We start from the raw sequence: 144,179 nt of genomic DNA on the forward strand, positions 1-144,179 counted from the left end.
GCCTCCATACAACAGACACAACAAAGAAGGCAATTTGTCGGTTATTTCGAAGTTTGTCTTCCAAAACCCTCAGTGCCCACCTACTTTCGTTGCAGTAGATGTCGTTTGCGGTTCCTATCACAATACACATGCTCTCAGACTGTAAGGAGCTTTCACAGTTTTTTAGAATTTCAGATAAAGGCGCTCCTGGTTTGACAGTGCCAGTTACATCAAGTAAATACGAAAAATTTCGGCTATTCCAATACCACGGCTATCTGCAAGAACATGTATTTTGCTATTTTCCTTCGGTACATGGATTTATGTGATGTACGTTTTTGTTAACAGTGTCTTTCACAATCATGTCATTATTACATGCAATGGATGGTATGCACAGTTTCTCACCGCCACTGTTTTTCCTAATGATAAACTTACGTGATGTTTCGCCTTTCTGTCGACATGGTTGTTTTGAATGTTCTTTTCCATTTACCGGTATTAGTTCAGTCTCTTCTCTCACAGGAAGAGCTTGAAATTTGTTTCGAGCACCAGTTGTTCTTTATTTTCACTTTCTGGCGGTTTTTTGTTGCACAACCTTTTGCTTTTATATGGTACTTTAGTCCACACGTTTGAGTTTTTAAGCAGAATGGAAGTGGGCCTCGTTTGCCTAACGGCTGACTCATTCCTTTCCGAAGTTCAGAGATATCACTGCTCAGTGCACTAATGATTAAGTGAGGCCTAGAAATATGCTCATTTAACTTCACGATTTCAGTCCTACAATTCGCACACACTCTACTTTTGCCATCATTATTTACGTTTTTCGCAGGAACACTATTCATTTGCACACACAACGCCAACAAGTTGGAAGTTGAAACTGAAAGAACCAAACTACAAAGTAAACCACATGATATACTTATTGGAAAACAATGATTGCATAATTGAGATTGAAGTACTTTTTGCAGTAAGTGCTCACTCTTCCTCTTCTCCTTCTTCACAAAAAATGCACTTTACATTTTGACAATTTGATCTTGTACATACCTTTCAAGACTTAAATAAGAATGCTGAAAGGGTACAGTACCGCCCGACATTGAAAATAGGTACAACATTCTTCGTTATTCTTGTCAGTACAACATATCTTTTGCTAATAATAACTCAATTTCAATTAATACAGCGAAGCCAGATACCAGTGTAGGAAAGAATGACAATTTATTTATTTAATTGATCACATGTGCACTCCCACAAAATAAATCCCTACATCCAGTTTGGTGAGATCTGTGAAATGAATGAATGTATGGTCGTCTGCTAACCACAGATAGTGAATGTGCAATATATGATCATCTTTGAGACGGTCCTCTGGTCAACTTTGGTGGAACCAAAGAGATGAAATTTACCTGAGCTTTGAGCACCTGAAATGTGGCTGACCAGTACAGTAGCGAGGTGCTCCCCCACCGCGATGGAGGTGCGAGCTGACCTGAAGAACGGCCATGTTTCAGCTCTCTGCCGCTGGATCTTGTGCTGTTAAGACCTGTCTTAGTTGTGCTCCGTAGAGACAAAAGAGTGGAGACATGGTATGCATGTGAAATACTTAAGAGTAGTTTGGAATAATAATTTCTCTATTTCAGGAACTTTTGTGGGGAGAATTAAATGTCAGGCAGGTAATATTAAGGGGATTGTAGTAATCTTCAGAAGTGACCAAGGTCACAATGAAACCACGTGTAGCAATAAGTTGAAATACTTCCGTGTGCTTAAGTTAAGCTGAATTACTAGCGTGTGTACTATAAGTTGGGAATATTTAAGAAATGGCGTGTGCACGACTTGAAATTAGAGACGAGTACTTCCACGTGGTGAGTACTGTGTGAGTCTCAATCTGTGTATGACACAAAGGATAAAGAGAAGTACTCGTCCATGGTATCAGTTGAGGACTCGCGTGTGTGACGGATATGTTCTTAATATTACTTTGCGTGTGTGACGGATATGTTCTTAATATTACTTTGCGTGTTATGTTTCCGTGTGATGCTTGATTCAAACTATAATACTCTGAGAGGGAAGCAAGGTGAGTCAGCCGTCTATCCAGCAACGCCACTTGACTTGCATTGCACAGGAAGACGTGCATATATCCTCCAGAGTTCATAGTAGGAAAGAAAATTACGAAGTGGGGCAGTGTCGTGTGAAACTGGGATAAATACTAACTGAAGTGGGAGAGCTGAAAGTGATGTGATTATAACGTTGTGACTATTCGTTGTATTGTATGTTGCCAGTGTGATGTATTTCATGAAATTTAAGTATGTGTGGTTGGCATGGGAGAGTAACAAGACAGTTTCAGAGGCAGTGGGTTATGCATGTTCCTTTTTGTACCGCTCGGTCTGGAGGTAATTTTCGTAATGATGGGTGTGAGAGTCGAAGTGTGAGATATAATAAAAGATCCACCATCCTATCCAGAAAGTGCACTGTAGCGTTAAATAATTACGAGACCATAAGATAGAGAATCACCAATGTAAAGCCATGCCCACTGGGAAGAATTTCTCATGTGTTATTGTTGAAGGTTATAGAATTTGTGTGTTTAAGTTATAGAATAAATAAGATAGTGAAAAGAAAAAGATTGGTGGCCTTTTCCTTCGAATAGTATGTTGTCATGATACCCAGAATTTATAATGTGTGCGCCATTCATATACAGTGCGGTGGCCATGTGTTGATCAAAGCCGTTAAATAAGAAAGGAAATGTGGTATTGCCAGTGCGTAGTGAACTGTCAGAGTTGTGTAAATTACTAATAGTCAGTTTGCGTTTCCGTATCCGTTGCGTAATATTCAAACAGGAGAATAACTTGTAACTTAATTGTGAGTACTAGAGTTCATGTTACTCGATAAATAAGAATGAGTCCACTCGCTTGGCAGACCACTCATCTTGCAGGCATGACTGCTTGATGCCACAGTATGAGCAAGGCATGTGGGTGCCTCTCAATGCAAACAGAATATTGTTACTGGTAAAACACAAAGAAATGCAGACATGACCTACTTGTTGCAGCAGGGAAGGCTAAAGTGAAATTTTGAATTGCACTTAATTTTCTTTTTCATTCAAAGGCATCTCATATTTTGGCATTTCGTGCTGCACGAATTCTTGGTCACTGATGTAGATGTAATTTCTGCTGTGCCCCAGGAAAGTGGGTCCCTTCCTGTTCATGTTATATATTAATGACCTTGCAGACAATATTAATAGTAACCTCAAGTTTTTCACAGGTGATTCAATTATTTGTAATATACTTTCTGAAAAAAGCTGTACAGATATTCAAACAGATCTTACAAGATTTCCATGTGCTGCAAAGATTTGCAGCTTGCTTTCAACAAACTTCACAAAACGAAAAATAAATAAATAAATAATAACGTAGCGTCCTATGAATACAACATCAATGAGTCACAGTAGGAATGTGTAAATTTGCACATATACTGGGTGTTACACTTGGTAGGAATATGAAATGGCATGATCACATAGGCACATTCAGAGGTACGGTAGGTGGCCGACTTCTGGTTTGTTGGTAGAGTATTATCCAAATGCAACTAGTACAAGAATGATATTGCTTAGAGATCGCTCATACGACTCGTTTTAGAATATTGTTCAAGTGAGTGGGACTAGTAACAAATAGGACTAACAGGGGATATTGAACTTATACAGAGAACGGAATCACGAATGGTATAAAGTTTGTTTGACCTATGGGAGTGTCACAGAGATGCAGAAGACACCATGCTGACAGACACCTGATGACAGACGCCAACGGCCTCAGACATGGTCTGTTGGAGAAAGGGAAAGGAGGTGGCATGGGTGATGTCATCGGGATGGTGGAAAGTCAGAGGGTGGCCACCAACTTGGGTATCTAGGGTTTCCTGGTAGGCATTCCAGTCAACACAGGATTAGTTATGGACAAACTTGGGGGAGGGCTGTTACGGGGGGGAGGGGGGGCGAGGTGTGGGTTCCGTCCGTCTGTCATGGTAAGAAGGACTGGGAGATGGTCATTACCAATGGGATCTAGGATGTCCACCGCAAATGCTTCCAAGGAGGTTGGGGGAGGCCGGGACGACATCGGGTACGGTGTTGGATTTAGGGCGGGTGTGATGGGGGAGGGGAAGGAGATCACCATGCTGTGTGGCAAGAAACCGATGCCACCATTGGAGCTGGATGGTGGCAATCAGATAGGAGGAGAATGTACGGTTGATGTGGGAAAGGAAGTCAAATGGGATGGGGGCAGTTGCACGGACATGGATTGTGGTGCAGGTTATGGTAAGGCCAGGCAAAAAGAGGCTGAAGATAAGGTGTTAATGGGGGTCAGGAAGGAGGAGCCAAACAGAGAGCTGGTGAAGTTGGCTGATGGCAACTTTGCCATGCACTATCAGTTGTGGATTGTCATATTGGTGGAGGAGGTGGGGCGGTGTGCTGATGATACATGCAGGAGGGAGAAAGGTTTCATTGAGGAGAAAGGCATCCACATGGTGGGTTGTAAGGGTGCGCATGAAGAGATGCTTGTTTGTAGATAGGGAACGGATGTTGTTGAACAAGATATGGTGCTGTTGCACTCAGGTAGGGCCTAAACAAGGGTGTCGAGATGGGAGAAGGTAAAGTAGGCTAGGGTATGGAAGTAGGTGGCGAAACCCCCCCTGTGTCGTCTCCTCTTACTGTCCCATCAGCCTCACCTTGGTCTTCAGCCAGGTCTTGGAGTCCATCCTCGCCTGATGACTACATCAGCACCTCCACCTGCACCACCTCCTCCCCCCCTACCCAATGTGACTTCCGACCTTCCTCTGGTGACGACCTCCTCTTCCATCTCACCCATCCCCTATCCGGCCAACTAAATTCCCATCCCTCTGTCATCTTCGTATCCCTTGACCTCGAACGTGCATATCACCATGTCTGGCATTCCAGTCTCCTCTTCAAGCTCCAAACCTTCACCCTTCCTGTCAATTACGTCCATCTGATCGCCTCCTTCCTCTCCTATAGTCCGTCCTATGTTACCATCCATAATACCAACTCCTATACCTTCTACCCCTCTGCCGTGATGCCCCAGGGCTCTGTCCTCTCCCCTCTTCTCTACCTCCTCTGAACGGCACACAAGACATCAACCCAACTCCCTATCCACATCCTCGAATTTGCCGATGACACCATCTTCCTTGCCCTTGCCCCCACACTACAATGCTCCCAACGCTTTCTCCAATCCCACCTTGAATTGTTCACCGCTTGGTGCAACCAGTGGCTGCTCAAGATCAATCTTTCCAAAACCCAAGCAATCCTTGTAGGCAACACCACCCCTTCCTTTCATCTCCTGGTTTTTTACGTTACCATATAGGTCACCCCATTAACCTCACCCCCACCCTCAAGTATCTTGGTGTCACCCTCTACCACCACCTATCCTGGAACCCCATCTCCAGTCAGTCCAAGCCAAGGCACATACCCGACTACATCTCCTTAAACTCCTATCCGGCTGAACATGGGGTTTGGACTCTTCCATTATCCTCCACACTTGTAAATCCCTCGCCCACCCCACCCCACCCCATCCTCTGCTATGCCCATCCCACCTGGATTTCCGCCCCTTCCATCCAAATCCTTGAAACCATGCACTCCGCCTTGGCTATCGCATCTGCCTCCCATCCCCTATGTGTATCATTCACGAGATGGTTCCCTTCATGCACCTTCTCGTGCTCCTCAAACGGATACGAATCCTTTACATCTCCTGCAAGCTTGATTCTCCACACCCACTTGTCTCTCCCATCCTCGCCCATCCCATCCTGTTGCTGTGCCTGTATTTTTGCATCCTGCCTGCTTCCATCTTCACATTCTCCATACCCTTGGCCAAGGTGGCTTCCACCAACTCCCCCACTCTGATGATGTCCTTGTTCCCTCCATCTACCCCTCCTACTAGATCTGACTTTCCCCTCCCATTCCCCCTTTCCCCCAGGGCTCCCTCTCTCCCTCTTCACCTTCCTTTCTGCCCCCTCCTCTCTCCCATGTCTCCCACTCCACCCCCCATCTCCGGGCTTCCAACACCTCCACTCGTCTCCCCCTTCCTTCTTTCTCCCACTGGCTCCCCCCTCCTTCCTGCCCTCCTGCCTTTCCCCTCAACCCACAGGCAGCATCCCTACATCAGTGTGTTAATGAGTGCTTCGCCGATGATCGTCACCAGTGTTTCCAAGAGTCAGTGTTCTTCGTTTTGTGCTACAGTGTTTTCATCAGTGTCCTTCTACATTCGTGTCTCCAACTGGATGTCTCTGTCTGTTCTACTGTTGACCTCCTTTGTGGACACAGTGTCTTCCATTGAACAGATTCTAATATATCATGTTATGTTTATCATTATGTATTGCCATGCTTTTTATGTTATTTGTCTTCTATGTCTCTCTGTTGGACCTACTGGCCGAAGATCGACGTATGTAGGTGGCTGCCGGCCCGCCTCATATGAGGAATAAAATTACAATGAAGAAATAAAAAATAACGTGGGTCCCCTTACCCATTGTAGCTTCCAGGCTTCCTTCTCAGGTGACGACGAGCTCCTTAAACCTGACCAATCTTCTTTCCCTCCAACTTAGCGCCCATTGCTAAGCTATCATTGTTTACCTTGACCTGCAGAATGCCTAAGACCATGTCTGGCATCCCGAGCTCCTCTTCAAGCTCCAGACGTATGCTCTCTCTACAAATTTAGTCCATCTCGTTGCTTTCTTCCTCTCCCATCGTCCCTCCTATGTCACTATCCACAATTCCAACTCCTGTACTTTCTATCCCTCTGCTTGCATTCCCCAAAGCTCCGCTCTTTCCCCTCTTCTCTGTCTGCTGTACACTGCTGATATGCCCAAACCTCTCCCAACTGTTCATCTCCTCCAATTTGCTGAGGACACCGCCTTCCTAGCCCTTTATCCTACACTTCAATGGTCCCAAAGTACCCTCCAAACCCATCTTGAGCAATGCACCACTTGGTGCAACCAGAGGTTCCTTCGTATCAACCCCTCCATGACCCAGGCGATCATCATAGACCACACCACCTTCTCCTTCCATCTCCACGATTTCTATCTAACCATTTATGGCCATCCTATCCACCTGACTCCTACCATCAAATACCTTTGCCTCACCCTCGACTGCCACTTCACCTGGACTCCCCATCTCCTTACAATCCAAAGCCCGCAACAGAGTCTGCCTCCTGAAATTCCTGTCTGGCCAGACATGGGGACTGCATCCTTCCACCATCCTTCACACCTACAAATCCTTGAGGCACCCCACCCCTTGCTATCCCAGCGTTGGTTGGATTTCCAACCCTCCCAGGTTCTATAACGCCCTCCAAATCCTAGAATGCCATGGACTCCACCTCACCTTCCATATCTGCCTTCCATCCCCCATGCACATCCTCTACAACCTCATCCCTTTTCCCCAACTTCTCCTTTTCCTTGAACACATCTGCACCCTGTACATTGTCTGTCGACTCGAACCCCCACCCCCTGGTGACCCCCTTCCTCTCCACACCCAGCCCATTGCCCTGCCTTTACCACACACTTCACCTCCTTTCCCAAGGCTACTTCCACCGTCTGCCCCTCCCAGATGATGAACTTCGCCCTGACGTCCACCCTTCCTACCAACTCTAACCCCACCTTCCTCCTGCCTCCTCCTCAGGGCTCCCTCTCCTCCCCCTACCTTCTTCTGGGTGGTCTTCCCCCTACTACACACCCTCCCTCTCCCACGCTCCCTTTCAGTGTCTGCACTCCTTCCTGCCTTGTCTGCCCTCTTCATCTCCTACCCCACCTGTCTCCTGCCTCTTGGTGCACCCCCTGACCCCCCTATTCTTTTCATCCTGCCTCCTCCCCCACTGGACCTTACTCTCCACTCTTTTTCCATCCTCTCAGGCCTCTCCCTCGGTAGGTCCCTCCTGGTAGTTTTTGTTCTTCATCATGTGTGCTTCATCTCTTAAAATGGTTTTAAAATGTCTTTGTTCTGGAGTGTTTTAATAGTGTGGCCAACTTTTAACCTGCACATGTGATGTCAGTGTCTTTCTTGTGCTCTACGAATCACCAACTGTGTTTTTTAACTTTAAGTCGATTTTTTTAATTATCCACCCATGAACGACTCTGTGTCGGTGTTCATTTTACCTCCATTGTCTTCCCTTTTTCTGTTTTTGTGTCCCCCTTTTATCCTCTTAATACGTATAATTTTAGCTAAAGAGCGGGGGATTGAGCCGTTGCCAGCCCTCCCCTACCCATACGGGGTAGAGGAATGAAATCATAATAAAGAAAACAAAATTAACGTGGGTGTTCGTCGTAAAGTTGCAAAATCTCGTAGCTCAAAAAGTGTCAGTTTCGAGCGTTTAGAAATGTGATGAAAAACCCGCATCTCAATACTGAGCTGCTTATCTCTTCTATAGCAAAGTATCAAAACCTCATAGCTTGGGGCATTCAAAGCTTATGTCTATTATGGTGCTACGCTTCCAAGTACCTATTGCTATTTTTCGCAGCATAACATGCACGAATTTATAGGAACAAGCAAGTTACCATTTTGCAAACTTTTAACTGTATGTATAAGGATTTTACGATCTCTCTCCTTTCCCACTTCCTTTCTTACAAAAAAAATGGCGTCTACATACAACTCACGTTACAAGCAGCGTACTGTTATTGAATTCTAATGTGCAGAAAAAGAAACTGTGGTGACATCCATAAACGTTACTTCAAGTACAGTTCAGCTTCGCACAGCTGTCTGGGATGCTACCAGACATGATTAGATTAAATTTAAAATCGTCTTCTGGTTGTAAATATATGATAAGCGTAATCCAATTTTCTGGATCTTGGTTTTTTTCGGTAACGTCCGTTACAAGTGGATTAGCTTAGACAGAAATTATTCCCTATGTTTAGAGATCTTTATGTGTTATATTTGATAAGAGAAACATCTTTTAGATGCAACGCACTTATTTCATATCTTACAACCACTTACTTTGCAAAACAGAATGTGTAGAAGGTAACACAGTTATTCTGTACAACTTTATGATTTTTTCATTATGAAAATTTTTGATTATTCGATATACTTGAAGTGTGGTTTACCATCGTGTATCTTGTACGAGGGTGCACATTTTTTGAAAAGCTATTAATATACATAGACTAACGTCCTTGTTGGTGCTTCACATTTTATGTTTGTTCTGTGAGCCGGTGAATTTTCAAATCGGTCTGGCAGATGGCAGAGCCGTAGTAAAGCGTCAAAATGGCGTCTACATACAACTCACGTTACTAGCAGTGTGCTGTTACTGAATTCTTGTATTCAGAAAAAGAAACTGTGGTGACATCCATAAACGATTGTGTGCAGTGTGTGGCGATACTGCAGTTGATAGCAATACAGTTGAGTGATGAGGAAAGGAAGTTACAGCATCAAGAAATGCAGAAACAGAGCTCCATCATCGGCCACGTTCGAGACATCTTGTCACAACCGCTGCCCCAGACAAGCGAATCGTGTGGACGCCATTATTGGTGCCAACTGGTGTAGCACGACAATTGGCTCTACAGTTGTCGGTCAGGATTGGAAGTGAGTCTGCAATGATCGAGACCCTTGGATATTCAAAGAGGTGGTCATGATGGGTTCCACAAATGCTCACAGCAGACTACAAGATTCAAAGAAAGACCATTTCATCTGAATTGTTGGATCGTTTTCAGACCTACAGAGAAGCCTTTCTGTCAAGGATCGTTATAGGGGACGAAAGCTGGGTGCACCACTTTGCACTGGAAACAAAGACAAGAACTCTTCCACAACGTTGGTGTATTGCCATAAAATGTGATGGAGACTACGTATAGAAATAGGACATGGACAAGACTTGTAGTTGTGGTCTTCAGTCCTGAGACTGGTTTGATGCAGCTCTCCATGCTACTCTATCCTGTGCAAGCTTCTTCATCTCCCAGCACCTACTGCAACCTACATCCTTCTGAATCTGATTAGTGTATTCATCTCTTGGTCTCCCCCTACGATTTTTACCCTCCACGCTGCCCTCCAATACTAAATTGGTGATCCCTTGATGCCTCAGAACATGTCCTACCAACCGATCCCTTCTTCTGGTCAAGTTGTGCCACAAACTTCTCTTCTCCCCAATCCTATTCAATACTTCCTCATTAGTTATGTGATCTACCCATCTAATCTTCAGCATTCTTCTGTAGCACCACATTTCGAAAGCTTCTATTCTCTTCTTGTCCAAACTATTTACCGTCCATTTTTCACTTCCATACATGGCTACACTCCATACAAATACTTTCAGAAATGACTTCCTGACAATTAAATCTATACTCGATGTTAACAAATTTCTCTTCTTCAGAAACGCTTTCCTTGCCATTGCGTCTACATTTTATATCCTCTGTACTACGACCATCATCAGTTATTTTACTCCCCAAATAACAAAACTCCTTTACTACTTTAAATGTCTCATTTCCTAATCTAATACCCTCGACATCAGCCGACTTAATTCGACTACATTCCATTATCCCCTTTTTGCTTTTGTTGATGTTCATCTTATATCCTCTCTTCAAGACACCATCCATTCCGTTCAACTGCTCTTCCAAGTCCTTTGCTGTCTCTGACAGAATTACAATGTCATCGGCGAACCTCAAAGTTTTTATTTCTTCTCCATGGATTTTAATACCTACTCCGAATTTTCTTTTCTTTCCTTTACTGCTTGCTCAATATACAGATTGAATAACATCGGGGAGAGGCTACAACCCTGTCTTACTGCCTTCCCAACCACTGCTTCCCTTTCATGTCCGTCGACTCTTATAACTGCCATCTGGTTTCTGTACAAATTGTCAATAGCCTTTCGCTCCCTGTATTTTACCCCTGCCACCTTTAGAATTTGAAAGAGAGTATTCCAGTCAACATTGTCAAAAGCTTTCTCGAAGTCTACAAATGCTAGAAACGTACGTTTGCCTTTCCCTAATCTTTCTTCTAAGATAAGTCGTAAGGTCAGTATTGCCTCACGTGTTCCAGTATTTCTACGGAATCCAAACTGATCTTCCCCGAGGTCGGCTTCTACTAGTTTTTCCATTCGTCTGTAAAGAACTCGTGTTAGTATTTTGCAGCTGTGGCTTATTAAACTGATTGTTCGGTAATTTTCACATCTGTCAACACCTGCTTTCTTTGGGATTAGAATTATTTTATTCTTCTTGAAGTCTAAGGGTATTTCGCCTGTTTCATACATCTTGCTCACCAGATGGTAGATTTTTGTCAGGACAGGCTCTCCCAAGGCCGTCAGTAGTTCCAATGGAACTTGTCTACTCCGGGGGCCTTGTTTCGACTCAGGTCTTTCAGTGCTTTGTCAAACTCTTCACGCAGTATCATATCTCCCATTTCATCTTCATCTACATCCTCTTCCATTTCCATAATATTGTCCTCAAGTACATTGCCCTTGTATAGACCCTTTATATACTCCTTCCACCTTTCTGCTTTCCCTTCTTTGCTTAGAACTGGGTTTCCATCTGAGCTCTTGATGTTCATACAAGTGGTTCTCTTATCTCCAAAGGTCTCTTTAATTTTCCTGTAGGAAGTATCTATCTTACCCCTAGTGAGATAGGCTTCTACATCCTTACATTTGTCCTCTAGCCATCCCTGCTTAGCCATTTTGCACTTCCTGTCGATCTCATTTTTGAGACGTTTGTATTCCTTTTTGCCTGCTTCATTTACTGCATTTTTATATTTTCTCCTTTCATCAGTTAAATTCAATATTTCTTCTGTTACCCAAGGATTTCTACTAGCCCTCGTCTTTTTACCTACTTGATCCTCTGCTGCCTTCACTACTTCATCCCTCAAAGCTACCCATTCTTCTTCCTACTGTATTTCTTTCCCCCATTCCTGTCAGTTGTTCCCTTATGCTCTCCCTGAAACTCTGTACAACCTCTGGTTCTTTCAGTTTATCCAGGTCCCATCTCCTTAAATTCCCACCTTTTTGCAGTTTCCTCAGTTTTAATCTACAGGTCATGAAACGTCCCCTTAGAAAAATTATACATGACTGTGTTTAAACTGACACACAATATTTTTAGCGCAACGCAATCTGACTTTCAAAAATCCTTACAAAAGGATGGCCCTGACTAACATTAACATATACCTTTCACAAATCACTTACCTCACAAAAATCTTCGTTACTCAAGCTACTGCAATACAGCGAGCGCCACTACTGCCAGCTAAATAAAAGATTCAAACTACGGAAGGCACTAACTACTGATAGGCATAGTTAGCAAATGAAAGATTTTAATAGAGAACGAACAATGTATTTACCTTAATAGTGTTGAAAAATCATAATATACATAACAGATCATGACAACCAGTCTTACAAATTTCCAAACTCCGCCATCTCTCTCCCCACATCCACCACTGCTGGCGGGTCACCTCCAATTGCGCAACGCTACGCGCTGTTCACATCCAGCTGCCGCTGCCCAACACTACAATGGCAGACAACAATGCAAACCAGCCACACATTGCACACAGCACAGCCAGTGATTCTCACACAGAGCGCTACGTGGCGTTACCAATAAGAAAACCTAAACAGCCTACTTACAGTCATAACCAATAGATTGTGGTCAGAGTCCACATCTACCCCTGGAAATGTCTTACAATTTAAAACCTGGTTCCTAAATCTCTGTCTTACCATTCTGTAATCTATCTGATACCTTTAAGTATCTCCAGGGTTCTTCCATGTATACAACCTTTTATCATGATTCTTAAACCAATTGTTAGCTATGATTAAGTTGTGCTCTGTGCAAAATTCTACCAGGCGGCTTCCTCTTTCATTTCTTAGCCCCAATCCATATTCACCTACTACGTTTCCTTCTCTCCCTTTTCCTACACTCGAATTCCAGTCACCCATGACTATTAAATTCTCGTCTCCCTTCACTATCTGAATAATTTCTTTTATTTCATCATACATTTCTTCAATTTCTTCGTTATCTGCAGAGCTAGTTGGCATATAAGCTTATACTACTGTAGTAGGTGTGGGCTTCGTATCTATCTTGGCCACAATAATGCGTTCGCTATGCTGTTTCTAGTAGGTCACCCGCATTCCTATTTTCCTATTCATTATTAAAGCTACTCCTGCATTACCCCTATTTGACTTTGTGTTTATAACCCTGTAGTCACCTGACCAAAAGTCTTGTTCCTCCTGCCACCGGACTTCACTAATTCCCACTATATCTAACTTTAACCTATCCATTTCCCTTTTTAAATTTTCTAACCTACCTGCCCGATTAAGGGAGCTGACATTCCACGCTCCGATCAGTAGAATGCCAGTTTTCTTTCTCCTGATGATAACATCCTCTTGAGCAATCCCCTCCCGGAGATCCGAATGGGGGACTATTTTACCTCCGGAATATTTTACCCAAGAGGACGCCATCACCATTTAATCATACAGTAAAGCTGCATGCCCTCAGGAAAAATTACGGCCGTAGTTTCCCCTTGCTTTCAGCCGTTCGCAGTACCAGCACAGCAAGGCCGTTTTGGTTAGTGTTACAAGGCCAGATCAGTCAATCATCCAGACTGTTGCCCCTGCAACTACTGAAAAGGCTGCTGCCCCTCTTCAGGAACCACACGTTTGTCTGGCCTCTCAACAGATACCCCTTCGTTGTGGTTGTACCTACGGTATGGCTATCTGTATCGCTGAGGCATGCAAGCCTCCCCACCAACGGCAAGGTCCATGGTTCATGGGCGGGGGGGGGGGGGGGGCGGACAAGACATGTTGATGTATACTGTCACCAAATTCTGACTCTTAACAAGAAATTTGTTCTGAGAAAAAAAAAGTGAGGCATTACTTATTGAGCAACCCTCGTACAATGCTACAGCAGATGGTTAAATTTTGGACAGGTTATTCCTAAAGCTTATCGATGTTTTTGGCGGATTTCATACATCTGTACTCTGCAAACCACTATGAAACGCATGGCAGACACTACCGGTATAAGTTGTTAGGGTTTTCTCTCGTTCCATTCACGTATGGAAAGCAGGAAGGAGGAATGTTTAAATGGCTCCATGTGTAATTAATTTAATCCTGTCCTCACGGTCCCTTTGGGAGTGATACACTTTGTGGTCAAGAGTATCCAGGCACCCCTAAAAACTTAACATTTTTCATATTAGGTTCATTGTGCTGCCACCTACTACCAGGTGTTCCATATCACCAAGCTCGGTAGTCATTAGACATCGTAGACATCTGAGAGAGCAGAATGGGCCGCTCTGCAGAACCAACGGACTTCAAACGTGGTCATGTGACTGGGTGTCACCTGTGTCATACGTCTGTAGGCGAGATTTCCACACTCCTAAATATCCCTAGGTTCACTGTTTCCGATGTCATAGTGAAGTGGAAACGTGAAGGGACATGTAGAGCACAAAAGTGTACAGGCCGACCTCGTATGTTGATTGACAGAGACTGCTGAAAGTTGAAGGGGGCCATAATGTGTAATAGGCAGACATCTATCCAGACCATTACACAGGAATTCCAAACTGTATCAGGATCCACTGCAAGTACTATGACAGTTAGGCGGGAGGTGAGAAACTTGGATTTCATGCTCGAACGACTGCTCATAAGCTACACATCACACCAGTAAATGCGAAAAGGCCCCTCGCTTGGTGTAAGGAGTGTACGCATTGGGCGATTGAACAGTGGAAAAACGTTGTGTGAAGTGAGTACACAATGTAGCGATCCAATGGTAGGGTGTGGGTATGCCAAATGCCTGGTGAACATTATTTGCCAGCGTACGTAGTGCTAACAGTAAATTGTGGAGGCGGTGGTGTTATGGTGTGGTCGTGTTTTTCATGGAGGGGACTTGCACTCCTTGTTGTTTTGCGTGTGACTATCACCGCACAGGATTACACCGATGTTTTAGCACCGTCTTTCTACCCGCTGTTGAAGAGCAATTCGGGGAAGGCGATTACATCTTTCAACAAAATCGAGCACCTCTTCATAATGCACGGCCTGTGGCGGAGTGGTTACGCGACAACAATATCCCTATAACGGATCGGCCTGCACGGAGTCCTGACCAGATCGAATTCCAGCATTAGCGATGTAGGGCGCCACGAAATTGTAAGTCATTTTCAGCTAGGTGACCGGATTTTTTTGATCACATAGTGCATGTAGGGGGTTGTAGTAGACTGCAAGATTCATCATTTAAAGCTGACTCTCGAAACTTCTTTAGCATGCTTTCTCAGGATAGTTTGCGTCTGTCTTCAGGTGTCTGTCAGCTCGGTTTCTTTAGCATCTCTATGACGCTCTCCCACAGATCAAAGAAACTTTCTACCATTCGTGCTACCCTTCTCTGTGTACGGTCAATATACCCTGTTAGTCCTATTTGTTACTGGTCCCAGTCACTTGTACAATATTCTAAAACAGGTCGTGTGAGTAATCTCTAAGCAATATCCTTCTTATACTGGTTGTCGGACACCTACCTTACCTCTGAATATTCCTATGTGATCATGCCATTTCATATTCCTACCAAGTGTTACACCCACCTATTTGTACGAGTTTACAGTGACTCACTGATGTTCTAGTCATAGGGCAATATATTATTATTTATTAATTTATGTTTTCTTTTGTGAAGTTCGTTGAAAGCAAGCTGTCAGTCCTTGCATCACATGGAAATCTTATGAAGATCTGTTTGAGTATTTGTACAGCTTTTTTCAGAAAGTATATTTCAGATAACTGCATCACCTGTGAAAACGTGAGGTTACTACTAATATTGTCTGCAAGGTCATTAACATATAACACGAACAGCAAGGGACCCACTTCCCTGGAGCACAGCGGATGTTACTTCTACATCAGTGGCCAAGAATTCGTGCAGTACGAAATGCCAAAATATGAGGCGCTTTTGTGTGAAAAACAAAATTAAGTGTAATTCAAAATTTCACTGTAGCCTTCCCTGCTGCAACGAGTTGGTCATGTCTGCATTTCTTTGTGTTTTACCAGTAACAATATTCTGTTTGCATTCTTCTTTAAGTCTTGAAAGGTATGAACAGGATCAAATTGTCAAAATGTAAAGTGAGTACTTACTGTACCAAGTAGTGTTTCACTTCGCAGTTTTGTTCTTTCAGTTTCAATGGACAACATGTTAGCATTGTGTATGCAAATGAATAGTGTTCCTGCGGAAACGTAAATAATGATGGCAAAAGTAGAGTGTGCGCAAATTGTAGGACTGAAATCGTGAAGTTAAATGAGCATATTTCTAGCCCTCAGTTAATCATCAGTGCACTGAGCAGTGATATCTCTGAACGTCGAAAAGGAATGAGTCAGCTGTTAGGCAAACAAAGGACCACTTACTTTCTGCTTAAAATTCAAACAAGTGAACTAAAGTACCATATAAAAGCAAAAGTTTGAGCACCAAAAAAATCGCCAGCAAGTGAAAACATAGACCAACTGGTGCTTAAAACAAATTTCAAGCTCTTACTGTGAGCGAAGAAACTGAACTAATAACGGTAAATGGAAATGAACATTCAAAACCACCATGTCGACAGAATGGCGAAACATCGCCTAAGTTGAGCATTAGGAAAAACAGTGGCGGTGAGAAGCTGTGCATATCATCCATTGCATGTAATGACATGATTGTGAAAGACACTTAACAAACATGTACAACACGTAAATCGTGCCTATATCCATTTACCGAAGGAAAATACCAAAATACATGTTCTTGCAGATAGCCATGGTAAAGGAATCGCCGAAATTTTTCGTAATATTGACCAAAGACTTGATGTAACTGGCACTGACCACTCAGCTACCGAGGGCGGACGACAGCTCTGTGAGACAGCACTTTACAAAACATGGTGTGCACCGAAATAGAGGTCTAAAGATGTCATGTTTGCTGAAATAATGAAAGCTGTTCTGTCAACAAGTAAAATAAACGGTGTCCCAATTCCCCTTCCAGCAGTCACAAAAATTGAAGACCTAACCAAACCTGTGCAAACAGTAGGAACACTACCACAAACTTCACACGTGCAGCTACAGTGGAATCTCAAAATGCGGCCATCAAACCTGCAACTGCTGTACCCCTGCATTCACCAGTGGCAGTGGTAGTAACTCCATCTACTGTTGACCTTCCATCAATGGCTCAAAACGCTTTATCAATCTAAGTCCCTCCAGAAGCTACAGCAGTGCAAGATCTCTCTCCAGCTGATATGTCTCCACCACTATGAGCAGTAAAAGAGGCAAGCAGAAGAAGCACAAGAACCAGGAAACACACAACTCTACAGGAGTTTTAGAACCCAGTATAAGTCCCAGGACTAACTTAAGTGCTGCATGGGTAGCCGTGTGGTGTGAGGCGTCTTGTCACGGTCCACGCGGTTCCCCCCGGTGGAGGTTCGAGTCCTCCCTTGAGAAATGGTGTGTTTGTTGTCCATAGCGTAAGTTAGTTTAAGTCACATTAAGTAGTGTATAAGCTTAGGGACCGATGACCTAACGATTTTGGTCCCATAAGATCTTACCATAAATTTACAGATTTACTGACCTAAGTCAAAAATCAGCAGATACACTGCCAATAATCTCTAATTTCAACTTACAACTAAACGGTGACATCAAAACTAAGAATTTAGAAAATGACAAACTTTACATTTATCATCAGACTATAATGGGTCTAAGAAACAGACTGGACCAGTTGTCTGTTTGAATTACTGGCACTGATGCAATAAACAATGTCCTTATATTATTTGGTGGAAATTGCTGAAATGGCGCAACTATATAAGTACAACCTAGCAACTTATCATACTAGAATTATAATGGATAAAGATGGAGTATTAATGTATGTTAAAAATAATATAGTGTACAAGTCCATAGATGTAGAAAATTATTATGTTGATCAACATTTTGAGGTTTGTTGCATTGAACTCCACGTTAATAATCTGTCTGTTTACGTGATTACTTTTTAAAGAACACCCTCAGGAAAGCTTAGTATATTGCTAAGGCAAATAGAATCGCTTTTAACTCGCCTGCTCTCAAAAAACAAAGAAATAATCATGCATTGTGATGTAAATTTCCTTACCTGTAATAATGATAGAACAGATTTTGAGACTGTAATGAGCTCTTTTAATCTGAAGGCAGCTGTTGGCTTTCCCCCAAGGGTGACTAAGAACTGTACAAGTCTGATTGGCGATATTTTTGTAAACAATAACAGAATTGATAACGTAAGCATAACACAAATCTTGAATGGCCTTTCTGACCATGATGGGTAGTTGTTGAAAATGCATGATGTAAGCCCAGCTAACAAAAGTAGTTTTACCATTAGAGTTTTTAGACTAATCGATAGTGAGAAATTTGACACCTACAGCAGACGTTTGCAGCAATTAGAATGGGACACAGTATATCAGGCTAAGATGTCAATGATAAATTTAACATATCCTTAGCGAACTCATTATCATTTTTGAAGACGTATTTCCCAAGAGAACTTCAAAAAACACCAATCTGAGTGATTACAGAAGGCAATGGCTAACAAGGAGAATCAAAACATGCTGTAACACAAAGAGAGTGCTTTATATCTCACTCAGAAATTCTAACAAATCTCAGGATAGGGATCACTACAAATTATAGTATAGCATCCTAAAGAGCATCATTAAAAATCCAAGAGCATTTAATTAAATCTGAACCTAACAATTAAATAATGAAATGAGAACTATTTGGAAGATTGTCAAAAGGGAGGCAGGAAAAACTGCAGAAGATACAGACAGTATCGAAGTGTGTTATAATGGAAGCATTGTAGGTGAAGGTGCTGCAGTTGCCAATATCTTCAACCACCATTTTTTGACAGTTGCAGATCAAATTGGTTGTAAAGGTTCTACAGTTGAAGCCATGAATCTTCTACAAAAACAGCGCAGAACAAAATTAGTCAGATGCATGTACCCAATATTACAACTGAAGAGATTGAGAAAAATGAAAAATAAAAATTTCATTCGTGTCGATAATGCATCTATCAAAGGACTGAAGTACCACTGCAAATTTATCCTTGAAATTCTCTGTCACATATGTAATGAGTCCATAAATCAAGTTACTGTCCCTAATAGACTCAAATATGCAATTGTGAAACCACTGTTCAAAAAAGGTGATAAAGCTGATGTTTCCAACTACTGGCCAATTAATGCCAGCAAAGCAAAAAGCTAAAAGCAAAGAGAAACTAATGTTCAAGAGAATCATGGATCATCTTAATAAAAATAAAATCCTTAATATAAATCTGTTTGGATTCCGAACGAGTACTTCAACTGAACACCCCATTTTCTGATTTTTCAATCAACTTCTTGAAACCTTAAACAATAAAATGTCAGCAATTGGGATTTTCTGTCACCTGTCTAAAGCATTTGACTGTGTAGATCACAAAATTTTACTTATGAAGGTTGAGCACTATGGATTAAATGATAAAGTCTGGATGTGGCTCAAGTTATATCAAGAAGGCAAAATTCAGAAGGTGGTACTGGACAGTTCTGCATTGGCACCTGCCTGCTCTGACTGGATTACAGTAAAATTTGGAGTTCCACAGGGCTTGGTGCTTGGGCCTTTACTTTTCCTCATCTTATCAATAATCTGCCATACTGTGTGACACAAAAAGCATACTTCATCCTGTTTACTGATGACACAACCACTGTGATTGACAAAACACCCAACTGCATTCTAGAGAACACAGTGATCACTATATTCAAAGAAGCTCTAGATTGGTGCACTTCAAATGGTCTGTCACTCAGTGTTAACATGTTCACTCAGTTTCAAACAGCAAATAAAAAACTGGAAAATATTGAAATAAAATGTGGTGACAAAAAAATATTGAGAGTTGAGTCTTCGAGATTCCTGGGATTACACATTAACATCACTCTAAACTGGTCAGACCTACGTAAAAGACTGACTCAGCAATGTTTGCCATTCTCTCAGTTTCATCTGTTTGTGACATGTAAATGATTAAAGCTGCATACCTAGGACAAGTCCATTTAATTATGACATATGGCATCATATTTTGGTGTTACCAGCTATGAGCAAACAAAGTCTTTATTGCACAGAAAAGAGTCATCAGGATGATGGATAGAGTGCATTCCAGATGCTCTTGCAGAAACTTATTCAAACAGTTTTGGATTCCCTGTACATTTTTCACTAATGTGCTTTGTGAACAATAATCATACAATTTACAAAACAAACATTGAATATCATGATCATGATACAAGAAGTAAACTTGATCTTCACAAAAATATAAAAAATCTCAGCATGGTACAGAAAGGAGCACATTATTCAAGCACAAAAGTATACAATGAATTTCCATTTCGTGTTAAATCAGTCATTGGGGACATGACTAAATTAAAAAAAAGGTGAAACTTTACTTTTGAATAGTTCTTTACATTCTTTACAGGAATTTTTCGACAGTGTATAACAATTAGTACAATGTGATTAATCTTAAGCATTCCAATAAGAACTGATTATGTAGCAACAGCAAATCAATTGATGACAGAATGCTTTTTATATATGTTAGAATGTAAGACTTATACATTGTTTGTGTAATAATTATTACTACTATAAACTGTGTTGGTGTTTAAACACTTGAATCTGATGTATCTGTTGATATATGATTTACTTTGTAAGCCTCATGATAATTTAGATACGCTTATTAGTGTAATAATCTGACACATTCTACATCCTAGCGCTATACTTGCATCAAGGATCTATAGAACATGAAAATAAATATAAAAAATTAAAAAAATAATATATGCATTGATAAATGATGGCTTCTCATCTTGTGCCCTTTTAATACTTACATCAATGGTACTGGTCATTCTATATAATGCCTGGGAATTGTATATGTTGCCTAGGAGAAATATGTAACCTTTTCACAAATAAAGCTATATTTCATAGTTTGCCCAAAGCCATCAGGCATTCTGTACATTACCTAGGCATTCTCTGCGATTTCACTCAATGTTGGTAGCATATGCAAATATATCTCCCGCCATTCTATGCCTCTGTGGCAATTTTGAATAAATTTATTTACATTATTAAAACTGTCTCTGTTCTCTTACACAAGGTGTACATCAAGTCCGGGAACACTTTCAATTATTTATTGCACAAGAACTAAACATTGTACAGATGTTATAGATATTGCATTTTGAAAAGAAACTCTGAACGTTTTTTTTACAAACATTCAACATGCGAACTATGAATAACCCGGCAGACGTCGATACGGCAATCGAATTCTTGCCATACCCATCCCAGCATGGCATCGTCGGCTGTGGCAATCGCTTCCTGTACTCTCTCCCAGAGTCTTATACATCACGTGGTAGAGGCGGTACTTACACCAGATGTTTTATGTGTCCCACAGAAAAAGTCCCACAGAGTGAGATTTGGTGATTCGGGAGCCATTTCATGAAACAGCTGTCCCCTTCTGTAGCACAGCCGATCCATTAATGTGGCAGCTCCATGTTCAGGCACCCACATTACTTCACGATGAAAATGTGGTGGAGCCCCAACCTGCTGAAAGATGAACGGGCAGCCTGCGTTTGAGGCATCAGCCATTGCTGCGACATGTCCAAGTAGGAATATCCAGTGACATTCACTTCACTCACACAGGGACGATCGCTTCTCTTTGCCAGGCACAAGCAACCTGTCGTAACGAATTTGTTGTGCCAGTGGTGAATGGCCATCCTTGTTGGTGGCTTCTTACTGTACATGGTTCTAAATCTATGATGAACAGCTGTAGCACATTCGTTTTTGTCGAACTCCAACACACAGAAAGCTCGCCATGTTTGCGACTAGAGCTGACTATCAGCAAATTACCAAACAACGCTGTGGCGGTATAAACGATAAAATCTTTCAAGGTTTCTCTTCAAAATGACGTATGTATTCCAGTCTCGTATTGTTCGTGGAAAGAAGGATTGTCGGTATGCTTCTGTGTGGGCTCTAATCTCTCGGTCTCTTCGCGAGATGTACGTAGGAGGGAACAATATACTGCTTGACTCTTCGGTGAAGGTATGTTCTCTAAACTTTAACAAATGCCCGTACCGAGCTACTGAGCGTCTGTCCTGCAGAGTCTTCCACTGGAGTTTATCTATCGTCTCCGTAACGCTTTCGCGATTACTAAATGATCCTGTAACGAAGCGCGCTGCTCTCCGTTGGATCTTCTCTATCTCTTCTATCAATCCTATCTGGTACGGATCCCACACTGTTGAGCAGTATTCAAGCAGTGGGCGAACAAGCGTACTGCAACCTACTTCCTTTGTTTTCGTATTGCATTTGCTTAGGATTCTTCCAATGAATCTCAGTCTGGCATCCGCTTTACCGACGATCAACTTCATATTATCATTCCATTTTAAAGCACTCCTTGGTCTCTTGTGCAATAAATAATTGAAAGTGTTCCCAGACTTTATGTACATCCTGTATTTGGTGTAACACTAAAGCTCGATTGAAGATGGTGTGATGCAGTCAACTGGTATTCTTTCAGATACTAGGCTGTGACTGGGAAAAATGCCCTGAAATCAGGGTAACTAGGGCGTAACTAGAAACAGTGTCCAGAAACCAGAGCCACATACATGGTTTTCTGTTGCGATGGCACGAGACACAGTAATTGCTTATATCCGGAAAATTTGTCACTATGTAAGCTTTCAGTAAATTGATGTAGTTCCAATACATTATTTTCTTTTTCACATACAAAATTTGCTGTCGTACTTTATGATATGTAGATTCAATATGTGCAAGTTGTAAGCTTCTCTTAATAACCACAGGTTGATGAAAATTAAATTTGTCTCTGAGTGGCCACCTTAACCCTGCCTCCATTTCCCTTCCCCCCCCCCCCCCCCCCCCCCCAATCCCTATGTGGCCCGAGGTGTCACCCTATAGTGTCATTATTGCCTTGTAGCATTGTCCGACGTCAGCCGAAACAGATGTCAGTTAATCACCTGATCGGCTGGCGCATGTCAACTGGGTTCTACATCTACATCTACATCTACATCCATACTCCGCAAGCCACCTGACGGTGTGTGGCGGAGGGTACCCTGAGTACCTCTAACGGTTCTCCCTTCTATTCCAGTCTCGTATTGTTCGTGGAAAGAAGGATTGTCGGTATGCTTCTGTGTGGGCTCTAATCTCTCTGATTTTATCCTCATGGTCTCTTCGTGAGATGTACGTAGGAGGGAGCAATATACTGCTTGACTCCTCGGTGAAGGTATGTTCTCAAACTTTAACAAATGCCCGTACCGAGCTACTGAGCGTCTCTCCTGCAGAGTCTTCCACTAGAGTTTATCTATCGTCTCTGTAAGACAGCAAAGGACTTGGAAGAGCAGTTGAATGGAATGGACAGTGTCTTGAAAGGAGGATATAAGATGAACATCAACAAAAGCAAAACAAGGATAATGGAATGTAGTCTAATTAAGTCGGGTGATGCTGAGGGAATTAGATTAGGAAATGAGTTTTGCTATTTGGGGAGCAAAATAACTGATGATGGTCGAAGTAGAAAGGATATAAAATGTAGGCTGGCAATGGCAAGGAAAGCGTTTCTGAAGAAGAGACATTTGTTAACATCCAGTATTGATTTAAGTGTCAGGGAGTCATTTCTGAAAGTATTTGTATGGGGTGTAGCCACGTATGGAAGTGAAACATGGACGGTAAATAGTTTGGACAAGAAGAGAATAGAAGCTTTCGAAATGTGGTCCTACAGAAGAATGCTGAAGATTAGATGGGTAGATCACATAACTAATGAGGAAGTATTGAATAGGATTGGGGAGAAGAGAAGTTTGTGGCACAACTTGACCAGAAGAAGGGATCGGTTGGTAGGACATGTTCTGGGGCATCAAGGGATCACCAATTTAGTATTGGAGGGCAGCGTGGAGGGTAAAAATCGTGGGGGGAGACCAAAAGATGAATACACTAAGCAGATTCAGAAGGATGTGGGCTGCAGTACGTACTGGGAGATGAAGAAGCTTGCACAGGATAGAGTAGCATGGAGAGCTGCATCAAACCAGTCTCAGGACTGAAGACCACAACAACAACAACAACGCTTTCGCGATTACTAAATGATCCTGTAACGAAGCGCGCTGCTCTCCGTTGGATCTTCTCTATCTCTTCTATCAATCCTATCTGGTACGGATCCCACACTGTTGAGCAGTATTCGAGCAGTGGGCGAACAAGCGTACTGCAACCTACTTCCTTTGTTTTCGGATTGCATTTCCTTAGGATTCTTCCAATGAATCTCAGTCTGGCATCCGCTTTACCGACGACCAACTTCATATGATCATTCCATTTTAAAGCACTCCTAATGCGTACTCCCAGATAATTTATAGAATTAACTGCTTCCAGTTGCTGACCCGCTACTTTGTAGTTAAATGATAAGGGAACTATCTTTCTATGTATTCGCAGCACATTACACTTGTGTACAATGAGACTCAATTGCCACTCCCTTCACCATGCGTCTCAATTCGCTGCAGATCCTCCTGCATCTCAGTACAATTCTCCATTGTTACAACCTCTCGATACACCACAGCACCATCTGCAAAAAGCCTCAGTGAACCCCCGACGCCATCCACAAGGTCATTTATGTATATTGTGAATAGCAACGGTCCTATGACACTCCCCTGCAGCACACCTGAAATCACTCTTACTTCGGATGACTTCTCTCCATTGAGAATGACATGCTGCGTTCTGTTATCTAGGAACTCTTCAATCCAATCACACAATTGGTCTGATAGTCCATATGCTCTTACTTTGTTCATTAAACGACTGTGGGGAACTGTATCGAACGCCTTGCGGAAGTCAAGAAACACTACCTGTGAACCCGTGTCTATGGCTCTCTGAGTCTCGAGGACGAATAGCGCGAGCTGGGTTCCACACGACCGTCTTTTTCGAAACCCATGCTGATTCCTACAGAGTAGATTTCTAGTCTCCAGAAAAGTCATTATATTCGAACATAATACGTGTTCCAAATTTCTACAACTGATCGACGTTAGAGATATAGGTCTATAGTTCTGCACATCTGTTCGACGTCCCTTCTTGAAAACAGGGATGACCTGTGCCCTTTTCCAATCCCTTGGAACGCTACGCTCTTCTAGAGACCTACAGTACACCGCTGCAAGAAGGGGGGCAAGTTCCTTCGTGTACTCTGTGTAAAATCGAACTGGTATCCCATCAGGTCCAGCGGCCTTTCCTCTTTTGAGCGATTTTAATTGTTTCTCTATCCCTCTGTCGTCTATTTCGATGTCTACCATTTTGTCATCTGTGCGACAATCTAGAGAAGGAACTACAGTGTAGTCTTCCTCTGTGAAACAGCTTTGGAAAAAGACATTTAGTATTTCGGCCTTTAGTCTGTCATCCTCTGTTTCAGTACCATTTTGGTCACAGAGTGTCTGGACATTTTGTTTTGAGCCACCTACCGCTTTGACATAAGACCAAAATTTCTTAGGATTTTCTGCCAAGTCAGTACATAGAACTTTACTTTCGAGTTCAGTGAACGCCTCTCGCATAGCCCTCCTCACATTACATTTCGCTTCGCGTAATTTTTGTTTGTTTGCAAGGCTTTGGCTATGTTTATGTTTGCTGTGAAGTTCCCTTTGCTTCCGCAGCAGTTTCCTAACTCGGTTGTTGCACCACGGTGGCTCTTTTCCATCTCTTACGATCTTGCTTGGCACATACTCATCTAACGCATATTGTACGATGGTTTTGAACTTTGTCCACTGATCCTAAACACTATCTGTACTTGAGACAAAACTTTTGTGTTGAGTCATCAGGTACTTTGAAATCTGCTTTTTGTCACTTTTGCTAAACAGAAAAATCTTCCTACCGTTTTTAATATTTCTATTTACGGCTGAAATCATCGATGCAGTAACCTCTTTATGATCGCTGATTCCCTGTTCTGCGTTAACTGTCTCAAATAGTTCGGGACTGTTTGTCACCAGAAGGTCTAATATGTTATCGCCACAAGTCGGTTCTCTGTTTAACTGCTCAAGGTAGTTTTCAGATAAAGCACTTAAAAAATTTCACTGGATTCTTTGTCCCTGCCACCCGTTATGAACGTTTGAGTCTCCCAGTCTATATCTGGCAAATTAAAATCTCCACCCAGAACTATAACATGGTGGGGAAATCTACTCGAAATATTATCCAAATTATCCTTCAGGTGCTCAGCCACAACAGCTGCTGAGCCAGGGGGCCTATAGAGACATCCAATTACCATGTCTGGGCCTGCTTTAACCGTGACCTTCACCCAAATTATTTCACATTTCGGATCTCCGTCAATTTCCTTCGATACTGTTGCACTTCTTATCGCTATAAACACGCCTCCCCCTTCACTGTCCAGCCTGTCTCTGCGGTATACATTCCAATCTGAGTTTAGGAGCGCTGTGAGATGCTTTCTTCTTGCTGCAGTGTGTGCTCTGTGAATTTAATAATTTGTTTTGACTTTTGAGGTTCCATGAACTTAATAATTTACTTTGACTTTTTTAGTATTCTAGTGACTGTTACTGTTTCCTCATTTAGTTACCAAAAAACTGGTAATATTCGTGGCAATGGAAATGTTTCGTAATGTTTTTCCAACTGTTATGTGAGCTAAAAATAACTTCTTGTCTAAATAAAGTGTTCGACAGACATCAGTGACTTCACTCACACTGGGACTTCCACTTCTCTTTGCCGGGCACAAGCAACCCATCGTAACGAATTTGTTGTGCCAGTGGTGAATGGCCTTCCTTGCTGGTGGCTTCTTACCGTACTTGGTTCTAAACATCTGTTGAACAGCTGTATCACACTTGTTTTTGTCGAACTCCAACACATAGAAAGCTTGCTCCGCACTTGAACTCGCCATGCTTGTGGCTAGTGCAGACTATTGGCAAATTACCAAACTACGCTGTGTCAGTATATGTGAAAAAAAATGGTTCCGAACACTATGGGACTTAACTTCTGAGGTCATCAGTCGCCTAGAACTTAGAACTACTTAAACCTAACTAACCTAAAGACATCACCCACATCCATGCCCGAGGCAGGATTCGAACCTGCGACCATAGCGGTCGCTCAGTTCCGGACTTTAGCACCTATAACCGCTCGGCCTCTCCGGCCAGCATGAAAAAAAACTTTTAGGGTTTCTCTTCAAAATGACATATGTATGATATATGTACAATGTTTGGTTCTTGTTCAATAAATAATTGAAAGTGTTCCCAGACTTAATGTGCACCCTGTATTTGATGTAATACTAAAGCTCGATTGAAGATGGTCTGATGCAGCCATTTGGTGTCCTTTCAGATACTGGGGTGTGACTGGAAAAAGTACCCAGAAATCAGAGTACCAAACATGGGTTTCTGTTTGTGACGGCACAAGACACAGTACTTGCTTAAAGTGTTGGACAGAATTATACATCGCGCATATCTTACTCTTGCTGTGAACAAGAACACGATAACGAAATCACAAGCACAACACACCTAGCTAGCGACAGTGGTGACCACGACGTGATTCCAACTAGAGAGGGAATAAATCAACAGCACAAATGGCTAGCAGTGAACTTCAAGAGTCAGAAATTGGTGTGGGAGCGGACCTGCCAACCATATCATGCCTGGTCGTGCGGTTACCGCCGTTTTGGCCACACAACCCAACATCATTGTTTGCACAGATGGAATCAAGTTTCCTCTGCGCTGGAGTGACCGCCGACTCCAGTAAGTACGCACTCGTGGTCAGTCAGCTGGATCACCGCTACGCAGCTAAGGTTCAAGATATTGTGGTGTGCATACTGTAAGACCTTCAGTACACACACCATCAGATTATTTGACCTGTCGCTCTAACGAAGTAGGCGAGTGTCAGTAATATGTCTCGTGGTCTTATCGTGGCATGTTTATCTTCTGCCGTTAGGTCAGACGATAGAAATGCCACTTGCACGCTTAGAATAGCAGATTGATGGTAACCAACTTTAAACAGAACTTGATTAATTTTCACACACACTTATTAAAATAATAACAAGCATAAAAATTACTTAACTTAGTTCTGGATGCTATTTACAATTGACAATCTGAAGTTCCTTTCGTATTGGTATGTTAATCTTATTCTCACATACATCTCTGATACTTGACAAAAGTGTCTATACATTTATCTTCATGGCTATGTACAGGAATATGGTAATCTTATTAGGTGCAGACTGAAACTTGACTATAGACTGGTACAGACTGGTGCAGACAAATGCAGACTGGTACAGACTGGTGCAGTCAATTCAGACTGACTAATCGGAGGTCTGTACACTCATTATAATACCTCGCGCATTCAAGTATCACTGCGCAAGTGTAATCCGCGAGGAGAAAAGGTTCTACATAAGCAGCAATCTCATTGGCTGCATTACCTATTAATAAGCAGATCGGCGGAAGCAGAATTTGGTCCATCTCTATGGCAGCGCCATCTCGTAGTGCGGAGATGGACGAGCACTGTGCCTGCGCTGTTGCGCTTAGCGGGGCGCGCTCTGGTGGTAAGTTGTGTACGCACTGACTACGAGGAAACATGTACACAACAAATATTATAACTTCACCTCCGAATATGGAAGCATATGCTAAATTAAAGACTGAATTAATTTGAAGAGTATCCGCTTCGCAGGAAGAATGACTGCAGCAGGTCCTCACTCAAGAGGATGTCGCTGACAGGAAACCATCGCAGTACCTCCGTCATGTAAGAAGCAAGGCTGATAAGCGCATGGAGCCTGATACATTACTATTCATGTAGTGGAGCAACCGCCTGCCGGCACAGGTGAAGACCATTATAGCATCTCTAATGGACTTGTCGCTAGATACTGTTGCGGACCTGGGGCCCTATTCTATATCGTTGATACCAATCGGTGCAGTAGGTTAAGCTCGGTAGTGACGTCATTTTCGATTCTTTACCCGAATTTCCTATTCAATAAGCTTCTGAGATTTGTTACAGAATGGTCCTCCCACCGATTTTTCCACAGCTCTACCGAGAGGTTTTGGATTTCGGTATGGTCCTGTCATTCGGTTATCTGTGGTTTATTTACACCTATAATTTATTATTTCAAACATATTGAGTAGTTTTAGCTTTGGATTTAGTGATTGTGTTACTGAAGAATCACCACAGGATGCGTCTGGTTGGAAAATGAATTCATAATAGACTATTTTTCCCTTGTTAGAAATATAGTTAGGTTAGGCTGTTACTGTGAATGATTACATCAAAAAAAAAAAAACTTTTCAGTTAAAATTCTCTCAAACTACTTGTTATTTTTATGCAATTGATAGTTTAAAGATCATTAAATACACTCCTGGAAATTGAAATAAGAACACCGTGAATTCATTGTCCCAGGAAGGGGAAACTTTATTGACACATTCCTGGAGTCAGATACATCACATGATCACACTGACAGAACCACAGGCACATAGACACAGGCAACAGAGCATGCACAATGTCGGCACTAGTACAGTGTATATCCACCTTTCGCAGCAATGCAGGCTGCTATTCTCCCATGGAGACGATCGTAGAGATGCTGGATGTAGTCCTGTGGAACGGCTTGCCATGCCATTTCCACCTGGCGCCTCAGTTGGACCAGCGTTCGTGCTGGACGTGCAGACCGCGTGAGACGACGCTTCATCCAGTCCCAAACATGCTCAATGGGGGACAGATCCGGAGATCTTGCTGGCCAGGGTAGTTGACTTACACCTTCTAGAGCACGTTGGGTGGCACGGGATACATGCGGACGTGCATTGTCCTGTCGGAACAGCAAGTTCCCTTGCCGGTCTAGGAATGGTAGAACGATGGGTTCGATGACGGTTTGGATGTACCGTGCACTATTCAGTGTCCCCTCGACGATCACCAGTGGTGTACGGCCAGTGTAGGAGATCGCTCCCCACACCATGATGCCGGGTGTTGGCCCTGTGTGCCTCGGTCGTATGCAGTCCTGATTGTGGCGCTCACCTGCACGGCGCCAAACACGCATACGACCATCATTGGCACCAAGGCAGAAGCGACTCTCATCGCTGAAGACGACACGTCTCCATTCGTCCCTCCATTCACGCCTGTCGCAACACCACTGGAGGCGGGCTGCACGATGTTGGGGCGTGAGCGGAAGACGGCCTAACGGTGTGCGGGACCGTAGCCCAGCTTCATGGAGACGGTTGCGAATGGTCCTCGCCGATACCCCAGGAGCAACAGTGTCCCTAATTTGCTGGGAAGTGGCGGTGCGGTCCCCTACGGCACTGCGTAGGATCCTACGGTCTTGGCGTGCATCCGTGCGTCGCTGCGGTCCGGTCCCAGGTCGACGGGCACGTGCACCTTCCGCCGACCACTGGCGACAACATCGATGTACTGTGGAGACCTCACGCCCCACGTGTTGAGCAATTCGGCGGTTCGTCCACCCGGCCTCCCGCATGCCCACTATACGCCCTCGCTCAAAGTCCGTCAACTGCACATACGGTTCACGTCCACGCTGTCGTGGCATGCTACCAGTGTTAAAGACTGCGATGGAGCTCCGTATGCCACGGCAAACTGGCTGACACTGACGGCGGCGGTGCACAAATGCTGCGCAGCTAGCGCCATTCGACGGCCAACACCGCGGTTCCTGGTGTGTCCGCTGTGCCGTGCGTGTGATCATTGCTTGTACAGCCCTCTCGCAGTGTCCGGAGCAAGTATGGTGGGTCTGACACACCGGTGTCAATGTGTTCTTTTTTCCATTTCCAGGAGTGTGTTAAGACATGGGCTCTGCTTATGTATATTACATGAGTGTTAGCTGAAATAATAGTGACTTCGTGTACTCTTCTCTGCAAATGATTTACTTATTAACTATCGAAACGTGTTTAAAACGTTTAAGTAACAGTTCAAAGGAATTTTGTGAGGGCTGATAGAGGAAAGCTTCCAAAATTTCATGCATTTATGGCTTACACATCATTCGGCAACAAAGTCAGCCTTTGTCTGTCTGGAATGGAATTATATAAAAATAAACCGCCAACACCATATGAGTTGTAGTAGCAAAGTTGGTAGGGTGTAGGTTCGTATACAGCTGGATGCGAAAATAATTTTTTTCCTCTTCATGCATGCAACACACTCCGTGACTTCGTTAATCGTCAAAGTTAAGCATTTTTCTGAAATATTCGTTGTAATTTACACGTAAGAGCGCGCTTTCTCAGTAACAAGTATCTCAGATTTCGTGACTTCCATATGTTCAAGAAATGAAAGATGAAATTACTGTGCGTGAAACAACTGAGTGACATTTACACTACTTCTTGTCACAAATAATTCACCTTTTTTTTTTTTTTAATACGTAGTGATTTCCGAGAGTGAGATCAGACAGGAAAATATGAGCACAACGTATACTACTGCAAATGAATCTAGCAGCAATTGTCTTTATATTCTAGCTTGTCACAAATATTTATCTGCTATCGAATCCTTAACAACAGTAGACAGAGATGAAAAGTTCCCACCCCAATATTTTCAGACTATACCACCATATATGAAACATTTTGATTCATCAGATGCATGTTATAAACTAAAACGAACTTCTGTAGCTGCAGTCGCCACACGCTCCCGAAAAGCCGATTTTTTAAATTTTATTTTTATGAACTAAATCGTTGATGAATCATACGGGGAAGTAGACTGCTTCAGCATTTGGATCTCTAGAAGCGAGATACAACCACATTCTACTTATCTTCTTATTCTTTGACACGCTCTTACACAATTTTGCTGGTTCTTTGAGATATGCAATTAATTGAAGACAGTTTATTCCAATACGTGTTTCGCTTATTTTATTTGTGAAGCCTCATCACGAATAAAGGAAACGAAACGCGTGTGGCAATAAACAAACTGCCTTCAGTTAGTTGCATAGACGGAATGTACCTCCATGAATTTTGAAGCAACTAAGGAACAACGGAAAACAGAAAAAAAGACGAATTTCTTGGGTATTTTGATTGTACAATGTGGTACTACACTCCATTCCTAAGTCATATTCCGAAACCTAAAATCCAAAACAAGACGTCGATGTGAACGAGAATAAAATGACATAATGTGACATTTGCAACGGTTTCCAGAACACAATCAATATTCTGTCGTTATCATTCATTCATGGAAACAGGTGGTCAGTGAAACTTGAACAGTATTACGTACTCTAACAACACTTTTTGGTACTGTGAAGAATGGCATGCCTATGTCGGCTGCTAGCCGCTTCGAGTTCGTGCCACTGTGACGCTGCACTGCGCATGCGTGGATTGCTTTTCATTGGTTGGCGCAAAGAGAAATGACAACAGCGTTTCGGTTCGCTGGGACCGTTCGACATCGCTTTCGAAATGCTTACTGAATAACGTTGGGGCTCCATTTCAAAAACAAGACCGTTCGGTGCGCACGAGTACCGAAACGATCGCAAAATGGCGGAAAGATACAGAATAGGGCTCCGGCGGATCGAATTCAAGACGACATCGAACCAACCTCCTGCCCTGAAATTAGGATATCGTGTAATAGCACCTCAGTGGTAAAGCGGGTGGATTACGACCGTCTCTTGAGCAAGGTCGACGCTCTGAATAATCAGATGGGCGAACTACTCTCTGATAGGTACACTAGAGGACGATTCCGAATGGGGACTAATGACCTCAGCAGTTGAGTCCCATAGTGCTCAGAGCCATTTGAGCCACGATTCCGAATAAGAACTAGAAGTCGTTCCTTGGCGAACTCTGCTGTGGCGAAAGATTCAAACCAGGCAGACGTGTGTTGGTACCACGGGAAATTTGCAGAACAGGTGCACAAGTGCACTTCGGCGTGTACCTTTCTCAGCTGAAAGCGACTATCAGAAGTAATCACTCCAGACTGTCTGTCGCCGTCCTTGCATCTTTTTATGACAGATCACAAGACTGGGAGCAAGTTTTTGGTGGACACAGGTTCCGACTTAAGTATTTTGCCACGGACCCAGTTACACAAGTATCGACCAGCCACCTCGTTTTGCCTTTCCACTGCTAATAATTCAACCATCGCGATGTACGGAATGCAGCTCATCGAGTTGTACCTGGCATTAAGGCGTGCCTTGGAGTGGAATTTCACAGTGGCGGACGTAACCGAGCCTATAATCTGAGCCTATTTATTAGCGCATATCGACTGCTACCTGGGGTCGCCAACGCCCACTGTATAGGCAACGTCACGGGACTATCTACTGATGGTTTCCGACGTACTGCGGCGGTATACGACGCCAAATTGATCAAGCCGAAGAGCGATGAGTATACTGGGCTTCAGAACAATTCCCAGCTATCACAAGGCCTCCTGGAGCCCCACAAAAGGTCTGTCACAATACTGTACATTATATCAATACTACTGCAAGCCCTCCGATTTCGTGTAGACCCAGGCGTCTTGCTCCTGACCAATACGCTGTTGCCAAGGAGGAATTTAATACAATGTTGATGGAAGGCCACGTTCGCTTGCCTAGTGGGTTTTAGTCGCCACCCCTCCATTTAGTACCAAAAAAGAACGGTGCATGACGCCCTTGTGGTGATTACCGAGCCTTGAATGTTAGGTCAATACCGGATCGGTACCCTGTTCCCCTCTTGAAATATTATAATTACGCATCATGTGGAAAACATGTATTTAGCGTATTAGATTGTGCAACGGCATATACGAGGTGTGGCTAGAAAAAAACCGGACTACTACTGGTGAAACAATAAAACGAATGCAATAAGGCTGAAAGTCGCGTAGCCTGTCACGTGACTCTCGCTCCGCCTACTGCTCGAGTTTCATCTGCCTCCTGCACTCAGTCTGCCCGTGGCGTCTGTTTTAAGTAGTTGACGTTTTGTCTGTGCGTCGGAAAATGTTGAGTGTACAGAAAGAACAGCGTGTTAACATCAAATTTTGTTTCAAACTAGGAAAATCTGCAAGTGAAACGTTTGTAATGTTACAACAAGTGTACGGCGATGACTGTTTATCGCCAACACAAGTGTTTGAGTGGTTTAAACGATTTAAAGATGGCCGCGAAGACACCAGCGATGACACTCGCACTGGCAGACCATTGTCAGCAAAAACTGATGCAAATATTGAAAAAATCGGTAAACTTGTTCGACAAGATCGCCATTTAACAATCAGAGCAGTGTCTGAGCTAACAGGAGTTGACAAGGAAAGTGTTAGGCAGATTCTTCATGAAAGTTTCAACATGAACAAAGTGTGTTCAAAAATGGTTCCAAAGTGTCTCACAATTGAACAGAAGGAACGCCGAAGAATGATTTGTTCTGACATCCTGGAAAACATTGAAAGTGATCCCACCTTCTTACAAAATGTTATTACTTGCGATGAATCGTGGTTTCTTACTTACGATCCCGAAACTAAACGCCAATCGATGCATTGGAAAACTCCTGGTTCTCCACGACAAAAAAAAAGCACGAATGTCAAAATCGAAATTCAAGGCAATGATGATTGTTTTTTTTGACATCAAAGGGATTGTGCACATTGATTGGGTACCAGAGAGACAAACAGTGAATCAGCATTACTACATTAGCGTCCTGGCTACCCTACGTGAGTGAGTACGGAGAAAACGGAACGAGTTGTGGAGAAAAAAGTCATGGATCCTTCACCAAGACAGTGCCCCAGCTCACAGTGCGTTGTCAGTGCAGACGTTTTTGGCAAAACACAACATTCCCATCTTAGATCATCCACCCTACTCACCTGATTTGGCCCCCTGTGACTTTTTTCTTTTCCCTAAAGTCAAGTCAGCTTTGAAAGGAACTAGATTTGAGACTGTTGAAGCAGTAAAAGAAAAAGCGACGGAAATAATGTATGGACTTACCGAAAATGATCTGCAGCATTGCTATGAACAGTGGAAAATTCGTATGGAGCGGTGTAGAGACCGAGGAGGAGAGTACATTGAAGGAGAAAACATGAAATTGTAAATAAATGTTTTTTCCAGCATCAGTCCGGTTTTTTCCTAGCCGCACCTCGTACACAGATTCCTGTTGCCGAAACAGACAATCCAAAAACGGCCATTATAACACAGTTTGGACTGTTCGAATGCCTGTTTATGACTTTCGGATTGAGTAATGCTGCCCAGAAATGGCAAAGATCAGGTCTACTGAAGAGCGGGATACAACCTGTCAGCTCTGACCAATGATGTCATAGATTTTAATGTATTTACTTTCGAGCCATAGATAATAAATCGGTGGTCTGCTGTGGACAAGCGCCATCACTGTAAATTAAAATAAATTAGTCTGGTTTTAAAAGACAGTGCTAGGCATTACGTGTTGTCTACATAGTTCCGCATAGTCAGCGCGAACACAACGTTCCCGCTAGAGCGCACCCCGCTAAGTACAACAGCGCAGGTGCAGCGCTCTTCTGTCTCCGTACTACGAGATGGCGCTGCCTTAGAGGTGGACCAAATTCTGCTTCTGCCGATCCGCGTATTAATATGTAACGCAGCCAATGAGATTGCTGCTAACGTAGAATCTTTTCTCCTCGCGGATCACACTTGCGCAGTGATACCTGAACGCTCGAGGTATTATAACGAGTGTACAGACCTCCGATTAGTCAGTCTGCATTTGTCTGTAGTCAAGTTTCAGTCTGCGCCTAACAAGATTATCATATTCCTGTACATAGCCATGAAGGTAAATGAATAGACACTTTGTCAAGTATCAGAGATATGTGAGAATAAGATTAACGTACCAAGACCAAAAGAACTTCAGATTGTCAATTGTAAACAGCATCCAGAATCAAGTTACGTAATATCTACGATTTTTATTATTTTAATAAATGTGTGTGAAAATTAATCAAGTTCTGTTTAATGTTGGTCACCATCAATCTGCTACTCTAAGCGTGCAAGTGGCATTTCTATCATCTGACCTAACGGCAGAAGATAAATTCGCCACGGTGAGACCACGAGACATATTGCTGACACTCGCCTACTTCGTTAGAGCGACAAGTCAAATAATCTGATGGTGTGTGTGCCGAAGGTCTTACAGAACGCACACCACATTACGTAAGAATTTTTTCGTTTGAATTGATTTAGACAACTGGTTCTTTACAATTCATTCGGTTCTTAATTTCAGTCTTAGTGAGTTTGAGATAATTTGGAAGAATAGTTTTTCCACTTAAAAGAATTTTTAGTTTTTCATTTTCGTTTATAGGTATGGATTTATCTATTCCCATGAGTATGGAAGACTTAAAGCAGGCTTTGGGGGTAGTCATGATGGCAACCATTCAATTTTTGCAAATGTCTGGGCTTCTTGCTGACTACCTTCGATGTCGTGAGTGCGGCGAACATATGCGCCTGATAAGTGTACCTGCTCGTCGTACTCAAGATTTGTTCATATGGAGGTATATTAACGATCGATTATGGCGCTGAATTAGACGAGGAACATGGTTTGAGGAATCGAAGCTGGCCTTGAGGGCTATAATAAAAGTCTCATAATGTTGGTGTTTGAGGTATCCTGGTTTTGTGAGCATGAATGTCGTGTGAGTGAGCGTACCGTTTTAGACTGGTAGCGGGATGAAAGCAGAGCTCTCCATCTGCAACATCGTCGACAGGACTGACTGCGGACCTTTGGTACAGAGCCGAGTGGAGGGTCTGAATCAGAGGCTGAGATGGTTCTGCGACCGTGTGGGCTGCAGATTCCTCGACTTGCGCCATAGGGTGGTGGGGTTTCGGGTTCCGCTGGATAGGTCAGGAGTCCACTGAACACAGCAGGCGGCTACACGGGTAGCAGGGGTTGTGTGGCGTGGACTGGGCGGTTTTTTAGGTTAGATGGTCTCGGGCAAGTACAGAAAGGGCAACAGCCTCAAAGGGTGCGGTGCAAAATCAGGACATGCGGGGACCAAGCAGGTATCGGTATTGTAATTGTAAACTGTCGAAGCTGCGTTGGCAAAGTACCGGAACTTCAAGTGCTGATAGAAAGCAGCGAAGCTGAAATCGTTATAGGTACGGAAAGCTGGCTCCAGCAAGACATAAATTCTGCCGAAATTTGTACAAAGGCACAGACGGTATATAAAAAGGATAGATGGCATGCAACCGGTGGTGACGTCTTTGTCGCTGTTAATAGTAGTTTATCCTGTAGCGAAATAGAAGAGGATAGTTCCTGTGAATTATTATGGGTGGAGGTTATACTCAACAACCGAGCTAGGTTAATAATTGGCTCCCTTTACCGACCTCCCGACTCAGCAGCATGTGGCAGAATAACTGAGAGAAAATCTGGAATACATTTCACATAAATTTCCTCAGCAAGTTATAGTTTTAGGTGGAGATTTCAATTTACCAGACATAGACTGGGACACTCAGATGTTTCGGACGGGTGGTAGGGACAGAGCATCGAGTGACATTATACTGAGTGCACTATCCGAAAATTACCTCGAGCTATTAAACAGACAACCGACTCGTGGAGATAACATCTTGGACCTACTGATAACAAACAGACCTGAACTTTTCGACTCTGTAAGCGCAGAACAGGGAATCAGTGATCATAAGGCCGTTGCAGCATCCCTGAATATGGAAGTAAATAGGAATATAAAAAAAGGGAGGAAGGGTTATCTGTTTAGCAAGATTAATAGGAGGCAGATTTCAGACTACCTAACAGATCAAAACGAAAATTTCTGTTCCGACACTGACAATGTTGTGTGTTTATGGAAAAAGTTCAAGGCAATCGTAAAATGCGTTTTAGACAGGTACGTGCAGAGTAAAACTGTGAGGCACGGGAAAAGCCCACCGTGGTTCAACGACAAAGCTAGGAAACTACTGCGAAAGCGAAGAGAGCTTCATTGCAAATTTAAATGCAGCCAAAACCTCTCAGACAAACAGAAGCTAAACGATGTCAAAGTTAACGTAAGGAGGGCTATACGTGAAGCGTTCAGTGAATTCGAAAGCAAAATTCTATGTACCGACTTGACAGAAAATCCTAGGAAGTCCTAGTCTTACGTTAAATCAGTATATCCAGACACTCCGGGATGATGATGGCATTGAAACAGAGGATGACACGCGTAAAGCTGAAATACTAAACACCTTTTTTCCAAAGCTGTTTCACACAGGAAGACCGCACTGCAGTTCCTTCTCTAAATCCTCGCACGAACGAAAAAATGGCTGACATCGAAATAAGTGTCCAAGGAATGGAAAAGCAACTGAAATCACTCAACAGAAGAAAGTTCACTGGATCTGACGGGATACCAATTCGATTCTACACAGAATATGCGAAAGAACTTATCCCCCTTCTAACAGCCGTTTACCGCAAGTCTCTAGAGAAACGGAAGGTTCCAAATGATTGGAAAAGAGCACAGGTAGTCCCAGTCTTCAAGAAGGGTCATCGAGCAGATGCGCAAAACTATAGACCTATATCTCTGACGTCGATCTGTTGTAGAATTTTAGAACATGTTTTTTGCTCGAGTATCATGTCGTTTTTGGAAACCCAGAATCTACTATGTAGGAATCAACATGGATTCCGGAAACAGCGATCGTGTGAGACCCAACTCGCTTTATTTGTTCATGAGACCCAGAAAATATTAGATACAGGCTCCCAGGTAGATGCCATTTTCCTTGACTTCCGGAAGGCATTCGATACAGTTCCGCACTGTCGCCTGATAAACAAAGTAAGAGCCTACAGAATGTCAGACCAGCTGTGTGGCTGGATTGAAGAGTTTTTAGCAAATAGAACACAGCATGTTGTTCTCAATGGAGAGACGTCTACAGACGTTAAGGTAAACTCTGGCGTGCCACAGGGGAGTGTTATGGGACCATTGCTTTTCACAATTTATATAAATGACCTAGTATATAGTGTCGGAAGTTCCATGCGGCTTTTCGCGGATGATGCTGTAGTATACAGAGAAGTTGCAGCATTAGAAAATTGCAGTGAAATGTAGGAAGATCTGCAGCGGATAGGCACTTGGTGCAGGGAGTGGCAACTGACCCTTAACATAGACAAATGTAACGTATTGCGAATACATAGAAAGAAGGATCCTTTATCGTATGATTGTATGATAGCAGAACAAACACTGGTACCAGATACTTCTGTAAAATATCTGGGAGTATGCGTACGGAACGATTTGAAGTGGAATGATCATGGAAAATTAATTGTTGGTAAGGCAGGTGCCAGGTTGAGATTTATTGGGAGAGTCCTTAGAAAAATGTAGTGCATCAACAAAGAAGGTGGCTTACAAAGCACTCGTTCGACCTATGCTTGGGTACTGCTCATCAATGTGGGATCCGTACCAGGTCGGGTTGACAGAGGAGATAGAGCGGCGCGTTTCGTCACAGGGTTATTTGCTAACCGTGATAGCGTTACGGAGATGTTTAACAAACTCAAGTCGCAGACTCTGCAAGAGAAGCGCTCTGCATCGCGGTGTAGCTTGCTGTCTTGGTTTCGAGAGGGTGCTTTTCTGAATGAGGTATCGAATATATTGCTTCCCCCTAGTTATACCTCCCGAGGAGATCACGAATGTAAAATTAGAGAGATTCGAGCACGCACGGAGGCTTTCCGCCAATCGTTCTTCCCGCGAACCGTACGCGACTGGAACAGGAAAGGGAGGTAATGACAATGGCACGTAAAGTGCCCTCCGCCACACACCGTTGGGTGGCTTGCAGAGTATAAATGTAGATGTAGATGTTTTGTAAGGGAGTTTGTGGGGAATACATAAAGTGTGGGAGCCCTTTGGGGGAGCGGATTTTATAGTCGAAATCGATGAGTCTCACTTTGGCAAAACCAAGTACAACAGGGGGGAACCTGCGGTGGGATTATGGGTTTGGGGGTCTGTAGTTTCAGATCCAGAATGTGATGGTGCAGTTTTTAATGTAGTTCCTAATCGAAGAAAGTGTTGGTGAAATAAATTGAAGGTCATGTTGCAGAGGGTACTTTAGTTATTTCCGATGGTTTTTCTTCATATATGGATTTGAGGTATAGGGGTTTTCAGCATCTTGTCGTCAATCATAATATTGAATTCAGATCTTCATCAACTGGGGCTTATACTAATAGTATAGAAGATTGTTGGTCAGCCATAAGATCTGTTGTAGGGAGGGGGAAACGACATGTATCGACATTACAGAGCCATTTAGATGAATATTCATGGAGGTGTCGAGTTCCCGATACTTATTCCCGTTTAAGTGTTTCCTTAAACGTGTTGCGCAAATGTATCCTCCAAAATTTGTTGGTTAATTTCAGGTTGGGACGGTGGTTGGGGGGTGGGGGTGGATTGATAATTAAGGAAAAGCGTGGGTTTGGTCGGGATTGTTAAAATATTGATTTGGATTTTTTGGGGTTGACCCATCATTCATCATTTTTCTTCTGTGAATATTTTTTGATTAATTTTACTTCATTTCGTTGATGTAAACTTCTGGGTTTATATATTTGTATGTAGCTACATCCATACTCGGCAAGCCACTTGACGGTGTGTGGCGGAGGGTACCTTGAGTACCTCTATCGGTTCTACCTTCTATTCCAGTCTCGTATTGTTCGTGGAAAGAAAGATTGTCGGTATGCCTCTGTGTGGGCTCTAATCTCTCTGATTTTGTCCTCATGATCACTTCGCGAGACATATGTAGGAGGGAGCAATATACTGCTCGACTCCTCGGTGGAGATATATTCTCGAAGTTTCAACAAAAGCTCGTAGTGAGCTACTGCACGTCTCTCTTGCCAATGTTTGTGCGTATGTGTGGTTTTTTGTGATGTTGTGTTTCTTGTGTATGTGGGTGTGTGATTTTTCTTGGCTTCTTTAAACGCGAGCTTTGATTTTTTGCGGAGGAGTTGGTGTATGGTAAGTTTAGTCTTTTATTTTTATGTTGTACTGAATTGGTCTATTTTGATATAGTTCTTTGTCGTAGTATATTCTTCTGCGTTAAGTACCGGTTTGTCAGCTGCAGCACAGAATACAAATTTTGCAGTTGTTGTTCTTTTCCTCATTCCTAGTACTAGTATCACTACGATTTTTTCGAGTCTATACTAGCACTACTGATACATAAAATTTCTATCCCGAACTTCGGTCGACATATACAGGTCAACTGAAGTACGGGATACTGGTGCTAGCTAGACGAAAAAAGCGACATACGTAACATTGGTATAATTTACCTACACAGATCAGCTGAAGAACAGGATACAAATGTTATGTGTGTCGTTATTTTTCGCCTACGCTAGCACTAGTATCCTGTTCTTCTGTTGACCCCTATAGTTCAACTGAAGAAAAGGATACAAAATTTACTGTTGTCGACAGCAAGACCATCATAGTTTTCAGTCCATAGTATTAGTATCGAAAGCAAAAAAGTTCTATCCCATACTTCACTTTACCTATAGAGTTTAAATGAAGTATGGGATACAAATTCTATGTCTGTCTTTTTTTCGCCTTTGCGTAGTACAACTAAGGTACAGGATGCCAATATTTTGTACGTCGATTTCTTCGTTTTCGTTAGCACTAGTTTCCTAGTCTTCAGTTGACTATATAGGTCAACTGAAGTACGGGATACAAATATTATGTATGTATATCTTTTCGCATTCGCTAGTAATAATATCTATATAAGAACAGAATGGTGGTAGTAACAGAGGCCAAACAAGCAACAGCTGTAACAGTTGTATCCCGTACTTCATGTGACCAATATAGGTCGACTGAAGAATAGGATACCAATGCTAATGAAAACGAAGAAATCTACGTACGTTAAATGTGTATCCTTTACTGCAGCTAACCTATACAGATCGACTGCAATTCAAGATACAACTCATTTAAATATCATCTGAACTGTTACATGCTAACGTTACTTCTATCCCTTTTTTTCTTTATTTTTTACAGACGTATTAGGCCGGCCGGAGTGGCCGTTCGGTTCTAGGCGCTACAGTGTGGAACCGCACGACCGCTACGGTCGCAGGTTCGAATCCTGCCTCGGGCATGGATGTGTGTGATGTCCTTAGGTTAGTTAGGTTGAAGTTCTTCTAAGTTCTAGGGGACTAATGACCTCATATGTTAAGTCCCATAGTGCTCAGAGCCATTTGAACCATTTTTTGAACAGAAGTATTAGGACTCAAACAAGCGATATACTTAACATTATGTTCGAAATATTAATGCATGTTGAACATGTCTATCATCTTTTTTCTCTGTCCTGCATTCCTTTGTTTACGAACACTCGTCTTTGCTGTTAAATCTGTGTAATAAATCATGTCTGGCAAAGTATGACTTCATTGGTCAAAGCTGACGCGTTGTATCCCTTTCTTCAGTAGTCCCCAAAGATTTATAGATTCCGTTTCAAAGGTTGGCAGTGTTGTTTTGCATATCTTGATGATATACTCATATTTTCAGAGAGCCCAGAAGAACACAAACAGCACCTGCTTGAGGCATTTAAACGCCTTGACGAATACAGAGTAGTGTTGAACACCTCAAAGTGTGTTTTTGGCCACACAGAGGTTACCTTTTAAGGCCACCGGATTTCGTCAAAGGGGTCATTGCCGTTACCGGAGAAAGTAGACGCTATATTGAATATTCCACAGCCAGAAACTGCTAAAGAAGTGCGACGATTCTCGGGAGTCCTTAACTTCTACCAACATCATCTACCTCGTGCGGCAGAATTCCAAGACCCTCTTACCGCAGTTTTCAAATGGTTAAAATGGCTCTGAGCACTATGGGACTTAACTTCTTAGCTCATCAGTCCCCTAGAACGTAGAACTACTTAAACCTAACTAACCTAAGGACATCACACACATCCATGCCCGAGGCAGGATTCGAACATGCGACCGTAGCGGTCACCCGGTTCCAGACTGAAGTGCCTATAACCGCTCGGTCACCACAGCCGGCACCCCAGCTTTAGCTGGTCCTAAAGTTAAAGGCCAAATGCCGGTATTGTGGACAGAGTCGATGGAAAACGTGTTCAGAGGGGCCAAGAAACGTATAGCAGACACAGCCTTTCCTGCAAAATGTTCAAATGTATGCGAGTTCTTATGGGACCAAATTGCAGTGGTCATCGGTCCCTAGAGTTAGACACTATGAGGTGCATTCAAGTTCTAAGGCCTCCGATTTTTTTTCTCCGGACTGGAAAGATATAGAAACATGTGCATTGTCTTAAAATGAGGCCGCGTTCGTTGTCAATACGTCCCAGAGATGGCAGCACCGTACGGCAGATGGAATTTTACCGCCAGCGGCGAGAATGAGAATTGTTTTAAATACTTAAAATGGCGACGTTTTCCTTACTTGAACAGCGTGCAATTATTCGTTTTCTGAATTTGCGTGGTGTGAAACCAATTGAAATTCATCGACAGTTGAAGGAGACATGTGATGATGGAGTTACGGATATGTCGAAAGTGCGTTCGTGGGTGCGACAGTTTAATGAAGGCAGAACATCGTGTGACAACAAACCGAAACAACCTCAGGCTCGCAGAAGCCCGTCTGACAACACGATCGAGAAAGTGGAGAGAATTGTTTTGGGGGATCGCCGAATGACTGTTGAACCGATCACCTCCAGAGTTGGCATTTCTGTGGGTTCTGTGCACACAATCCTGCATAACGACCTGAAAATGCGAAAAGTGTCGTCCAGGTGGGTGCCACGAATGCTGACAGACGACCACACGGCTGCCCGTGTGGCGTGTTGCCAAGCAATGTTGATGCGCAACGACAGCATGAATGGGACTTTCTTTTCGTCGGTTGTGACAATGGATGAGACGTGGATGCCATTTTTCAATCCAGAAACAAAGCGCCAGTCAGCTCAATGGAAGCACACAGATTCACCACCACCAAAAAAATTTCGGGTAACCGCCAGTGCTGAAAAAATGGTGGTGTCCATGTTCTGGGACAGCGAGGGCGTAATCCTTACCCATTGCATTCCAAAGGGCACTACGGTAACAGGTGCATCCTACAAAAATGTTTCGAAGAGCAAATTCCTTCCTGCACTGCAACAAAAACGTCCGGGAAGGGCTGTGCGTGTGCTGTTTCACCAAGACAACGCACCCGTACATCGAGCTAACGTTACACAACAGTTTCTTCGTGATAACAACTTTGAAGTGATTACTCATGCTCCCTACTCACCTGACCTGGCTCCTGGTGACTTTTGGCTTTTTCCAACAATGAAAGACACTCTCTGTGGCCGCACATTCACCAGCCGTGCTGCTATTGCCTCAGCGATTTTCCAGGGGTCAAAACAGACTCCTAAAGAAGCCTTCGCCACTGCCATGGAATCATGACGTCAGCGTTGTGAAAAATGTGTACGTCTGCAGGGCGATTACGTCGAGAAGTAACGCCAGGTTCATCGATTTCGGGTGAGTAGTTAATTAGAAAAAAAATCGGAGGCCTTAGAACTTGAATGCACCTCGTACTTAAACCAACGTAAACTAACCTATGATAAGAACAACACACACACCAATGCCCGAGGGAGGACTCGAACCTCCGGCGGGAGGGACTGCGCAGTCAGCGCCGCTAACCACACAGTCACTCCGCGTGGTCCCTTCTTGCACATCCGGCTTTGGAAGCACCTCTCGCACTGGTAGTAGACGCTAGCCAAACGGCAATCGTTGCTGCCTTCCAACACCAATGCCCGAGGGAGGACTTGAACCTCCAGTGCGAGGGGCCGCACAGTCAGTGACATGGCGCCTCTACCCATGTGGCCACTCCGCGTGACCCCTTCTTGCACATCCGGCTTTGGAAGCACCTCTCGCACTGGTAGTAGACGCTAGCCAGATGTCAATCGGTGCTGCCTTTTAACAATATGTAGACAGAGCCTGGCAGCCTCTCGCATTCTTTTCACGAAAGCTATCTCCTGTTCACCAACAATAGACTGCAGCCAACCGTGAATTGTTAGCTGTTTATGTGTCCATTAAATATTTCTGTCCACTGCTGGAAACTAGAGTTTTTGTCACTTTTACAGACCGTAAACCCCTCACCTGTGCCTTTCGGTAAAATAGACAAATGTTCTCCGTGACAATATAATCAAATGGAGTTCATTGCACAATTCACTACAGATGTACGGCATATACCGAAAATTGACAGTGTCGTTGCAGATTGTCTATGCCAGGTGAGCAGTATCACGAAGACTGTAGATTTCGCACAGCTAGCCCGAGCACAGGAGTCTGACCTGGCACTTCGAGACTGTTTACAAGATGCCAAGTCTGGCCTTCAACTTCAGCCAATTGACGTTCCTGCTACAAACACAAAGCTATATTGTGAAGTTCTAACTGGGAAACTCGTCCATTCGTTCCTACCACACTATGCAAGCAAACCTTCGAAAGACTACATAGTTTTTGTCACCCTGGCCTGAAGGCAAAGTTAGACTAATAGCTACCTGTTTTGTGAGACCCGGAATAAAAAAAGACTGTCGCACAAGTGTACAGTGCCAGTGCAGCAAGATTTCTCGCCATGTTTCTGCGCCGGTGGGCAAATTTCCAGGCACAAGAGCACCGTTTGCCCATATTCATATTGATGTAATAGGTCCGCTTCCCCTTCAGAAGGACAGAGTTACCTACTGACAGTAATAGACCGATTCACACGCTGTCCAGAAGCTATTCCGGTAGATAACATTTCTACTGAGACGCTAGCCACTGCATTTGTGTCACACTTTATCACCCGTTTTGGTTGTCTGCTTCATATAACCATGGACAGAGGGCAGCAGTTCGAATCTGACCTATCTGCCCAACTACGTAAATTTTGCGGCGCTGTGCATCAGACAACAACAAGTTACCATCCTGCCAGTAATCTCATGACTGAATGTTGGCATCGATTGCTTAAAGCTGCCTTAATGTGCCATGAATCACAATGAACCTCTGCATTACCACTGGTTTTGCTCGGCCTACGTAAAATGTATAAAGCCGATCTAGGAGCCTCACTGGCAGAACTGGTATATGGAGAAGTCCTGCGACTTCCCGGTGAGTTCGTGGACCTACACGCAATTTCACTGGATCATGATAATTCACCAGTATTTGTCACGCACCTCAGGGGAAGGCTGACATAGATCCAACCGCGACAACCATCACGCCATGGTACATCACAAACATTCATACCCTGTGAGTTACGATCCTATACACACGTAATGTTGCAAGTAGAGATCATCAACCCGCCACTCACACTGCCGTATAATGGTCCACATCACGTCGTCAGTAGAGGTGACAAAACATTTAATATCATCGACAATGGCAAGATGGATACCATTTCTGCTGATAGAGTGAAACCAGCGTTCGTCCTACTAGACTCTTCACATCTTCTACACTCTCCATATCTGCGACCCAATTAGGCGAAACCTCCGGCCATCACCCAGCAATCTCCACCGGCACCATCACCGGCTCCGATTGAACGGCAAACGCGTTCCAAACTACGGGTTCACTTCCCGGCACACTTCAGAGACGTCACTTCCAGTATCGTCCAAGAGCGCTCCGCTTTCCCGAAGGGGGCTGGTGTAGCGACGTCGGGGGTCAGCCGAAGCAGATGTCAATCAACTGATCGGCTGGCTTATGTCAACAGGGTTCGCAAGCTGACCGCCAGGAGCGCTTTCTCCTTGTTGCAGCGCGCGCTCCATGAATTTCATAATTTGTTTTGACTTTTTAGGTTCCATGAATTTAATAATTTGCTTGGACTTTTTTAGTATTCTTGTTACTGTTACCGTTTCCTTACTTAGTTACCAAAAAAACTGGTAATATTCGTGGCACTGGAAATCTTTGGTAATGTTTTTCCTGCTGTTATGTGAGCTAAAAATACCGTCTTGCCTAATATTTACGGACCCATACAGCCCAGTCATGGCTACAAAAATTTCAATTTTTGCTCGCCAATTTCTATTTAGTGGCGCAGCGAAAAAAAAACAAGATGCGTTGCCAATGTCGGAAAGCCGAATGATTGAGCATCAAGCGTTGTGTCGTGCGTCATAGCAAACCATTAAACAATATATTTCAGATGGTAGTTATTATACTTATTTACCGACGGAAACAGACATCTATGTTACATAGTTAAAATGAATTAAACAGAGCTGACGTCTCCATTCATATTACTGACAATGTTTCTTCGCTTCAGACGTTGGCTATGCATGTTTGGGTTCAGAATGCGTAGGCTTAGCCTAGGTCAGAGAACAGTTGAATGTAGCATAGCGTTGTAGAGTTTTGTAAATTATTCGAAACGAGTGGAGTTTTGTTTATCTCTCGTGCTGGTGAGTCATCGTCGCTATTTGATAATCCGTGGGCTAGGTATAGATTAAAGTATATACTGCAATAACATATTTAATGTTGCAAAACCTCAACAAGTGCTTCACAACAGACGCAGACGTGTAGAAAATGCTAAGCTTATCGTTGGCTTGACAATATTTTAGGGCGTAGATGCGTGTATGACTGTTCTCGGTAAAATTCAAAATTAAATCGGACTTTTACACGTCTACTGACAATTCGTAGTTACAGCAGTTGCGTGAACTGGTGTGAATCCGAGAGTGATTAATCATATCAGGCTAATCAATGCGTGTGTGTGTCTTGCTGTAAGTGCAGTTGTTTCAGTCTCCGTTATCAACAGTGCCTGGGAACACGAACCGAATCAAGGAACTTGATGCCCGAGATTTCTGGTCGTCGGCCGATGTGTCACTTTGTAGTATTGCCATGAAGGAAGAACCTATGAACTCCTCCTCGCCGGACGACGAGGTGAGAATGGACCCCAATTCTTTTATTTCTTTCTTTCATTCATTCATCCATCACGTTCCGTAGACCCCTCAAGGAGAACTTTCAGGTACGTGGAACAAGCCGATGTATGCTGATAAAAGAGACAAGGAACTCGTGGAAACATACTGTGTACCTATATTAACACCAAACTAGCCATACTGGGTTGGACACATCTGCATTTCTGTTAGTTAATGTGCAACATATGTGAATATGTCTCAAAATACTCGCAGGAGACCTGTCGATTGCCTGATATAGATTTTCTAAATTTACCCCGCAGTTTTAGTATTTACGACTAAAAGTGAGTTAAATAGTGCAAAATGCGTTTAATAAGTCGCGTAGGGAAATATTAGACTATGCTACAGACCAGTCTGGTACCACAACCAGTAATCTGCATTTACAGTCGTTCGCGTCTCCACGTTACAGCCATATTATCACTGTCAGATGTAATCTAGACATTGCTTTACACTAAATGTCAGTCGGTATTGCACAACCAGTATTCTGCGTTCACATTCGTAGGCTTCTCCACATTACAGCCATATTATCACCATCCAACCAAACCTGGACATTGGTCTACACAAAATGTCAGTCGTTATCATACTCTAGCTCAATACTGCTAAATGCATATTCACGCGTATGGCATCTCAGTTTAACTGAGTAAATTAGAAAGTAGACCTTCCTTTGAGAAAGAACCTGCACATTCCTGAAACATATTAAGTAGTTCCTGCAAATCTTCTATTGGTAATTTAACATTTACTTGACTACACTGGTCTGTTTCGAAGTATATAGTTGTTTTAAATACAGAATCCCGTATACAGTACATTACCATCACTACTTCAGCCATTCTCTTAGATGAAGTATGTTAAATCAGTAAATGGACTTACGTAGTCTATCAGGACGTGGGATGCCACCTCCCTCACAACTTCAAGACTTTTTATTAGTCAAGACATCAGTTTGACGTGGATAATTAACTATCATTTGTTTCTCACTTGTGTGACTTTCAAATATACCTTTTGCTGTGCAGTAACTTCTGCTGGTAATTCTATGTATTTTAACAGAGAAAATGTGAAAGTTCACATGAAAAACTATAAACTTTCTAGACTTTTGGAAATAAGGTGACAGAAATACCATGCTGGATAGTATCCGCGAGAATACAGTTTTGAAATGTCTCAGTGTTTCAGCATTGCCACTCACCTGAAAGCCTGGAGCTCTTTGTGTCTGTATAATATGCCATGGAAGTCTGCATCCATACTCCACAAACCACGAGTGCATGGCAGAGGGTACTTCCCATTGTACCTGTTACTAGAGTCTATCCCAATCCATTCACATGTGGAATGTGGTAAGAATTCCTGTGTAAACATCACTGTGCATGCTGTAATTAGCTTGATATCTTCTTCCAGTTCTCAATGGCACTGGTACATAGGGAGCTGTCATCAATTCCTAACTTTCTGATAGCTCATTGTGAGACCTTTAACAGGTTTGAGTGTACCTCGCTCATACGTATTTCCTCCATTTGACGTTTTTTGTGTAACTAATGAATGAAATGAGATATGATCCATCATCTTTTTGTCATAAGAAGGCAATGACTAGGAACTTAACACAGTACAGTCAGTAGCTGCACATAATGAACTTAATCCAATGTTATTGATAATGTTCTTGAAAACAAACCTGAAGAAGCAAGCCAAATCACTACAGTAACCATTAAACATATAGACCAAAAGGGAAATTGTGCATTTAGCAGTAGTAGTTTCATTCATCGGCATTACAGATGCGTATGATTCCACTTGTCTGCTTTCATCCATGAAATCATCAGTATGCCGCAAACTGCTAGTTCCAGTGTATACAGTATGGCGACAATGAAATAACTACACACCCACGCAAAGAAACACGAACAAAAATAAAAATGACACAATGTTTCACTCCAAGGGTTAACGGAAACGTCTGATTCCACCCATCTGCTTTGACCAGTGACGTCACTATAAATCTCAAAACTTTCACCACCACCACACTTAATCCTTCAACAAAAAAAAGGGTGCCTAGAAAATCATAATTGGAATTGAACACTTCTCTTGACCTGTTATCCTCACGACATCTCCACATGTAGCCGTCCCTGGTCTGAGACACCAGAACTTTAGGAAGCCTCGTTTCTTCATGACACACTGAACACTTCACGACTTCATCCAACAATCTTAATAGTTGAAGAAATTTTATTAGAGACAACGCACTGTCCCCCATCATCGCCGACAACCGTGAACTGTTATCCTTGTCAGTCATATCCATACCTGCCAAAGACGTAAACAAAGCAATTTACCAAAATTCACACACGACGAACAGAAAAGAACTACAATAACGTCGACATAACGAAACCAAAATCGTTAACGCACTGAAAAATATTCCACTGAAAGCACAGTCCCTACCAATACCACACATGTGCAATGCTATCACGCAAATGAACCCCATACGCCACGTAACGCGCTACCCATAAACACACCATCAGAGAGAACCACCGACCGCAACAATACACCACCTATGAGCACTCCACACACACACACACACAAACTAAACCGAAACCATCACGTAACACACAACACAAACACACCACCAGAGAGCACCACCAATCACATCAAAAAGACACCTACAAATATGCCACTCTCACATACTAAATTCCGTGCCTCATGTCGTCACACATCACAACAGCCTTATGTCACAGGTAAAAGCCAACGGGTGGAATCGGACGCTTTCGTTGACCACACTCCCAAAAATAAAATTAAACTAATGAGACAACCATGGAAAATTTGGGGTTTATGGTGGGAACAGCTAAATACACGACAATAAAAGAAACACTGTACCATCCTAAAACAAAAAAATTAAATTACTACATTCTGCCACACCAGCAAAACCACAGGAATGGACATTTGTTGACCTATATAGCTCAACCACAACTATCCATACCAAAAAAACAATATGTACAATTTTGCGGTGGACACACAGTGTGTAGTGGGGCAATCACTCTGTTGTAGAAATAATTCAAAAGCCAAGATCGCTTTACTGGATAACCGGTTTCAACACACTAAAGGTGCCATCGTCAGATCTGAATGTAGATTAACATCTGTAATCCATTTGGATATAATGATACATGAGGCAGACCAGCTGATGTAAAGTCATTGTCACAAAATAATTAAGAAACAACTGCTCTCCTGGTCATTCTTTTACATATCTCATGGAAAAGAATGACCAGGAGAACAGTTTTTCTTAATTTTTGTGACAATGATTTTATATCAGCTGATCTGCCTCATGTATCGTTATATCCAAATGGTTTATAAATGTTAATCTACATTCAGATCCCATGATGGCACCTTCAGTGTGTTGAAACCGGTTACCCAGTAAACAGTATTTAAGTGATCGTGGCTTTTGAATTATTTCTAATACCTACAATGTTGAAAAGTGGAATCGGAAATTTCCCTTGACTTATATAGTTAGACTGCAGCTACTGATACCAAAAAACTAACACAGACAACACCGAAAAGTGGAACCAAAACCGCACCAACTCAAAAACCCAAATGCTCCACACCCACTTCACGAATTGAAACAGAACCGACCTAGCATAAAAATACTACAGACAAAACAACAGAATGATTATAGAGTAAAACGGAAACAAAAGTTACTTACCAACAAAAGCCTCTGGCAATAACACTTAGGTTGCCCACAGTGTGCACACATGGACAGGCGCGTGTGGTCCTGCATCCCCCCCACAGCATGTGCCTGCATGGACAGACGCGTGCCCCCCCTCTGCCCCCCCCCCCCACTCCCCTCCACATACACAGAGCTAAAAAGTCTCCTAAAACACCCACTTGTGAACATCATTGCGATATCCATTTCTAACTAAAAAACAATAACAAAATTAGACTTCTTTCCACACAACAAACACTGAACTAAACAGACCTAACAGAAACACCAAACACGTACATTAAAAAAAAAAAAAAAAAGCCTTAGTTCAACTCACTGCAAACACTTACGCGACCCATGTTACTGCACCAACTACCTAAACTCAAAGCCACGTTAGCATAATGACAATCAAAATTCAAATGAACCCAATACCACGTGTTAAACTGAGCACTTCCACATCCACCAGCAGAGGGCACCATCAAATACAACAATATGACATCTACAAACACAACCAACTCGGAAACACCGCATAGTAGTGATGTCACACACCACCCCACCATTACGTCACGGCTCAAAGCAGCGAGGTAGATTCAGACGCTTCCATTGACTCTATTCATCTGTGTGCCACTGTTGCAAGGATATTGGATGTGGCATAGTAATACAATTTAGGAACATCAAAAATAACGTAATCCATATAAACAGGCATGTATGTACTTACAGGTGTATTTTGACAGGGGTTTGAGAGGTAATTGGCCACTATCCTGTCATTTACTTGGAAGTAATTTCATGAAATGACAGAATACCTAAACCTGGATGAGCAGATGGAGATCAGAGCATCCACCCTCCCAAAAGCAAGGCAATTCTCTTTAAAACAGCATGACCTCACATGGTTCTTCCTTAGAGTACAATGTTGCTTTGCAAAAAGTTAAGTAATAAGACTAGTGCCCTACTGCTCATACATTATTCAGTACCAGTCATGAACACATTACTCATACAGTGTTTCATAGTGTAACACTAGACACGCTATCAACTGCCATCAGGACCTCAATGAGAATGTTTGGTTTTGATTTTGTTTGCCACAACTTCCCATTTTGTGTCCTGAAAAAATTGAGCCAGCATGCATCTGTAATGAGTGAGATTTTAAGTTCAGAAAGGGGATAAGGTGTTGGTATTACATATTGCATAGGTTTGGAAGTAAGTTTTTTCAGAAAAGAAAATGAAACCAAAGACAGTGCAAAAGCATTATCTGAAATGATAGATGTTTATTTATTGTCATCTGAACGTTGCGATTCCACCCATCTGCTTCAACTGTGTTATGTCTCGTGACTTCATGATGGCACAGTCTTTTTGAGCGGGATCATGTTAGTCGATAGCCTGTTGTTGTATGGTGAGCCACATTCTTGGGTTGGATGTTTGTTTCAAAGTTGTTTGTTAGGGATCTCAGCCAGTGATTTGATGTTATTAGTTAAGTGTGGGAGGTTATCATTGAAAGAGTTTGTTCTCTTTTGCCAGTGAGTTACATTTATTTTCTGTGTTACAGGTGATTCGGTATTATTAGTGCTGTCTGTTTCTTATGGTTGGAAATTTAATAGTGTTTTTGCCTTTTTTGTCAGTAATGGGTTGTTGTTGTTGTTGTTGTTGTTGTTGTTGTGGTCTTCAGTCCTGAGACTGGTTTGATGCAGCTCTCCATGCTACTCTATCCTGTGCAAGCTTCTTCATCTCCCAGTACCTACTGCAACCTACATCCTTCTGAATCTGCTTAGTGTATTCACCTCTTGGTCTCCCTCAACGATTTTTACCCTCCACGCTGCACTCCAATACTAAATTGGTGATCCCTTGATGCCTCAGAACATGTCCTACCAACTGATCCCTTCTTCTGGTCAAGTTGCGCCACAAACTTCTCTTCTCCCCAATCCTATTCAATACTTCCTCATTAGTTATGTGATCTACCCATCTAATCTTTAGCATTCTTCTGTAGCACCACATTTGGAAAGTTCCTATTCTCTTCTTGTCCAAACTATTTATCGTCCATGTTTCACTTCCATACATGGCTACACTCCATACAAATACTTTCAGAAACGGCTTCCTGACACTTAAATGTATACTCGATGTTAACAAATTTCTCTTCTTCAGAAAAGCTTTCCTTGCCATTGCCAGTCTACATTTTATATCCTCTCTACTTTGACCATCATCAGTTATTTTGCTCCCCAAATAGCAAAACTCCTTTACTACTTTAAGTGTCTCATTTCCTAATCTAATTCCCTCAGCATCACCCGACTTAATTTGACTACATTCCATTATCCTTGTTTTGCTTTTTTTGATGTTCATCTTATATCCTCCTTTCAAGACACTGTCCATTCCGTTCAACTGCTCTTCCAAGTCCTTTGCTGTCTCTGACAGAATTACAGTGTCATCGGCGAACCTCAAAGTTTTTATTTCTTCTCCATGGATTTTAATACCTACTCCGAATTTTTCTTTTGTTTCCTTTACTGCTTGCTCAATATACAGATTGAACAACATCGGGGAGAGGCTACAACCCTGTCTTACTCCCTTCCCAACCACTGCTTCCCTTTCATGTCCCTCGACTCTTATAACTGCCATCTGGTTTCTGTACAAACTGTAAATAGCCGTTCGCTCCCTGTATTTTACCCCTGCCACCTTTAGAATTTGAAAGAGAGTATTCCAGTCAACATTGTCAAAAGCTTTCTCTAAGTCTACAAATGCTAGAAACGTAGGTTTGCCTTTCCTTAATCTTTCTTCTAAGATAAGTCGTAAGGTCAATATTGCCTAACGTGTTCCAGTGTTTCTACGGAATCCAAACTGATCTTCCCCGAGGTTGGCTTCTACTAGTTTTACCATTCATCTGTAAAGAATTCGTGTTAGTATTTTGCAACTGTGACTTATTAAACTGATAGTTTGGTAATTTTCACATCTGTCAACACCTGCTTGCTTTGGGATTGGAATTATTATATTCTTCTTGAAGTCTGAGGATATTTCGCCTGTTTCATACATCTTGCTCACCAGATGGTACAGTTTTGTCAGGACTGGCTCTCCCGGGGCCGTCAGAAGTTCCAATGAAATGTTGTCTACTTCGGGGGCCTTGCTTCGACTCAGGTCTTTCAGTGCTCTGTCAAACTCTTCACTCAGTATCGTATCTCCCATTTCATCTTCATTTACATCCTCTTCCATTTCCATAATATTGTCCTCAAGTACATCGCCCTTGTATAGACCCTCTATATACTTCTTCCACCTTTCTGTTTCCCTTCTTTGCTTAGAACTGGGTTTCCATCTGAGCTCTTGATATTCATACAAGTCGTTCTCTTATCTCCAAAGGTCTCTTTAATTTTCCTGTGGGCAGTATCTATCTTACCCCTAGTGAGATAAGCATCTACATCCTTACATTTGTTCTCTAGCCATCCCTGCTTAGCCATTTTGCACTTCCTGTCGATCTCATTTTTGAGACGTTTGTATTCCTTTTTGCCTGCTTCATTTACTGCATTTTTATATTTTCTCCTTTCATCAATTAAATTCAATATTTCTTCTGTTACCCAAGGATTTCTACTAGCCGTCGTCTTTTTACCTACTTGATCCTCTGCTGCCTTCACTACTTCATCCCTCAAAGCTACCCATTCTTCTTCTACTGTATTTCTTTTCCCCATTCCTGTCAATTGTTCCCTTATGCTCTCCCTGAAACTCTGTACAATCTCTGGTTCTTTCAGTTTATCCAGGTCCCATCTCCTTAAATTCCCACCTTTTTGCAGTTTCTTCAGTTTTAATCTACAGGTCATAACCAATAGATTGTGGTCAGAGTCCACATCTACCCCTGGAAATGTCTTACAATTTAAAACCTGGTTCCTAAATCTCTGTCTTACCATTATATAATCTATCTGATACCTTTTAGTATCTCCAGGGTTCTTCCATGTATACAATCTTCTTCCATGATTCTTAAACCAATTGTTAGCTATGATTATGTTGTGCTCTGTGCAAAATTCTACCAGGCGGCTTCTTCTTTCATTTCTTAGCCCCAATCCATATTCACCTACTATGTTTTCTTCTCTCCCTTTTCCTACACTCGAATTCCAGTCACCCATGACTATTAAATTTTTGTCTCCCTTCACTATCTGAATAATTTCTTTTATTTCATCATACATTTCTTCAATTTCTTCGTCATCTGCAGAGCTAGTTGGCATATAAACTTGTACTACTGTGGTAGGTGTGGGCTTCGTATCTATCTTGGCCACAGTAATGCGTTCAGTATGCTGTTTGTAGTAGCTTACCCGCATACCTATTTTGCTATTCATTATTAAACCTACTCCTGCTTTACCCCTATTTGATTTTGTGTTTATAACCCTGTAGTCACCTGACCAGAAGTCTTGTTCCTCCTGCCACCAAACTTCACTAATTCGCACTATATCTAACTTTAACCTATCCATTTCCCTTTTTAAATGTTCTAACCTACCTGCCCGATTAAGGGATCTGACATTCCATGCTCCGATCCGTAGAACGCCAGTTCTCTTTCTCCTGATAACGACATCCTCTTGAGTAGTCCCCGCCCGGAGATCCGAATGGGGGACTATTTTACCTCCGGAATATTTTACCCAAGAGGACCCCATCATCATTCAATCATACAGTAAAGCTGCATGCCCTCGGGAAAAATTACAGCTGTAGCTTCCCCTTGCTTTCAGCCGTTCGCAGTACCAGCACAGCAAGGCTGTTTTGGTTATTGTTACAAGGCCAGATCAGTCAATCACCCAGACTGTTGCCCTTGCAACTACTGAAAAGGCTGCTGCCCCTCTTCAGGAACCACACGTTTGTCTGGCCTCTCAACAGATACCGCTCCGTTGTGGTTGCAAATATGGTACGGCTATCTGTATCGCTGAGGCACGCAAGCCTCCCCAGCAACGGCAAGGTTCATGGTTCATGGGGGGGAAGTAATGGGTAAGACAAAGAAATTTATAAGGTGGTCTGCGTTCATTGCAGTGGTTGAAGATATGAAGATATGTTGTCCTTAATCAAGTAGCAATAGATGCTTGTGTTGCTAGTGGGCGATCTTGTTTTGTTTCATAGGTTTTTTGTACGATGTGATTTTATTTTGTTTTTATTCCAGTGTCAGTGGTAGTGTGTTTGTTACAGCTGTTTGGGTATATCAAAATTGATTATGATGCAAGTACTCGTGAATGTTGGGGTCTTTCTTATTAGTGTTTGGTAAATGTGGTCAGGCTGTGGTTGATAGGTATTATGGATTTTGATTTACCATTGTTCTTCATTAGGTTACATTTCTGATATTAGATATAAAATTAAGTTTTGGTTTGTTATACTGTGGACTTTGTTTTAGGTAGGTAGGAAAGTGAAGGTTTGGACAGTGGATTTGAGTGTTTGAATGTATTGCTTTTTGAGACTGCAGGCTCTGTTTTAGCTGCCATATAGGCCAATGAAATTATCGTTAGGGTCAGGTGGGGTAATTGGAAACAGTTTTGAGATGTCCTCACTATGATTTGAAGTAATTACTAGCTTGCTAAGTTTAAACTACTTACTTTTGTAATTTGGAGACATAATAGGCTGAAATACGAACTCTACTCTTGGATTCATTAATTTATTGATTCTAACTGACATCATTATAAGTTTACATTTACTATTTGTCTCACAAAGTGTGGGATGGGTACGCATTTGCCAGCTGGGTTAACTTTAGAGCAACATTGCTCTATGAGTTATGAACATTTTCCTGAGTGATTAAAAATGTGTTACAATTTCCCCAACCAACAAATACTAAAAATTATAAAATGAACCATTTTTCAAAGAAATTTATTAAACATTTCAAAATAAGCAACGTCTTAAAGAAATTTATCAAATAGCATTAAAACTGAGGTGGTAAGTAATATACTCATTGTCAGCATATATAAACAGAATACACAAACACAAAAATGTATGGCTATGCTTTTCCTCCCAATTTGGTTGTAACAGAATCAAACACAAATTTGTCAAGAGGTTATAGTCTGTCAGGTAAACGACTCAGCTAGCACACTAAATGAATGTTATCTCTTACAGCCATTTCCAGTAATCTTAAACTGACATGGCTAGTGTGCCCATCAGATATCAAAACAGCATTTTGGTTGGGTAATTAGTGATTTGTGTGACATTTTTGTATATGAGGAATAAAAGCTGTAGTGAACCACTGACAAAACTTAGGCTCCTTCTTCCATCCAGTTTGTTTTGTTTGCCGATGATACAAACATTGCAATAAATAGCAAATCAAGTGTAGTCTTAGAAAGATCAGCCAATAAAATATTTGTGGACATTAATCACTGGTTCCTAGCCAATTTATTGTCACTAAACTTCGGAAAAAAAAAAAAAAAAAAAAGAAGATTTCATGCAGTTCAGAACTTGTAAGGGGTGTCCCAAGAGTATATGTCTAACATACGATGACAAGAAGATAGAAGAAGTGGACAGTGTTATATTCTTGGGATTACAGCTTGATAATAAATTCAACTGGGAGGAGCACACCACAGAACTGCTGAAGCGTCTTAACAAATCTCTGTTTGCAATGCGAATTTTGTCAGACATAGGGGATATAAAAATGAAAAAGCTGGCATACTATGCTTACTTTCATTATTTTTTGGGGTAATTCATCAAGCCAAGCTAAAGTTTTCCAGGCACAAAAACGTGCAGTGAGAGTTATATGTGGTGTGAACTCAAGAACATCCTGCAGAAGCCTGTTTAGGGAACTAGGGATACTAACTACTGCTTCCCAATATATTTATTCCTCAATGAAATTTGTCATTAAAGTATATCACTTTTTCAAACCAACAGCTCAATTCATGGAATCAATACTAGAAATAAGAATAATCTTCACGAGGATTTAAAGTCACTTAGTCTTGTACAAAAAGGTGTGCATTATTCAGGAACACACATTTTCAATAACTTGCCAGCAGCCATAAAAAGCTTAACAACCAATGAAATTCAGTTTAAGAGAAGCCTAAAGGATTTATTGGTGGCCAACTCCTCCTACTCCATTGATGAATTTCTTAGTAAAACCAACTGATTTGTATATAAGTACAACATAACTTCTGCACAATTTCAGTGGAGTAACGTGTTCATTGAAAATGTGTGTGTGTGTGTGTGTGTGTGTGTGTGAGTAAGTATAATCTAACTTCTGCACTATTTCAGTGCAGTTATGTGTTCATTGTAAATAATTATTACAGTAGTTGTATTACATGTTTATTTCCTTATAAATAAATAAAAAACTTTTTTATTTTAAATTCAGTGCATTAGCATTTGTAAAATGACTCTTAGTGTTCATTAAAAAATGACGATCATTCCGCTTGGGACCTGTGGATTGGTACATTAGCTTATTTGTTTTAGTTGTAAATATTTGTCATGTATTGTTGTTTTTCTGATGTGTGCCACATCCTGGAGGACCTCCTCACTACGGATCAATTGGAATGAAAGTAAATCTAATCTAATCTTTGAAGCAACCAAGTGTCCCCGGACAGGTATTACCCAAAGTCCACAGAGTCTGAACTGTGTTTAAATGATCAGTTGTGGCAAGTGTCATCTGCAGCAACACGGGCCAATATAGTTGTCGATTTCTTATCCCGTGGAAGAATATATATTTCGTCTTCCCCGAGAGCTTTTATCCTCGTTGGGTCACTCCCAAACCAAGACTCGTCACAACTGTAAGCAAAGCATTAGTTCACATTGTTTTGGCCTACAAATTTAATACAAATTATACATTCAGTGTAGAATGTATAAACTACAGATAGATCTCTAGCATTCTGTTGGGACTTTTGACAGTGCTCAGGTTTCTTCAGAGACATATAGGGATTGCGTTTTGTAAACCCACCCTCACCAGGATGACCCTACTTAAATGGAGTTCTGTTTAACATATTGTTGTAACAATGACCTAAGTTCCTCTCTATCGTATTCCCATTTCTGCGTGAGCAAATAAACAGTTGGCCAGTGTAGTCTCGGTATATCTAGAAAAATTTTGATGTCGCCTGAGGTCTAATTTATCCAGTGATACCCTCGGATCTAAAGAAGTAGGTAGAATAATATCATGTAAATCCTGTGTAAAGGGTCAGATTTAGCGTCTTTTTATTCTTTAATTCTGGGCTCACAGAAAAATATCAATTTCACCCTTTTATTGGGTGGCATATGACTAATTTTTGGACAGCAAAGGCTGCTTCTGCTTTTCTAAATGTGTTAACTTTATTTATAACATCTTGTATAGCCCTTGACCCATCATTTGCAGTGTAACTGCAGTCTGAACATTTTTTTTTTAAATTTTGGTTCTTGGCATTTTTCATAACTTCATATGGAAGAACACCATCCTATTTCTTTGCAATCTCCATTCAGTCTCTGTACCCAATTACCCCACTTTGTAAATTTTTGGGGGTAAATGTAAACAAGCAGTGGTTATTATTTAACTTGAAATTAAGTAATTTCGTTATTATAATCTCATTTGAGAATGATAAAATAACTTAATAAACCATAAATATACTCAACTTACAGATAGGGGAATAAATATAACTTTCTTTCTTCCAAAATCTGAAGCTAACAAACTATTAGACTCATCAACATAAAGAGCTCAACAACTGACAAAATTTAACAATAAAAAAGAGAGCAAAATGATGTCAGAATAAAAAGAGGTTGGCTGAAAACAATGCTGCCTACAATTACACCAAATGTCTCCCCAGCAAAATTTTATACCTGCACTTTCCAGTTACGCATAGTTTACAAATACCCCACCTGATCCTGTCTGGTTTTGGAGTTGTGTGTGCGCATTTCTTGGTATTGAGGCGTTTCTTATGAGGTATATAGGATAAGAGCAATTGGCGGTACAGTGTTTTTGTAGGTGGGTTCCTGGCACTGAAGGCTGCATTTGAGCTACATAGGTCAAGTGAAATTTGGAGTTTTTTGAGCTTACTGCCACATTTTAGTTTGCTATATTTTAATGGACCAAGCTTAAAGTTTACTTTTTCATATTCCTTTCAGTTCTTTCACAGATTCAAATTAAGCAGTAATTATGGCAAAAAGTATAATTATAAAAAAAGTGAGGTGAGTTCATGAACAATTTCACATGTAACTGACTTTTCTATGGAAAAATTGAAGTGCACAGTGGAACAAGTATTCAGCCAGGTAACCTACTAAATGTTCATTGTGAGGCAGTGAAAATTAGAATAGCGCCATCCTGTATCTGGTGGAATTTGTGTTTCTAATATGAAAATATGCAGTGTACATGTTTTCACATGTCAAAGATCTTTCCAAAACTCCCCCCCCCTCTCCCCCAGAAGTGCTGGGACATTGTGTGTTGAGGTATGAACCCTTTACCACTAAAAGGATTGAGAAGTTTGATAGGTTTGAGAGAAATTATATTACCACTTAACAAGGAAGAATGTATTTTCACCCAGGAAAGAGTGTATTTTAACCTGGCCAAAAGTGTATTTTTAAAAGGGAAGTCCGTGAAAAATGTAGAAATTTTATTTCCTTGTCCACGTATACACTCAGTGTCAAGTCTTTTGCGTCTATGTTGAAACAACTTGTGCAAAATGTCAGTGTTAGCACTCAGACTAAGACAGCTGAGCAGGGCACATCTACCTGCACCTGTAAATTCAACTAAGTGCATGCTCTGCTGGTCCCGCAGCCCAATCTTCCTACTGCTGAAACTTTGAAGGTTGCCAAATGTAATGTTGGCCTAATTAGCAGACTCTCACGGCAGATGTGAAAGAGATCCAGCAGTGTGTTTGTATTACATTGGCGCTACCACATTTTCCAAAATCTGAGCTATGGATGAAGGCCAAATGGCCTAAGCAATCCGCTCTGAAGCTGTTGTCGTCTGGTGGATCTGACAATGATCATACCATCACTGGTATGGATGTCAGTGTTTGCCAGAGGGAGCCAGCAAGTCCTTAAAGTGCCCCTCCACCACCCTCACCCCTCCGTTGCAGTCTTACCACTACAGCTTAAAGAGAATGGGAAAGAAAGAGGAAAACTTCAGTGTTTAAAATGGCTTCTTATTGCAATGAACTTGAATGGTTTTGGGACACACATGGAGGAACTGTGTCCGTTAACTGAGGGTAGACCAATGTGTGTCTGTCTTCAAGTGTGACATTTTAAATTCTCTGATGCTCCTGAGCTATTATTACATTCTCCACAACAAGGATGACCTCAGTGCAGAGACTGGTAAAAGAGGAGTGGCCATGTCAACAACACCTACCAGTCCTCGCTTCTCTCCTTCACAACTGGCCTGCGAGCAGTTGCTGTATTGGTCCATGTTCATCATCAGTTGACAGTATGTTCACTTTACTTGCCCACACATGAGATGTTAGGTGAAGAGGCTCTCCATGATCTCAGCTCCCCCAGCCCTTCATCCTGTGTGGCAATTTTAATGTACGTGTACTTGACATTGCAAACAATACTGTTGTACAAACATCCGCAGCTGACCATTATACTAGAGTTTCTGTGCTCCTATGAGCACAGAACCCTGCCTAGGACAGAACACCGCGCCTAGTACACGTCCACTGTGGTGCTCGGGACCCATAGCACAGTTGCGACACCTGATGATGGGCCTATGAGAGCCCAAAACCAGTTGTGATAACAAAAGAAATTTACAACTGAAGAACAGGGTTCTGCACTCATATGTTGCACACCATGCTTAGTACACGTCCACTGCGGTGCTCAGGAGCCACAGTACAGTTGTGACACCTGAGGAGGGGCTTATGAGAGCCTGAAACCGGTCGTGATAATAAAACCTCTAGTATTTGACATTGATGTGTTGTAGAATCTTAGATCATATTCTGAGCTCAAACGTTTTGAGATACTGTGAACAGAATGACGTCCTCAATCCCAGCCAGCATGGATTCGGAAAACATTGATCATGTGAAACCCAAATCCCACTTATTCTCACATGACATACTGAAAGCATGGATCGAGGCAGTCGGGTAGATGCAGTATTTCTTGACTTTCGAAAAGCATTTGACTTGGCATCACGCCTATGCTTATTGTCAGAAGTATGATCAGACGGGGTATCGAGTGAAATTTGTGACTGGATTGGGGAGTTTATGGTAGGGAGGATGCAGCATGTTGTCTAGGATGGAGAGTCATCATCAGATGCAGAAGTAACTTCAGGTGTGCCCTAGGGATGTGTGTTGGGACCCTTGCTATTCATGTTGTATATTAATGACCTTGCAGACAACATTAACAGTAACCTCAGATTTTTTGCAGATAATGAAGTTTATAATGAAGTACTGTCAGAAAGGAGCTGCATAAATATTCAGTCAGATCTTGATCATGTTTGAAAGTGGTGCAGAGATTGGCAATTTGGTTAAAATGTTCAGAAATGTAAAACTGTGCACTTAACAAAATAGATAAAGGCACATGCTAAGACGATAACATCAGTGAGTTATAATTGGAATTGGCCAACTTGTACAAATACTGGGGTGTAACACTTTGTAGGGATATGAAATAGTGTGATCACATAGACACAGTTGTGAATAAAGCAGCTGGTAGACTTAAGTTTATTGGTAGAATACTGGGGAAGTGCAACCAGTCCACAAAGGAGATTGCTTGCAAATTACTTGTGCAACTGGTTCTAGAATGTTACTCGTGTGTGGGACCTGTACCAAACAGGAGTAACAGGGGAAATTTAACATGTACAAAGAAGGGCAGCATGAATGGATACAGGTTGGTTTGTTCTGAGGGAGAGTTTTACAGAGATACTGAAGGAACTAAACTGGCAGACTCTTGAAGATAGATGTAAACTGTCCCAGGAAAATCTATTTACAAAGTTTCAAGAACCGGTGTTAAATGATGACTTTAGGAATGTACTACATTTGGTCACATAGGGATCGTGGGGACAAGATTAGAATAATTACTGCACACACACAGAGGCATTCAAACAATAATTCTTTCCACACTACCTACGTGAATGGAACAGGAAGAAACTGTAATAACTGTTACAATGGGATGTACCCTCTGCCATGCACTTAAAGGCACTTTGCAGAATATAGATGTAGATGTTGATGTTGGTGTAGGATGTGCTTTTGGGCTCTGCAACTATCTGCCCTAGGGGTAGAGCAATCAAAAGTCTCGTCTCGTCCTCACGTGCACGTTTGTCGGACATGGGGCAGGACATGTGCTTTGGCACTGCGTCAGGGTCGCTCAATGCCATCGATTTCTCAGCCGGCTCTCCAGGCCCTGCACACACCAGTCGATGAGAAGTGGTCGGTTAATTGCACTCGAGTCACCACTTCCCGATTTGGATTCACTTGCCAATCAGAGTAGTGCCTGAAAGACATCAGCCACAATGGATACTTCCCAGGGCAGATTGGATGCTAGTTCGCTGTGTGGAATAGGTGGATCGAATTACCTGTATAACCCGTCACTCCACTGAAGTGTGCATTCCACAGTCTTCATGTCTGTTGAAAAGGCCAGCTATCCTTTGTGGAGTGATGAATACGACATTGCGATCTGGTCCAGGTGGGTGGCTGTGCATCAGTTCAAATGGTGGTTAGTCGGAGAGAATCCTGTAGCCTTTAGGGTAGTGAGGACAAAATGTTGCCCAATTATTAAAGCATTCTGTCTTCAGGCCGCCGTGTCTTCCTCAGCTAAGGGTGCAGATAGGAGGGGCGTGTGCTCAGCACACTGCTCTCCCAGTTGTTACGATGGTTTTCTTTGACCGGAGCTGCTACTGTTCGGTCAAGTAGCTCCTCAATTGGCATCACGAGGCCAAGTGCACCCTGAAAAATGGCAACAGCGCATGGCGGCCTGGATGGTCACCAATCCAAGTGCCAGCCACACCCGACAGTGCTTAACTTCGGTGATCTGACGAGAACCGGTGTATCCACTGCGGCAAGGCTGTTGCCTTGCCCAATTATTAGGGAGAGCAAAAAGAGATTGTGACAAAACTTTCTGTCCATGATAAACTGTTCCACTAAAAGCACAGTTGTAAGAGAGGCCATACACAACTAGCTCTTTACTCACGTGAAGTGTTGCGTGCTATTGATAAGAGATTTCAAATTGATTCGTTATTTTGAGATTTCCAGCAGGCCTCATGACACCATACCTCACAAGTGGCTTGTAATCAAGTTGCATGCTTATGGAATATCATCTCAGTTACGCGACTGGATTCGTGATTTCCTCTCGGAGAGGTCACGGTTCGTAGTAATTTGTGGAAAGTCATCGAGTAACATAGAAATGATTTCTGCCATTCCCCAAGGTAGTGTTATGGGTCCTCTGCTGTTTCTTATCTATATAAACAATTTAGGAGACCATCTGAGCAGCCGTCGTAGGTTGTTTGCATGTGATGCTGTCATTTATCATCTAGTAAAGTCGTCACAAGATGAAAACAAATTGCAACACAAATTAGAAAAGATATCTGTGTGGTGTGAAAATTGGCAACTGAGCCTAAATAATGAAAAGTGTGAGCTCATCCACATTAACGCTAAAAGGAATCCATGAATCTTTGAGTACATGATAAATAAGTCAAATCTAAACGCTATATATACAACTAAATACCAAGGAATTACATTTACTTAAATTGGAAAGAACACACAGAAAATGCTGAAGGGAAGGCAAACCAAAGCATGCATTTTATTAGCAGAAAACTTAGAAGATGCAGCAGATCTACTAAAGAGGCTGCCTACATTAGGCTTCTCCATCCTCTTTTGGAGATCCTTACCAAATAGGGTTAATGGAGTATATCGAAGAAAATTCAAAGAAGAGCAGCACATTTTGTATTATCGAGAAATAAGGGAGACAGTGCCTCTGACATAATAATTAAAACGAAGGAGTTTCTCATTGCGGTGGGGTTTTCTCGAGAAATTTGAATACCCAACTTCCTCCTCCGAATGCAAAAATATTTTGTTGACACCAGCCTACATAGGGAGAAATGGTCATCATAATAAAATGAGAGAAATCAGAGTTCGCACAGAAAATATGGATGTTCGTTCCCCGCGCAGTGTTAGAGGGTGGAATAATACAGAATTGTCATGAAAGTGGCTCGATGAATGCCCTGCTAGGCACTTAAGTGTGATTTGCAGAGTGGCCACGTAGATGTAGATGTAGATGAGGAGTATTTCTGGGAGAGGAGGGTCATACCCGGTGGGTGCTGTTATGGGGAGTGGAAGTCTCCAAATAACATCGTGAGACATTTTCCAGAGTATGACATCGGAAGTTCACTGAGGCTTTTTGCGGATGATGTTGTGGTATATTGAGACGTTGTAACAATGTAAAATTGTATTGAAATGCAGGAGGATCTGCAGCGAATTGACGCATGGTGCAGGGAATGGCAATTGAATCTCAATGTAGACAAGTGTAATGTGCTTCGAATACATAGAAAGAAAGATCCCTTATCATTTATCTACAATATAGCAGATCAGCAACTGGAAGCAGTTAATTCCATAAATTATCTGGGAGTACGCATTAGGAGTGATTTAAAATGGAATGATCATATAAAGTTGATCGTAGGTAAAGCAGATGGCAGACTGAGATTCATTGGAAGAATCCGAAGGAAATGCAATCCGAAAACAAAGGAAGTAGGTTACAGTACGCTTGTTCGCCCACTGCTCGAATACTGCTCAGCAGTGTGGAATCCGTACCAGATAGGGTTGATAGAAGAGATAGAGAAGATCCAACGGAGAGCAGTGCGCTTCGTTACAGGATCATTCAGTAATCGCGAAAGCGTTACGGAGATGATAGACAAACTCCAGTGGAAGACTCTGCAGGGGAGACGCTCAGTAGCTCGGTACAGGCTTTTGTCGAAGTTTTGAGAACATACCTTCACCGAGGAATCAAGCAGTATATTGCTTCCTCCTACGTATATCTTGCGAAGAGACCATGAGGATAAAATCAGAGAGATTAGAGCCCACACGGAGGCGTACCGACAATCCTTCTTTCCACAAACAATACGAGACTGGAATAGAAGGGAGAACCGATAGAGGTACTCGAGGTACCCTCCGCCACACACCGTCAGGTGGCTTGCAGAGTATGGATGTAGATGTAGGTGTAGATTTTGCCACAGTAACCGCCAATGCCCATCAGGATGCAGCTTACTGGCGCCACAGAGTGGCTGCTGATGGAAGCAGTTGGGACTTAAGTTCCACCACTGATGAAGAATACAACTGCCCGTTTCCATGTGGTAGCTAGATTCTGCACTGCCTGCAGCTCACGACATGTCCCCTGGCCACAATTGGATCCATTATATTATCCTACTACACCTCTTGGGGCGAAGCAAAGAAATTCTCACCATTTTAAGTCTCGTTTTGGCATCGGTCACTTTCCCGACTTGCAGCAAGTGGTAGTTTTAATTCCTCTTTAAAACCTGGGTATGACCACTCTTACCCAATGTAAGGCCGCTTCATTCACCTGTCCTAATATCTTTTGGGTATGACAAAATTTTGGCAGTAGTCCTCTGCCTAGAGTATCAAAATTTGGACAAAGCGAAGAAGGAGTTGCTGAATCAATCACGCTTAGCTTTATGATGTTGAAGTATTGATGATAATCTCCCAGGTTGCTTCTTCTTCTTCTTCTACTTGTGTAAGCTTGTAAGAATAGGTTCTTGTAGCAGGTTTATGTTTGATGTTTGTCTTTAAATAAATAGTCTTCAGCACGATGTCATTTTCTGCCAGATGGTTTAATTCCAGATTTTGATACACTTTCACGACAGATTACAATATTCATGTAATACTAGTGATGACAACAGTTTATAGAACAACCGTTAACACACATTTGTTTCCTAGCATCCCTGACAACAAAGTGCGTCATGTGCATCGATACGTCAAAGACCTCGTAAACCTCCAGGTTCAGGCTGGAGTTGTTATTCTGATTTTAGGTTACATGCTTTTGAGACAGGTTAGTGCCATTACAAAAACTAGAAAAATGTGAAACCTGTAGGTTGAGAATAACTCAAACAGTAACTATTAGTAATTATTTATGGGCATATGATGTTTTTATTGTGTTAACAATGGTATATTTAATTTGGTATGGGTGTGTTTTCCACACTAATTGTCAGACAGGTGTTTGGAATTTTATGTTCTTCTACGAATAGGTTACATCTGTTTTATGTTCCCTATCAGGATTTACAAATAATAAAAGTAATTTTGGAGTGGACAGTTCTGCGAATCAACTATGCTTTTGAATTCAAATTTTATGACGCAATTTTCATATTTCAAATTTGCCTATTTTCTATTTGGTGTAGAACTGACAAAATCTAAGAAGCATTTCAGTCTCTCTCTCTAAGTTTTTGGATAAGTTCCAAAAGGTGACTTAATTAATAATGTAATATTATTGCATCAGTTGTAACTTTTGTCTTTTGGTTTGTTACTGAAATTAACATTGCTATTTCTGTGATGTTAATGCTTAGAGGTTTGTTTACATGTACTAAGAATTTTTTGTGGTTCAAAATGCGTTTTTTCTCAAAACTCGTGTAGTTGCAAATTTGGTTGTAATCCTACATTGAAGCTAATTTTTGATAATCTTTAACATCCATGTTATATTTCTTGTATATAGAATTTATAGGAGGCCAACAGATGTTATCTGTTGAAATATTGTTTGAACAGATTAAGTGGGAAGACCTACCTCTCCTGAAGATCATGAAGATGAACTAGAAAGCTTTAATGAATCTACCAATACCATATCCATAACGTTATACTGGGTAGTTATTGTAGTGTTGCCCTCACTAGCTCTGTGGGGAATAACTCGTAGCAGACAGTCAATCTCTGCCTTGTCTTGATGTTGGAATACAGGTAGCTCCTTAGTCACTTTCAGTGTGGGTTCAGCATGTATCATTCCACTTTTGATAACCTGGCCTTCCTGGAAGTAGCTATACAACAGGCGTCATCTTCTGGGTATATTTTTTGACATCGTGGAGCCCTACGGTACTACTCAGAGGCTTCTTGTCGTCAGGCAGCTCCACAAATGGGGTTTTCAGGGATATTTTCATTCAGTCCTTGCTGTTGCCACACTATTTTCGATGTCGAGTCCTCTCTGACTGCTTTGAGAAGCAGACTGGTGTCCCTCCAGGTGGTGTTTTAAGTGTGACTGTCTTTGCTGTATCTATCATAGTATTAAGTCAGTTGTTGAATGCCCTGTCCACTGCTCCTTGTTTGTGGATGATTCTGTTGTTATTCCTCTTCAGGGTCTGCAACAACATCATGTCAGTTGCAACTATCTCTTAGACGGTTGGGCAGAGAACAGACATTATAAGTATTCAACTGAGAAGTCTGTGTGCACTCTTTTTAACTGTTCCCATTCTGTTTTAAACTTCCCTGAGTCGAGAATGAGAAATACTGTTCTCGATTTTAAAGACACGGTGAAGTGTCTGGTAAAGTGTTTTTCGACCCTCTTTTTGTGTGTTTGGTGCTGAGTCAGTACACTGGCATTTGATCTATCATCCAATGTATCGTGTGTCAGTTTACCTTTAATGTAACTCGGTCGCTGTTACTTATCTTCTTTATGTAGAGGTCCTGCAAAGAAGTATCTCTGTAGAGTCATGCGTAGCCCTTGAAAGACTTGAACTCTTTTTATTTATAGCTGGTATTGGTGGAAGGAAAAACAAGAACTAATCTAATTATGAAATGGCATCAACAGTTCATCATTTACTGTCTTGTATAATTTTTTTTTCAGATCACAATTACTTCATGTCTTGGAGCAGATACAGTGTAATTCAAACATAACATCCTCCTCAAGGGTTCGACAAGTAGTAGTTTTAAGTAAGTCACATTTCATTTTAGAGCTTCTTTTGTTCATTGCTGTTTTCATTCTCAGAGAGAATTTCTGCTCCTCGAGAGTCGAGACACTGCCGAGCTGTGATGTAAAAGGCCTTGCCCACACCAGGTGAAGACGCTTACTCGCCATCACACCTTGCCGATTACTCGAACCCCACACCTCTCTGTTCAACTCCTCACAAACTTGAAACAAAGCGACTGTGCACAGTATGTCTTTTGCGATTTACTCCCCACCTAATACTACTTTACTGTTTCATCAGTCATCTTTCCGTGTCGTAAACACGGAGTGGGAAATGCCATTTGTCCGACAGCATGTAACACCTCACTGGATCCCACATTTGACATGAAGATTATACGGTTGTCACATCTTAAGGACCGGAAAAGATGGTCCGTCAAAGCACTGAGTATTTTAAAATTACTTGGCCACAATTCACAAGGGCAGACAAGACTTGTCTGCTCTGATTTGACAGTGTCTTTGTGCGATCTCGGCTCAATTAGGGATGCCCGGTGCACGGGTCTGCGAGACCGTCTGTGTCGGATGAGGTGCACCATACCGAGTGGAGTGTCTGCATTGAGAATGCTGAGCTGCCACTTCACATCGGGAGACAGCTGCTCATTGTGTGCCAAGGATATAAAACACTGCCCACACCATATACGCCTGCATAACAAAATAAAACACATGCAGCCATCCTTTTGATGTTATTTGTTACATAGCTACCAGTTTCAGTAATTTGATTCAGCATCTTCAGGCATTAACTGATGCTGAGAGAGTGAACTGCAATCGTATACACGATCCCATCACTGGTCAACATCTATGAACTGGTTTCTGTAACTACTGTAACATTGATGATGTGTCTGCATCTGTCAACTGCCTGTTAGAGATGGGTATGGCCGCTTGTAACATTTTACAGCAAGGTTGGAGCAGATCTCCCAACTTGGCTCCTATAGAGACTCATAATTATTTTTGATTTGACAAATTGTACGAAAGATTGCACTCCCAATTTTACATTTCAATCTCTGTCTTTAACTCGGTTGGCGGTTGTAGATACTGCTGTTACAGTAGTCTACAGTAGTCAGGTCATAGAATCTCGGCCATTGACAGGATCGTGTATACAGTTGGAATTCAAAACTGTTAAGGCCTTTGTGGCCACTTGTTGATAACCTGCCTATTGGCTTCTGTCTCGGGTTCTTCAGCCAACGTTCATCTAATGATTTTACTGACGTTTCGCCAGCACGAGAGGCTGGCATTGTCAAAGCTTCACCCTCCCACCGGCAATGGAGGGTGAAGCTTTGACAATGCTAGCCACTCGTGCTGGCGAAATGTCAGTAAAATCATTAGATAAACGTCGGCCGAAGAACCCGAGACAGAAGCCAATAGGCAGTTCGTCAATTGGAATTCGCCCCCTCACCGTCAGTTAAGGTCTGAAGATAGTATTCCGAATTCCCAAACTGGCAGCTATATATAAATAACATCGAAATGACTGCTGCAGGTGTCCCACTTTATAACATTAAGTGAATTGCTGAAGTCCGTCAAACTTTCACTCAGAAGGATGGACATTCAGAATATACTGCTGCATACCCTACTGTTGCTCGGCCTCTGATGGAAAGGCTTTTTCGTAATCGGCAACAAACGATGAGGCCCTGTAGGATTTGTGTGAAGGATTGTTAGAGATGGGTACGGCTGGTTTTAACATTTTACAAGGTTGGAGCAGATCTCCCAACTTGGCTCCTATAGAGACTCATAATTATTTTTGATTTGACAAATTGTACGAAAGATTGCACTCCCAATTTTATATTTCAATCTGCCTAACATTTTAGCAAGGCATCACGGCTTTACGATTGTGTATACAGATACCTCCTGACGAGGGGTCACCCTCAGATATTCTGTTGTCTTTCCCAGTCATGTCTTCTGGATTCGCCTGTACTGTGTTTTCTGCAGAGCTCCGTGTGATCCTGAAGGCGTCGGATCAGATGAGGTGTCTGCAGCGCAAACAATTTGTCATCTGGTCTGATTCCCTCAGTGCCCTACTGCAGTTGTTGCTGCACACTTACTCGACCTATAAATTGGCGCAGCCTGTGCAGGACCTACTGTTCTTCCCACAGCACCGGGAGAAGGTGCTTACATTACATTAGTTAGGTTTACAAATTTCTAAGCCTAGGGGACTGATGACCTCAGATGTTAAGTCCCATATTGCTTAGAGCCATTTGAACCATTTTTTAGATCCTGATGCAGTTTGTAATTCCTGTGTGATGGTCTGGATAGATTTCTGCCTATTATTCATTATGACCCTCTTCCAACTGTCAGCAGTCTCTGTCAGTCAACAGACGAGGTCGGCCTGGACGCTTTTGTGCTGTACATGTCTCTTCATGTTTCCACTTCACTATCACGTCGGAAACAGTGGGGCTAGGGGTGTTTAGGAGAGTGGAAATCTCGTGTACAGATGTATGACATAAGTGACACCCAATCACCTGACGACGTGCGAAGTCCGTGAGTTCCACGGAGTGCCCCATTCTGCTCTCTCACGATGTCTAATGGCTACTGAGGTCGCTGATATGGAGTACCGGGCAGTAGGTGGCAGTACAATGCACCTAATACGAAAAATGTATATCTTTGGGGTGTCTGGATACTTTTGATCACATAGTGTATTTTGTTTTCACATCCTCAGAAATTGGTACATCAAGGTATTTACATAAGTTGTCAGATTCCAATTGTTACTCATTAATATTGTTGTCTTAGGATACTAGCTTTTTGCATTTTATGAAGTGCACAGTTTTATGTTTCTGAACATTGAAACTAGTTGACAATATTTGCATCTCTTTGATATGTTTTTAGGACTGACTGAATATTTGTGCGGCTTTATTCAGACATTAGGTCCTGCTTCATTATAGATTAGTGCATCGTCTGAGAAAAGTCTGTGGTTACTATTAGTATTGTTTGCAAGGTCATTAATATACAACATGAACAGCAAGAATGCCAACACACTTCCCTCAGGCACACCTAAAGTTACTTCTATGTCTATCTCCAATCTGCATCTCACTTACCGAGTAAGTCTCAGTACGCTTACAAACTTCGCACGATATTCATGCATACGTGTAAGACATGAAGTGTATTTGTTAGTAGTTTTGCTGCACTTTACCACTGTGTGACTGATTTGGAGATGAAGTTAGTTTTACATTGCAGTTTTCAAAGTGAGATATCTTAATTTTTTGTGTTTCATTACAGCAAGTTATGTCTTTTGCAGGCACCCAAATGCTTCACAGCTGCGAAAGTACGCAGCAAGTGTGCTGCTAAATTACCGGTCTCGGAAGTGACAGAAACTCCGGTAAGTGCCACATTCCTGTTACTACTTTGAGGCAAAGAAAGAGAAAGAAAGAAGCCAGTGTGATTTTCACGCACTCTGCTTACATCTGCCACTTATTAGTCTCTTGTATCCTAAGTACCACTCCTCACATATCAGGTACTCACCACCACTCCACAACTGCAATACCAGATCGGACACATCCAGCATCTCGACTGTACCAACTCTTTCCACACCACCTCCTCCTCTCCCGCCATACGACCGTGGAAAAAATCTCCAGTAACCTGCGTCTTATACAAAACCACTATACATTTTAGTGTAGAGTAAATCTTTATCTGTTTGTCTTCTCACTTTTTGTTCCTTTTTCTATCAAACAAATAGGTTTTTGAGAAGGGTTCTATGTTGAGCAAACACAATTTTTTCTCCAATTTCACCTGAACGTGTTTCACTGAAGATCACCACCACTTGGTTCACTTTATTTTTAATCAAAACAAAGAGTAAAATTCCCAACTGGTACACGTAAAACAGTATGGTGCAGCAGTGGAATATTTTATAAACCATTGAAAGCTTACTGACACTGTTCTGCTCATAGAAAGTCTCACAATTTATTTTCTTTAATATTGTGGAAGCAGTAGATTGCTACTCACTATATAGAGGAGATACTGACTAATAGAACTCTTTATTTTGTGCCTCTCCGTGACACTGTACCACCTCTGTATAGTGAGTAGCAGTCTATCTTGTGCCTCTCTGTGACTTGTATCTCCTCTATACAGGATGTCCCATTTATCTTGACCACCCTAAATAACTGTTTGTCCAGATGCAAATTAGAAAATGTTTCAAGCAAATATTCTTTAGCTGTCACGGGGACATTAATCAGCACGATTGCCTTTGTTACAGCTTCATTTTTTTTACAAATATATGAACAGCAGTATGACTTTTTTAAATGGTACCCTGTATTTTTTATTCAGTAATTCATTTCCTCTCCTAAAGACTTATTCAAAAATGTATCACAGTGTACCATTCACTGAAACACAACGTTATTAATTACATAACACAACATTGACTTTGAGCCCAGGATCACAAACTCATCCACTTGCTGGAGTTGTCAAAAAACAAATGAAAACCAAGTAAAAACATAACACAAAATTGACTTTGACTCTCCTGTACTGTTTCCCAGGAGTAGAACATTCAAAGGTGCTCAAAGTGGTGACCCTCAACACCGATACACTGGTGCACTCGTTGAATGAATGAATGAATGAATGAATGAATGAATGAATGAATGAATTATTTACTGCTCCCAGTGTTGCCTGCTGAAGAGAATTACAAGCAAGCACGATACGTTCCTGCATGTCCTCTGGAGTTGTTGGAATATCGCGATAGACAACGTCTTTAATGCATCCCCAAAGAAAAAAGTCCACAGGATTTAAATCAGGGGACCTAGCAGGCTAATTAACTGTTCCTCCTCGACCGATCCATCTGGCAGGATACCTTCTGTTCAGAACACGACATGCACGCAAGGCATTATGTGCTGGACATTCATCGTGTTGATACCACATAAGCATTTTGATTCTTAGTGCCACTTCAGCCAGAAGAGGAGGACGAATTAGTCCAGGAAGTTGGCATATACTGTGCCATTTAGACTACCATTGATGAAATAAGGGCCAACAGTTGTAGTACCAAGCATCCCTCACCAGATGTTAACTCTCCATTGACGCTGTTGTCTCACCTGTCTGAGCCATCGTGGATTGTCGCTGGACCAATAATGCGTGTTCCTTGTATTTACCTGTGCTTTGTTTGAGAAGTAACATTCATTGGTAAATAGAACACTGGAGAAGAAGCTCAGGTTGCCGAGGATTTGCTGCTGTGTCCACTGACAGAACTGTACACGATTATGGAAATCATTCACATGCAATTCTTGATGGAGGTGTACATGGTAAGGATGGAATCGGTGATGTGTAAGAATACGATGTATACTGGTTTTAGGAATGCCAGTCTTGTGTTCAAGCTGTCGTGTGCTCACATGTGGATTCATAGAAATGGAAGCAAGAACAGTAACTTTGGGAGCTTCATCTGTGCGAGTGCTACAACGATTGCGTTGTTGTAGGTTGAAACTTCCCATTTCCTGAAGCGTCACAACAAGACAAGAAAACATCTGTCGGGAAGGTGGGTTCTTGACAGGATATTACTATCTGTAGAGTTCCACTGCCTGTGTAGCATTTCGCCTACCTTCAACAACAACAATAAAAGAAACATTGCCGATGCAGTTTGTAAGGAGGACAGCCTTTACTGTATGCCTACTCTACACAACAGTATTTAAAAGGACTAAACTGCTGTAGTAAATGTATGTGTACGTAAGAAAACAGTATTACAATTACCGTTCTGCTAACATTCCCCATAGATGAGTAGCATTTCTTCCTTCTCTTCATTGGTGTACATTCTACTCACACAACTCTTCAACTCACAATGGTTTATGGAATGACGGGTGTGAGCTCTACTTATGTTTACATTTGTCCTCTGTCAATGTCAGGATGTGGATGTGTTCCATTGTCCCGAGTTCGTGCACTAAGTACTGGGAGTGTCAGCGTCAGTGTCAGTGGTGTGTTATGTTATTAATTAACATTGTGTTTCAGTGAATTGTACACTGTGATACGTTTTTGAATAAGTCTTCTAGGAGAGGAAATTAATTACCGAATAAAAAATACAGGGTGCCATTCAAAGAAATCATACTGCTGTTCATATCTTTGTAAAGAACAAAACTACAATGAAGGCAATCATGCTGATTGGTGTCCCCCTGACAGCTAAAAACATTTGCTTGAAACATTTTGTAATTTGCATCTGGACAAACAGTTATTTAGGGTCGTCAAGATAAATGGGACACCCTGCATAATGAGCAGTAGTCTGTCCTCTTCTAACAATGGAAAATCCAGGATGGAATGATGACAGGCTCGTGAAAAGGGTAGTTGCTACTCACCATATAGCAGAGATGCTGAGTCACAGATAGAAACAACAAAAAAACTACAGTTTTTTGTAATGCCTATCTGCTACTCAGCATATCCACTATTTGGTGAGTAGGAACTATCCTTGTCATAATATTGACGTTAATCCGTCCTTCTCATAACATTGTCGTTATTCCATCCTGGATTTTCCATTGTTTCATTCATTTTCTTTGGTCATCCTCCTATTAGTGCAACTGATAGACATTTGTTAAAGAAAATATACAACACAGGATGAACTGATGTTTGGTCTCATCATGCATATTGATGCACAATTTCTTCATTTGAAGATTAGCTTTGGTATATGTAGGACTCTCAATATGATACACAGATCAGCAGTTTACACTAATTAACAAACATTCTCACAATTCATTGGTGACGAACCGACATAATACTTCTCACCAGTCTGATATGCCAAGGAGCTTTACAATTTAAACAATCCAGTGCTACCTGACTAAGAAATACAACTTTTGATAATGGAGAAACATGGCAAGTAATCACTTCAGTTAGTGAGCAGGAACTGAACAACATAGTAATGTTATATTACTGTTTCCAAACAATTGTTAACTGAGGCCCTTGCGCATCATGCATATTTATAGACTTACAGGAATCACGAAACAGTAAAATATGTGCTTCTTAAATGTTAAGAAACATAGTTGTAGACTTAGGAAATAGCCAAAGTATAGGTACTATTTTGTGGGAGAGCAAAATTAACATGATGATGATCCCCAAAGTTAAGTAGTAAAATATCAATAAACTGAAATTTTCTAGTCTGAATAATTAACAGACTAACAAGTTATTTTAGTGAAATTGGTCTTTTTTGTAATGAGAAAAACTGGGGCTATGAAACTGGTACTGAATTTGGGAAAGAAGTAAAGTTTAAAGTTTGAAGATTCTGAAACATGATACTTGTTAATAAAAATAACTTTTGAAATATGAAGGCTTTTAAAAAAACGTAAAACATTAAATGAAAAGAGGAGAATGAGAGCTTTCAAATCAGCTACATCAATTTAGAAACAAACAAGTCTTACTCATTGAAAATTTTACTTCAAGAATGATTGTATGTGTGGTAATTCATGAACATTCCCTTAAAAATATTTCTAGGTGAACTAATCGCAAGAGTATACTGAATAATTTACATAGTAAATAAAAAGTTTTGAGAATTCTTTCTTAAATAAGAATTGGATATTTTGAGAAACTATTGAATATGTGACACAGTTTGTGTTGGCAACATAGTTCTGTAGAGTCATGACAACATGGAAACCACAGAAACTAAGTGCAAACAAATTACGTAAACAATATACGCTGTCTCCCTCCTCGCTCATGTTCTGACATCCAATAAGAAGAAACATTTTTAAGAACAACTACAATAATCTACCGAGCAAATGTCAAAAGATCATTAACTAGTAATATTGATAGCAGAAAGTAACATAAAATAATTGCAGTAATATATTATAACATTACCAAATCACAAAATAGCCGGAACACTAATAGTTTCGTTTCGGAGCTAACATGTTCATTCAGTGTAAGTAATGCAGACGCTGCTGTAGAGAAATCCTAGATAGCTGCTGATGACATGTGATGAGGCTATATTTCGCCCAACAGGTTGCTACATATGGAACAGTGTGCTGTTAAGTATATATGTATTCTGTACAATATTCTGTATATAATGACCATAATCCCAGCATAGTATATATTATCATTCAGTTGCTTTTCCCCTTACTCTCCACAAAGTAAAATAAATCTATAAGTTCGTGAAACTTTAGCAAACATGAGTATCTGAAAAAGGAGGAGAACTGTGTTTGCTCAGGCAGAAACATCCTCAAAGGTGTTATTGGCATCGATTATCATCAGCATAGCTGGTCTCTCCACATATCCCAGCCATCTTCCTTCTGTCAGAGAGGACACCAGTGTTCCTGTAAGACTGTAAACTATACACACTTTTCCCATTCCTTTCTCATTCTGTTATCTTCCCCATTCCTCATCTTCTAATCTTACACCATTGTTTATCAGTCTTCTTCTGACAGTCAACTTCATTTCTCATTGTTCCTTCTGCACTGCTATCACACATTTGTCAGATCATTCCTCATATTCATCAAGAATGTAATGTAAATCTTGCTTTATGCAATGTGAATAAGACTGATACTTCTTGCGTTCTATATGTAGCAAGGTGTTATCATTAAACTGATGGTGATAAGAATGCTGCGTGCAAACTGTATACATTGCAGGACACTGAAACATTGTAGGTACGTTCATTAATGGGTGCACTAGTGGAGTACGCTGACAAAATAATACTTCTGTTTTCTGCAACCAGAAGAAAGTACGGTGCTGTAAGCAGTCAGAATGTGAAATATTTCCTGTTTTGACGTCGGTATCCTGTTTGTCGCTTGGCGACGTATGTTGATTTGTTTTGAGAAGTGACTGTTCGTGTGAAGCTTTAAGAAGGTTGAACTTTTCTGTATGAAACACAATGGCTATTGAGAAGAAAATTCATGTACTGCAGAACGGCAGCATTAGCAGTGCTGCATTGTGGGAATATTGCCTACAGAAACAGCTGTGAAGAGCCCCTGTGTCAATGAATGGGCTAAAGAATATGATCAAGAAATCTGAAGGAACAGGTGAATTCAGTGGTGCAGCAGGGAGAGGAAAGCAGTTGTTAATGAGGTTGCAGTGCCCATAGCCGACCGTGCCACATGTGCCTCAAATTCTGTAGGCAGTGCTCGAGCTGTGTCACATAAATTCTCTTCCCTGGCCAACAGTTGAAAATATTTTGCAGCACATTTCATACCAGTATCCTTATAAGATTCAGAATGTGCACAGAGTGAAGCAACAAGAAAGGCTACAACACCTTGACTATGCCATTTGTTTTTTGGCACGCTTTGAAATGGATGACATGTGGCCAGGGAGTATTCTTTGGACGAACAAGGTACATTTTACTCAGCACGGGGCTGTGGATAGACCGAGTTGTCACATCTAGGGATCTACTCTTATGTGACTGTGTAGTGTGATTCCACAAGGTCCTTCATTCTTGATCTGTTTTTCTCTAAAGAGATGATGCCTTGCGGGCCTGTTACGTGTGCAGTGACACTACACATTATAAGGACCTACATGTGCAACACTTAATTCCACCTTTGCAAGAATGTAAGTGTGGCCACATCTTCGTGCAAGATGGGTGACACGTGATGTTGCTTTCCAGGTGAGAGATTTGATTTGGAAACCTTCAGTAACAACAGCATCATCTCTGGGCTGTTTCAAGATGTGTAGCTTCCCAGATCTAAATCTTTGTGACTTCTGGTTGTGGGGATATCTGGAAGATTGTGTCTGTCAGGGATATATCTCGACTCTTCCCGATTTGAAGGACAGCATACAATGACATATCAATCTGATTCCATCGGATATGCTGTGAGCAGCTGTAGACTGTGCCATGTTAACGGATGCAGCATGTTACAGAGTTGATAGCCCATATTAAACACATGTTGTAACATGTGACCATATCCTAATAAATGTATCATTTCATTTATCCTGTAATTGATTGTTACTTTCCTTTTCTGTACCCACACCATATTCTGACTGCTTACTGCACCATATTTTGTACATCTACATCTACATCCATACTACGCAAGCCACCTGACGGTGTGTGGCGGAGGGTACCTTGAGCACCTCTATCGGTTCTCCCTTCTTTTCCAGTCTCGTATTGTTCGTGGAAAGAAGGATTGTCGGTATGCCTCTGTGTGGGCTCTAATCTCTCTGATTATATCCTCAAGGTCTCTTCGCGAGATATACGTAGGAGGGAGCAATATACTGCTTGACTCCTCGGTGAAGGTATGTTCTTGAAACTTCAACAAAAGCCCGAACCGAGCTACTGAGTGTCTCTCCTGCAGAGTCTTCCACTGGAGTTTATCTATCATCTCCGTAACGCTCTCGCGATTACTAAATGATCCTGTAACGAAGCGCGCTGCTCTCCGTTGGATCTTCTCTCTCTCTTCTATCAACCCTATCTGGTACGGATCCCACACTGCTGAGCAGTATTCAAGCAGTGGACGAACAAGCGTACTGTAACCTACTTCCTTTGTTTTCGGGTTACATTTCCTTAGGATTCTTACAATGAATCTGTCTGGCATCTGCTTTACCGACGATCAACTTTATATGATCATTCCATTTTAAATCACTCCTAATGCGTACTCCCAGACAATATATGGAATTAACTGCTTCCAGTTGCTGACCTGCTATATTGTAGCTAAATGATAAAGGATCTTTCTTTCTGTGTATTCACAGCACATTACACTTGTCTATATTGAGATTCAATTGCCATTCCCTGCACCATGCATCAATTCGCTGCAGATGCTCCTGCATTTCAGTACAATTTTCCATTGTTACAACCTCTCGATATACCACAGCATCATCCGCAAAAAGCCTCAGTCAACTTCTGATGTCATCCACAAGGTCATTTATGTATATTGTGAATAGCAACGGTACTACAACACTCCCCTGCGGCACTCCTGAAATCACTCTTACTTCGGAAGACTTCTCTCCATTGAGAATGACATGCTGCGTTCTGTTATCTAGGAACTCTTCAATCCAATCACACAATTGGTCTGATAGTCCATATGCTCTTACTTTGTTCATTAAACGACTGTGGGGAACTGTATCGAACGCCTTGCGTAAGTCAAGAAACACGGCATCTACCTGGGGACCCGTGTCTATGGCCCTCTGAGTCTCGTGGACGAATAGCGCGAGCTGGGTTTCACACGATTGTCTTTTTCGGAACCCGTGCTGATTCCTACAGAGTAGATTTCTAGTCTCCAGAAAAGTCATTATACTCGAACATAATACCTATTCCAAAATTCTAAAACTGATATATAGGTCTATAGTTCTGTACATCTGTTCGACGTCCCTTCTTGAAAACGGGGCTGACCTGTGCCCTTTTCCAATCCTTTGGAACGCTACGCTCTTCTAGGGACCTACGGTACACCGCTGCAAGAAGGGGGCCAAGTTCCTCCACGTACTCTGTGTAAAATCGAACTGGTATCCCATCAGGTCCAGCGGCCTTTCGTCTCTTGAGCGATTTTAATTGTTTCTCTATCCCTCTGTCATCTATTTCGATATCTACAATTTTGTCATCTGTGCAACAATCTAGAGAAGGAACTACAAGGCAGTCTTTCTCTGTGAAACAGCTTTGTTTGTGTGTGTAGTGGTTGTTGTGGTCTTCAGTCCAAAAACTGGTTGGATGCAGCTTCGCGCACTTGTCTGTCCTGTCCAAGATAGTCCTCATCTCTACATAACTACTGCAACCCACAACCATTTGACATCTGCTTACTGTAATCACCTCCTGGTCTCCCGCAACAATTTTTGCTCCCCCCCCCCCCCCCCTCCCACACACACACACACACACACACACACACACACACACACACACACACACACACACACACACACACACACACTAACACACTTTCCTCCATTTATTTATGTTTGTGGATGTGTCTGCCCTGTTAACCAACCCCTTTTGATCAGATTGTACCATAAACTTCATATTTCCTTAATTTGATTTAGTACCTCTTCATTAGTTACTCATTGTACCATATGTAAGTAAATTCCTTGAGAAAAATTAATTTTTTAACTTACTATGATTAATCAAAATTAAAACTTTTATTGACGTATGGTATCTGCTTAAAAAGTTAACATTACACCTAATCAAAATTACAGACCTTCATGGACATTAGGTACCTGGCTAAAAAGTTAACATTACACTTATTCTAAACTTATGTGATTTATTGATTGTCCTCATTTTGATAATACAAGGAGCCATAAAATAAACTGAAAGAAATGGTTTATATTGATTTTTATTGCAACTTGACTTCAGTATAGTAGTCAAGCCATAGTGACAGTAAATTATGGGAAGTTTACATCATGAGTTTCGGTGAAGCTCAGTCACCATTATCAAATTTTGAAAACAAATATTATATGTATATACCATATTTTGTCATATGTATATTTTATGAAAAGTAAAGTTGCTACTCACCATATAGCGGAGGTACTGAGTCGCAGATAGGCACAACAAAAAGACTGTCACATATAAGCTTTCGGCCAACAAGGCTTTTGTCAAAAATGAGCCCCCCCCCCCCCCCCCCCCTACACACACACACACACACGAGAGTGCAGCCTCTGGAAGCAGCAGCAGTGCTTGATGGGATTGGCAACTGCGAGAGGGTAAGGAGGAGACTGGGGCAGGGAGGGGTAAGGATAGTAGGGGAGGTGTGGGGGACAGTGAAGTGCTGAGAGAAGGGAAGATGTGGGGGGGGGGGGGGGAGGAGAAAGGATGAGAGGTCTAAAAAGACAGGGTGCATTGGTGGAATGAAGGCTGTGTAGTGCTGGAATGGGAACAGGGAAGGGGCTGAATGGGTGAGGACATGACTAATGAAGGTTGAGGCCAGGAGGATTACGGGAATGTAGGATACATTGCAGAGAGAGCCCCTATCTGCTTAATTCAGAAAAGCTGATGTTGGTGGGAAGGATCCATATGGCACAGATTGTGAAGCAGTAATTGAAATGGAGGCTGTCATGTTTGACAGTGTGATCAGCAACAGGGTGATCCACTTGTTTCTTGGCCACTGTTTGTCAGTGGCCATTCCTGTGGACAGACAGCTTGTTGGTTGTCGTGCCCACATAGAATGCAGCACAATGGTTGCAATTAGCTTGTAGACCACATGACTGGTTTCACAGGTAGACCTGCCTGTGTTGGGGTAGGTGATGTTTGTGACCGGACTGGAGTATGTGGTGGTAGGTAGACCGCAGATTTTAGGTAAAAACCTATTTTGTTCCTGAGTTCCTATTTGCATAAAACTTTATACGTATGCATTTCATGACTATTTACACTTAATAGCGTTAATTCTATAGGACCTAAAAAAGCCTATTTCGATGTTAGTGCCTAGTTTAGCCTATTTCGGCTTTAATATCATAAAAAGTGCCTATTTCATCATATAAGACAGTGGCTCCAAGTTTTCCCACACTATATGACAGATGGAAAAAAATATTTTCTGCCCAGCGTGCAGCAAGGTGGCTAGTTGATATGTGCTCATGCTTCGTATTTGCCTAACACTTCGGTCTTTTTTAATTTTTTTATACCGCTATCCCTGTTAATACCAAATACTCTTTATAGGTGTTTTATTATTTATATGTAAAAAATAGATCACGATTCTTTAGGTGAAAACCTATTTTTTTTTTCCTAAGCTCCAATTTGCATATAAGTTGGTACTTACGCGTTTCATGACTAACTAAACTGAATACCGTTAGTTCTATAGGACCTAAAATTGCGTATTTCAATGTTGACTCCTATTTTGGCATCAAAATCCTAAAAAGTACCTATTTCGATAATCTGACATAGAGTTCTTGTGTTTTCAAAGATTAGAAAAAGGAAATAAACTTAGGGCTTTACATCTCGTTGAAGGCGAAGGTCATTAGAGACTGTTTACAATTCCTTTGCTTGCCTTACTACCAACAGCACTCAGCGCAGTTGAATGGTCATCCATCCAAGTACGCGCCGAGCGCGACAGTGCTAAACTTCGGTGAGCGAATGGGAACCAGTCAAAGATTTGAGTTACACATTAGAATCGAACGTGGGAGTACTAAATGTTATACTTGAAAATATTTCGTTTGTAGGATTCTGGCCAGCTGTGTATTTTCGCAAAGAAACGGTTTCATAGGCCTTAAGCTGAGCACGGATTAAAAAATCACAATGTTAATCGTAGACACCCTCAATAGCTAAATTACTGCCCTTCGCGAATTTTCTCACTGCTGTCTACAGCCAGTCCTATCAAACTACTCTGTTTTGTGAAAGGTATTATGTGTGACTTTTCCGGTTCGAAAAATAATTTGCCAGTAGTTTTTCATCTGAAGCACTGGTAGATTCCATTCGCTTGTTCAGAAGGGGCGGCCATCTGTCAGGTGCCATATGTCTAGCAATGAGTACGGTACTTCCCCTACTGCTCCCATGCACTGCAGTAAAAGGAAAAAACAAACAGGTCATCGTTCACTTTTTCCCAGCGAAAACAAATCAGTACATTGTGTAGCGACCGACGTGTTAAGTGTTACTGACGTTCTAAGTGCAAAATAAATTCTAGTTTCTGTGTGAGAATACTACGCCATGCCGAAAACAGCTAGTTCAAAGTCTACTCATATAAGGCAGTGGCTGCAAGATTTTCCGCATTATACAACAGATGGAGTTATGTTCAACATTAATGTTGTAGATTGCTGTGCTCTGTAACTGTGTAAATATTCATTCTCCTTGTTTTAATGACTAATAAGATGTTCATACTGTCAACACTGTGTACTTTAATTTATTTTTATTTTGTCTGCACCATTTTTACTAGAACCTACTTTAGGTTTTATATAGCCTAAATGAACTACTGAAGGAGCCTATTTTAGGTGCCTAAAACACACTTTTTTATGACTAAAAATCTGTGGACTAGTGGTAGGAGATTTTATGGGACAGGTCTTGCATCTAGGTCTATTACAGGGATATGAACCATGAGGTAAGGGGTTGGGAGCAGGGGTTGTGTAGGGATGGACAAGTGTATTGTGTAGTTTCAGTGGACAGCGGAATACTACTGTGGGCGGGGTGGGAAGGCTAGTGGACAGGACATTTCTCATTTCAGGGCACGGAGAGAGATAGTTGAAACCTTGGCAGGGAATGTAATTCAGTTGCTCCAGCCTCTGGTGGTGCTGAGTTACAAGGGGAATTTTCCTCTGTAGCCGGACGGTGAGACTTTGGGAGGTGCTGGGAGAGTGGAAAGATAAGGCATGCAATATTTGTTTTTGTACAAGGTTGGGAGGATAATTGCAGTCCGTGAATGCTTCATTGAGACCATCAGTATATTTCGGAGAGGGACCGCTCGTCACTGCAGATGCGATGACCACAGGTGTCAAGGCTGTACGGAAGGGATTTCTCGGTATGGAACGGGTGGCAGCTCTCGAAGAGGAGGTATTTCTTCCCCCTGAAATTTAATTTTCTTTCTAAATTTCTTCTAGGTTGCCTTTACTGCTCAGGGTACAGATTGAGTAACACTGGTGGTAGGCTACAACCCTGTCTCTCTTTCTTCTCAACCACTGCTTCCTTTTCTTTGTGTTGTCTAATTATTCTTGTTGTGACCACTATACACTGATGAACTAAACATTATGACTACCTGCTTAATTGCATGTTTGTCCGTCTTCAGAATGAAATGCATCACTAATTCTGTGTTTCAGGGACGCAACAGTTTGTCGGTAGATTTGCGGAGGTATGTGGCATTCTAAGTCTATGCAGAGGACATATAATTCACACAACTATTGAGGCGCTATTTGCATGTGCGGTGATGGCACCCGATAGCGACCCATATGGGTTTCATAGGATTTACGTCAGGCGAATTTGATCACTGAGACTTCGTCAGTTCACTATAATACTCCTCAAACCACTGTACGACAGTTCTTGCTCTGAGATCTTGCTCGGAGACACGAATAGTTTCATTGCTGAAAGGTGACATTGCCACCGAGGAAGACCTCAACCACAAAGGGATGCAGGTGGTTTGCAGCTGTCAACATGTCTTCAATTACTACCACAGGTCCCACGGAAGAGCAGAATTTTTTCCATAGGATAATACTACTCCTATCAGCCTGCATCCGTGGCACGCTGCGTGTGTCAAGCCGCCATTCACCTCGGTGACAGCATCTGTGGAGACGATTATCAACCAGGTGTAGCAAAACTGTGATTCACCCAAAGATCCGACACGTTTCCATTGATCGACAGTCGAATCCTGATGCTCCCGTGCCCACTGCAATCATAATTGAAGATGCCATTGGATGAACTTGTGAACATGTAGAGGTGGTCTGCTGCGGAGTTTCATTTTAAACAATGTATGATGAACCTTGTGCCCTGAAACACTTGTGTGTGCACCAGCAATGCACTATCTCAGCAGAGATGCCACAGATCACCACCCATCCTACTTTACAGAGCAAACAAGCCTCCGAACCCTGCGAAGAGTCGCGGACGGTCAACCGTTTAGCATCTAGTAGTAGTTTCACTGTCCTACCTCTTTCTGTAGATGCTCACGACAGTAGCACATGAACATTCGACCACCTTTGCCGTTTTTGAGATACTTGTTCACTGGCTCTGGGTAATAATAAGCTGCCCTTTGTCAAAACCACTTATCTCAATGGATTTCCCCATTTTCCGCCCATATCTTAACTAGGGTAATCCCCCACCCATGTCTAGTTCACTTACATACGAGGGTGAGTCAAATGAAAACCTTACATATTTTTTAAAATATTATTTATTGTGCAGAAGTGGTACAAAGCTGTATCACTTTTCAATATAATCTCCCCCACACTCAATGCAAGTCCTCCAGCGCTTACAAAGTGCATAAATTCCTTTAGAAAAAATTTTTTTTGGTAGTCCGTGCAACCACTTGTGCACCGCGTGGTGTACCTCTTCATCAGAACGAAACCTCTTTCCTCCCATTGTGTCTTTTAGTGATCCAAACATATGGAAATCACTTGGTGATGAGGAATGGCGCCATTTCTTGCTCGCTCTCTTTGTTTCCGGTCAGTGTAAGTGAACCCAGGTTTCGTCGCCAGTAACGATTCTTGCAAGGAAGCCATCACCTTCTCGTTCAAAGCGCCGAAGAAGTTCTTCACAAGCATCAAGTTCTCTCATTTCAGGCGTCGCCTGCCGCGGCACCCATCTTGCAGACACTTTGTGAAACTGGAGCACACCGTGCACAATGTGGTGTGCTGACCCATGACTAATCTGTAAACACGCTGCAGTGTCATTCAGTGTCAGTCGGCGGTTTTCCTTCACTGTGGCTTCAACTGCTGCAATGTTCTGTGGAGTCGCAACTCGTTGTGCCTGACCTGGATGAGGAGCATCTTCCACTGAAGTCACACCATTTGCGAACTCCTTGCTCGATTCGTAGACTTGCTGCTGTGACAAACATGCATCACCGTACTAAACCTTCATTTGTCGATGAATTTCAACAGGTTTCACACCTTCACTATGAAAAAACCCTGGTGCAAGTCGCAAGTGGGGCGGTCATCTTTAGACTGATACTGCGAAGGTATGTGTGCATCTGCACTATGCTGCCACCTACAGGCCATTCTGCACGCTGTTTGTAGCACGCTTACCAACGGCGCGAAATTTTGATTTGTTATTACAAATTTAAGGTTTTCATTTGACTCACCCTCTTATTTTTGTTACTGCATCGCGTGCCGTCACCACCACCATATGGCCATCCAACATTGCAGTGGATAGTGGCTTACCAGTGTATACTGCCCTTGTACTATACATATTGTAATGTTGACTTGCTAAGAGTGTCTAGTTAAATGTAAGAGAGGGTGTTGAGATCCCTACCTTGCACATAAAATAAATGTATTAATAAACAAGTAACAATTTATTTGTGTTGCAGATGTTTGAGTTTGTGGCTGTCAAACAGGAATGGGTCGAAGATGATGTGAAGAATGATGACTGTAATGAAGCTCAGGTTGGTCTCCACGCTGTTGAGAGGTATGTGGGTGCATTGCCTCTCTTTGGTCAATCCATTAATGTGTGGTTTCTGTTACAGGAGCCTGAGAACGCAGTTGTAGAGGAAGATGGGATTCACGTCAAAACACAGTCATCTGAATGGCGCATATTGAAGGTAGGGTAGCTGGGATTGTAGTGTTTCTGAGTATTTCCTTCATTATTATTATTATTATTATTATTATTATTATTATTAGTAGTAGTAGTAGTAGTAGTAGTAGTAGTAGTATTGTTGACCATATATTTCCGAATCCAAGATGAGGTCGTTTCCCAAGATTTAGTGCTCAGATGTAGGGTGACGTCTTGCATTTGCGGCATATGATCAGGAGTCTTTTTCTACCGAATAGAACCTAAAGCTTTCATTAAGCTGTAACTCTAGTCTTTGCCACACCTGCCGCATTAACCATGAACATATGTCTGTGCTTTGAGCATTTTTTTTACGATAGCAGGAAGTGGTTCTTGTGCCAAATTTTTTTCCTCAGTTGCGTTTGACTTTGCAGATCTCACTTCTAAACTGCGTAGTAAAGTGTGTAAAGGATCGAAGTGTAAAACAACTCACAATGTTGTACATTAATGACCGTGCAGACAATAGTAACATCAGGCTTCTTTCAGAAGATGCAGTTATCTGTAATGGGGTACTGTCTGAAAGAAGGTGCATAAATATTGCCAGATCTTGATAAGATTTCAAAATGGTGAAAGATTGTGCAACTTGCTTTAAATGTTCAGAAATGTAAAATTTTGCACTTCACAAAACGAAAAAAAAAAACATAGTATCCTATGGTTATAATATCACGTGAGTCACCCTTGAAATCGGCCCATATCTTCCAATACCTGTGTGTAACACTCCTGTAAGGATATGAAAGGGAATAATGACATAGGGCTAAAGATGTTAGTTTCTTGGTAGAATACTGAAGAAGTGCAATCTGTTTCGAAAGGAGATTGCTTACAAATCACTCGTGCGACCCATCCTAGAATATTACTCAATTCCGTGGGACTCGTACCAAATAGGACTAACAGGGGTTATTGATCGTGTTCAGAGGAGAGGAGCACAAATGGTCACAGGTCTGTTTAATCCGTGGGTAAGTGTTACAGATACACTAAAGGAATTGAACTGGCAGTTTCTTGAAGACAGGCATGTTAACAAAGTTTCAAGAACCGGTTTTAAATGTTGATTCTAGGAATATACTACACTCCCACTCGCTCACATTGGGATCGTGAGACTAAGATTAAAATAATTACTACTGCACGGAAACATTCAAATAATCATTCTTCTCTCGCTCTGTATGTGAATGGAACAGGAAGAAACTGTAATAACTGATACAATGGGGCATATCCTGTGCCCTGCAGTTCAGTGGTTTGCAGGGTGTAGATGTAGGTTCAACATAGAATTTTCAAAGGGATGCAGGTGTCGTTATGATGCAAATTTCAAATTCTGGCCTGTTTGGCGGTACCTGCACAGATTTGCTGGATCACCATCTGAAAGTGACTTTGTAGGACTTATCCTTAAAACAAATAGCCAGAAGCAGCTTTTTTAAAGATCCTTCCGATGATGATCAGTTTCTTACAGTCTGTAATTTCTGCAAACAGGTAGGTAGTATGGACATATGCAGAGCTTAATTGTTCTTGTCCTGTCAGAAAGCAAAAGAACACACAGTACAGATGAAGTGACAAAAGAAATGTTTCACGTGCCATTAACCCTCAAGCAAGCATGTCGATTTTTGTAACATGAGGGGGTGCAAGACGCATTTCGTACACATTTAAAGATCAATTGTCTTCATGTTTCCAGGGTAAACATGAGTAAGCAAAATCGTGGTGTAATCATAGTTAAATTAAACGTTGATGAAATAAATGTACATATGTGCTAAATCACTGTTTAACTAAAAATAATGAAATAAACTTTCATTGTATCATTTTGATGCCATTTATGAATCTTACCTCACAGTAATGCCACACTTGAACCTTTAAATAGTGGAGTTAATCAGATCACAGCCACATGCTTATTAGATTGCTAATTATCTCGTATACAACTGCCTCATTGTGGGGTTGTACCTGTTGCTCGGAATCAGAGTCATTTTCTTGCACAGATCATACATTTTCTCTCTCCTAGCATGCCATTTATTTATATTACTGCTGCTCACAATGTAGCACTGGGTTAGCTGAAGCAGTAATGAAGGTATAGGAATGGGCTCACAGTTGTAAAGCAACAATGGAAACGTACAAGACAGTGTTATTTGTGGAATGAAATTTTCACCATGCAGTGGAGTGTGCACTGATAGGAAACTTCCTAGCAGATTAAAATTGTGTGCCAGGCCGAGACTCGAACTCGGGACCTTTGTCTTTTGCGGGCAAGTGCTCTACAATCTGAGCAGCCCAAGCACAACTCACAACCCGTCCTCACACCTCTACTTCTGCCAGTCTCCTACCTTCCAAACTTCACAGAAGCTCTCCTGCGAAACTTGCAGAACTAGCTCTCATGAAAGAAAGGATATTGTGGAGACATGGCTTAGCCACAGCCTGGGGGATGTTTGCAGAATGAAATTGCACTCTGCAGTGGAGTGTGGGCTGATATGAAACTTCCTGGCAGATTAAAACTGTGGTCCGGACCGAGACTCAAATTTTATTATCTTTTCTTCCAGGAGTGCTAGTTCTGTAAGTTTTGCAGAAGGGCTTCTGTGAAGTTTGGAAGATAGGAGATGAGGTACTGGCAGAAGTAGAGCTGTGAGGATGGGTCATGAGTTGTGCTTGGGCAGCTCAGATGGTAGAGCACTTGCCCGTGAAAGGCAAAAGTCCTGAGTTTGAGTCTCTGTCCGGCACTCAGTTTTTAATCTGCCAGGAAGTTTCAGTGCTGTTTGTGGTTGGCGAACTTTATATACGAAGGTGCGCATGTTTGAGAGTACAGTAGAAAAAGTCACAGGACTGTTACTGTAGTCACAAATATTGTTCAAATGACCCAAAACACACATTTTGATGTCTATTGCTTGTAATTACAAAATATGTTTTCTCAGCATGAATTAAACAAACACAGCGAGGTGGTGCAGAGGTTAGACACTGGACTCGCATTCGGGAGGACGACGGTTCAATCCCGCGTCCGGCCATCCTGATTTAGGTTTTCCGTGATTTCCCTAACTCATTCCAGGCAAATGCCGGGATGGTTCCTCTGAAAGGGCATGGCCGACTTCCTTCACTGATCCGATGAGACCGATGACCACGCTGTCTGGTCTCCTTCCCCAAACAACCAACCAAACCAACCAATTGAACAAAAGGAGAGACAACACAAATGGTTCCCAAGGCTGGTCTAAAATACAGACTAGCCAACCTAAGTCTGTATCAAATGAAGACTTAAGTGTGGAATGAACAATGAGCTGAGTGCAGACTCACTGAAAAATGGCACAGACTTTGGCCTTATGAAGACTCGCTCCAGAATGTCACTGAACTTCTTTAATTTATAACTGTTCACAAATTTAATATGTCAAAAAGTTCATCTTTTATTTGCTATTGATTTGTATGTGTGTGTGTGTGTGTGTGTGTGTGTTATTAAAAATTCAGTAATTGTAAATTTAGTAGTTTGTAATTAAGGGCCCTTCCTCATTAACATGGCTGTCACCAATAAATTCAGAAAAATCAAGTGATCAACAGTATATCAACAGATCTGGGAAATTTACTGTTGTTTGGCTATAATAGGCACTGAAAATTTGGACCAGGTAAAATCTTTAATTAACAATGTCTTTTAAACTAATTGAATTTATGTCAGTGTAAATACTTTACTGAAAGGAAGAAAAATAGCAGTTTCATTTGGCAGTGGTCTTTCCTTCCGAATTTACCTATTAGTTCATAAGATTCTTCCCATTACTAGACATGTGAAATTTTATAATTGTAATAATTTTTGATCGCCATGATTTCTGATGAAACTAATTAGCTTATTGCAACCAGGACAACAAACTGAATTACCTGAATAATATAGTTGTGTGGAGGCAATCTGTTTCTATCATTTTGATAATAAGCACAACATGTGCTTAATGTACGAACTTCAACACTGTAATCTTTAAAGAAAGTTAGTGAAAATTTAAGTAGTATGGTGTGTGTCAACAAATGCGTGCACGGCCGACAACAGTCCTGAATTCAGTTGGCAGAGACTGTAGTCTGTGTGTGTGTGTGTGTGTGTGTGTGTGTGTGTGTGTGTGTGTGTGTGTGTGGTGTCAGTCATCTATTTTTGACAAAGGCCTTGGGCCAAAAGCTTATTTTGTGACAGATTTTTGTTGTACCCATCTGCAACTCAGCACCTCTGCTGTATGGTAACAACTATCCTTATCATAACAGTTTATTAATCAAATGATTTATTTGTGATCGTGTAAAGAACACTGTGAATCTGATATTTTTCTTTTCAATATTTCTGTGCAGAAACTAAAACTTTACACAAAACTAATTTCAGCAGCAGACATACTTCAACCTTATTTCTATAATAATATTGTTATAGTGATGCAACGCGAAAATCACTGTGTATTGGCATTTCCGTGTCTCCCTTCCCTCCCTTGCTAACAGCTGCACCTGTTCATCTTCTGAACCCTGCAGTTGCATCCACATCACCTCAAAAGGTTTGTACCAGGATAGCAGGCAACACCTGAGACTGTGAGCCACAACTGTGATTGGCTGACTTTTGGGCCCTACCTTTCAGCTCACTGAAATGTCAATCAGAAAATAATATCAATTGAAGTCTAGTCTATGCACCCTGTAATTTATGGTTTTATTCACCCATTTATGTGCCATAGCTTGTTGGCCTACCGATATTGGACAATCCTCCATATGTGTCCTCGGAGTCTTTCACGGAGGCGTGACTGAATAAAATCTGCAAATCGTCTTCATTTTCGAGCCGTGTCAGTTCGGATAAAACTCTCGAGCTGTCAATGGCTAGTTCCACCGTCGTTGTCAGGAGTAAAACTACTGACTGGAGGAGCTGGCACTATTTTTCACTCGCATACCTGCGACCAGGGCCACTGGCACGTCAGAGAGTGCCAACATGACGTGTGTGAGGAAGGTGAGATGGACAGCTCGTAGCAGCTCCGGCCCACTGTAGGAGTGACAGACATCAGGTGGAGCGAAGGACTGGTGCCACGTATCAAATGTGGAGTCTGACCTCCAGGTTGTACTCCTCATTCACTTGAAATGTACGAGAAGCAATCACATCGTTGCTATTAATGCTCACCAGACCTGCAACAGCTTTCACTGTATCACCAGGACTACAGCAGTGATCTAACCGTTACCAAGAGAATCTGCATCATTGTTTGTAAAGTTCACACCACACCCGCAGAACGTGGACGGACCTTGCTGTATCATTTGTGCACCCACTTTATTACTCACAGTAACTTCAACGTTATTAATGGCCTTATACACCATCGCCTGAGAACTTCTAAATCTCGTCCTATAATGTGGGCATCTCCATTCGCCATCCCGTGCTGTTGCACATTGTAATCTTACCTCACATACATCACCAGTAGATTTTCATTCTCATAAATAGTTGATTCATTTCATAAGCTTCAAGAGGAGTAAGATGTACAAATAACTTTTTTACTTATTTTCATTTTCTCGTTGTTGGCTGCAGTTCGTGATGTGTAGGGGTAGATTATTGAGGCTGAAATTTTTGACTTGTTGGCTTCCAGATGACTTAATAAGAGTTAAATAAGTCTGCTGCATTATTTCTGTTCCTATGACTTTTTTATTTTATCCCATTTTTCTGTGTCACACTATCTTTACAATCTCTTCTTTAAAACAGAAATTTACATTGTTATTGCCAAACATAAAAACAAGTTTGATTTCATCAGAGCCATGCCCACTACTACTACTACTCCTGCAGTACTAACAATATTCCAAAGACTTTACAAAACAAATAGCGTTTACAAACTTTCTTGACAAAAGAAGAGTCTTCAGCAACTTATATCATTATTTTTAAATGAGTCCAGAAATAAATTTAATAAATATCGTCAGATTGTGCAGTTAATAATATGAATTTTAAGTATGCCAGTTATTTCTTAATTTCATATGTTTCTAAAAGAAGAGTAATTTTAACTGTGCATACAGAGTTAATACATATTGATTGTAATAAAGTAATTTCTTTTTATACATTTTAACCTGAAATATAATACAACATATACAAAATCATACAAAATTCATTTAGTTAAACAGCTGATATAATGTTAACAGAATCTTCTGTCGGTTCTTGGTAGAACAACATTATAATAAATGAAAAGCACCAGTTTGCTTTTGTTCTACAATATTACTTTTATTTTTAACTGTTTTCGGCTTACAAGGCCATCTTCAGACATTTACTCAGCAAAATAATTTACTGAGCAAGTGTATGAAGATGGCCTTGTAAGCCAAAAACCGGTTAACAATAAAAGTAATATTGTAGAACAAAAGCAAGCTGATATAATGTTCACCTATTCAAGATTCGAAAATCTTCCTAATATCATCTACTTCTGTTAAAGAAAAGTATTGTTAGAGGAGAGGTGTCCCTTTACAATGTGCAGCTGAATGGCCACCATGCCATCTTTCTAGATAATGTTGAAGTTATTAAGAGTGGTAAATTGGGAGCACGAGAGATCCCCCAAGGCCTGTCCGTGTTTTGCAGGTGTGTTGGGAACTTTACAGTTTCAAGCAATGACACAGCTTCTTATGGTAATGGTTGGATGATTGCTACAATTGTGTGGTATATTTGTGATACAATCAAAGCCATTGCAGGTCTGGAGAGTTTTTAATATCAGAGATGTCATTTCTTATTGCACGTTTCAAGTGAATGAGGTGTACAACCAGGACATGGGTAAGTCGTATTTTACGTGTATGGTCTCCTTTGTTGTTACGGCAGGAATCATCGTTAAATAAATGTATCAGATTCTGTTGCTGTATGGTATAAAGGAGATGGACTTTGTAAAAAAATTAGTTTCTGGTTATGTTACCTTCTATTATTGAAACTGAAATAAAGTATGTTTCCTTTCCCTATCTCTCATGACCACACGTGCTACACATTGATCTTGCCAAAAGCCGAGAAGCAATTCTTCTTGGTGTTGTGGCTCTCAGGGGCACGCTGGGGTGCTCTCTGTGTGAGGCATCCCTGGGTAATTCTGTGAGCTGCAGCACATGATCTGCTCATGCGCAATACTTCGTTGATGTCACTGGGTGTGACACAATCGTGACACTCTGGTTTGACACAGAGTTGCACATGATTTTATTCTGCATATGGTCTGGGCAGGAGTTGATAAGTTTCATATTTCAAACGTGTCGCTGACCCCACGCACCCCCTGATGTCACTCTGTCCCTTGGTGGGCCGGGGCTGCTATGAGCTGCCCAACTCACCTTCTGCGCATGCAGCATTTTGGCCCTCCGTGATTGGTGCCAGAGGTCTTAATGGTGGGTATATTAAGTCTTGCATATTATTTTTTGTATGGAAGTGGGCAATCAAGTGATGTGTTGCCTCATAAAATTTATGCCATAATGCAGTAGTGAGTGAAAATGTGCAAAACATGATAATATGTGTCGATTTCTTTGTTTCCAGTACTAGAAATTATTGAACTTTGTTGTTACATAAGTTCAGTAATATGTTCCATAAGTTCAGTAATATGCGTCTTCCAGTTAAATGTTTCTTTCACTATACACCCACTATTTGGGAACATTCTCCCACATTTACTGACACATGACAATGTTCTGCAATTATTGCTAATGTTATTCTGTATGTTGTCCGAAACCAAAACTGAATTTTCTCTCTCTCTCTCTCTGTCTGTCTCTGTGTGTGTGTGTGTGTGTGTGTGTGTGTGGGGGGGGGGGGCATTGTGAGGGGGGGGGGGGGGAGAGAGGAGGGGGGCAGCCTTACATTTAATAAAAACAGAAATATGTAATGCATATTTACAGAAGAAGAACTGATACACAAATATTACTTCCACAGTTCATTAAGAAGGTAGTTATCAAGGATGAGGAAAAAATTGGAAAAAATAATCATGTATTATTTTTCATTTGCTTGCCACAGGCATTTAAATTTTTGCACACTAACATGCATGGGATAATTCCACAGCATTATCAGAACAAAAACAATTTGCAAGGCTTGGGTAAATGAGATAGTTAATAACAAGTACATCAGTTGCTTTTGTTAAGAAGTTTGTCAGTGGAGTAAAAGCAGCCAATAAATCCTTTAGGCTGTTCTTCATTGCTAGTGATCCTTTTCACGATTGATGGCATGTGCAGCTGAATAATGGACACCTTTCTGAATGAAAGTGATTTTACATGTAAATATAAATTTGTTCTTACTGCTTTTACTGGTGCTGTGCTCTGAGCTATTGGTTTGAAAGAGAAACATATCACTTTTGACATGCTTCATTAAGCCATAAGTAAAAGGTGTGTCTCAAAAGCTCTGTGAACAGTCTCAGAAAATAAAGGAAACAAGAATAACAAACAAAATACTTTTACTGGTGTTCAAAGTAATCACCACGAGCTACGACACACTTCTTACGTCAGTTGTAAAGCTGTTGGAAACTGTCAGCAAGCACTTGTTACGGAATCGCTCGAACCACTGTGGTCATGTGTTGGATATCTGAAACATCTTTAAATGTTCGTGAACAATAGTGCTTACCTGTCTTTGCTTAATTCCAACTCATTCTCAAAGACAGCCACTGATTGTCTGCAAGCATAGCTTTTGTGTCTTTGCAAAATGGAGCAGTGCTTTAACACGCAGTTTTGCTTCAGATTAGCAAAAATGGCGACGGGGACTCGTGGAATGCAGTGTCAGTGTACGGTGTTCAAGTAGTGACTAAAAAGTGTTTGTTTGAGTGGTTTAAACGCTCTATAAATGGAAATGACAGTATTGATGATGACCCACATTCAGATCAGCACGTAAAATCCCAGGCGACACTGAAAAAGTGTGACTGATGCTTGCATACAGTTGGTAGCTGTCTTTGAGAATGAGACCAGAACAGTCAGAAATAAGCAAAGACAGTTTAAGCACTATTGTTCACTAGCATTTGCAGGTATCCAACAAGGCGTGACCAGGGCGTTTCAAGTGATTCCACTAGAAGCATTTAGGCACAGTTTCCAAGAGCTTTGCAACCAATGACAGAAGTGTGTTTTAGCTAACGGTGATTACTTCGAAGACCCGTAAAGGTACTTTGTTTGTAACTATTTATTTCCGTTATTTTCTGATACCATTCACTGAACTTCCCAGAAGCATCTTGTAGGCTAAGAAGCAGTAGTTGATATTCCTAGATCTTAGCACGGGCTACTACAAAATGTTCTTGGGTTCCTCAAGAAATAACTTGCATTGCAGTGGTAGAAGCAGTCTTTCCAGTGTTGCATAGTGCAGCATTGCGAGTGCTCGACTGTGTAAGCCTGTTAGCAGTACTACTGGTTACTGGCATTTGTGTGTTTTACACACTGGAACAGCAAATATCTCAGAAAACTCTTCCCCCCCCCCCCCCCCCCCCTCTCTCTCTCTCTCTCTCTCTCTCTCTCTCTCACACACACTCACTCTCTCTCTCTCTCTCTCTCTCTCTCTCTCTCTCTCTCTCTCTCTCTCTCTCTCTCTCTCTCTCTCACACACACACACACACACACACACACACACACACACACACACAGTGTGTCCCTCTTTGATGTTTTCCATATGTACAGGGTTTCAATGTCATTCCTGGACATCAGTTTCCTATAGCAGAGTGGTGCAATTCTCAAAGAAACTTGGGGAGAGATCTGTTTCTGTACGAGTAAAGAATTGGATATAGTGGCAATAACCACAAGTAGGATTATCATAATGTTTTTAATTGGTTACCATACTCTGATAGTGCAGTGCTGTGTTGATGTAATTTGCTTGCTTTGCAGATCAGTGTTAGCTAATTCTGCAATAAATCTGTTACAGGAACCTGAATCGGCAGATACAGCAGTGGGCAATGCAAGGTAAGATGCACTCTATTCGTAAGACATCGGAAATCCTCTTCACAGGAGGTAACTTTCAGTCGACACAGCCATGAGATGGTCAGAAAGTACATTTTTCATCACTGTACGGTGTTGCCTTTTTGTCACAAAAATAACCTTGTCGGACAGAATATAGGTTGATTCAAAAAGAAAGAACAGATTTCAGTTGTCTATTACAGACAAACTGTGAAAGTAGAAACACACCGCACATGGTACTGAACAGAGAAAGGTTCAAAGTTACGTGCTCGCACAGACACTATACCGTACACCCAATGCGAGCAGCATATGTTGCTCGAGAAATATTGAAACTGTAGTCCATTTCATCTTGCACACAAATCAACAGGTCCCTGTTTATTGAAATGACAGCTTCAACAATTCGATTCCTCAGATCTTGAAGAGCAGCTGCCCTAAGCAGGACGATGATTCAGTCTTTTATGTGTCCCCACAGAAAAAGATCACAAGGTTGAGGTCTGGTGACCTAGTAGGCCAAAATCTATGAACGAGATTTTGTTGCCCACCTCTTTCAGTCTACTTTTGTGGGGCGCTGGTATAAGGTAGCACTGTACCTCAAGGAGAAAGTTAGCTGGTGCATCGTTGTGCATAAAAATAAAACTTTTGGAATTTTTGTGAAGTTGAGGAAACAACAAATTTTGCAGCATTTCCAGGTCTGTCATTCCTGTCACAGTATCCCTTGCAAAAAAGTGAGGTCCATGAACTTTGTGAACAGAATCAGCACAAAACACATTCAGCTTCTGTGAGTCTCTTTCACACTCAATGACAGCCCCAGGATTTTGTGACCCCCAGATTCCTACATTATGGCAGTTTACTTTACCTAAGGTCTATTCGTCCAAACAGATGAGTTGTTTGGAAAGACTGTCCTATACTATATCCTGAAGAACTGAAATGCAAAATTCTTACCTCCTGTTGCAGTCGCCGAGACACAATTGCTGCAGTACCTACAACTTGTGAGCCTTCATATGCAGACTTAGTTTCAGAACATGGCACGCCATTGTTCATGAAAATTGAAGTTCCTGTCCTGCCCACCTCGTGGGCTTCTGAGGGCTCCCTGTGAACTCTTCTCGGATATGTTTGACATTTTCATCAGATGTGTGTGGCCAGCCAGTGCTAATCTCTTTGCATATGCAAACAACTTCCAAGAATTTTTTTATGCCAATCGTAGATCTGCTCGTGCACAGGCAGCTTGTTGCCAAATCGATGGCAGAATGTATGCTGTACTCGAACTTCATGTAAATTTTGGCACACACAATGATTTCTCTGGTGTTGTAGTTGCCGTGCAGCTATAAACAAACAACAGCGCAGGTGTATCAAAATTTTGAACCTGTGACGTACACAATGTGTTTCTATGTTTAGTAACTTGTCTTTAATAAAAAATTGAAATTGTTCTTTATTTTGAATCGCCCTGTGTTATTCACTTCATTAAAATAGCTCACTGCTCTCTTTGGAGTGCATCAGATGGTGCAGAATTGATACTAGATGGTCATTTGACCCTCCAGCTGTGCCAGTCGATTGTACAGAATTGGGGCAGCAAGATGAGCCACAATGGAGACGTGACACAGTGGCAGAGAGGAACTACTGCCACTGGGTGGGATCGTGACCACACCGTGAATGAAGTTGCTCGATTTGTTCTACATCTGTATCTACGTACATATTCTGCAGCCCACCATACGGTCCATAGCAGAAGGTACCGTGTGCCACTATTAGTCATTTTCTTTCTTGTTCCAGCTGGAAATAAACTGAGACAAAGACTGTCTATATGCCTCTGTACAAGCCCCAATTTCTCTTGTCTTACCTTTGTGATCCTTGTGCAGAAGGTACATTAGTGGCTGTAGAATCGTTCTGCAGTCAGCTTCGAATGCCGGTTCTCTAAATTTTCTCACTAGTGTTTTCCAGAAAGAACATCACCTTTCCTCCAGGGATTCCCATTTGATACCCTAAAGCCTCTCTGTAATGCTTGTGTGTGGTTTAAACCTACTGTTAACAAATGTAGCAGTCTGCCCCTCAATTGCATCGCTGTCAACTAGGCGCGGATTCCAAATAATCGAACATTGCTTGTATGTGGTCTCCTTTATGGATGACTCAGACTTTCCTAAAAGTGTTGAAATAAACTGAAGTCAGCCATTTACCTTCCCTACTACAAATCCTTAGATGCTCATTCAGTTTCATATCGGTGCAACCTGATATTAAATGACATTACTGTGTTAAGTGGGTAACTAGTAATGCTGTATCTGGACATTATACACATTCTATCCACAAAATCAGTTGTTTATATAGAGAACAATAGTGGTTCTATCACACTTCCATGAGACACTCCTGACAATAGCCTTGTCTCTGACGAACAGTCACCATTGAGGACATTGTTGCGAGTTCTGTTACTTAAGAAATCCTTGAGCCACTCCCATATCTGGTAACCTATTCCGTATTCTCAGACCTTTGTTAGCAGTCTGCAGTGTGGCACAATGTCAAATGCATTTTGGGAATCTAGAAATTTGGAATGTGCCTGTTGCCCTTCATCCACGATTTGCAGGTCGTCATGTGAGAGAAGGGCTAGCTGCATATCACACAAGCGACACTTTCTAAAACCGTGCTGATTTGTGGATGAAAGTTCTTTCATATTGAGAAAATTTGTTATATTCAGACTGCGAGTAGGCTCAAGAATTCTGCAGCAAACTGACATTAAGGATATCGGTCTGTTCAACTGTTTAAATTCCTATTCTACACCAGGGACATCTATTACTGTGTCCTGCGTACGAGTCAGTGTATTGATGTAGGCTCTCCAACATGTCTACAAGGAATGGTGAACCAGTCAACCAATCTAACATTTACATCTACTTGGATACTCTGCAAATCACATTTAAGTGCCTGGCAGAGAGTTCATCAAACCACCTTCAAAATTCTCTATAATTCTAATCTCGTATAGCGCGTGGAAAGAATGAACACCTGCATCTTTCCGTACGAGCTCTGATTTCCCTTATTTTATCATGGTGATCGTCCCTCCCTATGTAGGTCGGTGTCAACAAAATATTTTCGCATTCGGAAGAGAAAGTTGGTGATTGGAATTTTGTGAGAAGATTCCGTCGCAACGAAAAGCACCTTTTTCTAATGATTTCCATCCCAAATCCTGTATCATTTCTGTGACACTCTTTCCCATATTTTGCAATAATACAAAATGTGGTGCCTTTCTTTGAATTTTTTCAATGTACTCCGACAGTCCTATTTGGTAAGGATCCCACACCGCGGAGCAGTATTCTAAAAGAGGACGGACAAGCGTAGTGTAGGCAGTCTCCTTAGTAGGTCTGTTACATTTTCCAAGTGTCCTGCCAATAAAATGCAGTCTTTGGTTAGCCTTCCCCACAACATTTTCTATGTGTTTCTTCTAATTGAAGTTGTTTGTAATTGTAATACCTAGGTATTTAATTGAATTTATGGCTTTTAGATCAGACTGATTTATCGTGTAACTGAAGTTTGAGTTCCTTTTAGCACTCATGTAGATGACCTCACACTTTTCATTATTTAGGATCAACTGCCACTTTTCGTACCATTACATATGTTTTCTAAATCGTTTTGCAGTTTGTTTTGATCTTCTGATGACTTTTAGTCGATAAACGACAGTGTCATCTGCAAACAATCAAAGACGGCTGCTCAGATTGTCTCCCAAATCGTTTATATAGATAAGGAACAGCAAAGGGCCTGTGACACTACCTTGGGGAACGCCAGAAATCACTTCTGTTTTACTCGATGACTTTCTGTCAGTTACTACGAACTGTGACCTCTCTGACAGGAAATCACAAATCACATAACTGAGACTATATTCAAGAAGCATGCAATTTCATTCGAGCTGCTTGTGTGGTACAGTGTCAAACGCCTTCCAGAAATACGGAATCTATCTGAAATCCCTTGTCAATAGCTCTCAACACTTCATGTGAATAAAGAGCTAGTTGTGTTTCACAGGAACAGTGTTTTCTAATCCCTTGTTGACTGTGTCAGTAGACCGTTTTCTTCGACATAATTCATAATGTTCGAACACAATATATGTTCTAAAATCCTGCTGCATATCAACGTTAATGATATGGGCTTGTAATTTAGTGGATTACTCCTACTACCTTTCTTGAATATTGGTGTGCCCCGTGCAACTTTCCAGTCTTTGGGTACGGATCTTTTGTCAGGTGAATGAATGGTTGTTGCAAAGATACCCTACAGACAGGGACCAGAGATGAGTGTCGTGCATTGTCAGTGATAAACAGTTCCAAACATGACAGGAATTATTGCTGTCAGTGAGTGCATATCTATCTCTATCAATTACTGAACAAATATTGTTAAGAGAACTGTACTCAGTTGTGACGATTCACATTCATTTGTTTCTTCGCTTGTTGTCCTTGAATCAACGTACTGGCTCAAAAATGGGTTGTGGAAGTAAAACTACTGTCTACTGTAAATGATGTAGCCAACAGATGCACAGTCTTGTTTCACAGTCTTTTACTTTCACTGTTCACAACTCACCAATATTACGCAGTTACATGGCCAATGCACTATTGTCTAACTTTCAACAAGTGTCATTGATAGTTTGCAGGCGAACATCCACATACTGCTACAATAGTTTACTGTTGAACATCTACGAGCAGTAAAAGCCTAACCACACGGTTCAGTCTTTCAAATAAATCGAACAGACACTGTTATTGCTTTAACACACGCCCTATTGGTGTAACACTTATTTCACTGTTAAGTTGATGCATTGTTGTCGTTCTAACCCACACAGGTTCCTCGTTTGAAACTTAACCGTGGACTGACTGTCTCATGACCAAAAACTTGGCCCTTATATATCATTACAATAATACGTGCTGAAACTACACATTGTTCGAAGTTTAATTTACACAAATTACAATTAAAACTTAACTAATTAAATTAACCGAATACATCGAAAACTTCCTTCTTTTTAACAGTTTCTTCTACAACGAGGACTAAGCTGAAGTATTTGTTTAAATGATGAAATTCACATATGTAGCTATGCAAACAATACTTTTGACGAAACTGGAACTTACTTTGGAATTAAGAGCTGGCTTTGTTAACATGTTTTCGACTAGAGCCAAATAGGTAGTTTAAGAATACTAGCATTTCATCTTCCAAATGTTTATAATTATTACGGAATTTACATTTGTTTATATGTCAACAGTAGAATTTAATTTGATTTGATCCATTATAAATGGTTTCTGAAAGCCTGCGACTGTAGATACAATAGGTTTGTTTATAAATAAATAAATCTTCTGTTACCAGTCACGATTTTTCTTTATTTTACTATTCGCACGACGCATTTCCAGAAATAATTCCCATTTTCAAGTGCGTTTTTTAATGTGTGTTAAGCCATTTCTTTTGATGTTGTCAGTGTGTGTGTGTGTCTGCTTCATTTTGTTGACTTTTAAGTTTTCTAATGGTCCATTTGTGTAGAGTCTCACACACACTTAACATCACACACAACTTGTACACTTTACACATCGAAAATATCTTATATAAGAGTCTCACACACAACTTGTACACTTTACACATCGAAAATATCTTATATAAGATATGTGTGATGTTAAGTGTGTGTGAGACTCTACACAAATGGACCATTAGAAAACTTAAAAGTCAACAAAATGAAGCAGACTCGCACACACTGACAACATCAAAAGAAATGGCTTAACACACATAAAAAAAAACGCACTTGAAAATGGGAATTATTTCTCGAAATGCGTCGTGCGAATAGTAAAATAAAGAAAAATCGTGACTGGTAGCAGAAGATTTATTTATTTATAAACAAACCTATTTTATTTATAAACAAACCTATAGTAGAATTTAAGTTAGAAACAATTACTGATTTCACCCTATAATGAAAGTTACTAATTAGGAATAGTCAAAATAAATTATAAAAGCAATTATCCCTAAAACTAGGCACAAAATTAGTTCTGGTGTTGTATTCTCTAAAACTGAGGCCCAATCTTTACCTTTTATGAAAATGCAGATTATGTTAATTATAATTAAATGAAAAATGAATTTTAAGGAGGCAGATCGCAAAACAAGAGGGGAAGTAAAAATTATCACAGCTTGCTTCATCACACAGTCAACATAAGGAGTTGGCCACATCATAAAAGGCCGTTGCTCAAAGCAGTATATGAAGTTGGATGCCTTCAGTGGGCCAAACAACACAAACTAGGCAGTAGCTGACCAGGGGCACATATTGTGATTCGACAGGTTGCGATTTTCCCTCCTCTCAGATGAGGTTAGGTGTCGAGTGCATTGTTGGTTGGAAGAGGTGTTTATCTCGCATCATGTGTGAAGGGCTGTAGTTAGAGCCAGAGCTGGTTCTGTAGTGTTGTGGGAGCATTTTATGTACCGTGACTTGCGTGCTCTCGTGAACTGAGGTGACTATCTCGACAAGGTGTCAGTAAAATATGAAATCTCACCTCCATGATAATTAAAATAAGCACAACATGGTGGTTGTCATTTAGGATTACCTCACCAATGTACAGCTAGAGCTCTAGCATCACACATGCACCGCTTGAGCTAAGGAAAGCTCCTGGCTAACAGGGCACTAGGAGTATGTGCCAGGAGGGTGCGCTATAATGAATGAAACTTTTTCTTGCTAAACTTGCTTTAAATATTAAAATTATAACATTAAAACCAGATCATAATTAGTTGTGTGCATATTTGAAGTGAACAAAATGGCAACAAATAATAGGTTACCATCTAAAATAGGTGTAAAAATCAAATTACCTACAACAGTCAGTAACAAGTTTCTTACTATACCTTTTCTAGGAAAAGTATTGTCCAGGATAAGTCCGCTGTTAAGTAAGAAATGTTGCTGAAAGGTTGTTTTCTCTGTAAACAATAGCCTGAGACAAAAAGTAACCTACTCTATCAGAATGCAAGAATGTTGTTTCACAAACTCTGGCATTTGTAAAGTTACATGTAATGGTTGCCCTAACTGTTATGTAGGACAGACACAGATATCATTTAAAGGAAGATATAAAAAGGATCTGGTAAGTAAAACTGGGGAAAATGTGTACAGTTCTATTTTCACAGAACTTCTGCTTCTTGCTCAACACCCACTGCGGAGACTAGAAAACTTGGTACTTTTGCATAAAGAAAGTATAGGTTACAGGTATGACTTGGTAGAAGAATTATAGATTCTTAAACATTTTACCCACAAAGATGGATCTATTTTGCAACTCAAAAATAGGAATTTGCTAGATAGTTTCAGACCACTACTTTCATTAACGTAACAAAGAAAAGGCTCGATCTTCCATATGACTATAGGGTATGTCATTTTCCTTACCTGTTAATGCTAATGGTACTTCGGTTTCTTCTCTGTTTTGATGTGAACGTATTCCAAGAGGTTTGATGTTCAGTTTTTCAGACATGTATATGTGAGTTTACACTTTTACCGTCTTCCCTCCACCCACTACCGCGACCATCTCTCTATTTGTTCACATTTTATTATTTTTAAATATGTACACAGTGTGAGCTGGTTTTTAATGTCTTAATTTTAATTTTAACGTTTTAAGCAAGTTTAGCACGATAAAGTATCATTCATTATCGTGCACCCTCCTTTCGTATACTACTAGTGACCTCTCCTGCCAGACTGCCAGAAGCTTTACTTAGCACAAGCATTGCTTATGTGACACTTGCAGCACAAGCATTGCTTATGTGACACTTGCAGCACAAGCATTGCTTATGTGACACTTGCAGCACAAGCATTGCTTATGTGACACTTGCAGCACAAGCATTGCTTATGTGACACTTGCAGCACAAGCATTGCTTATGTGACACTTGCAGCACAAGCATTGCTTATGTGACACTTGCACACTAGCTCTACATTTGTGAGGTAATACTAAACGATAACCACCATGTTGAGCACATTTTAATTTATTATAAAGCTGAAATTTTATGTATTACTGACATCTTTGGCTATGTTTTAATGTATCTTTGCCACAACATGTCAGTTGTTTCCTTCTGAAGGAAATGTTTTTATGAACATTCAAACCACGGTCAGGAGATTGAACCTTTCCACTCAAACGTCGAGTGGTGCTCGACATTGTGAAATTTGTTTCCCTGCAAGCCTCATTTAACAGTTTTTTTTTTTTTCAGCTCTCACATGCTCAATTCTCAATTCTGACAGTAGTAGGCATTAATGGTGCTTAGTGTTGCCATCTAGGGAAACCTGTGTTAACTCGGTGTGAAACTGTAGCAGTTGTTGAAAGGAATGTTGGAAGTACTATGCTCAAGTTTGCATGCGTGCAATGGCTGTGATGTGATGTGATGTTGATGATGAGTGTTTCATTTCTAAACCATTTTAGTGAAGTTCACAATGAAAACTGTGAAAATGTGCATTTTTATAGTGATTCAGCATAAGATTCGTGGCAAATGTGGAGCAAAAATACTCTGAATTTACAGATTTTCCTTTTGACTATGCAAAGTATTGTTTTATCACTGAAACTGGTAATGTTCCATCATTTCCGGTTGATTTCTTTCAGTTAATTTTTACAGACAACCTATTTCAAGAAATTTAAGACCAAACGAACAGGTATGCCATGGCCAAAATCGTAAAGTGACATCACTTGCACAAGAGCCTGTGTGGTGGGACTGGAGAAATATTGCCAAGGAAGAAACGAAACGCTTCCATGGTGTGCTCCTGAATATGGCATTAAAAAAATGTAAGAACTTGCTTGACTTTTTTTCAAGAGAATGTTTACAATCATCTGACTTCATTTCAGACTATAATTGCAAATTTTCTGGTCACTTCGTGTTTCTGGTCCAGAGGGTGCTGCACATATCAACACTCAGGTTCAGTCACGTCTGACTAAAGTGAAGAATATGTTGGATTATTTGTCTCACTAGTTTCCAAAATTTGTTGGCCATATAAGTATTTAGCTATAATTCTTCAAGCTTTCCCGGTGAGGAGTTATCTTGATTAATCGGTTTTCTGCCAGTTATTCGCATCTCTCCTGCACGATATTTCAACTGTGTGACTTGCAGTCTTCAGTTGCTGTCTGATAGTGACTCCAGTGTGGAATGAGTCCAGTATTTATGCCTATATTGTGCTAGGTGTTCTCCCTGTGGTCCACGCTGTGTCTGGTGCTCTGTCTGTGGTGTGCGCCGACCCATAGCAATGGCTGTAACATTTTCTTATAGCCGCGCTATTCCGAACGTTGTGTAAGTACTCTGTGGTTATTATCCGTTGTCAATGTAGCTGAATTAAGTTGTGAATCGCGTCCAAGCTGTGCTAGACATTTTATCTTCCGATTGTCATCATTTGAGTCCTTCCGTGAATTAGGACATTCTGCTACTGTGCTGTGTCGTGTTAGGTTTTCCGTCCGAAGTTCTGGCCCCCCAGGAGCGGCTGCAGTGCTATTTTCAGGCCATTTGTGTTCAAACTGTCGCTCCAGACTCTGAAGAGATATTGTGTCTGTTGCCTGAGGTGCCATTTCACATATGTCCTTTGTTATATGTACTGGGCTGTTATCTGTAATTCCCTCCTTATACTTGTGTCCCTTGGGGGTATGGATGTTGCCTACATTGCGGCTTCAGAAGATAGAGTGTTGGGTTCCAAGCCGAGCTCAGCTGGAAACCGGTGTCCCAGTTAATGAGATTCTCCGCAACCTTAATCTCAGTAGATTCTTTGATGACGGTGTCCCAGTGTCTCGATGTTTGTGTTAAAATCTTGGCATCGTTATACTTCATAGAATGATTGAGTTCTAAACAATGCTCGGCAATCGCTGACTTGGTTGCCTGTCTGTCTTGTGTGCCTCTGGTGCTCTTTGCACCTGATGTCAACAGTCCTGGTCGTCTGGCCGATGTATGCCATACCACATTCACACGGTGTGTGGTAAACGCCCGGTTTCTGTAGACACAGGTCATCCTTCACAGTCTCTAGCAGAGCCTTAATGTTGGCAGGTGGATGGAACACGCTTTTAATGTAATGTTTGCGGAGAATTCTACCGATCTGGCAAATGTGCAACCTTTCACGTTTCTTCTTGTATCTCCTCAGGAACCCCTCATAGGGAAACGGGGTGCAGCACCTTTTGAAGATCCTGAGAAGAATGCCTGTTTTTGTAGAACATGGATTGTAGATGTTCTATCTCCATCACCAAATTATCCGGATCTGACAGAGTTCTTGCCCAGTGAACCGGTGTTCTGAGTGCACCATTTTTCTGTGCCAGGAAACCACCTAATTATGTTCTCAAATACTAAAATTTTATCAAGGTGCAATTGTTTCTGTGCTAGGGATCAAAGAGAGTTCATACTTACTTGTTAACAGGAAAACAGCCATACCAAGAAGAGGAGGAGGACTGAAATTAGACAAGTTCTGGGACTTCATAGTAAATGACGCAAGCAATTCCCTCCCGCCGTACAGATTTTGTAATGTATGTAGATTCTGTAATGTGTGTTGACACAACTCTCCAGTCATCTTTTACAGCTGTCAGACAACGTCACGACACGGCTGTAGCGTGGCTACAGTTGAACAGTTTTGTAGTTTCGGCTAGCCGAGCGTGTTTGCTGTGAAGAATTGACCATTTTTGCCACCACGAACACATACAATCTCACCCACAGTAAGAGACAAAACGTTAGCTACAAAATTAAACATTAGATCATAGTGTGATCCCCAGAATACCAACCTAATCTACAAATATAGTTACACTGTGAGAGCTTCCTCATGGTGTGTGGTAGACGGTACTTCTGTTGCCACTGTTCCATTCCTGCAAAGAAAGATTGTCAATAAACCTCAGAATGAGCTCTAATTTGTTGTATTTTCTCATTGTGGCTACAGGAGGAAGTAATATGTTGACAGACTCTTCTTGAAATGTAAGTTCTTGCCATTTCAATAGTCAGCCTGTCGGTTATGATACTGCCTCCTCTTGTAGCGTCAGCTGCTGCAGTTTGTTGAGCATCTCTTTTCTTCTCGCGCCAACTGTGCAACCTGTGAAGAAATGCACAACTCGTCGTTGAACCTTCCCGATCTCTTTTATTAATCCTGCCTGGTAAAGGATACATACTCATATCAAACAGTCAAGAACAGTTCTTAACAAGTGTCTTGTCAGCCACTTCTTTTGTAGGTGAATTACATTTCCTAAAGATTCTGGCAGTGAATCTCTGCCTGGCTGATTTTCTTTTTTTTTTTTTCCCCCTACCTCCTTTTCTTATGTGGGCATTTCACTTTGGTCATTTACGCCTAAGTATTTTATGGTAGTTACTGTTTCCAGTGATTTATTCAAACAGTATAATTGAACAGTAATAGATTTCTGTGCCTGTTTGTGCAAAACAAGTTTAATTTATTTAGGTTCAGCATTAACTATTAGTCCCTGCACAAATCTTCGGTCCTCGGCAGGCTTTCACGAATTTCATTGCAGTCTTCTGGTTTGCAACTTTACTATACGGACAACAGTATCAGTTGCAGATAGCCTTGTGAAGTCTCCAGCATTATCCACCAGATCACTAATATAAATTGTAAATAACAGTGGCTCTATGACATTCGCCGATGACATTGTAATTCTGGCAGAGACAGCAAAGGACTTGGAAGAGCAGTTGAACGGAGTGGATGGTGTCTTGAAGGGAGGATATAAGATGAACATTAACAAAAGCAAAACGAGGATAATGGAATGTAGTCGAGTTAAGTCGGGTGATGCTGAGGGTATTAGATTAGGAAATGAGACACTTAAAGTAGTAAAGGAGTTTTGCTATTTGGGGAGCCCCGAGTTTCGACCACTGCATTTTCGTACATTATCCAACAAAGTAAATACAAATTCTGTGTTGTTCATCTTCCAATGTAGCAGCATTTCGATGTACTATGAAAATCCGACTGGCAAGACTGTTTGGGATGTTTGTCAATATGGCCAACTCTACGTTCTGAATTTTTTCGTATCTGTGAGAAGAGATGGTTGCTAATAGGAACTTTTATGAATTGTGAATCACATGCAGTATTCTCTTCACCATAAGAATAATAAGAATATAAACATTTTGCCATGTATTCTTTCGTGTTTGCTGCTATCTCATTTAATAATGCCTAATAAACTACGAAACTAGTGTGAGACAACAGCAAACGTGGAAGAATACACATATCATGTCATGTATATATTCGTATTATTCTTATGCCTAATAGCGATACAGTCAGAAATCAAGCACAGCAATTGACTAGATTTTTAAACCTAAGATGACTCTAATTTCTGCGTAGAATGTAATGAACGAAAGAGGCGTATGCAAAGATTTTCAAACGGCGAAAAATTTTAGCTAAACTCTCGTTCAGAACATTTTCTATCATACACAGTCTATTATTTGGTTCTTGTTAATCATTATCAAAGAAAGCAGCAGTGTAAGTAACAACAAATAGCAGTCTCTTGCCATTGTTTCGCTAATGAGACAATTCCTCTTTTTTTTTTATCGTAAGCGGCGGTAGCGCGCACAAAAGCAAGCCATGTTGCGAGCGGCGACAGGTCGTAAACACACATTATCAGAATGCGACAAACGATGCATGACACAGTACAGTAATGCATTTTCAGCTTACAGTGGCGTAAACACCTATAACAAAGAAAACGGCACTTATCAGATCAAAGCAAAATAAGCAATCGATTCAAATCAGACGAAGCACCTGAAAAAGGAAGGGTACCCGTATAAATACTGACGGAGCACCTGACGCATAGCAATGGCTACCTGGTAAAGCTTAACTGCTAAACTTACGACTCGAACCAAACTACTGTAGCTGTATCGTCATTCATTCGACCTAAATTGTGTCTCATATTACAATTGACCAACTTTGTTTCGATTTGGAGGTGCGGCCTAAAACTTTTCTCCTCCTTGAATTTCGATTCTCAAATTTCAGATGCGGCTTGGATTCGAGAATTTTTTTTTTTTTTTTTTTTTTTTCCTTCCTTGATTTCGAGTCTCATTTTTCAGATGCGGCTTAGATTCGAGTGCGGCTTAGATTCAAGTAAATACGGCAATTATTGATAATATAATGTAAATGGATAGATAAAAAATCTACTCGCTGAGCCATGGTAGGGGAAAACACACACACAAGGATTTAACTTTTACAAGCTTTTGGAGCCAGTGGCTCCTTCTTCTGGGAGAAGAGTTGAAGGGGAAGAAGGCGGCAGTTGAAGGAAAAGGATTGGACTTACCAGGTGGGACGCTTGCCCTGTCCGGTAAGTCTCCCCTGACCCTGGGTTCTGGGTGACTTTTGTGAACTGTACTCCTTTGCCTAAACCTTTTCCTTGACCCCTCTTCCTTCTCCTTCAACTCTGCTGCCAGGAAGAGGAGCCTCTGGCTCTGAAAGCTTGTAGAACTTAAATCCTTGTGTGTGTGTGTGTGTGTGTGTGTGTGTGTGTGTGTGTGTGTGTGTGTGTGTGTGTGTGTGTGTGTGTTCGTTCCCAAACCACCACTTGGTTGAGTAGACTTTAACATTTAACTATCCATTAACATTGTAGAATTGCTTTTGTTATTCAACACCAATTTGCTAGATCATAAATTACTAAATTTTTATTATTATTATTATTTAACAATCAGGTTTTTTTGTGACATAGTAGTATTACTGTTTCTCAGTTTTAAATTTGTTATATCAGATTTCATTTTCTCAAATATTAAAATTTATTTCATTATGAGATTTTAATAGTTGCCAACATCAGTTCATTTAGCATTGATTGGATTATGAAGTTAATTTTACCTTTCATATTACTTTTAGAATTTATGAAAAATTTGAAATTTAACTTAGGTAAACAACGGTTTTCCCCACATATCCATATTTTATTTTCGCCATTGCTACATGTAACACTGCAGTAAGGATAAAATTTTGTGAAGAATAATCAAAGTTAAAAAATATCTATGTAAAATCAAATGGCAATGCAGAGGCAGAGGACATAAATTACATAGATGAAATATATATCAGGTTTTATATTAGTGCTGTGTATTACGTTATTCAGTACTGCTGAACACTGGCAGTTACATTAATACGAATATAAAACGTCTTATCATTACCAAATGACTTAATGCCATCTCTGCAATTTTTCAGGTTTATCCCACAAGGCCAGGGTGGTTGTACTATTCACAAATGTGCCACCATAAGCACCAGAACAGACGAGATACAGTGTAGTGACAGTAATCGCAGTGGCAGCCGGAAAGAATGTGACAGGAATGAAAGCAATACGCACCTACTCTCAGGCCAGGTGATGGGCTTTGAGAGGCAGAGGAAGCTCGGGACCCATAAAGACAGCTATTCCGCTACAAGTACTGTGTTGAGCGACAGATCCTGCAAGGATGCCTCGGACGCAAATTCGAACTGCTACCAAGTAAAAGACAGTTGCGAGAGGCTCTCCCCGCCGACGAACGGCAGTGTCGTCGGGCAGCCGTCACTTCTACCTGACGGAGGTGACACCTACACGTGCGACGTCTGCCGGGAAGTGTTTGTCGACAAGAGGGTCTTGAGGACCCACGTGCAGCAGCACCTGCTGAAATGCGACATCTGCCACAAGACCTGGAACGATGCCAACAGCCTCGAGTTGCACTACCGGACACACACGGGCGAGCGGCCCTACTGCTGTGACACTTGCGGCCAGAAGTTCTCGCGCAGAGATCATCTGAGGCTGCACAGGCTGCAGCACACGGGTGTGCGTCCCTACCGCTGCGATACCTGCGGCAAGGCGTTCTTGCGCAGCAACGGTCTGAGGCAGCACTCGCTGCAGCACACGGGTGAGCGGCCGCACGAGTGCGGCGTCTGCCACAAGCGGTTCACCTACGGCAGCAACCTGGCGCAGCACATGCGCGTCCACACTGGAAAGCGACCCTACTGCTGTGACACTTGCGGCCAGACATTCTCGCACAGTGGTCAGCTGAGGCTGCACTCGCTGCAGCACACGGACGAGCGTCCCTTCCGCTGCGATACGTGCGGCAAGGCGTTCTCGCGCAGCAATAATCTGAGGCAGCACTTGCTGCAGCACACGGGTGAGCGGCCCCACGAGTGCGGCGTCTGCCACAAGCGGTTCACCAACGGCAGCAACCTGGCGCAGCACTCGCGCGTCCACACGGGTGAGCGGCCCTACCGCTGCGACTACTGTAGCAAGTCGTTCACACAGAACAGGAACTTCAAGGTACACCTCCGTATGCACACGGGTGAGCGGCCGTACCGCTGCGACACCTGCGGAAAGTCATTTACGCGAAGTAGAAGTGTGAAAGTGCACCACCGCCCGCACACGGGTGAGTGGCTGTACGCCTGCAATGCGTGTGGCAAGGCGTTCGTCAGTGGCGATACCTCGCAAAAACCTGGGCGCGTCCTAATGCGAGAGGAGTCCTGAGACTGCACCGCCTTTGAGGAGCGCTTTGCACGCAGGACCAGTCTGAACCGGCATTTGTGCCTCCGTACTATCAGAAATACCACCAAAGATGTTGTGCCGACAGAGTGAAGATGAGTTTTTATAAACTTGCTGTGCACCTTACAATTTCACACTGAAACATCCCCATTCTAATCATTACTGTTGTAAGAGGAGTCCCACAATAAATTCAAATCACACCACATTAATTATTTGCAAGTGCTTCAGGAAGAATGTGAAGCTTATTTGCAGGTTTAAATTTTTTTAGACCGTAATGTGACACATTGTACTTAATTTCGTACGTTCAGTCCTCTTATAATATTAGTGGTCTGATCTGCTTACTACTGAAAACAAAAGTAAAGAGTACTTTTTATTTTGAATATTACAGCATCTAATTTTGTTTTGTATGACTGGTTAATTGTTAAATAAAACTCAAATAGCACTTTAAAATTCATTTCCACATTTATTGCTTTAAACTTCCACAAAACCCTATTCACGTAGTGTTCTTTCGTAACTACTTGAACTGAACTGCCAGTACTTTTACTGGCCTGCAGTGTACCCTGGTGGCAGGTATGTACAGTTTACTTGTTCGACAGAGGCAACCACCTAAGTGTAAATTTAGTTTGAACGATATAAACCAGTACATTCATTATAGACTGTAAAATTTTTATTGATTTACAATTAAATCATTGTGGTGCCCATGACAAAATATAAATTCAACTTCTGTACTTAAATTTAATACATGTTCCTTCTTTTAAATAAAAATTTACATCACAAGTGTTCTTAACAATTAATTTTACAAAATGTTCATTTTAAACATAGTTAAATTATAATTTTTCTTCCCACCAGTTGTTGTGGTTTCTTATTACAGTTCATATTATTTTATATCAAGTTTGTATTTACTGAAAATGATAAATATGGCATTTATCTAAGTTACAAACAGTTATACATACAATTTTGCTGAATTTGGTAATAGATTGCATTAAAGTAATTTCGATATTTGCATTTGTTTACGTATTGGATCTGATCAGGGTTGGGTGATATACAAAACCAGTGTATTGTGTACAACAGTACCTCCATCACAGTCTGTTACATTACAACACTGTGAGCCCCTGGGCAGGGCTCTTGTCATAGTGCACATTGATTGGTTGGTTCTGCTAACATGGTTCAATGGACTCTCATAGGTCTAACCCAAAAATTTTGAAAATAAAATGCTCCAGTGAATCACAGTGGGTAGAGTGATGTCGTTATCTGTGGAAACTGTGGTGAGTGATCAGGGCTACCAAATGCGACTTGGCTCAATTGCCTCCTTACAGCGACAAAGGGAGGACTACGTTTCACATACAGTGTTTCTCGTTGACATGCCAAGATTTGAGATGCAGCACTTTATTGGAAAGTGATACACATTCTACTTTTGCATTAAAAAACAACTGAGATAGCATTCACAATTTGGGAAGCCTTAGGGGATGAAGCTGTGCTATCCTGCTGAGAGTTTGACTGACACAAGATGATACAGGAGGACCAGGGAAATGTCAATCACAACGTGCCCTTAGGATATCTATCAACATCAAAAATTCAGAGGAACTGCAGAAAGTTTTAAACAGGAATCAATGCCCGAGTGTAAGAATGGTAGCAGGGAATTGTAGCATGCTGAAATAAAACATTTATCACATTTTGAGAGATGAAATAGGGATGTGAAAGGTGTACAGATAGAGAATCTCAAATAACTGACCAACAAACAGAAGGCAGTCCATGTGCGGAAGTGCTGAGAATAATTGGAATTCTGTGGAAGTAACCATAATTTTTTGGGCAGAGTTGGGACAGGTGACAAGATATGGGTTTTTGAATGACAAAGCAGTGGGTGGCGCTTGATATATCACCTCACCCGAAGCCACACACGGGCAAATCTGGTGCGAAGCTAATGCTCATTGTCGTTTTTGACAACAGAGGTATGATTCACAGGGAATTTCTGCCTCAAGGACAAAAGTTAATGGCCAGTTTCATACTCAGGTCTTCACCCAGGTGTCGGATAGGGTAAAACACTCAGGTAAGAGACATCACAAACAACAGGATTTAGCATCGCGGCAATGCACCAAGCAACACTGCCCTTGTGGAAGACTTTCTCTTTAGCAACAGACTGCCACAGGCACTGTACCACGCTGACTTCTTTTTGTTCAGAGGATGAAAGACAAGCTTGAAGGGGTACCCTCACGAGATATCAGAAGGGTAAAAAGAGGCTTTGATGCCCTGTCTTAAGGACGTTCCCAGTGATACTGTCCAGGGAGCCTGTGTCAACTGGACAAAACTGTTAGTGATGCATAGATAAGGTTTTTTACATTAAAAAGCAATGAACTTCTATAAAAACGTTATTCTCAAACATTTTGGGACAGAACCTGTAAACCTGCTGTGCATCTTATGACAGCTTCGCATCAAGTGAGCACATTGACAAGGTTACGGCAACTGTGCATGTTGCTGTGGAATGCTTGGCAGCCAGTTGGTCCCCATGATGGAATTCAGTAGACTTACACAATCAACAACATGAAAACCAACTTTCTCCATGCCGGAGTTAGTGTACGCATGGGTCCATAGCTGCTGCAAATTCTGCAAGGAAACAAATTTTCCTGTGAAGGCTATTGTTTTATTTTGAAAATAAACATTTTATTTCATAATGTAGCAATTAGCTAATATTGCCTGCCTGTGCATTATCAAACTACATCACAGTAGATATTATGTATACAGTGTGCTGTATTCTGCACATCAGTGCTGGGGATGCAACATGTAATGAATTCGATGTATATAAAAAAAACCATCCCATATGTGGGCTTTGTCACTGCACCAGCATAGTAACACATTGATATGTTGACATGCATCCCATTTCATTTGAAGATGCTGACCGCTGGACATGTCTCTCCACTTTAATAGTACAGTCTTCTATTTTAACATGTTTGTTGGCACAGTGATAAAACTCTGATATGGGTTGTACTTTTTCCAGTTTACGTATGGACTTCATATTTAGATAGTAGCTTTAAAGTGCCCAAAGGTGTTAAATGCTAAATTGTTAAATACAATGATTATTTTCAAAATAAGCAACATACTACACAGGAAAATGACTTCCCTGAGGAAACTCCAAAGTTAGACAATATCCCTATAGACAACTGAAAATAGCACACCTCATATGAAAATTCACTTTCTAAAACATTTGTCTGTAATCATGAAATTGGACCCAGCATAACTATTAGTAATGTACCACCAGTCAGATGGAAAAAGAAATCAAATAAAAAAATCGCATATTTAACCAGTAAACAGATGCCAGGATATGGCAAAAATTGTGTAAGGCCCCTGCAAGCATGTAGAAGTGCCCTAACACAATGGGGCATGGACTCGACTAATGTCTGAAGTAGTGCTGGAGGGAACTGATACCATTAATCCAGCAGGCCTGTCCATTAATCGATAAGAGTACGAAGGGATGGAGATCTCTTCCCAAGAGCATGTTGCAAGGCATTCCAGATATGCTCAATAATGTTCACGCCTGGGGAGTTTGATGGCCAACGAAAGATTTTTAACTCCGAATTGTGTTCCTGGAGCCACTCTGCAGCAATTCTGGACATGTGGGGTATCGCTTTGTCCTGCTGGAATTGACAATGTCCATTGGAATGCACAGTGAACATGAATGGATTCAGGTGATCAAACAGGATGCTTATGTACATGTCACCTGTCAGTCGTATCTAAACATATCAGGAGTCCCATATCACTCCAACAGCACACATGCCACACCATTACAGAGCTTATACCAGCTTGAACAGTCCCCCGCTGATGTGCAAGGTCCACGGATTCGTGAGGTTGTCTCCATCCCTGTACATGTCCATTCGCTCGATACAATTTGAAACGAGACTTGTCTGACCAGGCAACATGTTTCCAGTCATCAAAAGTTCAATGTCTGTGTTAATGGGCCCAGGTGAGATGTAAAGCCTTATGTCGTGCTGTCATCAAGGGGACACAAGTGAGCCTTTGGCTCTGAAAGCCCATATCAATGATGTTTCGTTGAATGGTTCGCAAGCTGACACCAGTTGATGGCCCAGCTTTGAAATTTGCAGAAGGGTTGCACTTCTGTCACATTGAACAATTCTCTTCAGTCATTGTTGGTCCCGTATTTGCAGGACCTTTTTCTGGCTGCATCGATGTCAGAGTTTTGATGTTTTACTGGATTCCTGATATCACAGTACACTCGTTAAATGGTCGTACGGGAAAATCTCCACTTCATTGCTACTTCAGAGATGTTGTGCCCCATTGCCTGTGCGCCAACTACAACACCACATTCAAACTCACTTAAATCTTGATAACCTGCTATTGTAGCAGCAGTAACCGATCCAACAACTACACCAGACACCTGTCTTATGTAGGAGTTGCTGACCGCGGTGCCATATCCTGCCTGTTTACGTATCTTTGTATTTGAATACACATGCCTATACCAGTTTCTTTCGCACTTCAGTGTAGTTATTATACAATCCAGATTTCGGCCTTATGCCATTTTTAAGTACAAAAACATATCTGTATGTCATCAAACTGGTATGAAATATACATTCTTGCCGTGAAAGCGTCTGGTCATATAGGCCAGATCTGTCATTAGCAAAATTGAGAACATTTTTAAAATTCCTGCTTCATACCATTCTGATATCTTTTGACATACAGGGTGTTTCAAAAAGTACTTTCCAACTTTGAAAATTCATATAAAGTAATTCATAGTACCTACAGAGGTGATTGTAGTGTCAATTTGTAGGGAAATACATCAAGTTTTGTCTCGCGTAGTTTGCTAGTACCAAATGGTACCGTAAGGAGTGCTAGCGGCAGTTGCCTTAACAATGGCTGCCTTCACTGGACCCAAGTGTGCTAGCTGGGTGTTTAGAAGAATCAAGGTCGGTGCCAACAGTTCAGCATAATTCTATGCCAAGTATGCCAAAGATCCTCCTAGTAGGCCTATAACTTATGTTTGTAGAAACAGCACATCTGATGACGTCGTTGAGCAAGTGATACAATGTTTTTTCAACAGCCCTACAAAATCAACCCAGCATGTATCTTGCAAACTGCAAATTCCACATACAGCTGTTTAGCATGTTTTGAGAAACCATTGCATTTGAAATCATACAGATTGATGATTGTACAAGCAATAAGAGATACTGATAAAATTGCTCGGAAGAACTTCTGTGCAGATATGTTAAATTGATTACTTGAGAATGAACATTCCTTGGACAAAATCATCTTTTTTGATGATTCACCTTTTCACTTAACTGGCTAGGTTAACACACACAACTGTAGGATCTGGGGCAGTGAAAATCCACATCAATCGTTGTAACTGTTTGTGATAGCCCTAAACAATGTTTTTTGTGCATTGAGCAAGAACAAAGCATACGGCCCCTTTTCTTCTGTGAGAGAGCCATCAATGGGATAGTGTACCTGGATATGTTACAACAATTTTTGATACCACAGATCAAGAACAAAACATTTACTTCACGCAAGATGGTGCACCACACCACTACCTGGCTGACATTCGGGATTTTCAGAGTGACTGCTTCCAGGTCAGTGGATTTGCTGTGATGCACCAGTTGCATGGTCCCCAGGTTCCCCAGACCTGACACCACTCTTTTTTTTTTTATGGGGGTTCATCAAGGATATCATGTTTGTACCTCCTGTGCCGGCTTCTCTACCTGAACTTAGAGCAAGAATTTATGCCGCCACTGAGCAAGTTGCACCTGCAATGCTACAGCAAATTTGGGAAGAAATTGACTTCCGATGGGATGTGTGCAGGATAACCAACGGTAACCACATAATAGACAAAAACAGACAAATATTTGTGATGCTCAAGAATACAAATATAGTTGCCGGTCGTATCACTTGCAGGAATTTCATCCGTTCATTGTTTTAATCAGACTGAAAATCGAAGACACAAACTCAAAGAAATTTGTTCCTGAGAGTGCATAACAGCGAATATTGTAGAACATACTCTATTACATGGATAAGAAAGAATCAGAATCTTTTACAAAAGGAAAGATGAAAAAAAAATACTAGCATGTAGCAGGACACAAATCTACTTACTTAGACTCCATAACCACATGTCTGTAACAACAACGCAACTGCGTGCAACTCTGAGCATTAGTATAGTTTACATAGGATATCCCAAAGACCTGTCACCACCAATATGTTAACTGATATTTAATTGTAACAAATCATACCAAGAGGGACATTTTCAATAAATCTTCTATGTGCCATTTCCTTGAAATGGCATACTGTCATAACACACAAGTTACGATATAGAAACAACAAAGTACTATGCAATCTAATATGGTTGCTCCAAAGAAGGAATTGAGGGATGTCACATGACCCGATCCGAATGCCAGTTTCAGCTTCCCTATTTTAGTCATTTGTACTCTCTCTCTCTCTCTCTCTCTCTCTCTCTCTCTCTCTCTCTGACACACACACACACACATTCACACTCATTTACTCTCTTCAGCCAAAGTATATCTTTGAAACAAGAACAGCCACAGTACCCCTTGTTATGTGTATGTAAATAAAGGGCATGTGCATGTTTCCATAACGATCAGGCTGCGGTGGTATTGCACTAATGAATTTCTGCTCTTCAAATGAATTTCCTGTTTGCCAAATAATTTAATGAAATTGACAGGCACTGAGTTGCAGGAATAGCATCTACAAGGAAGAGTTCTTTTTCTTAAATAAATGTGTAACTATTTGCAAAAGTATGTCAAATGAGTGACCGTCCACCCTCAGAAATTTTTGATAATCATTTGGATCACTTTTCCTTCGCTCACTTAGTAAATTTTCGTGTATCAGTCTTCCTCTCTTTGTATACCACTCCTTTATCCATCTACACTTTCTCTTTTCTGTACGAGAATGCGAAGCCAGACTGAGAGCCAAATAACATCTGGCATCCATATTTGCCACATTTGCACACCTGGGACTTGACACAATATCGATTCACTGCCTGGAGCCTATCATCAATATATTTCACAATGTCATTGTGCAATATTGTTATTTTGGTCTTCAGTCCAGAGACTGGTTTGATGCAGCTCTCCATGCTGCTCTATCCTGTGCAAACTTCTTCATCTCCCAGTACCTACTGCAACCTACACCCTTCTGAATCTGTTCAGTGTATTCATCTCTTGGTCCCACTCTACGATTTTTACCTTCCACGCTGCCCTCCAATATTAAATTGGTGATCCCTTGATGCCTCAGAATATGTCCTACCAACCCATCCCTTCTTCTAGTCAAGTTGTGCCACAAATTTCTCTTCTCGCAATTCTGTTCAATACCTCCTCATTAGTTATGTGATCTACCCATCTAATCTCCAGCATTCTTCTGTAGCACCACATTTCGAAAGCTTCTATTCTCTTCTTGTCTAAACTATTTATTGTGCATGTTTCACTTCCATACATGGCTACACTCCATACAAATACTTTCAGAAACGACTTCCTGACACTTAAATCTGTACTCGATGTTAACAAATTTCTTTTCTCCAGAAATCCTTTCCTTGCCATTGCCAGTCTACATTTTATATCCTCTCTACTTTGACCATCATCAGTTATTTTTCTCCCCAAATAGCAAAACTCCTTTACTACTTTAAGTGCCTCATTTCCTAATCTAATTCCCTCAGCATAATCCGATTTAATTCGACTGCATTCCATTACCCTCGTTTTGCTTTTGTTGATGTTCATCTTATATCCTCCTTTCAAGACACTGTTCATTCCGTTCAACTGCTCTTCCAGGACCTTTGGTGCCTCTGACACAATTACAATGTCATCGGCGAACCTCAAAGTTTTTATTTCTTCTCCATGGATTTTAGTACCTACTCCAAATTTTTCTTTTGTTTCCTTCACTGCTTGCTCAATATACAGATTGAATAACATCGGGGAGAGGCTACAACCCTGTCTCACTCCCTTCCGAACCACTGCTTCCCTTTCATACTCCTCGACTTTTATAACTGCCATCTGGTTTCTGTACAAAATGTAAATAGCCTTTCGCTCCCTGTATTTTACCCCTGCCACCTTCAGAATTTGAAAGAGAGTATTCCAGTCAACATTGTCAAAAGCTTTCTCTAAGTCTACAAATGCTAGCAATGTAGGTTTGCCTCTCCTTAATCTATCTTCTAAGATAAGTCGTAAGGTCAGAATTGCCTCACATGTTGCAACATTTCTACGGAACCCAAACTGATCTTCCCCAGGGTCAGCTTCTACCAGTTTTTCCATTCGTCTGTAAAGAATTCGTGTCAGTATTTTGCAGCCGTGACTTATTAAACTGATTGTATGGTAGCTTTCACGTCTGTCAACACCTGCTTTCTTTGGGATTGGAATTATTATATTCTTCTTGAAGTGCCATATTGTTGATATTTTAGGTGCACCTTCGTCGCGGATGTCGATATAGGTTCTAATGGCAAATAAGTCATTCCTAGTGTGTTCTCTGAAGTGGCCTGGGTTGTTATGTGCTGTGATACGAGGTGGAGTGCACTCAGAACGACGTGGCCGGTTGATGTGCATTCGGCAAGTGGTAGGAATTGCGGGCAGGTGCTGTAAGAGAAATGTAGCGTGCTGGAGGCGAAATGGCATTCTAAACTGAAGCTTATGCTCACATTTTTTGTAAACATTAAGTGGACCCCCTCCATGCCCACACTTGCATGGTGACCATTCACAAGAAGGTCTGCTGTCTCCTCTGCTTTGATTGGTATCGAAAACGAATTCCACTGAAAATGCAAGAAAAACAACAATTTATTTTCGTCTGGTTTTTAACCATATGTAACTTTAAGAGAAGCGTCATGTTTGTCGAATTTTGAGTGAAACCTGCATTTCCCTTGTTGTCGTGTTAAAATTTGCTTCTTTTACCGGCAGTGTTTACACAATGTCACCTCACTAATACATTGTGCAGACACAGGCACAAGAGAATTCTGAAACCGTGGTTTATCAAGTGAGGGACTGACGAAAAGTAAGGTCAATAGCTTATGAAACAGCACATCCACAGTACAAAAATAAATATGTCTTCACTTATTCTGATCCAAACCCCACAGCAATTCTCATTAAAAAAAAACTTTTGGTAGCCTTTACAGTTTTTTTATTCATGTCAAAGGCACCAATTACAAGGGTCTTAACAAAAATTAACAGTTATAAAACATGTAAGTAGACAATAGACATTAACAAGTAAACATGAAAAAGGACAAAGAAATCTATAATTAACTTGCTTTTGCCCAAAAGTGAGTTATGTTCAAAGCATTACAGTTAGCATACAGTTAGAAGTAATTGTACATAAATGAACATCCATAAATGCACTTAAGTATAGACTAACAGACATTGAATTAAATTGTCCTTGCCCAGAAACGAGCAACGTCCAAGGCATTAGAACTGACCAGCATCAACTCTTCTACAGTGCCTTTAAAATTACATCGTTTCGTCAAAAAACGTATGTAGTTAGTGGAATACAACAAAAGGGTAACGAAGTTTTTTGTAATAACAATATGCCAAATTCCCTCTTTGCTTGCTACCATTTGACAAAATCTCATTTCAGTATATCAAACCATTTATGAAATAACCTTTTATTGCTGGCCTGCACAATTACAAATGAGTGTGCTACATCAAATAAATTTTCTCGACACTGGGGAAAGAGGCCACCACCCAAGTCTATAGAAAAATCCGATATGTTAGCTAAATTTCATATGTGAAACATGTTACGAAACATGCACCAAATGCAAAATCACAGCGACCCCTATCATTTCAAACTTTTTTGAGTTTCATGTAGCATCTTACTTAAATGCAAATATTACAATAACTATGACCATTAATGAAATTGTGGGCATGACATCATGAAGTTGACTTACAAAGCTGTAAGTAATGCAAATAGTATCTGTAAAATTATTTAAGAAAGACGCAGGGCTTGCACCTCAATTCTGTCATCATGGTGTATCAGGCAGACAGTGGCGGCCTCTCCTTCCAAACAAATAAATAAATGCTTTGGACGAAAGCTGGTCACTGTGCACCAACCATCATATCCCGTGCAGAATTTACTGGTACTAGCATATTTTTTTGGAGTAGTACTTGCTTTGATGTGATAAAACATTTTTGAAGGAAAAGCATTTTAAGTAACAATTGAATATTCGCACAAGGTGAACCCCACTATTCCTGGAAATTTGTTATGTCCAGGCCACTGCTGCAGCCATTAATTAATGGCCTATTCAGAGCTATGGTAGCATTTGGAACATCGCTACTTGTCTTTCTGAAATGAAGAAATGTCTTCAGCAAGTGAGTAATCAATTTTTACAATTTGATTTTACTAGTACGCAAGTGGCTAAGGGCCTTGTTGCAGTGGTAACACTGGCTGCCATCAGATCACTGAAGTTAAGCGCTGTCGGGCTGCGCTAGCACGTGGATGGGTGACCATCTGGTCTGCCAAGAGTTGTTGGCAAGCGGGGTGCTTCAGCCCTTGTGAGGCAAACTGAGGAGCTACTTGATTGAGAAGTAGCGGTTCCGGTCTCGTAAACTGACATACGGCCGGGACAGCAGTGTGCTGACCACATGCCCCTCCATATCGGCATCCAATGACGCCTGTGGGCTGACAGTGACATGGCGGCCGGTCTGTGCCGTTGGACTTTCAAGGCCTGTTCGCATGGAATATGCAAGTGTGAAGCTACAATTTGGTTTTGTTTTACTATACAAATAATTGACAGCATTAGTTGGTCTCATTTTGGACCAACGGTTTTAAATATTTATTTGCAAGTGTTTTCTCACATTTTTATTACAGATTGAAATTACTGTATATTCTTTAATTTCTGTGTGCCATTTCAAAGTTTCTGCAGTCTGACGTTTATTGTAATGGTCGAAAAAATGGAAATCTGCTGAATAACCGAGGTTCACATTTTTGTATCTTAAGTACATTGCAGCAAAGATAAAAGAATTTACTAAGTGCCATAGATCAGGAAAATTCGTAACCTGTTCTATAGAATAGAAATCAGTACGTTAATAGACAAAGTTTCTACAAGATTAACAGTTAGGGGGTACCTATGGGTTAAAAGGGCCCCACACATGAGTGACACCCCCCAGGGGATCCACAACTCTCTTGTAAACTGACATACGGCTGGGACAGCAGTGTGCTGACCACATGCCCCTCCATATCGGCATCCAATGACGCCTGTGGGCTGACAGTGACATTAATTAATGGCTGCAGCAGTGGCCTGGACATAACAACTTGTGCGTAGTGAGCACGGGACCCCGAGCTAATGTAGCCTTCTTTCCTTTCCGGGCTGCATACCTTCCCTTTCCGCATCCTTCCCCATCCCCCATCTTCGCCCCCCCCCCCCCCTCACCTCTGGCTCTTTCCTTCCCTTTCTCCCCCTCTGGGAGTATGGTTCGTGCCTACGTCCGGAGACGGACGCTTGTAAATGTACCGCATTCTTCGCCTTCCTTGCTTGTATGTCTTCATCCTTCCCTTGTCCTTCTCTTTTCCTTACCTCTTCTCTTTACCCTTTTCTCCGCTGCGGCGTTTGAGACCTCTCTTCTTTCCTTTCCCTTTCTCTTTCTTCCTCCCTGTGCGTGTCTGAAGGCCGACCCACGCACTTCCATGCGTAGCCGGTGACGGGGTAACGCGTAATTCCCCACCCCGGGTAGACAGGTAGGACACGTACGTACCCCCTGGTAACGGCCAGGCCCAGGGAGGGGTGATTACCCGAGCTGATACCTTCCGAAAGTGCCGATTGGTACCTCCGTCCGTTTGTCGGGAGGTGTGACCTGAGGTGTGAACAATCACCTAAGGCGGGAGTGCCCTCAGAGAGGGCCCCCACAAGGGAGGAGCGCGCCATCGGAGACGCCGGTAATCATGGGGGATTCTTCCGCAATGGTTTCCTCACCTTCCACTATGTCTGCTCACAAACGTAAGTTCACTGAGTCCCAGCCACAGTCAGTTCTTCCATCGTTGCCACAGTTCCCTGTTGTTTCTCGGTCTGACAAAGGTCATGACTTCTCCACGGTCAACCCTTTCATTATTCAGAAAGGTGTCAACGCAATTGCAGGTCCTGTAAAGTCTTGTTCCAGATTATGGAATGGCACCCTGTTGTTAGAAACAGTCAGTGCCCTCCAGGCACAAAAATTGCTGCGTACCTCACTACTACACACCTTCCCCATCCGGGTGGAACCGCACCGTACTTCAAATTCCTCGCATGGAGTCGTTTATACATGCTCCCTCGATGGATTGTCTGACGAAGAAATTCAGCACTACCTGTCTGACTAGGGTGTAACAGCTGTTCATAGGGTTATGAAAAGGGTTGACACGAACATCATTCCAACCCGCACTGTCTTCTTGACATTTGACAAAGTTCAACTCCCATCGAAAATCAAAGCAGGCTATGAGATAATTTCCGTTCGCCCTTATGTCCCAAACCCTACGCGTTGCTATCGGTGTCAGCGGTTCAATCACACCAGCCAGTCCTGTTCCAATCCGGCCAAATGTGTTACATGTGGCAAGGATGCCCATGAGGGTGCTTGTCCACCTCCATCCCCTCGTTGCATCAACTGTATGGGTGACCACGCTGCTTCCTCTCGAGATTGTCCCGTTTTTAAGGACGAAAAGCTCATCCAGGAAATTAGAGTAAGGGAAAAGGTGTCGACCTTTGCTGCTCGAAAATTATTCGCCAGTCGACAGCCCACCGTGCCTCAGAAAGGAAAATACAGCACTGTCCTTGCTTCTCCTCGGCCAACAAAGGAGGCGGCCACGCAGACTTGCGATCTCACCTTTAGTGCCACGGTCGTCAGATCTGCCAGCGCAAAGATCGCCCGTTCAACCTCACCACTTTCGCCTGCCCACTCTCTGGCTCACCCTTCATCGAGTTCTGCTAAATCTCGAGCCCAAAAGTCAGACACCAAGACTTCGAAAAAAGAGCATACTCGTGAAGAGCTTTTACGTACGGCAACTTCCCAACCATCGGTTCCCCCTTCCTCTAAACATCATACTTCCAAGAAGGCTACAAAGAAACCCAGTTCCTCTCCTTCTCCATTAAGGCGTGTCCCATCTACAGCACCACCTGGCGGAAATCGCCCTCGGCCGTCTTCTGTGTCGCCGAGGCGCACTGCTGGCGGCCGATCAACCGGCCGATCGCTGGTGGCAGGAGCTGCTCCTGACCAACCTATGAATCAGGATCTTCTGCCTTCAGCTGAATGCCATTCCATGCTGTCGGTCACAAGCTCAGAGCAGTCGTTGAGTTGACAGCGACCTTGGTCACATTCCTCCATTTTCAGTTCACCCTATGTCCATTATCCACTGGAATATCCGCGGTATTCGATCCAGTCGGGATGAATTGTCGATCCTCTTACGATCCTACACGCCGGTCATCTTCTGTCTTCAGGAAACAAAGCTGCGTCCGCATGACCGCTTTGTTCTCCCTCGTTTTCAGTCCATCCGATATGATCTCCCCTCTGTTGAAGGCACTCCAGCACATGGAGGACTCATGATTCTTCTCCATGAAACTCTCCATTATCACCCAATCCATTTAAACACTTCCTTCCAAGCTGTCGCTGTCCGTCTTTCCCTTTCCGGATACACGTTCTGTCTTTGTACTGTATACATTCCATCGTCCGCACCAATGGCACGAGCTGATCTCCTTCATCTTCTTGGTCAGCTTCCATCCCCATATTTGCTGGTTGGGGACTTCAATGCCCACCACCCGCTTTGGGGATCTCCACATCCTTGTCCACGTGGCTAACTATTGCTAGACGTCTTCCACCAAGCAGATCTAGTTTGCCTCAACACTGGGGTCCCTACATTTTTGTCTGCCTCCACGACAAATTTATCTCATTTGGACCTTGCGGTCGGTACTGTTCCGTTAGTTCGGCGCTTCGAATGGTTCGCCCTTGATGATACACACTCGAGTGACCACTTTCCATGTGTCCTTAGACTGCAGCCTCAACTGCCCTACATGCGCCCGCGACGTAGGGAGGTTGCCCAAGCCGATTGGACACTTTTTTCGTCTCTAGCGACATTTGATGACCGTCACTTTCCCAGCGTCGACGATGAGGTCGCACATATTACCGACGTTATTCTTACAGCTGCGGAACATTCAATACCACGCACCTCCGAATTGCCCCGGCGCCCCTCAGTTCCTTGGTGGAACAAGGCATGCCGTGATGCAATACATGAGCGGCGACGTGCTCTCCACGTTTTCCGCCACCATCCTACTTTGGCCAACTGTATCTGCTATAAGCAGTTCCGAGCGCGATGCCGTCGTGTCATCCGCGATAGCAAGAAGGCAAGCTGGAAATTCTTTATTAGCTGATTTAACACCTTCACTCCCTCCTCGGAAGTTTGGAGTCGGCTTCGACGGTTCTCAGGCGCGCCTAGTTTCTCCCCGGTCTCTGGGCTCACTGTCGCACATGACACATTAGTGGACCCCGTCGCAATTTCTAACTCGTTGGGTCAGCACTTTGCTGAGATTTCGAGCTCTTCAAATTACCCGCCAGCGTTTCTCCTGAAGAAACATGCAGCGGAAGTGCAACCTCTTGCTTTCTCCTCTCAAAATCGCGAAAGCTACAATACTGTTTTCTCCTTGCGGGAACTCCAACATGCACTCTCTTCTTCTCGCTCCTCCGCCCCAGGACCAGATGGTATCCACGTCCAAATGTTGCTGCATTTATCAACCCATAGTCTGCGTTACCTCCTTCGCCTTTATAATCGAATTTGGACCGACAGTACTTTTCCCAGACGATGGCGGGAAGCTATCGTCGTTCCTGTTCCAAAACCTGGAAAGGACAAACATCTCCCCCCTAGCTATCGCCCCATTTCTCTCACGAGTAGTGTCTGTAAGGTTTTGGAGTGTATGGTGAATTACCATTTAGCGTGGTGGCTGGAATCCCACAGTCTTTTAACACCTTCCCAATGCAGATTCCGAAAGCATCGTTCTGCAGTTGACCATCTTGTTGCTCTCTCCACTTATATCATGAACAATTTTCTCCGGAAACGCCAAACAGTAGCAATATTTTTTGATCTGGAGAGAGCATACGATACCTGTTGGAGGACAGGCACCCTCCGCGCACTGTTCTCTTGGGGCTTTCGAGGTCGGCTGCCCCTTTTTCTTCGCGAATTTATGGCAGAGCGCACATTTAGGGTGCGGTTGAACACTACTCTCTCCCGTACTTTCTCCCAAGAAAACGGGGTACCCCAGGGCTCCGTGCTGAATGTTGTAGTGTTTGCCATTGCCATCAATCCAATTATGGATTGTCTCCTTCCTGATGTCTCGGGCTCCCTCTTTGTGGACGATTTTGCGATCTACTACAGCTCTCAACGGACCAGCCTTCTTGAACGACGCCTTCAAGGATGTCTCGATCGCCTCCACTCTTGGAGCATCGAAACCGGCTTCCGTTTTTCTCCAAGCAAGACCGTTTGTGTTAATTTTTGGCGACGTAAGGAGTTTCTTCCGCCCTCCTTACATCTAGGTCCTGTCAACCTTCCGTTTTCAAACGTCGCTAAATTCTTGGGTCTTATGTTTGACAGAAAACTGTGCTGGTCCTCCCACGTTTCCTATCCTTCAGCTCGCTGTCTGCGATTGCTCAACACCCTCCGTGTCCTGAATGGTACCTCCTGGGGAGCGGACCGAGTGGTCCTTCTCCGCCTCTATCGCGCCTTAGTGCGCTCGAAATTGGACTATGGCAGCATAGTTTACTCCTCTGCTCGGCCGTCTATTCTTCGGCGTCTCGACTCTATCCACCACCGTGGATTACGTTTAGTGTCTGGAGCTTTTTACACCAGCCCTGTGGAAAGCCTTTATGCTGAGACTGCTGAACCTCCGCTGTCCAATCGGCGAGCAGTCCTTCTGAGTCGTTATGCTAGCCATCTGTCTTCCATGCCTGCTAATCCAGCCCATGACATTTTTTTCGACACCTCCTTTGATGTAGGGTATGCAGGCCGCCCCTCCTCCCTACTACCACCGGGAGTCCGCTTCCGTCAACTGCTCCATTCTCTTTCCTTCCGCTTTCCTAAAGCCTTCTTGACAACTTGGGGTACAGCACCGCCTTGGCTCCGTCCCCGGATCTGCCTGCTCCGTGACCTTTGTCGATTTCCCAAGGATGCTACCCCTTCACTTGTTTATCGTCGGGCATTTGCTGCTCTATGTGCACAAATGACGGACGCCACATTTATTTACACCGACGGCTCGAAAACATCGTTAGGTGTAGGGAGTGCCTATATTGTTGGCGACACCCCAAATCACTTTCGGCTTCCCGACCAGTGTTCGGTTTATACTGCGGAGCTTTACGCTGTTCTCCAGGCTGTCCACTACATCCGCCGCCATCAGCGGATACAATACGTTATCTGCTCAGATTCTCTCAGCTCTCTCCTCAGTCTCCAAGCTCTTTATCCTGTGCACCCTCTGGTCCACCGGATTCAGGACTGTTTGCGCTTGCTCCACCTGGGGGGCGTCTCGGTGGCGTTCCTCTGGCTCCCGGGACACGTTGGTATCTGTGGAAATGAGGCGGCCGATATTGCAGCCAAGGCTGCAGTCTCTCTTCCTCGGCCAGCTATTCAATCGATTCCCTTCGCCGATCTACGGAGCATTCTACGTCGACGTGTTGTTCATTTATGGCACACGCATTGGTCGACACTTACCCATAATAAATTGCGGGACATGAAAGCTCTTCCTTGTGCTTGGACCTCTTCCTCCCGAACGCGTCGTCGGGAGGAGGTAATTTTAACTAGACTCCGGATAGGGTACTGTCTTTTTAGCCATTGACATCTTTTAAGCGGCGATCCTCCCCCACTCTGTCCCCACTGCTCTCAGCTGTGGACGGTAAGACGCCTTTTAATTGAGTGCCCCTATTTTAATCCGTTACGCTCCCGTCTACAGCTATCGCCTGATATATCGTCGGTTTTAGTAGATGACACGCACTCAGCCGACCGTGTTCTCAAGTTTATTAGTGCCAGTGAAATGACGTCAGTCATTTGAAGCTTTTTTTGGGGACAACCAACCCCTTTCTGTAGTGGATTTCTAAGCCTTCCTTCTGCTTTTAGTTTCTCCAATTTTATGACTTTCGTTCCCATTGCTGCTGGTTTTCAATTTCGGTTTTTTACTGTTTCCTAAGTCACGGACCGGGCGCTAATGACCATAGAAGTTTTGCGCCCTAAAACCAACACAAAAAAAAAAACATGAGTGACAGATCACCGTGACCTGTCACATGCAATATCGCCTGCAGTCAGTCGCTCGCCTTGACAGCCGACAGACGAGTGATTTGGCAAGCAATTTCAATCAGTTATACAAACGTCACTGTGTCTAGAAGTTCTGCTGGGGAAAATTAACTGCTATGTTTAGCATCATTTGCCGCTTATATCTGCATCCCCACAAATACCCTCAAAACATAAATTTAAAATCTTTTTTCTTTATTGTGATTTCATTCCCCCACCCCATATGGGCAGGGGAGGGCTATGAGTGCCACAATCTGCCGCTCTTCACCCAAGTGACATGAGAGCTAATACAAGAAGAAAATTATACATATAAAGGCGATAAAAAGGGGGACATAAAAACAGAGTAAGAGGAGATAACGGAGGTAAAAATACACTGACATGGAGATGTTCATGGGGCGGCAATTAAAAAAGTCAACATAAAGTTAAAAAACACAGTTGGCGATTTGGAGAGCACAAAAAAAGACACTGGGGTCACATGCACAGGTTAAAAGTTGGCCACAGTATTAAAAAGACTCCAGAACAAGACAGGAGGGAGAGGACGGATAATGAGGGGAGAGCAAGGTGCAGCAGGGGAGGGGGTGGGATGAAAAGAGTAGGGGCGTCAGGGGGTGCACTGGGAGACAGGAGACAGGTGGGGCAAGAGATGAAGAGGAAAGACAAGGCAGGAGGGAGTGCAGAGAAACTGAAGGGGAGGACAGGAGAGGGAGGGGGTGTAGGAGGGGAAAGCCGCTCAGGAGAAGGGAGGGGGAGCCCTGAGGAAGAAGGTGGGGTTAGAGTTGGTAGGAAGGGTGGACGTCAGGGCGAAGCTCATCATCCTGGAGGGGTAGGTGCTGGAAGCTGCATTGACCGGTGGTGGAGATGGAGAGAGGGTGGGACACAATAGTGAAGGCGTGGCAACAGGCTGGTGGTGGAGAGGTAGAGAAACACCAGGGGTTGAGAGGGATCGAGGCGGCGCACAATATACAGGGTGCGGATGTGTTCGAGGAAAAGGAGAAGGTGGGAAGGGAATGAGGTCGTACAGGGTGCAAGTGGGGGACGGAAGGCGAGGCGGAGTGCACGGCGTTCGAGGATTTGAAGGGCTTTACAGAACCTGGGAGGGGCGGAAATCCAATCAACGCTGGCGTAACAAAGGATGGGGCAGATTGAGGATTTGTAGGTGTGAAGGACAGTGGAAAGATGCAGACCCCATGTCCGGCCGGACAGGAGTTTCAGAAGGCAGAGTCTGTTGTGATGGTAAGGAGATGGTTTAAAATAAATGAGAATTAGAATTTATTAAACTTGTTTTGAAACACTTTTCTTGAAAACTAGGTTTCTTCACAGAATACATTACATTTTTCACTGAAGCCAAATGGGTCATGTAGGCCCAACGGCTTTCTAGTGTGCCAATACAATTCATTTTATGTTTATTAGCCCTCAGTTCCTTTGTGTTCTTTAGTTATAGTTTAACTGCAAGTATTTACACAGTTTACTCACTGTGCCTACAGAGATGTCAGCTGCAGCACTACTGAGTACTGTAGCTGTTGTTATAAATTGTATGAGGTGACAAAAGTCGTGGGATAGCGATATGCAGATGGCGGTAGTATCGTGTACACAAGGTATAAAAGGGCAGTGCATTGGCAGGGCTCGCGTTTGTATTCGGGTGATGCGTGTGAAAAGTTTTACGGTGTTATTATGGCCTCACGATGGGAATTAACAGACTTAAAACGCAGAATAACAGTTGGAGCTAGATGCGTGCGACATTACATTTCAGAATTGTTAGGGAATTCAATACTCTGCAATTATTGAATTTTCATTCTTATTAGTTTCAGTCTAAATTTTCAGTACAATCACATAGTGTTCTGTACCTGGTGAAGGAACCTTTTTTATTAAACTTTTTTGATGAGACTGCTCAGTCGGATTTCAAAGAGAACATTACTATATAGCTGTTTTAAATAATATTTACTCACATTCCCAGCATTAATGTTAGATGTTCCATTTTTAAAGAAATGTATCTTTGCACAAAACATACACTTTTTATGTATTATTACAATCTGTTGATTGGCTAACAAAAAGTTGGTTCAAATGGCTCTGAACACTATGGGACTTAACTTTAAGGTCATCAGTCCCCTAGAACTTAGAACTACTTAAACCTAACTAACCTAAGAACATGACACACATACATGCCCGAGGCAGGATTCGAACCTGCGACTGCAGCAGCATCGCAGTTCTGGACCGAAGCGCCTAGAACTGCTCTGCCACTGTGGCATTATGTGGGTACGACGTATGCCGCTGGTGGTCATGGAAGTCGCCATAACGGGCGTACAATACGTGAATGCCATCCTCCGACCGATAGAGCAACCATATCGGCAGCATATTGGCGACGCATTAGCCTTCATGGACGACAATTCGCGCCCCCATCGCGCACATCTTGTGAATGACTTCCTTCAGGATAACGACATCGCTCGAGCAGAGTGGCCAGCATGTTGTCCAGACATGAACCCTATCTAACATGACTGGGATAGATTGAAAAGGGCTGTTTATGGACCACGTGACCCACCAACCACTCTGAGGGGCCTACGTCAAATTGCCGTTGAGGAGTGGGACAATCTGTACCAACAGTGCCTTGATGAACTTGTGGATAGTATACCATGACGAATACCGGCATGCATCAATGGAAGAGGACGTGCTACTGGGTTTCAGAGGTATTGCTCCCACCTCCAGTCCCGTTCGTGTTGGTTCTTCTGTCTTCAGCTATGACCTTATGGAGCCCGGTGGGGGATTATTTTATGAAGACGGATCCTGAGAAAATTAAATGTAACTTGTGCTCTGCAGTGTTGTCGTTTAAAAGTAGGTCAGCTTCTTGCTTAAACGTACGTTTGTGACATTAGGAGCCAACAGTTTATTTAAGTGAAACCCATTCAAAACCAGTTTTTGTGAATCTGGGCAGTGACGAAGCCAGTTCAGTTACCACACAAACTGTTCAGGAATTTGTCAATTCAGTGCCTGTGCGTCAAGATGAACAATCTGTGCAAGATTCAGTTATGGGTAGCTATGGTAGAGAAACAAAGATTACTGGATTTGTATCAAGACTTAATCCAAACGAGCCAAAATAGACAAACATACACTCCTGGAAATGGAAAAAAGAACACATTGACACCGGTGTGTCAGACCCACCATACTTGCTCCGGACACTGCGAGAGGGCTGTACAAGCAATGATCACACGCACGGCACAGCGGACACACCAGGAACCGCGGTGTTGGCCGTCGAATGGCGCTAGCTGCGCAGCATTTGTGCACCGCCGCCGTCAGTGTCAGCCAGTTTGCCGTGGCATACGGAGCTCCATCGCAGTCTTTAACACTGGTAGCATGCCGCGACAGAGTGGACGTGAACCGTATGTGCAGTTGACGGACTTTGAGCGAGGGCGTATAGTGGGCATGCGGGAGGCCGGGTGGACGTACCGCCGAATTGCTCAACACGTGGGGCGTGAGGTCTCCACAGTACATCGATGTTGTCGCCAGTGGTCGGCGGAAGGTGCACGTGCCCGTCGACCTGGGACCGGACCGCAGTGACGCACGGATGCACGCCAAGACCGTAGGATCCTACGCAGTGCTGTAGGGGACCGCACCGCCACTTCCCAGCAAATTAGGGACACTGTTGCTCCTGGGATATCGGCGAGGACCATTCGCAACCGCCTCCATGAAGCTGGGCTACGGTCCCGCACACCGTTAGGGCGTCTTCCGCTCACGCCCCAACATCGTGCAGCCCGCCTCCATTGGTGTTGCGACAGGCGTGAATGGAGGGACGAATGGAGACGTGTCGTCTTCAGCGATGAGAGTCGCTTCTGCCTTGTTGCCAATGATGGTCGTATGCGTGTTTGGCGCCGTGCAGGTGAGCGCCACAATCAGGACTGCATACGACCGAGGCACACAGGGCCAACACCCGGCATCATGGTGTGGGGAGCGATCTCCTACACTGGCCGTACACCACTGGTGATTGTCGAGGGGGCACTGAATAGTGCACGGTACATCCAAACCGTCATCGAACCCATCGTTCTACCATTCCTAGACCGGCAAGGGAACTTGCTGTTCCAACAGGACAATGCACGTCCGCATGTATCCCGTGCCACCCAACGTGCTCTAGAAGGTGTAAGTCAACTACCCTGGCCAGAAAGATCTTCGGATCTGTCCCCCATTGAGCATGTTTGGGACTGGATGAAGCGTCGTCTCACGCGGTCTGCACGTCCAGCACGAACGCTGGTCCAACTGAGGCGCCAGGTGGAAATGGCATGGCAAGCCGTTCCACAGGACTACATCCAGCATCTCTACGATCGTCTCCATGGGAGAATAGCAGCCTGCATTGCTGCGAAAGGTGGATATACACTGTACTAGTGCCGACATTGTGCATGCTCTGTTGCCTGTGTCTATGTGCCTGTGGTTCTGTCAGTGTGATCATGTGATGTATCTGACCCCAGGAATGTGTCAATAAAGTTTCCCCTTCCTGGGACAATGAATTCATGGTGTTCTTATTTCAATTTCCAGGAGTGTATTTTAAGAGTTGTTGATAAAAGATGTCTTCCATTTAATGTAGTTCAGAGTGTAGAGTTTAGAAAAATGACTTGTTTATTAAATGAAAACTATGTACCTCGTAGTAGTTTACTCTCTCAGGTGTTTGACAACACACTAGTGCGAGTAAGATCTGCAGTGCAAGCTGCACCCTACATGTCCACTGCAACTGTGACTAAACACTTCATTAATGAAAACTGCAATCTGAAGTCATATTTGTTATCTAGTTTTAAGTTCCATGGCAAGCATACAGCCGACAACATTTCCAGTGACTTCAAAAATGCGACTTCAACTTGGGGTATTACTAATATAATGGTAGCTTACACTACAGATAATGCACCTATATGGTGAAGGCAGTGATGTGCAAATTGTAGCATGTACTTTGTTTTGCACATACACAAAATTTAATTGTGCAAGCAAGCCTTGAACCAATTACAGCCACAAGGGTAAAAGTGAAGTTAATAGTGGAATTTTTCAAAAGAAGTCCTTAAGCATTTGAGAAATTACACAATATTCAGAAGCAAATGGGCTTCCCTATTTTAACACCGAAACAAGATTGTCCTACTAGATGGAATTCCACATATGCAGTGTCTGACAGGCTTTTGAAAACCAAAGAGCCTTTGCAAAGCACCCTCGAATCCTCAATGTGGATTCACAAACAAAACTGTCCAATGAAGACTGGCCAGTTATTGAAAAATCTGGCGAAATACTATCTCCTTTCGAGTCATTCACAACAGAAATTAGCAGTGGAAGAAATATAAGCTTGTCTTATTAAGCAAAAGTATACAAAGTCATTGTCTGAGACTGAAAAATTCAGATTACAGCAATGAAGCCATTAATATGGTAATTGCCAAACTAGAGGGTGGAATCTGTAACCGCCTCGTTCAAAAGTTTGCAGATAGACCAGTTGCTTGTGAAGCAACATTATTGGGTTGTCGCTTCAGGAAGGAAAGATTTCTAAAAACTGGGCATCGATTGAAGGAAACAAAGGAGGCCATAATTAACAAGTGTAGTGCAATACAATAGAAACCCACTTGGTGTTCTACAGCCAAACCAGTTGTGGTGAGCACATACAACTCTAGCAGTGGCAACATTTGGCAAGATTTTGACCAAGCTGTAGGAGGCTTGATCCAAAGTGTAGACAATCCACGTGCTGCAAGTATAGTCGAGCTTTATAAATATATAAATGCGTCACTGATACACAGATCACATGGTCTACTGCTGTGGTGGAAAGGAAATCATGTGACGTTTCCTACATTGTTTGAAATAATGAAACGACGTCTTTGTATTATGGCCATCTCGGTTCCATGTAAGCGCTTATTTTTAAAGCAAAGGCAAACAATAACAGACAGACGATCCCGTCTTCTACGTGAAAAAGTATCAAAAATGATATTTCTAAACTACAACTTAGGATAGGTACAGTTGATCTACTCAGAAATGAAACAGTAAAATTTCAATTGATATTGTTTTCTTCTGGACAATGTGCACTGAATTTTGATCTGACTGTACTTTGTTTAGTCCACAAAATCTTACATGTAGCTACCTTACAAGAACATGTTTCTCAGATCTGTCACATACAGAAGACACTTACGTTTTTGCTCACCATTCAGCGAGTTTAATTTTTTGAATATGTTATTTACGTATGAGTTTGAGAATAATTATCTGATTTATGTATATATATGTTTGTGTGTTTAATTTTGTACATGTGTTATGTTTGGTTGTTACACTATAGGCATCTTACTACTTGTATCATAAATAATTCTCAGGCAAATCAACAATGATACTTTTGTTTTTGGCGTTCAGATACTGTGATAGAAATTACATTTCAACAGCATCTTGTCTTCATTTCTGATTTTCTGGGGAAGTTTATAATAAAATGAGAATATATCTGCTTGCTGTGAGCATTTGAGGGAACCCATATACCTGTACCTCATACAAACTTCTTTAGCAAGAAAAGTAAGTAACATAGAGCCAGATCTGCCATGATATAGGTACCACACATTTTCCAATTCCATCAAGTGTACATATTATGAGCTTTATCCATCTGAATTGTGAATGTTAGATGAAAAACTGCCATACTTGGCCATTGCGTTATACGCTCCAGTCTGTTATGGTAATTTTTTGGTCAGTCACTATGCAATCATGCTCTTTGTGACAAACAATGGAAAATTTAACTGAGAATAAGAATAGTGCGAATGGCACGACCATAAATGTTAATTCAGTGCCCCGCTTCCCAGAATGCAATCACAATAAATTGTATCTCATGATATACTATTTCAAAAGCACAAACAGATTATCCTTCACAAAACCTATGAAAATTGGGTACTAGAATACAGGAAAACGAGTTTGGCAAAACCTGTATGTCAAACATACAAAGTCTGTGCTCAGCCAGTTGGAAAGTATGAAAGTCACGACATGAAAGCAGTGCATTTGCTGCAGAAAATACGAAACTGCTAAGACGCCTAAGTGAAAGTTTCATACTTTTTGCAATATGACCGGCGCTCTCGCACCTCATTTGTCTTTATGAGTATTTAGGCAGCAGACACTAAGGCTAGGCGCAAATTGAGACGCGTATAGCACGTGTGACGTGACACGACACGACAACGCGACACGCACGTGCTGCACGAGTCGCGCGGCTGCAGCGCATATTACGACGCGTACACCATACTTCGCACGCGCCGACTGGCGACGCTCTGCGCTGACACAACCGAAGTGCGCGCAACCTGTTATCTTCCTCAAACTATTTTACAGAAACTATTCACTGAAAATATATGATTTTTGCCATACTTGTAGCGTTATATGTCAGCTTCGTGGCGAAGTGCCCATCACCTCGCTAATTACCATTCTTATTGTGATGAACAAATTTCAGTAAGACACTCCACAAAACTCAAAAAGTTTGCAACGAAAATTAGGGGTCGCTATGATTTTGCGTTTGGTGTGTATTACACCGTATGTTGCTGCGTATGAAATTTAGCTAACATGCTGAACTTTTGTTTAGATTTGGGAGGAGGTCTCTATCTGCCTCCGATCTCGAGAAAATGGATCCCATGTAGTGCGCTCACTTCCGATCTCACGCCCGCGAGAATGAAATACTCGCAACATCTGTCGTATCTCCTAAACCTCTCGAGACATCGAAACGAAAGTTTGGCGAATGATACCACACAAGGAGGAGAGTGTTTTGCCAGTTCTTAAACACACCGAACTTTCTTATCTATGGCGATATATCAGTACTTATAGTTCTATTTTTATTTATTTCACTCCAGTGACTGTAATTTTTGAAGAGTTATCAACAGCTAGCGAAACAAGAGCTTCCTCGTATGAAAATAAACATGAAATTTCTTCTTTTATGTTACTGCAAACCGACACTATGAGGTTTTTCGTAAGCTATTGAGCTCTGTGATTGCCAATTACTTGTTTAATGAGGCACTCCGTTTCGGAATTCTGTCTCAATAGCTGCTGTGAGATGAGTTTGGCAAATGACACTGTGAGAAAGAAAGTACAACTAAACCAGTCACCAAGAGAAATGTGGGCGTTACTCACAAACGGTGATGCTTCTTCGAATGAGAAAAGGTTAACAACTCACACAAAAATAGATAGTCAATTCTGTTGGAATTTTGGTGGAATCTCCGTAACCCATCGTATTTTTAACACTGAGCGACTGGAATGGAGACTTACCAAAGGATTTTATTCCTTCTCTTGATCTGAGCAGTATTAAGATAATGACGAGCGTTCCTTCAGGCGGAATGATAGGCACAGGCCAGATACTGTTTACTCAACTAGGGCTTGCCAAACTGACAATGTGAATCGCAAATAAAATATTTGTTATTGAGAAAAATAAACAATTGATCTGTCGCACAACACAATGGTCAGTGTATTGTCAGTAGCGGAGGATAATGCGCGCGACAGGAATGCACAAGCCAGCCATGTGTACCCTGTGAGTTGGGAGTTCGAGAAACATTGTCATGAAAGTAGATCCGCTGTACATTTCAACAATTTAAATATATCTAATCATAACACTTTTTTAACATATTCCTACTTTCGTAATAATACCGAACATTTTCTTCATTTGTGTAGCCTGTTGTATAATTAGTTTATTAATTCTGATAATGTGCATGCAACAATTGAAATCCTTTTTTCATAACGGCGAACCAATTAAAACATCGTTATTTGTGGCTGCTTTTCGACTGTTTCTAGCTTGCAGTGGAAATGTGATGTTCACATGCATGTAGTACAGTGTGTCGTATTACATTATTACAACCATATCAGAGTAATCACGGTGAAACTTCTATACTTCAGATCTTGGACGCTTTTTACCAGATGCACAAAGGGATCACACCTGTGGAGATTATGCCTTTCTAAATTTCTGTAACAGATCGTACAGATACGCCAGCATACTAGGCATACAGATACGCCAGTAAACTGGGCAGCGAGAAGATAACCTTGTTTTACTTTCCTGCCTTGATGCTTAATCACATGATTTTATAATATTCCTTGCTCCTTATTGACTACCCCTGTCCCTTATTGCGATCTGAAAACATCGCGGAGGCATATGATACAATTCCTGAGGTCAATGGCTCAACCGTTACTGAAGTATGCATTTTTCTTGACAGAAGAAAAACAAAACAAAACTATACAGATATACGTAACAGAAAAGTATAATGTACTAACGAAGAAAGCTGGAGCGTTTAAATGGCGAAAAACGAAACACTAGCCAAAGGCAATGAAATCTAGTACACGGTAAGGCAAAATTTATCGTATGGGCAATGCTACCACTGCTCATATGTGCCGTTCCGATGTGAGCATATGGCGGGCTGCTTTCCAGCTCCCAGCCTCAAATTCTCCACGATGCTAGCGAAGCACGCGCGACGCCAGAAACTGTGCCTCAACCACAATGCCGCGCGACCTGACGCAGGCGCGTGTCGCGTCCCAGTCGCGTCGCGGTTTGCGCGGTCCCATTTGAACCTGTGATGTTACAAAAACGCGCGCTGCGCTGCGTCGCGCCACACGCGTCTCAATTTGCGCCTAGCCTCAAGATGATATAATGTGAGGGCCTCTACGATTACAACACACGAACTATTTCAGTGTTTCGAAACAACTGTGTGTTCCACTTTACCTATTTGTAAGACGCATACCATATAGTCTGCATTCTTCAAAAATTTCTTTATGGACAACGCGGTATCTCCCTTATTTTTGTTTAATTTGCGGCATATAAGGAACACATTGGCAAGTACGTTGCAGGGTGTGAAATATTCTCTTCATAAGAACCTTGCTGCATACGAGTAAATAAGAATCACTTCAAGGTATGAACGCACTACGAGCTACAAGTAATTCCACATTCATCAAGACGTCGAATGATCGTACAGTTCCGCACCTCATGAAAATCTATCATTCAATTTCAACATAGGTGCGAACCTAGTAGTCCGCACCTTCCGAAAATTTTGCAATTTTACTGTGTGAACGTATCAGTAAAATTTAATTTTTTTTTCTTTATTGTATTTCAATTCCCCATCGGGGCGGGCTGGCAGCAGCATATGCGCTGCTCTTCAGCCGAAAGACATAGAACAAAACAATAGAAGACATTTAAAAACAGCAAAGGAGAGAATAAGGTGAACGTAGATATAAAAAAGGGGGAACAACATGGAAGGCAATAGACAAAAAAAATGGGGTGACTAAAATGGAGATAAAAAACTGTTTAAAAGTAGCACACACAAAAAGCCACACACTGCGACGATTAAAAGAACACAAGGCACAGTATAAAGGTATCGACAGATGGCATAGCACATAACATAACACTGACGGCGAACCTCAAGGCAGTACACAATTAAAATCACACCTCTTGACGCACAGGAGAAACAGCACTAGACAACACTGATGTGGCACACTGATGATGATCAATACAGAGGATCTGCCAGGCGCTAGGAGATGAGGGGGACCTGAAGAAGGGAGGGAGGGGAAGAGATGGAGGAGATGAGCGGGGGGCGTGCTGAAGAAGGCCAGGTAGGGAGGGATGTGGGAAGGAAAGAGGCAAGTATGGGGTGCAGGGTCTCAGGGGAGGGGGGGATGGAGGAAAATTCGCTCTGGGAGGAGGAGGGAAGAGGAAAAAGGGGGGGGACAAGGCCAGGTTATAGTTGGAAGGAAGGGTAGATGTCACGGCGAAGTTCGTCATTGGGGAGGGGGAGGCGTTGGAAATTGCCCTGATGAAGGAGATGGAGGGTGTGGAGGTGGAGAGAGGGAGGGATACAGCGATAGAGGCGCGGCAATGGGCGGGGGGTGGAGAGGAAGGAGGAAACCAGAGGGTGGGGGGGATCAAGCCTGCGAACAATGTAAAGGATGCGGAGATGTTGGAGGAACAAGAGGAGGTGGGGGAAGGGGAGCAGTTCATACAGGAGCCATGTGGGGGAAGGAAGGCGGATACGGAAGGCAAGGCGGAGCGCATAGCGTTCAAGGATTTGGAGGGCCTTGTAAAAGCGGGTGGGGGCGGAGATCCAGGCAACGCTGGCATAACAGAGGATAGGACGGATGAGGGATTTGTAGGTGTGGAGGATGGTAGAAGGATGCAATCCCCATGTCCGGCCAGACAGGAGTTTTAGAAGGTGGAGGCAGGAATGGGCTTTCTGCTGGATGGTCTGGAGATGAGGGGTCCAGGTGAGGTGTCGGTCGAGGGTGAGGCCAAGGTATTTCAGGGTGGGGGTGAGCTGGATAGGACGACCATGAAGGGTGAGGTACAAATCATGGAGGCGAAAGGAGCGAGTGGTGCGGCCTACGATGATTGCCTGGGTTTTGGAGGGGTTGAGACGGAGGAACCACTGGTTACACCAAGTAGTGAACTGGTTAAGGTGGGTTTGGAGGGTACATTGAGACCGTTGAAGGGTAGGATAGAGAGCCAGGAAGGCGGTGTCATCAGCATACTGGAGAAGGTGGACTGGAGGGGGTGGCTTGGGCATATCAGCTGTATACAAAAGATAAAGGAGAGGGGAGAGGACAGAACCCTGGGGGACGCCAGCCGTGGGATAAAAGATACGGGAGTTGGTGTTGTGGAGGGTGACATAGGAAGGACGGTGCGAGAGGAAGGAAGCGACTAGATGGACAAAATTGATAGGTAGAGCGTAGGTTTGGAGTTTAAAGAGGAGACCGGGATGCCATACACGGTCATAGGTATTTTGGAGGTCAAGGGAAACAAAAATGGCGGAGCGACGGGAGTTGAGTTGGAGGGACAGAAGGTGAACAAGATTGAGGAGTTGGTCTTCAGCAGAGAAGGAGGGTCGGAAGCCACATTGGGTAAGGGGGAGGAGGTGGTGTTGAGCAAGGTGCTGATGGATTCGGTGGGAGAGGATGGATTCAAAGACCTTACTGAAGACGGAGGTGAGGCAGATGGGACGATAGGAAGAGGTGGCAGAAGGGGGTTTGTTGGGTTTGAGGAATAAGAGGACGCGGGAGGTCTTCCACAGGTCAGGGTAGAAGCCAGTAGAGAGGATGACGTTATAGAGATGGGCGAGGACAGTCAGGAAGTTATAGGGGCTTTCTCGAAGGTGACGGTAGGTGACACAGTCGTGACCAGGGACCGTGTTGCGTTTGGACTGGAGGATAAGTTTAATGTCTTGTGCTGTGATGGGAGTGTTGATGTCGGAGGGGGGCAACTGCCCCAAGTACTGGAGACTAGGAGCAAGTGGAGCGACCGAGGTATCAGCACGTTCCATGACGGTGGGGAAAAGAGAATAATCAAAGTGGGGATCATCGGGGATGGAGAAGACCTCAGAAAGGTGGGAAGCGAAGTGGTTGGCCTTACTGAGGTTGTCTGGAAGGGGGCGATCGTTATGGAGAAGGGGGTAGTGGGGAGCGGAAAGGGAACCAGTAAGACGATGGAAGGCGGACCAGTACTTGGAGGAGTTGATAGGGAGGGTGGCATTGAGTCATGTGCAGGTCTGGCGCCAGTCCCGGCGTTTCGTTGCTGTAATAAGGTTCCGTACGTGTCGCTGTATTTGCCGGTGGCGTTGGAGTGTATCCCTGTCACGAGTGCGCAGGAAGGAGCGATAGAGGTGGCGGGATTCACGGAGGAGGAGGACAGCCCGTGGAGGGAGAGTGGGACGGTGTGGGTGGATGGTTTTAGTAGGAACATAGGCCTCCACGGCGTCAGTAATTACCTTCTGAAGGAAGGACGAGGCGTGGATGATGTCATCAGGATGGCGATAGGTAAGAGGGTGGCTTTCGACCTGGGTGGAGATGGAGTCCCGGTAGGCATCCCAGTTGGCGCGGCGATAGTCATGGACGACCTTGGGAGGGGGTGCAGGTTGCGGAGCCGGAGGGGGGCGGTTTGCAGACGTTATGGTGAGAAGGACAGGGAGGTGATCGCTACCTGTGGGGTCAAGGACGGCGACAGTGATACGCCCAAGGAGGTTGGCAGAGGCAATGACAACATCGGGGGTGGTGTCACTTTCGGGTCGGGTGTGCTGGGGAAGGGGAACAAGGTCACCCTGGATTGTGGAGAGGAACTGATGCCACCGCCGAAGGGCAGCAGGAGTGCGGCTATAGATGTTGAGGTCGGCGGCAATCACATAGGTGGAGAAGGTGTGGTCAATGTGTGAGATGAAGTCATAAGGAAGAGGAGCAGTGGAGCGGACATAGATGGAGGCACAGGTAATGGTGAGGGAGGGGAAGAAGACGCTAAGGATAAGGTGTTCAGTGGGGTCATTGAGGAGAGGTTGTGGCCGGATGGGGATATGCTTAAGGTGGCCAATCGTGACTCCACCCTGCACACGAGGACCAGGAGCATCAGTGAGGTGGAGGGGATAGGGGGAGGTGCAGATAGAATGGTGGGGCTGGAGAAAGGTTTCGTTCAAGAGGAAGGTGTCGACCTGGTGGTGGGAGAGGGTGTGCATGAGGAGGTATTTGTTAGAGCTGGAAGAGGATGTGAGACTCGTGCCGCGCCACGACGGGAAGGAGGAGGGTAAGAGAGGGAAGGGAAGAGACTTAAACTAGGGTGTCGAGGCGGGTGAAGGTGAAGTGGGCTTGGTTGTGGGAGTAAGTGGCGAAGGTGTTCAGGTGGAAAACAGAGCGAGCAGCAAGTTATATTTTTTGGAAGGTGTGCGGGCGCTGAAAAGGGTGAATGTAGTAAAATTTAATCCTTATTTGCGATGTATAACGAACACGTTAGCATGAACATTGCTGGGTGTGAAGTATTCTCTTCACAAGTTTTTAACAGATATGGACACTTATTGCAATTTCCTTAAGAATTTGGAAATAAGTAATTGATATCGATAAGGAGATATCTCTGAATTTTAGTATTTTCCTGCTCAACTTCTTATTGCGAGATCCAATACACAGCTGATGCGTGCTGCACTGCTGCTCGGCGTCGCCGACAGATGTCAGCGCTACGCGATGCCGCGAAAACATGGCGATTACCCCACCATTTTAACCTCGTCTCTTGTCACCGCCTGCAGTTCGTGACTACCTGAAATCGAGCAGCCAAATTGATCGTACGCAGTGTGTTAACTTTTGAGACCTCTGTATACAATCAAGTAATTTGTCAAACTCTACTATGTATGCCAAACATTTGACAGTATACGTAGTTATTTGACGTTTTCGACAAAGATCGCGTTTGAAGTTTTTTTTTCGAGAAATTTTGATTGACGGAGAGTGTGACAGACTGGCGGACGTTGTTCGTATCGGTGTTTCGCCGCATATGCTTAGTGTAAAATAGTTTTATTACATTTTACCCAACTGCGTTGCAGTGGCGGCTACCGGAGCATTCGATTGGTGCCGAAAGAAAATATTAGGAAATTTCTGTTAATAATTCCATAATATATTGTATCAAATGAAATGCTAGGGAAACAGAAAAGCCGGTTGAAGTGGCTGTGCGGTTCTAGGCGCTACAGTCTGGAACCGAGCGACCGCTACGGTCGCAGGATCGAATCCTGCCTCGGGCATGGATGTGTGTGATGTCTTTAGGTTAGTTAGGTTCAATTAGTTGTAAGTTCTAGGCGACTGATGACCTCAGAAGTTAAGTCGCATAGTGCTCAGAGCCATTTGAACCATTTTTGAAACAGAAAAAAAAACACTCATGACAGCTGCTCGTTTCTTACATGCAGTAAGAGTTTCGAATTCCTGGAGAACATGATAGGGAGCGTTTGTATACGATTCCGAAAACAGTGCGAGGGATGGTGGGTATGGTGGGGGGGGGGGGGGGTTGGAGAGTTTGCTTTACTCTCTTTTTCTCGCTTCTGGCTGAAAATAAAACATAATTTTTTTTCCTTGTAATTTCATCCCCCTGCCCCATGAGCAGGGGCAGGCTGGCAGCACCGCTCTTCAGCCAAACGGTTTTACAAAACACATGAAAGGGGAACGCTTACTAAAAAGGGGGACATAAAAACACAGTAAATGGAGATGATGGGAGTTAAAATATACACCAATATGGGGACATGCACTGGGGGACAGTTAAAAAGTCAATATATAGTTAAAAGAACACAGCTGGTAACTCGTTGTGCACTGTAAATCACAAGAGTCAAACACAAATTAAAAG

General features: G+C 42.3%; 1 protein-coding gene and 1 pseudogene across 1 annotated transcript; one reads left to right on the forward strand and one right to left on the reverse strand.

Annotated features, from left to right (window-relative positions):
• The first annotated feature begins 46,872 nt into the window (after positions 1–46,872).
• LOC124719978 (zinc finger protein 135-like) lies at positions 46,873–112,690 on the forward strand. The gene is made up of 7 exons (XM_047245201.1): positions 46,873–46,908; positions 47,246–47,386; positions 72,030–72,110; positions 86,515–86,589; positions 86,671–86,745; positions 96,514–96,551; positions 110,620–112,690. Exons 2-7 carry the CDS (start codon positions 47,345–47,347, stop codon positions 111,896–111,898), a joined length of 1,590 nt encoding a protein of 529 aa, XP_047101157.1. The 5' UTR covers positions 46,873–46,908; positions 47,246–47,344; the 3' UTR covers positions 111,899–112,690.
• On the reverse strand, positions 63,810–63,927 carry LOC124720687 (annotated as a pseudogene).
• Positions 112,691–144,179: the final 31,489 nt, after the last annotated feature.

The sequence above is a fragment of the Schistocerca piceifrons genome, chromosome 11 (assembly GCF_021461385.2).
Source record: "Schistocerca piceifrons isolate TAMUIC-IGC-003096 chromosome 11, iqSchPice1.1, whole genome shotgun sequence".
In the NCBI taxonomy this organism is placed as follows: Eukaryota; Metazoa; Arthropoda; class Insecta; order Orthoptera; family Acrididae; genus Schistocerca; species Schistocerca piceifrons.

Excerpts from the sequence above, each read along its gene's own strand:
- LOC124719978 (XM_047245201.1), top strand. The coding sequence starts at position 47,345 with ATGAAGGAAGAACCTATGAACTCCTCCTCGCCGGACGACGAG. Across the intron at positions 72,111-86,514 it reads CGGAAGTGACAGAAACTCCG|ATGTTTGAGTTTGTGGCTGT; the intron begins GTAAGTGCCACA and ends TTTGTGTTGCAG. Across the intron at positions 86,746-96,513 it reads CTGAATGGCGCATATTGAAG|GAACCTGAATCGGCAGATAC; the intron begins GTAGGGTAGCTG and ends AATCTGTTACAG.